Genomic DNA, 105313 nt, shown 5'->3' with positions numbered 1-105313 from the left:
TGACACTTAAGTAGTAGTGGAAAGCCATTCAGTGGTCCAGTTTTGGCAGGCATGAAAAGGATGAAGATTGGAAAGGTGGCTGGTCCAGATGACATACTTCTGTAGGTATGGGGATGTCTAGGAGAGAGGGCAGTGGACATTTTAACCAGGATGTTTAAGGAATGAGGATGAGCGTACTGGTACTGATTTTTAAAAACAAGGGCGATGTGCAGAGCTGTAGGACCTGCAGAGGGAGGAAGTTGATGAACCATACCATGAAGATACAGGAAAGAGTTGATGAAGCTAAGTTAAGAAGAAAGGTGATGATGGAGAAGTATAGAGAAGGTCAGAAGGAGCTTCACTGGGTGAATGAGTGAGAGACAGGTGTAACAGTGCAGTTGCTGGAAGCAGAGGTAGTGATGGTGAATAAGTTTAAATACCTGAGGTCAACCATCTAAAGCACAAGGGAGGTGACGAGGAGAGTGCAGGCAGGGTGGGTTGGGTGGAGGATGGGTGTTAGGGGTGATTTGTGCCAGAAGGAGCAAGAGTGAAAGGGAATGTTTACAACATGGTAGCAAGACAAGCAGCGATGCATAGTTTGGAGACAGTGGCACTGACAAAAAGACTGGAGGCCGAGCTGATGTTAAGATTTTCTTCGAGAGTGAGCAGGATGGACAAGATTAGTAATGAGTACATCAGAGGGACAGCTCAGGTCGAGCAGTTCAAGACAACGTTAGAGAGCCAAGGCTGAGAAGGGCTGGACATGTGCAGAGGATGGAGAGTGGATATAGTGGAGAAAGGATGTTGAAGATAGAGCTGCCAGGCAGGAGGAGAAGAGGAAGACCTCAAGGGATGTTAATGGATGTTGTGAAGGAAGACATGAAGAAAGGTCACAGAGGACGATGGTAGGGATAGGGTGGGATGTAAGCAGAGGATCTGCTGTGGTGATTCCTAAAGGAAATACCTGAAAGAAGAAGAAGAAGAAGGAGAAGAAGAAGAAGAAGAAGAAGAAGAGGGCCTGTTCTGAGCCCCGTGTTGGATGTTTGACAGCCTGGATATATTACAGGGCAGTCAAATTTCTTGAAATCATCCACCAAATTTTAAACAGGACCTTACGTGGACTTCACTGCACTATGAAAACACTTTATTATTCACATGACATGCTCACATTTTCCAGCTGCATTATCATTGTTTTTATCTTTTTCACCTTTTCAGTTTTCTCAATTCTTCCTTTTCTTTGTCTTTTCTGCAACCTTTCCACCTTCATTTCAGCTCATCCTTCCACCCAGCTTCACATACGCACTTTTAGATTATGTACAGTGGCACAAGAAGTTCATGTTTTACTTATTATTATTTATCACATCCTTTATTTGTGCAGTAGATTTTTCAAAAGATATGCCGACAAGAGGGCAGCTGAGATTATAACAACTATAAACTTAAACAATCAGATAAATACAGTGTTAACATCATTTCAACAGGGTTAAAACAGATAAACAAATAAAGAAACTTCAGTAAAACTTTATCATCAGATCAATAAATAAACTCGTATGTGTGAGTGCTGTACTGATTTTAAATCAGTCTAAGGTTTACATATAGACGTACAGGAATGACCGTTTAGTGGCTGCATACAGAGAACAGTGGTGGTCTACCAGACTGCTTTAGCCAGTAATAAAACAAACAAGTGCATAAAGTCCAGTTTGATTTAAATGGGTCACATAAATAAGCCTGTTTAATAAAAATATGTTCCTCCAAATAATGTATTAGTAAGTGGGCTGGTTCTTGTAGAGCAATTTTCTATTCTACTCAAGTTCTCAAAGTGATTTATACAACTGACCTCATTCGCCCATTAACACAAGCTTTTCTCATTAACATTCACACCCAGGGGTTCACTTGTATCAGTATTACATCCAAGGATACTTTGGTACAGGGATACAGGAATCAAACCATGAGCTCTACGGCCTGAGCCACAGCCACCCACCAAAAAAAAAAAAAAAATCATTTTCATAAAGTGCAAGTTACAGTAATTCAGTAAAGGAAGAACAGCTGAAGAAATCAAGTGTTTCTTCACTTGGTGATAGAAACAGGAAACCTAATAGGAGGCTGTCACAAAATGTTTTTGTTTTGACATTTAAATGGTTTGGGTGTCTGTCTATCTGCATTAACACCAACTTAAGTAGTGTTAACTGAGAATTAACACCATTAGTCTTCAGGATACCGTTATCATAATGCTCTGGGCTGAGGAGCATATTTCAGTTAATCCTCTGGAAAGTTCATTTTCTTTACCTCATTTTACCATCGGTGGTTCATCTGATGTGTTGGCCTCATAGGAACATGTAAATGTAGTTATAGGGAAACAACACTAGATGGCGCTGAGACATCACACACATCACCTGACTGAAGCTGGGCCCTGTAAAACTGTCACTCAGATATTCACTATGCACAAATGTGCTACTTTTAATTTGCTTTTATAATCAGCATCCAAGCATATAATGCCTGACTGCATGCATGGCGAGTCTTAAACATGTATAGGGGGATGAAATTCAGTTCTGTTACATTTTTATGTCATTAAAACTGCATCTTCATTTACTTACAGCAGTTTGCAGTTATAGTTAACCACAGGAAAAATTATAAGTGCGTTCAGCTACAAAACAGCTTGATATAATCCTTTACTTAAATGTGTTTCTAAGTATTTATTGAGCTAAAAAATATTAAATTCCCACATTTTTCCTTTAAACGCCTCTTTAGGTAGATTTAACTCTGTATAATCACTTTTCTCAGACCGCTGAGCAAAATTGTTTAATATCTGCAGCATATTCTTCATTAAAAGGATATTTTCAACTATAATACTAATGAACTGAAAAATGCTGCACCAAAATCCATCTCACACCCAGAGGAGCAGTCAAAGACTCCTCACAGAAAGTCCAATTTCAGCAGTCGTACTCTTTTTTCTGCTGAATTTTAATTTGTAAATTGTAATTAGATTCTTTTTAATTTAATTTTAGAACAGTTTCCACAATTTTTCAAGCAGTAACAGAGACGTTTCCCTTTGGGGGAAGATATGAAAGTTTTTCTTGTTCTTATTCTCAATGATATTTTTAGTTTTCTCAGTGTCTGTGGATTCAGTCTGAAGGTAATTTAGGTATGAGACAGCAGACCGCTCCATCCGTGCAAAGATGAACATTATGCAAATGCTCATCTCAATACTGATAACACATCCATTCCTAAAAAAGTCACGAAAGACTAGGAAAAAATGCTGAGACTGTACTTGGCAATGCAACACAATTAATATGAATTATGAGTTCATTGAACAACTTCAGTCTTTACTGTCGACTGTATATAAAAGATGGAGATAGCTAGCTTGACTTAACCGAAGTGAAGTGTATACAACACACCACACTCCATTAATTTATCAGATAATTCCATTAAAATGTTCAGACATGGACACCAACAGCACAAGCACAGTCAAAAGTTCCAGTTCGGGGGCTACAGTTAGCGTAGCATGGGCTTAGAAAGCACAGATCAGCTACAGCTAACTGCTAATGAAAGCGACCACATTCCTAACTTTAAGCCTTAGTACTATCCATGTGGGTGAGTTAAAAAAACAGCCTCACAGCTATAAAGTTGTTATGAGGGGGAAAACTGTCCATGGAGGCCAAAACTGCTTTTTGCACAAGGCTGTAAACATGTTTATTTCTGCTGTAAATTTGGACATTTTAACACGGGAGTCTATGGGGACTGACTCACTTTTAGAGCAAGCCTCAAGTGGCCATTAGAGGAACTGCAGTTTTTGGCACCTGTACCTTGGCTTAGGTTTTATAGACTCTTAAAGGTTGAATTTACATTACACTGGAGTTGTTTTTAAATGCACACACAGAACCAATCAAATGTCATTCCTAATTAAATTATATTGAGCTCATACATGACCTCCCTCAGTAATTTCAGTCACTAAAACAACTTGGTCATAGGAGGGTTAAAGAAATTAACTTATACATCGGTGTAAGTGTGGTTCATATTTTGACTTATTAGCAGGCGAAGTCCAAAAGCATCAGGAGTAAGGTGATTATACACAACAGGAAGCATTTTAATATTGGTCTAAGCTGAAGTCATTCACTGGAAAATGAGCTTAACAAAGTTATATTGTTTACATCTGGACTGCGGGTGCTTTTCCTAACTGTGTTATGAACTTACCTCTCATGCATATAAATGCACCACTGACAGCCAGCTGTCATGACAGCTGGCTCTAATGGGACAAAGCTCCCTGGGTCATCTGGGTAACGTACACTTTTGTTTTCCTTTAAGATGCAAGATGACTAAACTCTTCACATTCCAATACGGCAAACAGTGTCTGACATCATTTATCCAGCCTTTCACTGGAGCCATATGTGATATGATTTCACACAAATTCCAACATCTATGGAGACTTTCGAGACTCCATTTCAGTTGCTATTAAACTTCTCAAAGTCTGATTGATTTCTGCCTGCACAGAATTACCTATTGACCCGCAATCAGATCGGCACGGTTTTAAATACAGAAAGTGGCAGACATGCAGAGTTATCGATTGTCCTCCAGTTCTTTTGTTGTGAAAGGTTGAGACAGATTCCCACTTGTGCTTTTTTGAAAGTGTAGGAATTGAATATGTAAAATTATAATAAGCAAAGGTAAAAATCATAGTTTTCTTTCAGGAGAAATGAAAAAAATAACAAGAATGAAAGAATTTGGGGGTAAATTGTGGAACGATACATTTAACCAGGTTTCAAGTTTCAAGTGTAACAACTGCCGCGGCTGCCTCTACAAAATGTCTCGTGTAGATGAGTTAGTGAAGCAAACTGATCAGCTGCCTTATCGTGTCTTGTGATACAACATACACCCTCTTTATTGCATAAGGGTGCAACCATCTCTATCTTTGCATCTGTTCACTGGCAGCCATTTCATTTTGTATCACTCCGGACAACTGTTTCAAGTTTGTGAGGGTTTTCCTTTCAGCGTCCTTATACTTACCACTGTGTTCATGTGCTTAAGAACAAATAATTTCCTTTCTTGTTACTAAAACTGATCCTGCAGCATGATTTCACCATCTCATCTACCCAAGACGATTTGATACAACAACTTTAATCTCCACATTTCAACTTTATTCTCAATGTGATCAATAATATATTTATTTTCTTAACGTGGCCCTAATACTCGTAATTATCTTTGTAATTATCGGTTTACCTCCTCGGCCTCTCAGAAAGACAAAGCTGAAACCAAAAATCTCTGCTCTGATGTTCTGTCTATGTGCTTTTTGGTCCCAGCAGTTCTCTCCTCTCCTCCGTGAAGGCCTGATTCACACAGTTTTCTGATGTTGAGCTCTGGGGAGCATTGACGAGGGCTCTCATCTGAAGTGCTATTAACTGCTGATTTCTGTAACTGTGCTGAACTGTTGGTCCTCTTTTCCTGAAGCGGTCCTCGTGAGAATCACAGAGTTTGATGCCGTTTTGTACTTGAAGAAATTATCGCATTCAATTTTCTGGATGGACCTACCCTGAAGTCTTACAGTAAACATGCACTGGTGCGTGTCTTTATTTTGCTGAGTGGCTCTTGCCATAACATTGATTACTTTAGAAGTAGAACAGGGCTGTTTGCTGACTAATGGTCTAATTAAGAAGTCAAGAAATCCTGCCAGCTAATTTTTGATAAGGCTCACTTGTTAGATGGAAATATTGCAGGTGATGGATGATCTTGTGAGTTTTTGCCAGTTAAGTACAAAACCTCAACAAGTCAAACAGGGTAAACTTTGGTTTGCTGAACACTTTTATGCTTCCAAATCCAACGAGTTCTTCCAGGTTTGATGTTTTAATTTTATTTTAAAACTGGAAAAGCCATACAAGAGTTTGCCCAAACTCATCGTTTTCTTTGCAGTCAAGCTTTTATGTCCTTTCGGACCGGCTTAATGGATGTTTGCCTTTCTATGCTCCTCAGCTGGTTTGCTGTGCATGCTGCCTATATGACCACCATGCATGACCACCATTTTTTGGAATGAGGATTTGGCTTTTTGGACTTTTTCCTGTGTCTGTTTGGAGTCTTCCTACTATGAAAGCATTACGCTGTATTTTTAATTAAAAAAATGCAATGTAATTTTAGTACAAATATGCACACTATTGCATAGAAACACCTAAAAAAAATCTCCAATAACCACTTGAGGCTGTCTCCATAGACTACCATGTTAGAATGTCAAACTTTACAGCACAAATAAACTCTCATGCACCAAGTATCCTGTAGACCTTGACTATCTTGAGTTCCTATATCTAGAGCCTGAGGGTTCTGTGTGGCCCTAGTTGGAGTCTGAGAGACTCAGATGTACTGAAGAGGAGCAGGTCAAACTATGACACAGCTCTCTTACTGGCTAATGATTTCTGACAGTTAACAAACCCCCTGATAATCCGCATTTCTAAAATATACTATGACCAAGATTTGCAAAACGGACTTAACAGACTTGAAGTCAGAAAGCTGTTTTCTCAAAGACTTCCACTTGTATTGCTTGCTTCAAAAAACCAACACAATAGGAGATAAAAATACTAAAACATGGAGACAAAAATAGTGTGAAAAATAAACAGCAAACAGTGTGGTGTCCCTAATTCTACCAACTGTCCAAAAGGTCTGTTACTCCAATATAAGTGAGTTAAATTATCTTATTTTTGTTTTAATGGTGCTAACTAGCAAGCACCGCTGTGTGTGTGATGTTCTTTCTTTAGCCTATATTGCTAACATTATTAGCATTAGCTAATAATTTAGCACTCCACCCTCAAAAAGCAACAACCTGCTACTGAGCAAAATCCTAAAGTCAAAGTTTGAAAACAGGATTTCAGAAACCAGTGTATGACATCACAGTGGCCACGTCCGTCTTTTTCATACAGTCTATAGTGGTAATGTACTTAAGTCTCATATTTTACAGAATTTATTTTGCTTTCCTGGTTTTATGCCATAAACTGTAAATTTGTGCACATGTAAGAAAAAGGCCACAACTTGTTTGCTACAACACTTTGATGCTTCTCCACATAAACAAACAGTCATTATGTAATCATGACAAGAAGTAATGAGAATAGGAAATTGAATCATGCTGGCTGTAGTTTCAAACTGCGAATATGAGTAACTCTCCCAGAGCTAGAAGCCCTGAGTGGAAGAGTGAATCCATGAGATGACAGAGTAATCGTCCCCTAAAAGCCGCTCTGCAGGCGACGACTAACCTTCCTGTTCTCTTTAAGTGTTCGCATTCAATTAAGCAATAGTGCATCATGGTGAATACTGTTAAAGTCCTTTCTTTGTGTTTTAGTGCACACACAAAGACCCCTCCCTTCTCATACCCAGAAAACGGTGAATGCTCACTTGGGCAGAAGGATCTTATTTAAAAGCCAGATTTGGGCCGTGCTCCCCTTCGAGACTCACACACAAAGCTTAAGAGGATCACACGATACTCAGGATGTGTTTTCTTTCTTTGCTTTCTTCTCTCGGGGGACGGTGGAGACAAATGGCTGTGTGATCCGGAGTTTCCATCGCGGGTAATGGTATCTTTTTTTTTTTTTTACAGACTTGTTTTCTGTAGAAAAACTGGTCTAAAAATAAATCTCTTCAATTTTTCATTCAGTCAAATGCAACACACAGTTTATTATCGCTTGACATTTTTTTTCAAGTATGAAAATAACAATATTGAAAATAAATAACAATAAATAATAATTTGAATGACATTGTGGTTTTTCATTGACCACCGTATACGTACCACAAAACGATGAAGAGTCTCTTTGCATGGTTTCTATGTTTCTTATTCCTGCTGATGTAAAACTTTTATTTTGAAAATTCCTAGCACAATTGCATGACGACTACACGTTTCTTTCGTTTTAATTTTCTCCACCACAAAAGGCTGGAATCAAGCTGAAAGCAGCTGCTCTGTTACAAGTGATGATTAGCATCATGTAAAACTCAATTACTTAAACTAATTTGACTTTTTTTTTTTTTATCACAACCAGAGCTCACACATCACTTACAAGGGGTAAAAAAAAATAATCATAATATTAGGGTGACAAAAAGAAAAGGTTCATATACAATTTTCTCATAAAAATGCACAGGTGCTAGGCATACTGGTATCATAGGAATGTGGACTGTGAGTTGCCGATCACATGGAAAATGTGCCCATATGATTTACAGTGTGTGGTTTGTGTTTTTGGTTTCTATTCGTGGATTTTAAAGCCCCCTCCCATCACACTCACCTCTGGTATTTATATATTTACAGGTCATCAGTAAATACAGTTACTGCAAGTGTTCAAGTCAATCGAACGCCACAGAAAGTCACGAGGTGTGAATGAGTATAAACACCACCCTGAATGGAGGAACCCTTTGCTTGCTGGTCGAGAGGCGATCTATTAAGTCTCTTTGATCAGCTGAAGAGTTTTGTTCCACAAAGACCGTCGGAGGAGGCGTGGGTCTGATTAAAACTTGTGAAACTTGATCATTTCATTTGCTTTCTATAGAGATTATTCTTTTTTTTTATAAACTAAATTCTGACTGATAATTTTAACTTGGTTTGCTTTCAAATGGGTGACACTTTGAGCATAGCACAGTGGACATGTAAAAGCTGCTTTACAACCCACCTTCTCTCACAGCTTTCTTGTTATTTTCGACTCAGTTAAAATCATATCTGTGGTCATTTATGTCTGTTGCTGCCGCTGCCAAGCACAACACAGCGTACTCCCTGTCCCAAGCCCAGATAAATGTGGTGGGTTGCGTCAGAAAGGGCATAAAATCACAGTCAAATCAAACACATGACTCATAAGAAGTCGGGGTCCAGGGTGGATAAATGACCACCCCTGATGCTGTTGGCTAACAGGGTGCCGGTGGAAACTGTACTTATCATTAGAAGAATCCAGCATGAAAAGGATTAGAAATAAGTACATCAGATTGAGTGGCTTGGATGGGAACTTAGTGAGGCAAGGCTGAGGCAGTCCGGACAGGGCAGCTGCCAGGCAGGACGAACAGCACAGACCGCAGCAAAGATTCACGGGTGTTGTGAGGGGGGTCATGTGACAGAGGTGGATGCTACAGAAAAAGTTAGATGGAAGCAGATGATCCACTAAAGAAGAAGAAGCTTGTACATTTGATTATCTTGTAGTTCTTATATGCATTTGTAGTATAGGCTTGTTTAATATTGTGTGTATTTAAAGTACTTGTAGCAAAATCCAGTATAAGGCATCTTTTCTCATACGAGTTCAATCCTTTTGTGCCTGGTCCCTGACAAGTAAAAAATATTACAACTAACTAACTTACAAGCATTAAAGGAACTGCTGAACATGTGGTCCACTCATTCTCACTGCACAGTTTTTATACTTTGTGAAAGTCTCTGCAGTAAAAGGACCACTAAGGCAGAATCTTTCCAACCGAAGAATTGATTGGTTGCAAAGTGGCTTGCAGATTCACAGCAACTACATGCAGGCTGAAGGAGTGAAACTGTGGGCTTTGAGAGGTTTAACCAACAGGATGTGTAAAAGAAAACCATGCGGGCTGCCGCAGAGACGTTAATCACTTCATGACCTGAACTAACACTACGCTTAATTTGATTTAAAGCGCCACAAATTAAATGTATTGTGTGTCAAACTAATGTGAAACATACTGTCACTCACACTGGTCCTGTGGGTTCTACATCGCTGAAAAACTCTTGTTGAGCAACTTTCGGGTCATAGTTTTGGGTTTTTCTGTTTCTTTCAGCTGTAAACAAACAGAGTTGGTGAACACAGTGAAGCATTTAGTAGCTGCTTCTCTTATGCTTAGACTTGTGTTTTTCTAGAGGTAAGTGCCAGAGAGAAAATATAAATAGTTTCACAGGTATTATACTTATTATTTCTCAATTAAATAATTAAACATTTGATCTTTTGAAAGTGGGTTAATTTTAAAAAGCCATGTTCCTAGCTTAAACGTTCAAACGTCTTTCTTATGTTTCCAAACAAAGCCAATGCCAATGAATGTATGTTGCCACATTAACTTTATATTGTTAATATTGTTTTTCTGCCCACAAAGGTTTATTCTTTCTAGGTAAATTTAGTTTGGATAAAATGATGTGAATATGTGAGAAACATGCATCGTTGCTCTGAGTGTGTGTGTATGGACAACAAAATATGCCATGTGTGCACTTTCTGAGTACACACGTATCCAAACTGGTCTGGCTTCAAGATGGTCCAAAACCAGTGTGCCAGGAGTAAAATCACAGCCAAAGAGACACCCAAGAGTCCCAATGAGTCTGAAGCTGAACCAGATCTACATCGTAGCCAAATTCAGGTCATCACATGTGATTCAGAGATGGTCCGAATGCAGCCAACTTCTCAGGCCAAAGTAGGTCAAATCGGCACAAAAAAACCTCTGCCAATTATTACTGAGGCAGATCTGCAGGCGCAGAGACGGGCACCATGAATTATCAGTAAGATAAATTAGGAGAAAGGCTACACGTCTCTGTAGCTGAATAGAAACCATTGTTACAGGTTACAATAAAAGAAAATTCCAACTAAATGTTGTGTCAGCATTTGATAACCACACACAGTCATAGCAGACAATCACCTTGAGATGCTTGAGTGATGATTTTCCTCTGTTTGGGATCAGATTGAAATGGTCTGTAGGGATGTTCTGATCATATTTTGCCCCAATGTGAGCTAGAGCCAGGAAGTGATTAGCCTTACTTGGCACAGCAGCTGTAGTCAAAGGGGCAAAGGCTAGCTATATATAGAAATATGCACTTATGAAGCTGAATGGAATTCGCTTATCCAGCAGATTTTTATCACGTGCCATTTCAGTCCAGGGTTTTATTATAGGGGCAGCTGAAGGCTGGACAGCTAACCCTGCAATTAATTCAGTTAGATTAAATCCTCCTATATAGCGCCAGTTCACAGAAACAGTCGTCTCAAGGTTCTTTTCACTGAGCGTGAAGTGCTCTATTGGGATAATGCAGTGCTCAGAGGACTTTAAGATATGATGGGGCCTGATCATCCAGGACTTGAGGAGGAGGATTTTAAATTCAGTTAGTGGACATACCTCCATCACCTCAACCACAGCCACTCTAAACCGCCCTAATTATTGCGTATCCACCCGCCTGTTTAATCTGTACATCAATAGAAACATAAACATGATAGCTTGTGCTTTAAGCGAGAGTTATGCCACGTAATTATTCTGGAGTAAAAGGCTATTTCCTCCACTTTCACTCTTTGTGCTCGACTAACACGTCACCTGAGCTGAGAAAGGAGACGAATGATGTGAGACTAACTGACACTGACCTTAAACCTCAGGTAGCTGAGCTACTTTAGCCACTAAAGTGACTGAGGAGGGTCATTTATGACCCCATTAGATTTTATACTGGAATAAATTGTTTTAAAGGCTGGATTATATCTTTATAATATCATACTACGTTTCCTTTATCTATGACCAATATTCTAAAGTGTTAAGAGGTAAGAAATTATGGGAGTTAACCTCAATTTTCTCCATCAGCTGAGCTGTTTTCATTGCCACGTTGGGCTTCTGCAGCACTAAATCACGCCGCTCTTAGTCTGTTACTGTCACAATGCAGCGATTAAAGGTGGAAAATGTAAACAGAAGACAAAAACTGCCATCCCAGTGGGCCACTTCTTACAGAAAACAATTAAAGTTGTCACAGAAATATACATGTAGGGTCATAAATGTCCCCAGTGGGTCACTTGGAGGTTACTCAAAGCCGTAAAAGCTGTAAATGTGTCTGTTTTTTCTGGAACAAAACTCTTCAGGTAGGAATTATGGAATGTGTTTAACCTTCCTGGAAAGTCGATGAAAGCAGCACGAGCGCACCGAGCTGAGAACAGAGGAAGAAAGCACAACATCAAATAAACAAACACCAGAACCAGACAGCTGCTTGAGAGAAAAATAAAAACTTAAAATAAAATCTCAGGATAAACAACGACTTAGTCACTGGCCCCTGTTAGCACATGACTCCGCTGAGATGGAATCCAGCTCGGTGCAGTCCAGGAGCATAAATCCTCAATCGTGATGGCAATGTTAGCAAAAACAAAGTGCCAGCGGGGAAACGACAGACAATTAAACAAGTGCTGTACATTCAAACTCCAGTACACACTCATCAGCTTGGTCACGTGCATCTTTTTGATCCACTAACCTCCCATTTTCACAAACACTGCAATGTCCTCTCCCGCCCGTACCCATCCATTTTCTCCTGAAAGTCTGTGTAATGTCCCTCCTGAGGTTTAGGAGACTGATGCAGCCTCTCTCTAGATCTCTAGCCGCAGAAAGTGTTTTAGTGTTACTCCAGTGATGTGGCAGAAAAGGATGACAATGACAGCTGGAGGTTTCTCCCAAAGCGCGCGCATGTAGGACGAAGCTGGTTTCCTCTTTCATAGCGACGTGGACTGCTTGATGCTGTGAAAGCTGACCCGTGAAGGTGAAGTGGGGATGGACATGGCCTGGGTCATCCTGGCTCGGATCGAGTGCTGCTCCTGCCATCGGTGGAAGCGCTTCCTCACGGCTGAGCGCACCTGTCAACAACAACACCGACAACAATAAGCTCGAGGAATTAAAGAAAACAAAGAATGATTATCTGTCAGCCGACTGGTGGTTCGGCTGAGCTGACTTAATTCATTTACGCTCACGCTGTTTACTGAGACGCTGCCTCATGGGTCGCTCCACCTGACTTCTGCAGAATCAGCTGACTTTATTTGTATTTTACCTTCATACTGTGAATATATTCAGAGTGATAGGCCCTTTTTCTACCTTTTAATTCACCCTTAATTTTTTTCAGCACCTTTGTCAGACTTGAAAGAAAGACCCACATTCAAGAAGTGACATGAGTCAAACTGCAGTGATTTGTGGTTTCAGGATTCAGTGTTTCAGGACTGCAGCACTTTTAACAAGGTAACCGACCTCTGTGGGAGGAGTCTAAATACATGCACACACAGTACTTTGCAAAAGTCTTCAGCCACTCCCTGTTTCCTTATATTTTGTTTCCTTTTTTGTTTTGCTTTTTCACTCATTTCCAGTCTATGTGCCTGACCTTTTTAACAGGAATGTCTTTTTGTTTGTTAAGCCACTTAAATTTGATATAAATTATTTAAGGATAAAAAGCACCACTGTTGTGTCTGCACATAATAGACAACTTAGCATAGAACCAATTTAAAATTGTCAAGAAAAACAAGTGGAGGAGAAAAGAAAAAGTGACAGGCCTAAGAAAAAAACAAGAGACTATCCATAGCAGATGAACAGTATCTAAAAGTCAGATCCTTAAGAAATATAAAAAAGACCTGATAAGATCTGGACTGAAAATCAGTGGTGACAGGAATTATTGAGGGAGATTTTTGGCTAAAATCACTGCCAGTATACACAGAAGAGATCAGGAGAGAGCTGCAACAACAGAGGTACGGCTGAGTGTCCACAGCCATCTGCAAAACACAGTGGAGACTTTGTCATGGTTTGGGACTGTATTTCGCTAGTGGTGTTGGAGATCTTGTCAAAATTGATAAAATTATGAATGCAGAAAAATAAAATCAGATTTTGATACATCATGCAACACCATATGGAAAGTTTCTGATTGGCAGCAGCTTCATTCTCCAACAAACAACGATCCCAAACACGCTGTCATTTAAAGCCTTTATAGCCTGAATCATGTAATAATCGCAAAGTTACAAAAAAAATAACTAATAATTTGCATATTTGAATTTTCATTTGTGTAATATTTGCTACATCAAATATTAGGGGGGGAATTACACAATAATAACTCATGTATCAAATGTAGTGCACTTGGCTCTAAGAAACTAGAGCATACCTGGATGGAAAAGCCCAGAACCCGGACCTCAACATTATTAAAGCAGCAAACAGCAAACATCCAAAGAAGAGCTCTGCATGTCCTTCAGACGTCCTTGAGAACCATTTCTGAAGACTACTTAAAGAAATTAGCTGACTTAGGGCGAGAGGCAGGGTACACCCTGCACAGGTCGCCAGTCTGTCGCAGGGCTAGAATAATACTACTTTTTTTTGCCTAATATAGGCATCTATAGGCATGTGTTTCCATGTATGTTTATATATGTGTCATTGCTACACATATTTCATATTTTCCCAAAATATTAAAACAACTGTTTGACAGTACTGTGCATATACATATAGCAGTCTCTGCAATGTACAGTCACATTTATGGCCCTCAGCTCATATGTTTCATATACTATATGGTGACAACTCGCTATAAATTATTTTAATGATGATTAAAATGGGACCCTCCACCCTCATCAATCCAAAAATCAATCGCCCCATGTGTCCCATTTCTGTCCGCCTCCATAATCACAATTCTTATCTTTCCCTAAACTAAAATGTGAACCACAGAGCATTATTTTAATACACAACTTGAGACTTTACAGGGTAGACTGTCAGATAACTGACCACCATTGTGTTTCACTCGTGTCACGTGGCCCAAAGTAGGATAATTTAATCCTCTACAGATGTTTTTGCTCCAAATGTTTTCTGTTTCTCCTGTATGTGACCGTGGGTATCCTTTGTTCATCTCTTTCATTTTTTCCTTCTGCTTTTCCCTGCTACCCTCAGCCTGTAACAAAACACTAAATCAATACCCTCTGTAGGCTGCACATGCTGGTTAAGCTCCTCATTGCAGCTACAACACAGTTCATGATGAGACAGTCGTTCATCATTCAGTCGGCTATCATAGTGTGGGACGGTACCAAAGGGCAAGCAGTCAGCTGATATTACATCTACAAGCGAGTCGAGGAATAACTCGTTAGGTAATGATTGTTCTGTCAAATGACGCCGGGCTCTGAAGCTAAATCAGGTTATGATCCTGGAGGTTTACCTTTATGCCTAGTTTGTGGCTCAGGTGGCACGGTTATGGTCTCTTCAGCTATAAAGGTATTGATTGAGACTTTGGAGAGCATAATAGAGCAGTCTATCTAAACACTGACGTACCAAATTGCCCCTCTCGAGCTAAAATCATTAGCCATTTCTCAGGTGGCTTCCTGCTGTGAAGGATGAGATTCTGCATGAAAACAAATTTTATGAGATTTTCTAAATTTCTTTGCTATTTTGGAAGCAGGGGTTGGCTTTTTAAACTACAACCTCTGGGGCTGAAATATAAGGCCAAAACTGCAGTTATTCTAGCGGCCACATGAAGCTGTCTTCAAATGAATCAGTCCCCATAGATTGCCATGTAAAAATGTTTACAACAGAAAAAAATATGATTAGAGTCTCATACAAAAATACACTTTGGCCTCTTTGGATAGTTTCTTCATTCATAACAACTTTAGAGCTTAAAGTGGGCAAGCATGGCACAGTGGGCGTAGCCACCGTGACATCACCCATTGGTTTTGAATGCTGACACTGGCATGATTATTTTTTCCAAGTGACCTTATTTTCATGAAAAGGTGGCACGTGATGTATTTGCTGAATTTTGGGGGGTTTTGGGAGTTCTCTTTCAAACTCCAGTCTCTTGGTTTCAGAGAACAGTAGTTATGCTAGTAACCAAACACAGCAAACTTAAATAGCATTCATAAGCCGAGGCCGTTTATCAATGCCCAAGTACGCGAGTACGTACTCGCGTTCTCTGTGAGTACGTACCCGCCGAGAACGCGAGCACGGACTCGCGATATGTACAATTGGAACACCTGCGTACGTGATGATGTCACAGGTCCGGAGTTTTTACTGCCGTCCCCTCCTAATTTAACTGTGAGTAACATGTTATGAAGCTTAACTTTAATCACAGCCAAACCCGTTTACTCAGGAACAAATAAAACACTGAAATAAACCAAACATTAACATTTAGAAGTGATCTAAGTGACTTATATATCATTTTTAACCTCAGTAGTGAAACCTCTATAAATAAAAATAGTGTACATGTACATACGTGTACATACCTTAATAAAAACAAGCAGGTGAGATGTTAGAACGCTTTTATTTCTATTCTAGTGGACACTCAATACTATAGACAGCTGCTGGAGTTTCTTTAACCTGAGTAGTGAGAAGACCGCGAGCGGGGGTGGGGGTTGAAAACGATGTGCCGGGAGTCCGCTGTTGAGTTTTGGACGAAATGCATTCTGGGATATATAGCTGTCCCAAGTCCACACCGATGCATGCTCGATAAAACGGGCGGATCGAGAACACATCCGGGACTTTTTCGCGTTCTCGGCTTGATGCGTACTTCGAATTGGAACAGTACTTGGTCTCCGACTGATGACGTATCACGAGTACACGAGAACGCAAGTACGCACAAGTACGCATATTGATAAACGCCCCATATGTGTGTTCATCAAAGGTCCATAGGCTGTCATGTGTCTAATCTGCATCACTGAACTCGACCTCTCCATCGGGTTTGTGCTTTTGTTGCCTTGTGGAGCCTAAAAGCAAGAAATGATCTGGCTTGATGTGTGATAAATAGAAGTCTGGGCTTCAGTTTTGGTGAGTGAAACTGAAATGTTTAGTCTGCGTCTGTTCAGTTTCAGGATGCAAATGTGGTCACTTCTGTCTCCGAAAACCCCCCAAAGTTCTAACACTGAGGCTTCATAATGTGGAGTCTAAACTTAACTAATGGGTGTGGACTTCCTGTCGTTTTGGGGCACCAGTCACAGTCTGATGATGGTCTTTGCTGTGAAAGCTATCAGTCAAATCTGATAAAAATTACACCCACACACGCATTTCAGTTTTCATATTACAGGAGCTGCAAATATCTTTTTTCATTAACCTGTCATTTCTCTTCTCTTTCTTTCTTAATAAATGATCATTTAGTTCACAAAATGTCAGAAAAAAAGTCTGAAGTGTTCAACCTTTTGCTTCAATAAGCAAACACGGAAATTTACAACAAAACCAGAGAAAATCTGAGCAGCTAAAAGCTGCATTCTCTGACAGAAGAGACTACAGTTGGCTTTTCAATTAACCGTAGCTCCATACTGATTACAGAAGTGAACGGCCTAAAAGCCATCTATTGAGTCCAAGGCCAGGAATTAAATCACTCAACCTGCAATCAAACAACAAGTGCTCTGCCACCTGAGCCACAGCCACCAATTTATTAATGCCTCTCAGTGTGGGTAATTTAAGGTGATCTGCTCACAGTGAGGACAAAAACAGAATGAAGTGGCTTAAAATAGTTCAGCATGACACAAAAAATATTCAGTTTCAAGTTGGGCTGAGGACACAAAGGCAAAATCAAAAGCCGATAATGCAACGCTAGTTATCCTCTCTCTCATAAAGAAGAGGAAGAGGTTGTGCCACAAACTGCTTTGAGTGTACCTAAAGATTTCAATATTTTAATACTCATTTGTTGGGCAGCTCACTTCTTACTCTTTGCTTTTAAATTTTGAACTGTATACATTGGTGTTATCGCCAAGTTACTCCAGTATTGCAATAAAGAAACAAAATGCCAGGTTTAATTTTTTAAAGCAACATCTGATTGAAAACTAAATTGGTTACAAAATGGGTTTTTACTCCACATGCACAGAATAGAATGACCAAAGCCTGTTTACAAAAATAAATAAATTAAACAATACTTCTAATCAGCTGTCTTCCCCAAAGAGAAAGTGATCGTGATCCTTGAAGCTCAACTGAGAATGCTTTGTCTGCTCTGTTTTATTCTAGGCAGTAAAACAAAACAAAACAAAACAAACAAAACAAACAAACAAACAAACAAACAAACAACACAAATTCCCCTTTACCAGAACAACAAACTATAATGTCCAGCCTACAATAAGGTTACATCTCTGATTCTGTTTTTCAGCCAAGACAAGAGAAAGTCTGCCAATGGTTGTTCAATCTAAAAATGTTTTTCAGGTAATATCTACAGTTATCCACCCCACATCTCTCTCCCTCTGCAGAACTCAGCTCCATGTAGCTGCCAAAATAGTATTACATATTACATGCTACCAAAAAACCCACTGAGGTCGTCCAGCAGTCACATTAGCTCTAAAACATGCAGTAGTTTGAACACGGAAGATCTGCCAAGTTTGGGCGTGAAGCCTCGCTGTCTGCTCCTTGAACTTTGCCTCGATGTCCATGTTGGACTTTAGATTAAGAAAGTCGAGAACAAAACCCCACACGAGCAACTTAAGCTGTCAGCCTCTCTCCCGAGTCTTTTACTTGCTGAGCTAACTGATCCTGACAGTAATTCAGCCACACCATGGATTTATAATGCTGACATCGGGGCACAGGGGGCGATGTTTGTGACAGTGCACACAAGAAAGTTCATCTGATCAAGTGCAGGTGTGCTTGAAACGTTACAGCTCTCATTCGGAGTCGTGCAGTGCATGAGCTGCTGATGTTTTTCAGCAAAAAACATCCCAGACATGTTTGTAATCTACAAAACAAGGTCCAGTAATACTGTGTGTGGAGTGAATGTTGTGTAGCCATCTATTTACACCCATTTAGTAAAGAAATAAAGATTTCTTCATTGCAGTGATCTGACAGATATTTGCTGCTGAACCTCTTTTGTAAATGAAAACAAGGTCAGCATCTGTCAAAACTGGCCTAATTAACAGCGACCAGTTTTGACCTGGGCGTTAACGAGTCTGTTTTAGGCATAGCTGCTGGGATGTTGCTGTTTGAACAACTTGCGTTTTGCTTTTTTTTTTTTAGAAACAGTATTTAGATCTATTACAGTCAATACAGCTAATCTGTACAGATGTTCTTTATTCCTAGAGGAATCATCTAGCGCCCCTTTAAGCCAGTTTCATCATCAATTCATCAACAAAAACCTTGAAAAACATCAAGCCACAGCTGGACTTTGTGCTTAATGCTCACACACTGAAATAAACAGTGAACATCAGCAGGTTAGCATGCTGGTGTTAGCAGTAAGGCACCACTGTGCTGATCTGCAAAGCACCACATAGCTGCTAGCAGGGCTGCACGCTCTAAATATAGTATTTCATGATTTGACAGATCTGCATCAGCCTAAAGCTCACCGGCCTCAGCTGTAGCATCTGTTTCACTTCTGCTATCTATTTTATTCTGCTTGTACCGTGTAAAAGAAACAGAGAAACAACTGCCAGCATGCTCGTAAGCCGCGAGGAAACATCTGCAGATGGTGCAAAGAGGCAATGAGGACTGTTCTCATAGAAAGGAAGGGACAGGAAAGGAGCAACACTTTATGCATTTGTTAATACATACTGCTTAAAATGTGCAAAGACTTAAATGCCTTAAATGTGTTTTTTTCTATGGCGCAGATACCAATAAAAATGCTAAAACTATGACTAATATTAATATTAAGAAATGAGCCTATCAAACATAAAGTAGCATTCCTCCGTGCTTGCATATTAATACTGGAGTTCTATTTTCAGAGGGTTTCACCCCTGATTTCGCCATGAAACCAAATTAGGGCTGACACTGTCATAAAGTGTAGCGAGTGATGTCACTTATGTCGGCACATGACAAGTCTTAATTGTGCCCTGAATATAAGTGCTTCAAGCTTTATCACTCTGTTCCCTGCAAAAAAACACACACAGCAACATGCAGCCACTGAAACGACGAGTGGAGCCGCCTGAAGACGGGGAGATATAAATAAGTGTCTGAAGCAAAAGGGGGTGGGGGCTTTAAAATGTTAAATCAATAAGGCAGTGTGATTCTGCTTACCTCGCTGTTTAGGAAGCAGTAAAATACTGACACAAAGAAGCCCTGTGTGAGAGGAAGGGAGAGATAAAGAGAGGACAAAACATGAACAAAGAGGAAGCCATCCAAAACATCAGCGCTGTGATCCTGGATTAATCACATATACACAGCAGCTTATCACACACATTCATTTAATCATTCCCAGTCCCATCATTACAATTACTGAGTCTTTATCCCCCCCCCAAAAAAAATCCACCCGCACAAATGTCATTATACTCTGATTGTCTCTGAAAGGCTTCACTGTTTAAACAAATTGTACCTGGAAGGATTCCAAGAAGGAGTTGAAGTAGATGAAGACGATTTGAGAGATCTCATCTTCCCCTGGGTTGACAAAAAACAGCATATAGGTGATTCCCAGGAGGGGGAGAAGGACGAGCGTGGCCTTCACGGCTTTCCTGCAGGCGAAGAAACCACAGATCAGACAACCATGACGGACAGGCTCAGCTCACTGTGTGTTAAAGGCCCTTTTTGGATCCTTTTACCTGACTGAGGATTAAGTGTAAAACATGACTAAGATCCAGGGTCTCTATGCTTCAGGTACACCAGAGCACATTCAGGACGTGGCTTTTTCACAATAGCATGGCTCATTTACACACAAGGTGTCCTTTACCGTCCAATAGGATTACTGAGAAGAATAAGTCACTCTCATTCAACGTGCAGGGTTTTATTGTGAAGGGGCATGTTTTAACCCAAACCATTCACTCAAACCTAGCCTAACCCAGTTTTTACTGTCTAAACCTGACAAAATACTATTTAGTACTTTAAACCAACCAGATTTTTAGTGGCTAAATATTTAGGCTTTTAAACCAAACCTAACCAAGTTAGTTTTAGTGGCAAAACCAAACCAAATCCTTCTTAGTGCCCAAACAAAGCCAAACGCAATCACATTGTTTTTAGTTGTTTTTTAATCTCGTCACAGTGAAAGTGAAAACAAGTGGAAAAAAATCAAACAAATCAGCAAATAAAAGAAAGCAAAGGAAAAAGACACAGATGAAAGAAGGTTGCCTGAATGGAAAACCTGCAAATAAAGCCATCACCCTTCCAACTTCCTAATGTGTCTCTAAAACTGACTAATATAGTCGGCAGACTTGGCAAGGAACACATTGTCTGTAATAGGTACAAGCAAGTGGTACACCCTACAATGAGGAAGTGTTTTTACAGCAGGTAGCGTTCAGTTCACCTGTACTGGATCGTCTCTGATGTCGTAGAGGCTCGCAGTTTGGTCATCAGGATTCGCACGATGTTGAAGAGGAAAATGAAATTGATCTGTGGAGAAATCAAACACATCACGCTCAGTTTGGTTTTGAAAGTAAGCGTAGTACCGATTATGTAGGAAATTGTATCTGAAGGTTGGTATCTGAACCTTTTTCTGCGTCTAATCGAGTCAAACAAGGTGGAACATTGTCTCCTGTTCTATTGCATTTCTATCTTGATGATCTCTCTGTCAAGTTTAAAGATTGCCAGACTGGGTGTATAATGGGCAATCATTTAATGTATGCTGATGATTTGGTCAGTCTGTCCCCTACACAGTTATGCTGCCCAGTATGATATTTTGTTTAACCCCAAAAGGAGTATTATTGTGATAGCTACAACTCAGACCAAGTATTGGACGTGGTGAGCAAAGTGAAATACTTCGGCCATATCTTGAGAAGTGATCACGGTGCTGCAAGTTGTAAAAAGGAGCTAATATGTTGCAATCTAAATTTTACATGTGCACAGATAATGTTAAAGTGGCCTTTTTAAAGGCCACTTTCATTATACGGCTCATTTGTGGTGTAATTACAATAATTACAAGTCAAATTTTTGTCAGGAGTCATGTCCCAACTTTTCATGCCTCACTGAGGATCTATAAATTTATGTGAATGGGTCAAGAAACAGCTTTGACCGTGATAACACATGGTGACACAAGGCATATATCAAGCTTTTATAAATACTGGAGATAAGGCACGATGTCTGTATATTTGATGATAGTTTCATCCTTAATGTTTTTCTTTTTTTTAATGATATGGACTAATCTTGTCTGAAATAAATAAAGGTACTGTACATCAATGTGAACCTCTTTATGAAGGCTTTACGGTGCGTGTCAGTGTCAGAGAAAGGTTATTTTGTTTTCATTTACTCCTCATTGACGCGCTCCTCATATTGCTTAACCCCTTTCACCTTTTGTTTTCCTTTAAATGGCTTTTAAAGTGATCTTATACCTCATTTTCTGACATTATTGACTTGTTACTACTGCTCACTGAGGTTCAAGGTTTCTTCATTAGCACCCAGGGCATACTTGTTGTGCAGTAGATAGAGTCAGAACTACAGAAGCGTTGCATTAATATAGATTATTACCTATGTGGTCTTTTCAAAGTAAAAGAAACAAACACATTGAAACATTACATTTAAAAATTAGTCAGGGAAGGTGAATCAAAGGAATGTGAGTATTCTTTGCAAAGCTCACACAGGCCTCACCTGTAAGATTATAAGCCATTTATTTTGGTGATTTTTTGTTTTGCAGAGACGGGGAAAACACAAGGATGATCCAGTAAAAGCCAGTGCAGTGACAGAGAATATGTTCCAGATGCAAATCATGTTTCCTTCAAAACATACAGTATGTGTTGTTGCAATTCACTTGTGTTTCGGCATACTGCTCAAACTGCCAACTCTGGGGCTGACAAATGGCCATTTGAGGCTGGCTCCAAGAGCAAGTCGGTCCCCATAGACTTGTGTATTAAAATGCCCAACTTTACTGCAGAAATAAACATGTTTACAGCCTGGCTTTGCCTGCTAGGCTTCACCTCAGTTAATTGGGGTCACTGAACTGGACCACTTGACTGTATTTCTGTCAAGATCAGTAGAGTCAAAATATGATTGCTATTCCATCTGCGGTAATTTATATCCGGCTGTGCGGCATGGATCCACAAACATGTGTGGAAGGCCTAAGGCAGGGACAGTGGTGGTACAGAGCAGGCAACAATGACATCGATGAGACTGATGTAGTCAGGCATGGTGTGAAGAGGAGGGACTTGATAGAAGGTGGGTTGCAAAGCTTCTTGCAGAAGCAGCAACAGCCACATGCATGCTAAAGAAGCTTAAATATCTCGACTGATATGGGATTTACCAAAATGATGTGGAGAAGGGTATTAGATGTGCTAGCTGCTTAATGAGGCCCATTCCCAGTTTGTAGTACAATAATGAGTTATCTGTCCAATAAGGCAGTTATGATCACGAGTCTGTGCCTGTGTCATGTACCTGTGCAGTTTATGAATACAGCTTAATAACCAAGCTCTGCTAATGCTAACATCTCATCCAAGTAAGGTCTGAGTTGAAGCTTTAAAATGTGCAGACACCAGCGTGACACGACATGCTGGCTACATCAACTTTTTAATATGTGGAGAGTTTGTGAACTTTAGGCCAGTTTTCAATTCCTGATTAAATATTGCAGTTTGTTACGTTTTACATTTAAAAGTTATACACAAACATTTAGTGCCATTGAAAAGAATGGTGGCTGGGCAGGGCAGTTTTTGGCTGTGGTCTATTTCGGTCAGTGCATTAACACAGATTAATATGTCCAGTTGCAAACGTACTTGCATATACTTGCTCAGGTCACGTACTTTGGTACATTTTTCGATGCACCTTCACTTGTACTTTCTTTTCAGGTACTGAATATCAAGCACTGATGATGACAAAGTGCTTCTAGAAGAAAGCCAAATATTTTGAAGTCCCCATCTAAGTGGGTGGGTAAAGGGGCATATCTTTAGCTTTAAAGATCACTGGGCTGTTGTAAGAATGTGGATTGTTGGACCCAAATGTAGAATACAGGTGATAAAAAAACTTTATAAAAGCTGAGTTTTAAAAGCTGAGAAGTTCATAACAATAAAGTCCAAAATGGAGTTTATTATATAACCACGAGTGGCATCGAATAACGCAAGACTGCACACAAAGCTGCACAAACTGACGCTTGAACAGTGAAACAGTCAGGACAAAGCACTGAAAACTCACATAATAAAACAAGAACTAAAGTGTAAAATTACTAGAATGATAATGAAAACAGAACATGAATCAAACTTCACCCTCACAATAATCAGAAACTTAGAGGGCTAGAAAAGCAATAAAACTAAATCCTGTACAAACCCAAACGGAGAAATATTAAAGGATCCAAAGCTTAACTCAAGAAAACCCTCGGATTATGACATGAAAGTAAAGAATCACCAATAAGAGCCAATAAAAAGCGTTTCAGAAGTTTGGCGTCTTTGTACCAAAACAAGGTTTAAAACAAGCTTCTTCCCTCCTGAAAAACATACTATGATGGGCCCAGGTCAACGGCCGCCTTTGGCAGATCAGACTTCTCCCAGATTTCCAGATCTCCTTCTTATTTAATATCTCCTTATCATCCATCCATCCATCCATCCATCCATCCATCCATCCATCCATCCATCCATCCATCCATCCATCCATCCATCCGACCTTCCATCCATCCATCCATCCATCCATCCATCCATCCATCCATCCATCCATCCATCCATCCATCTATCCATCCATACATCCGACCTTCCATCCATCCATCCATCCATCCATCTATCCATCCATCCATACATACATCCGACCTTCCATCCATCCATCCATCCATACATCCGACCTTCCATCCATTCATCTATGGCATTCTTGGCATTCTATGGCATCCATCCATCCATCCATCCATCCATCCATCCATCCATCCATCCATCCATCCATCCATCCATTTTCTTCTGCTTATCCAATTCAAAATCATGTGGGAAGCTGGAGCCTTGTTGGGTGATGTAGAAACTTTTATCATTAACACATGATCCAGCTACATAACGTACCCACTAACTACATACTAATTAAACTCTATCGGTCACAGCTGTAAAATGCTAAACGTTAAAAAAACACTGACAGTTATTTTTTAGATTTTAATCACTTTTACCTGATGATACTTTCAGTGTTTCAATACGAGGCTTCTGCTGCTTTTACTCACAAGTAAAATGATTTCTTCTTCCACCCTTTATGGCAGCAGGATGGAGATGACTCAAAATAAACAGAGTGTGCATGCTGATGGTGTTGAAGTACACGTCAGTCAGCGTTAACAGCTTCTGTACGACAAGGAGCTCTATGTCGATAAGGCACTAAGCTATTTAAGGCTTTAGTTAAACAGGAGGCTTTACTGGCACAGAGAGAAATCTAACATAATGCCTACATTCTCCTTTAATCTTGCTTAAAAAATGTTCTTTGTGTATCTAAAGTGCTTCTTGAGATTATTTTTCCACTGTGTGACGAATGACAAAATCAATAGCTCATGAAATAAGTGTGAAATATGTCACATGGGAGTAAAAATAGACATAGGAATACTTTCCAGGGCCGGTTTGACCCGACCTTGGCTCGAACAGATGTATGGCAGCCTCTCAGGGACCCTCCACTCTATTGGTCTAACTAAGCTCATGCAATTTTTAATAACATCCCAGATTCCTTCATTAAGGCAGGACATTACTTTATTGCTGATATTAAGAGCCGCTGGTGACGATGCCTGGAGAGTTCACCACCGCAACACCCTCAGAGAAGAGACCACGAATTTCCTGGTGACCACATGATGACCCTGTCGGATTAAGTGCTGGGCACAGAGATAAAAGCCTGCAAGAACATGCCATTGTAAGCAAGACCGGAGAAATTTCGGGGAAAGTAGCAGAGCGATATTAGAGCAGACAGATATGTGCTCCAGGGGCGAGTAAAGCAGGAGTGAATGCAGTAAAGAGCCTCTTGAAGAGATGAATTTTCCTTTTTTTCAAAGAAGAGAAGATAAGGGTGTGCTGTTTTGGATGTTGGGTGGGGAGGTCACTCGACCAGTCGAGAGCCAGCAGGGACAAAAAAGTCAAAACTGAGCAAAGAAATGATCAAACAGTGACCGTGTGTGAAGACGTGGACTGTAGAGGGAGAGGAAGTAATCTGATCCTTCAGTTAAACAAGACCTATTCTGCTTCTCCTAATATTATCTCATATATATCCTGTTCAAGTGGACATTCATATCCAACGGGGCCAAAATGTTAAGTTTCAAATAAGGAGGTTTGAGAATGGACAACTCATCTCTGTGAGCTCATAGCTCAGGTTTCAGAATACTCAAAACCAAAAATGGGCAAAAAACGACCCAAACCGTCTCAGTCCAGCTTGCAGCATCCTACAAGGAACGCTAAACAATCCCACTGCCCAAAAACAACCCAGTAAAGGCAACATGATGTTTAAAGCCTGTACTACTACTTAACTTGACTCTCGCTCATATGTATTACATTTTATCTTTTAACACTACGCTCTCAAAAGTTATAGCTGTTGCAAAATGACTTAATGTTTAAGACATCTGCATTTGTTCATAAGATTTGCTAACTTTTACTTCATTCAGTGGTGGAAATATTTAAGTGAACTGTTGTTTTTTAATTAGTAAATGTTCAGTCTACTAACGCTTATTGTAAAGCTCTATTATGTCTTCCAAAGACAGTGTTGGGAAGGTTACTTTTAAAATGTATTCCACTACAGATTACAGAATACATGCCCCAAAATGTATTTTGTAACATATTATTACTATTACTGAAGGTTATTCGCCATACTAATACCAACTAGATTTTTAAATCTTAATATAAAATGAGTAACAGTAGGGTGGACATTAGGTAAGGCTGCACTTTTTGCAGCGATCTCCATAGAAAACTATTCCGCGTGTATATAAAACAGGTCCGCGGCTCCGAACCGTAGTAAAGGGACCTCTGGCTAATATGTCAGGTTTGTGTCGGGCTCGTAGCCGAAAACTAGCTTTACTTTGTTGTCTGGGTCAACTTTGCTATCGAGGGACAGAGAGGGGCGTTGAAAGGCGGCTCCAACAGAACTTATTGTTTCGGAGGAAAACACAAACACAGTGTGCAGTCGAGTCGTAACAGCTTACTTACAACTGGGCTGGTCAGACACTCTTTTTGGCTGCAGTGGTTATTATTATATTTACATGCTTCATACATGCTATGCTTGTAACACTCTGCCTATTGCCTTAATCATTTTTTGAACAATAATTTTTAAAAATATTTTGTCAAGCCATTATGCAGGCTGCAAGTAGAGGTGACATGGGCCGCGAGATTGAGACACAGACATTAGAGCCTCTTAATGCGTGTTTTGTTTGGGTTTCCACCGGCGTGGAATTACCAAAAATAGAGAGGGCATAGCCTAACATATGAAACAGGAAAAGACCGCCATGTAATCCATTAAATTCAACAAAGTAACTGTATTCTGAATACTACCTTTTAAACGGTAACTGTAACGGAATACAGTTACTCATATATTGTATTTTAAATACAAAGTGTTGCTTAAACGTTTTGCTTCAGAGGGGCAGCCAATTAGAAGGAAGCTGGCTTGGTTCAGGATTGGAATGAGTGCAGATTTTGTTTCAACATTCAGGGCACACATTAAGTGCAAAGGGTACACTGATCCTCTCCTGGAAATCTGGAGCTCTGCTCAAGCCTCCAGCAACATTTACCTGCCTGTCGACCTGGGACCTCCGCCGTTATTCATGTCCAGATAATCCCAAGTAAGGCAATTTCATTCCATCACTCAGAGTACTAGATACTTCAGAGATGAACTTGGCCAGTCAAAACTCCCTCTCTCATCTTCTACACAAGTACGGATAACCAGTTTGAGCTGAATCTGTCTTTTGAATCCGATCCCTGTTCTAATATTTTGTATATTCAAATGATATCAATACATGTAGATGAAAAACAATACATTTATATTAGGACATATCTGTAAAGGATGTATTTACAGTATTTTGGATGCTTGGGCAGGAGAGGGTTAGTCCAGACGAGAGCTGAGCAAAGCTCACACGAGTCCTCAGCTATTCTGTAAAATCTAGAGGACCTTTCACATGAGCCCCGCCGAAGGGCTCAGAATCACAAGGGACTGCTGGCAGGGTGAGGGTGAGTCACAAAAACACATATCCGAATGCTGAAGGAGAAGTCTTTCTTGGAGCTGACATACAGTTTAGAATGAAGATTAATCTCAGCTGTGATGTGACGGCAAACTGGATGCAGATGAGAGATATTTTCAGTTCAAGTGACAAGACAGATTTACAATAGCTGATTCGTGATGAAAGGCGCCCACCCCAGGGGGTGGAAATGGCCTAGTGTAAGAGATAATTCCTTCAAGACTGAACATATATTTGGACTTTATTCATGTTTTTATGCCCGAAGTCCAAAATGAGTCCCAGAGGTTGTCAAGTCGCAGAGATTTAAACGTTAATCTTGATAGAACTAGCGTCGGGCCGGCTCATTTATCATTGAAATATGTGTTAAACTTTCCAACTTTTCACGCCTGTCAGGCATTTTAAAGACATAATGAGGACTAATTGCACCTGCAAATTATGTCGAGCAGGTTCTGAAGCACATGCTACTACTGAAGGGCAAAAAAAGAGACTCTTACCACTAAAACCAGAATCATGGGACCTTGATAGATGTAGTCGGTGTACACGCCAGCTCGCTTCCCAAACCAGCACCTGAAATGTCAGCAAAAGCAATCAGTCATGGTTTGTTCTAACGGGCAGGTCCATTTATATTGTCACTCATCTCCTCCCCTTCGGTATGTGTTGGCATTAATTTCCCAATGTGTGCTCAAGGGGTTTAAACATGTGTTTTCCAGTCAGTGATTCACCCAAAATATGAGTTATAGCCAGATTATTTTAGCTAGAGGTGGGAAATACTCTCAGGACTTTAACCCTTTAAAACAAGTAACATTTAAGGGCTTCTGCCTTAATATAAATGAAAATATCTGCCAGCCTCGTGAGAACAGAAGAAAGGCTCTTGTTATGTAATTTTCTCGAAATGAATCGAGAAGGAATAAGGCAGCTGGTGGCAGCTGGCCCCTGCGGTTTTCATCAAATCGTACTCAAACAGGATTAAACCGAGCATTTGTTGGGGACTATTTTTATCTGTGTAATAATACAAACGGCACTTTTCCACTACCTGTGCCACACCCTTGTTTGTACAGAGTCTCTACTCTTAATATACTGATATTCGTGCGTAAACAGGGGCTCCAGTAACTCTGTGTTCATTGATGAATTATGAAAAATGCCCCTCGAGCACAAACTGACCTCTTAAAAATGAAAGAACCACAGAATGACTCCGTTTCGATATTAACCCTCTGATGTCTGAGTTCGCACTGATAATAAGTTTTAAATAAAAGTTCTCCAAATTTGTGGCATTCAAGAAAGGAAAAGCACAATATTACACACATATAACAAACTGTATCCCCCACCCCGCCCCTACCACGAAAAATCCTATGTCTCTATCTGAGGGGTTAGGGGTTGTGTTTCATCATCGGCAAAGATTTAGGCCTAAGAGTTAAATCAATGGTAATCTTTTTCTGGAGGATTTCAATCAGTTTGTAGTGGAATGGATTAACTTAGCGTCTTGCTATATTTCTTTTGAATTTTGTGCGTTTGCTCTCCATCATCTCTGCAGCCGCCTGTTTGCATTTGTTTCCTTTCTCCTCGTTCCGTCGACATGGTTTTGTATCTGTGTATGTCATTGGCCTTCATTTGATTTGTTGTTGATTTATTGTTTTCTTTTCACGGAGCAGTTTCATTCGTTCACGTGTCATATTTTGCTTTCATGTTGTCGGGGTTTGTTTAGCTGATCGCGGCCTTGTGTATCTGTGAGGTTTGCGTTCCCTCGTTCAGCTGTCAGGTCTTTGTTTGCAGCCTGGGTTTTTTTGTTGTAATTTTTTTGGTTGCTGCTTTCCTTGAGCTTTGCTTATTTGGATCGTGTGTTTTGTTGCTCAGCTGAGCCCTGTACTGTTTGACGCAGGTTGATATACTGAGGATATCTTCAAACTGTGCAGGCTGGCCTCAACCTAACAACTGCAAAGCAGTCTAAGCGCTCACATGATGGCGTTTAACAACGATAAAAAGACAAGTCACAAACTAAAAGAAGGAAAGAAAAGCTTGCAAAATGACTTTTAAAGGCTTAGAGTTAGACTTGAATTACAATGATGACTTCCATCAAATTCATGTGTTGCTGGATCTTTTCATGGAGTATAATAGATAGTATAACTTTAGCCTTCTTCTTCTGTAATTCTTGTGGTAAAAGGGTTGGTTTTTATATTGTATAGTACTTTTGAGTATTCAAAGTGCTTTATACAACATGTCTCATTCACGCAAGCACTTCTTTTCTACATCTAAGTGCTTTTCATCTGATACTCACACTCCGATGAATGCATCAAGGCCAATTCTGGGTTCTCTGCAAGGATACTTGCAGACTAGATTGAACCACTAACCTAAAAGGTCACAGATATCCAGTTCTCTGATTCAAACATTCTTTTATAGCCTTCTATAGTCTTCTCTATATGCTTGTCAGAGAAATCCAAAAGGTTTAAAATATCTCCATGCAAAATGCTTTGTAGTATCTTCTCTGAGTAGTGAGTAGTTATGCAGCATGATGTTGTAACCCAGTAAGAAGTGAACAAGCTCTGTAACCCTGAAAACTTCTGGTTAGGGTTAGAGTGAACTGTATCTTTAGCCTTTAGTTCTCTGTTTCACTTTGTGTTTTTTACATTAGTTTTCTGTTTAAGGCAATCTTGTAGAATTTTTGTAACTTTTCTAGTCTTGGATCTTTCAGTGTCAAGTTTATGTGTGCTTCTGTATGAAAACACTTCCTGCTTTATTTTGGTAGTCTCTTGACCTCTTTCGTTTCGTTATCATTGATTAGTTTCACCTGTTTCTTGGTCCCCAGCTGTTTCCACTCCTCATTAGCGCACAGCGCATTCGTCTGTGTGTACCCGACTTTCACTTAGACCTTATTGCGTTGTAATGTGCTGCCAGGATGTTATTACTTTGTATCTTGGACATTGTTTTGCCTCTGTTTTGGATTCACGTTGGAGTTTTTATCATCCAAATAAACAGCTTGTCTTTCGTTTCATCAAGAGTGCTTCTGAAGTCTGCGTTCATTCTTCACAGTCAGTTTCAAGACATCAGCTAGACCGGAGATGTCAACAACCTTCAGCCTAACTGCATCATTTACTGGGAAGTGTTAAGTAACACTAATATGGTGCCAAGCAAGCTAACGAGGTCCTTGGAAACCAAATATCACTTCTGAGGGAAACACTGCTTTCTGTAAAACAGAGAAATGGTGTGAATATTTGACTGTTCAATCACACCCACGGTCTTGCACTGGTCAGAAACTTTATTCAGTTTAAATGAGCTGTGTAAATGAGCTGTCTGTGCAGTCTTAATGTTTCGATAGGCAACTCACTGTCAGAAAAATCTCATTAATGCAGTTGCGTATACGTCTTACTTATCTTTGTGTGTATGTTTCCCTCTGCAGACACTTTCTCTGCTGCTGATGGGAGCTGGAACCAAATTTCTTGAATGTGTCATCAGACTTGGCCATTAAAGCTGATTCTGATGCATTCACTGCTCTAGCGATTTTTATTTTTCTGGCAGCAGGATGGTTTGTGTGGGGGGACTGAATCAAAATAAACTACAGCGTATGCTCGTGGTAATGAAGGAAAATGTCACTCACAGATTTTAATAGTTTCTGGACCACAGCAGAGCTCAGAAGCACAGGGGAGTCAGATTTAGGACTTTGGAGAATCTGGTTTTGGCCTTTTCATTGCATTTAGTGACAATTAGAGATATCTAGCGTATCAACCGACTTTTCCAATTATTCAGCGCCCGTTTCTAAATTGCCGAATCAATTTTCACCTCGCTAATAGGTGTGAAAAGAGAGCAAGCACTCCCAATGAAATGCTGGCAGGGCTAGAGTGTAATTAAGAATATTGTACAATGCAAATGTGATTACGGCTGATTATTAATAGACATTCATCTCCCTAATGTAACGCTTTGCCCTTGTCCTTTTATTACCCGGATAGAATAAAAAGTTCCTTGTTGAATATCTTGAAAAGAGGCTTACTTCTCATTGTCGTAGTAGAGCTTCCCGATGGCCCACGCCACGATTATCGGGAATGGTATACCTGTAAGGCAAAAAAACACAAAATGACAGGTGGTTCTTTCATCTTTCTCTGCTATTCAAATCACAAAATATCACTCCAGGGATTTCATGCTGGAATATGAAATCCTTTTCTTTTTTTTTTAAAGCACAGCACCAGTGACTGCCAAGCTCTGTCAGGAGCAATTGTTGCCTGTGCGCCATGATCCACAGATGCAAGCCAAGACTTGTCACCATCTGAATGTTTCTTTGTGAATGAATAAAAAGCTGGACTCTGGCTGACGATAATGCGGAGTGATCTTGTGATTTACAAACTTATAGAAGCTTAATAAAGCAGAAAAAAACAGCCATCACTCACTTTGAAATGATACTAACAGGAGCATCAAGACCCTACGCGCCAACGAGTCACACATTTAAGTCAAATCTCTGGAATATTTCCACACTGTGGGAAATTTACTGTCATCAGCAGGAAATTCTCCCCTCACAGCTCCAGATTCCTTGATAAATTACATTTTTCTTGCTGTTTTCTCCTCTTGTCCACCTCCTGACTTGTGGAAAGCAATAATGTGTTCCTGAAGCCAGTGATCCAACATATAGTAAAGCACAGAAAATCTGACCTTATTTATTTTGATGAAATGTGCTGCGGTCTCTCCTTCACACCGAGCCTTCACATCATCCCCGGAGGGAAATGTAATCCAGCTAGACAATACACCTAATCTCAACAACTCAAAGTTTAGTTTGACAGTGTGAAACAGGCTGTCAGTGAACTCCACACCAAGGCATTTTCCAGCTGCCGCACAAAATCCTGGGATCTCCATCAAGTCAGCTGCCTCCTGCTGTTTGATAAAATAGCATCTGATGTTCAGGTACTTCTTTTGAGATGAAACTCACAGGAGCTCTGAAATTCATAGTTGGACTCTGAGATATCTCTTTGATAATCTTAAGGTTTAGTCACACAGGCCTACAGGCTGATCAGCGACCCCCCCCCCCCCGGCAACTACAGCTTTTTTCCTAGTGACCGCCGGTTGGCAGGGAGTTTCGATATTTGTAGGCCTGTGTGACTGGGCCTACACACTCCCATTAGTCAAAGTGAATCTAACCCTAAAGCATTTAGTGTCTTTAGCTTGACATTTTGGGAATTCTTTCTGAGAGATTAGTAAGAAAATTAAACCTACTTTCTTGACTTTAAGTTTTAAATTAGGACCAGAAGAGGTTAGTTTAATGCTGAAAAAACTACTTTACTGTTGCCTCACAGCAACAAGGTCCTGGGTTTGCATCCACTACTTGTCCAAGGCCTTTGTGTGTAGGCTACTTCATCATCCTCCCACAGTACAAAGACATTAAAGTTATTGTGGATAGGTTAATTGGTGATTCTAAGTGAACGGTTGTGTATTTCTCTGTGTGTTAGCTCTGACAGTGGAAGAAAAAGCTAGATGAACCTTTAGAGGTTATACAGGCTGATGAATCGGGGTCAAACCAAGCTAGCCACCATCTTTTATCTGTAATGTCATGATGTCGGTGTAGCCCAGCTAGAAAAAAAGAGCAGTAGAAAGTAATTTTTGGGTGTATGATGTAAACGATTTAGTAGATTTTTTTATTGTGTAACTTGGCCAATCAGCAACGAGCTCCCAGCGACCCTTGCTGTTGTCCTTGACCACATGACATTCTGTAGTTGCCTTTTCGTTCCTGTTCATGTGCTCGGCAAACTAATGTTACTGAAGCCGAATTGCTAGGAGTTGCAACGGAGTCTGCCGCAGTTCTTTTGGTTGTTCCGAATTTCACCCGGTTCAACTGTCAAGGATGACTCGACAGACGAACCCAGTCTGAAGCAAGCCTCCATCGAGGAGCAGTGATTCCACAGTTCCAGTTAACTGCATGGCGAGCCAACCCAAAGTGGATAGGATTTGCTGAGATTTTATTGAAGCCAGAGCTTCGTTCCCATCGAAGCTTCAGACACCTGCAGGACTACAAATGTTCTTCCTTCACCGGAGTGTGGTAGGACAACAGTTAAACAAACTGAACGGGCCCAGCGATCCATCAGTTATCCAACATTATTCATTCATACGTTTGACTCAGAGAAAGCTGTATGCGCGCACTTTTTTTAGTTTGTTAATTTTGGGGGAAATATTTTGTATTTTATTTTATTGTTTCAAGTACATTTATTTGCAGCTGCTGTGTGTCAAATATAACAATTTGTGCACTGTTTACCCTGGTGTGGTCCTTCCTTGTTGATGTTTATATCTTGGGCTCCTGCCGATCCTAGATTATCTGATACTGGCCTAGTGGGAATTTGGTCATTCGTGCTAATAAACCATAAGTAGGGTTACATCGGGTTTCTTTCAGTCATTTGTTGTTTTATTTTGAACTGCTACAATTTTGTTAGTTGTATTAAGCCTTTCTATCACTCCATTAAGAAGTGTTTGATGTTCCACTTAATGAGATTTATCTAAACTGCTGTTATTAAACCAATAGGTTCGCTTTTTGAAAAAATCCCCTGCATCTTTCTCAAAGTATGCATGAGAGTGACTTCAATCCAGTGCTGATGTACTGCAAATAAAATGCCACTTGATGGTGCGTGAATTTATTAGTTTTTTCAGAGTTTCATCATATTTGCATCCTGCCGTGCGTCAGCTGGTGTCAGATATTTGTTTGTTTTTCCCTTGCTTTGTCTGTTTATACATATTTTAATATGCCTGAACTCGTAAAAAAGCTGTTTTCATATATTTTTGTGTGCGTCAGATGACGGGAGTATGACACTGAGCCTGCAATGCAGCCCTTTAAAACTGGATTTTACACCACTATCACCTTTTAAGCCATTTACAAGCTGCTGCACCGTCCTGATTTATTGTAACTTGTTTTTAGTCATTGATGATTAGGCTTAGTTTGGTAAGTAGATAAGATTTGTTAAAAAGCTCTTAGATTTGTCATTAAGTGGTTATTTGAGCAAAGAAAAAAAGACTCTTGGTGGTCCAAAAATCTACTGAACTGATGTGGCAACTCTGGGCCAATCTCATCAGAGGCTCTGCAAGAGAATTTTGGTAAATGTTTCCCATTTTCCCCAAAATGTCCTTGTTAAATATTAACTGATAACTGTAGAAGTGTTTTTTAATGCAGATAATTCAACATAAAAGCAGTAAGGCTGCTTACACCAGCCGATGCAGATGAACATCCACTTGCGGAGCTTGTCGGTGGAGTAGGTGAGGACGATGGCGGTGTGGAGGTAGCAGCCCTCTCCAAACATCCAAAAGAAGTTGGTGGAGTGGAAATAGTTGAAGGAGGCGGTCACAAGGCGACACCATATCTGCAAAATGAAACCAATTATCTGCATTTAAGCAGACTTTAATGTGTTGTTAGTGAATTAAATTCAACCAAGACAAACTGATAATACTGCTGCTGCTAAAAAACTGCCATATCTACAAGCTTTTATCCATGGCTTCATACTTGCTCTGTTCTAGTCTTACTTTCACCTGACAAATTAAAGGCAAAAATGTCAATATTTGTAGATTCTGAGAACAATTTAAACTAATCAAGCTTAAACTTATTATGGAAGACATACTTTTATACCTTAATGCATTAATTTGTTTCTTTTTTGTTATGTCCAATAAAAAATTAAATTCGGTGGTCAAAAATATTTCAATCTAACTATAACATATAGACTTTATATCCATTATTTACATGATCAAGCCTCTGGTTCTGCCAGAGGCTTCTTCCTGTTAAAAGGGAGTTTTTCCTTCCTACTGTCACCAAGTGCTTGCTCACAGGGTCGTTTGATTGTTGTTGTTGGGGTTTTCTCTCTATTATCATAAGATCTTTACTCTACAATATAACAGGTGACTGTTGTAGTGCTTGTTGTTGGTGATGTATCAGTGAAATTGGATTCAACTGAATTGGATAAAAAGAGTAAAAACAACATTTTCCTACACAGGCTGACACACAGAGGTCTACTCACACCTGGATTAATACATATGTTCTTCTTCCATCAGCAGGACTGTTAATGGGATTAAGTCAAACTAAGCTACAGAGTTCTGGCACTGAAGGAACATTTCACCCAATGAATATATTTGGCTCATCAGTGTGTTTTGTTTTTAAGGCATTTAAATGAAAATATTTTGTTGATAAATTACTGTTAAACATCTCCTTTACTTTAAAACCAAAGTTTATTGTTTTTTTGCATTAAAGCTCACATAAATGGGCTCATACCACGTTGCTCTCGTGCACCTCGGGGCTCATGGTCATTTGGACGATGAACCAGGTGGCGTTCCTCAGGATGAAGGCGGTTATGAGGTTCCAGTGGATGATGTTTCTCAGGCAGCGGATGCTCCTGTGAGAACAGAAAGAGGGAAAACTCAACTGCTGATGCTGCTTTTCCAACATTTCTCTTGTCGTTAGGTCAAGAGCTTAATTTAATTCTCAGAAGAAAGATAAAAAAAAATATGTAGTTTAAAAGCAAACATGTGAGCAAAGCTGGCAGGAAATATCTGATTTAATTATCTCCTCCTGCTGAGTTTGAGTCTATTTTTGACAGTCACAGTGTAACTCCAACATTACAAATTATAATATCGAAAACACAGAAAATGAAGCTGATAGATAAGAATAACGAGCTGATGTAGCCTCAAAAGGAACATTTCCCATCAATGCCCACTTATATAATAAGAAGTAAGACTTAATTCCTGCTCTACTCTTTTGTTTGTGTAATGCCCTGAAAGCCTGATGTTTTTTTTCTTTATTTAAATGCGGTAAATAAATTCACCTGGGGATACAATTAAAATCTGCCCAAGTGCCTCAGAGCGAGCGCTTGAAAATAGAAACATACGACTGCACGGACTGAGCACACCATCCTCGCTCGCTGCAGTGACGGCCGCGTTAGCTGTCACCAGCTGACGGCATTATCAGCCGGCGAGGGTCGCTTCCTCTTCTGCCAAGCATGAGTGACGTGATTTATTTTTCAACATGCATTAATTCTTAATAGGTGTCACTTTCACTGGCTTTGTGCTGACTGAGCAGATGCATGAGCAGCATTTTCCAGCAGCATTGTATTTACTTATTTATTATATTGCACATTGTACAAATTGTATCATGTTTTTATTTCTCTCTGAAGACGCTCTACCCCATTAGTAACATAGCAGGCTTCAAAATGCTCAAACACTGTTTGGATTAATTGCAGTGTCATTTTAAATAAGGTTTTAAAAGCAGCCTTGAGATGATAAAAATCAAATAAGTTTGTGTTTTTTAAATCCTGTTGTTCCACAAATGAGAAGATAATTTCCCCACATCATGTTATAATGTTGCCACCATGCCAGGAGCACAGCGAGCACCTCACTGCCCTCGGCATACTGCCTGTGGGGGCAGTGTGGCCTGATGGGACTTAATTAAGAGAATGGCTACATGCTCCTGCAAACAAGTCTTTGTTAAAGACGCAGTAAAATCGTTTTTCTTTTCTTCTAATCTCACAATGACGCTTTCTTTTTAAAATGTTATTATTTTATATTATGATTATACTTGAATTGGGTTTTTCATTCATGTGATACTGAACATACTGAAGGTCCAGAATCATATGACAACCGCAGACATAAATTTGTAGCTTTGCATCTGTACGCCACCACAATAGATTTTAAATCAAACAACTAAAATGATTCAAGTTCTGTTTAGAAATTACTGCCATTTTTATACACAGTCAGATATTTTAGACAGTAATTGATCAGTCGGCTGATGTAGTCGGCTGAATAACAACGGGAACAGGACTCATGTCTGAGTCCTGTTCCCGTTGTTATTTTGTAAGAAATTAAGCAGATGAAAGAGCTCGAGTCGATTCCAAGGCTTGAACCAAGTAACTTTTAGTCTGAAGGACAAAAAGGTTTGAAGGTAAGGAGCCATCGTTAGCCTGAGATCACAAAATAAACCTGTTAGAGACAGAGCAGAAACCTTAGGACCTGCCAAATCAACAAACCTGGTGCATTCGTAAAAATGAGGAAAGCCCTGGTCAGGAGCACCAAAAGGCCCGAAAGGCCACAGACGACACCTGAAGTGCATTTAGACAGAACTATTTGACTGAACATCTAATCAAGTCCAAAATATGGGGGAAGTAGATACATCATTGTTAAAGACTACAATCAAGAGACACCTTCATGAATGTAAATACAGAGGTTTCAGAACGAGGTGCAAACCACTGGTTACTCTGAAGATCAGGAAGGTCAGATTAGACTTTGACGAAAACATCTAGAAGAGCCTGAACAGTTCTGGAAAATTACATTTAAAAAAAATCTGTGGATGAATGAAAACAAGGTGAAGAATGATGGGGGGAAAAGGATAAGGTGTTTCTGGACTTCTAGGTTCTTGTTCATTAAGACTTCTTTGTTCTTAGCTTGATTATTACATATATATGTATGTTTTAGCTCCTTTGACTCCTCAGTGTCTCCCTCTGTCCACTCAGTTTACTCGCATTCAGCTTTACTTTGCTAATCACATTCTCTCATGTCTGGTTTTACCTCCTGTCTGTTGTTTACCTTGATCATATTCAGCTGTGTTTAGTTTCCCTCCTGTTTCATGTGTATTTATAGCCTGTGTTTTTAGTTGTGTCACGCTGTGTTTCAGCCCTGTGAAGTTCCTAGGGTGTTCCCTGCTGGTTTCTTCTGTGTTTTTGGACATCAGCCACAGTAAAGATTCACTTTTTGTTTTCTTCTAGTCTGACTCTGCAGTTTGCAGTTAGGTCTCATCTCCATGCATTTCACGACACGAGGAGAGAAACAGTTCCCAATCTGAAGCACACCACATCACGGAGGGCATCGTATGGGCGTGCATGGCTGCCAGCAGAAATGGGTCACTAGTATTTATTGATGATATGACTGCTGATAGAAGCAGTGGGATGAATTGTGAAGTATACAGGGCTGTACTCTCTGCTTAGATCAGACAACCCTTCACAGTGCAAATGGATAACGATCCAAAGCAAACTGCAAAAGCAACCCAAGAATTTCTCAAGGAAAAGAAATGGGACATTCTTCAACGGACACATCAGTTACCTGATCTCAGCCAAACAGAGCAGAAGGCACAGAGGGAAGAGAACCCACAAACAAGCAGCAACTGAAGGTAGCTGCAGGCAAAGCATCTCAAGGGAGGAAACAGCTTTTTATCACAGGCTAGACTTCAGACAGTCAGATACTGCAAAGGATTCTCATTCAAGAATTTAAAAGACACCTTATATTTAAAATGATGTTAGTTTTTCCAATTAATTTTGAGTATTTTAGTATAAAAATGTCTGTAATTCCTGTTCATGCAAATCTTTTATCAGTCAGTGCCAGTGCCAGTAATATGAAGTTATAACCAGTCAACACTACAAAGGAATTGGCTCCTGGACCAATCACAGTGTCCTCCTTTTCCTTCGATAGGAAATGGTCTCTAAAATCAGAGGGTGCCAGTTTGAGTTGCTGTCATGGTAGCTGTCCTAACATGATTTTTTAAAGCTTTGTTTAACGTTCTTTCTCCATTTATTGATAAAAGGATTAAATAAAACATTTATTGTCCCGGTCATTATGTCATTGACGTTCTGTCGCTGATGTCGGCCCAATTTTCATTTTGGAACTACTTTTCCGCCGAGACTAGGCGTTGAGAAAAGATGGTCATCTGGCAGGTACTCAACGTCAAAATGTTTGCCGGGTAGTTTTCCCAAATCCTGCAAACAGGGGGGAGACTGACAGATGACAAGAACATAACCCTCTTGGCAGATGTAATAATCCATTTGACACACCAGGAAAAATAAAGATTCTCCAGAGGAAACGATGTTCAGTCTTCTGCTGAAAATAGAAATGTGGTCTGAGCTCAGATGGTGCTGGATTTATGCTCAGCATGGCCACTGTGTTCCCAGTAATTCTGCTGCAGACACTGTTTGGTATGCAGGAAGGACTTAGGTAAGATCACGATGACATTTTAGAAGATTTGCTGACTTTACCACTGCTGTGCCCCTCTCTTAAATGAGGACAGTTTGCATTTCTGGCTTTCTCTGAGAGTTTCTTCCAGATATATTTGGAGCACAAAACTTAACTTTGCTTCTCAGTGTTCACAGTTCACAGTTTTGACAGTGTGAACAGTAAGAAGATGGATCCCCGGTAATCCAAGTGGCCCGGGTGGCCTATTTTTTTTTTAACCCGAATTACTGCACAGTAAGCTTTTCACTGTAAGTATTACGCCATGTAGCACACTCACAGTCTCCAGTGAGGAGCTCCACTGCTGGGCTAAGATTCACTGCAGTCAGATCAACTCGAGGATTCGGTGTTATAGATCTGTCCGTGCATGTAGGGAAAACGTGCGAATCCTGAGGCGCATTTCAATAAGAAACACCCGGTTTAAGATGCTGTTACATGCGCCACCAGTGACAGCTATAACTCTTAGAAACCCGATACAACATTTAGGAGGCTGAATGAGTTCCACTTTCTGATTCTGGGTCAGTTTTGGATGAATAACTGAACTGAAATGACAGTTTTTACAGCTGAGTATTTATAGGCATCAACCAAAGTGGGGCAGCAGCTGCTCAGCAGGTAGAGCTGCATGTTCACTCGTCGCAGGGATGGTTATTTACTGACTTCTCTCAAACGCTCCTTGAGCAAGACACATGTCACGTTCGTTGAGACTCACATGAACAGATGCATTTTTATATAAACAAGTCAGCCGGCTAAAATCAGGGAGCTGAATGTTTTCTGTTGAAGAGGTGCCATATGCTGTATGATAACAGGGGTTTTATTGCCAGGGATCAGAGCGTAAATGTGTCCAGGAAGGGAAGAAATGGAGGTGTTCTTTGTCACGTAAAAGGAAATGAAGTATGAGGAGGTACGACCTGCTGTAACTTCAGGATTTTGGCATCCAGCTGCTGCTTTCTGATGGAGAATCTGAAAGCCAACTTCTCTTCCTCCTGACTTTTATTGCCAACGCAGGACTTTTAATTCTCTGCGTACCTTTGCCTTTGAAGCATAAACACAAATTACATTTTCTATTTGCTGTTAGGTGCAAAATATAATGACTGCTTTCCTGTAGGCCTTATTATTTATTTGTTTTCCAACTCACTCCCCAGTTTTTGCTCCAGATTAAAGAACATTATGATTGCAGTATAGATGTCATAAGTCTTCACTTCATAGTTAAATTTAGGTCAGATGTTCACAATAAGCAGCAACTTCAAAGGCTGTAAAATGAAGGCAACATCAAAGTATGCAAACTGCAGTTCCTCTAATGACCACTTGAGGCCTGCGCCAACGAGCACTTTTGCTCTTTAGTTATGAATTATTAGGGAATGTGGTCGTTTTGACTGATAGGCCAATACCTCTGTACAACTTTACCACCTGATGGTATTACAGCGAATGAAATATTAAAATGACTGTATTTTTTTACCATTTGCTCTTGATATTTTATCACATTTTTTCCAAATTAGGTGCAAAAGTGTGTTTTGTGCCACGAAATAATCCACTACAATGCTGCACAGAGGCACTCGTTCATCTGCATAGCGACCAGCTGCACAACCTGATACTTGGATGTGCCGGTCAGCACCAAAAATTTTAAAATGATTGCCAATTAAGCAGCGTTTCTTCCAATTTCCTGTCACTGCTTTGTCCCATTCACGCTGCTTGTTAAGTTTAAAGTTGGACAACACGCAGCTGCTTTTGACATTTCTGCTCAGAAAAACATCTTTAGCTTCAGAAACATTCCTCAGTAACACTAACCTCTTCTTATTTTCCAGTCACTGGAGCAGATATTTGAGAAACAGTGAGGTTATCGGACCTTTTCTACAGAAACAACAGGAACAAATACTCCATCCACCTTAATCACAGTAACACCAACAGTACGCTCTGCAGGTTTGTAGCACATGATAAATGATGGAAAGGAAGGACTGAGTGTTTAGAAGGAAGATTACCCTAAATTTTTGCTACATGCTCTTAAGATTTATTAGACTTTGTTGTGTTTATTTGTGTTTTGGCTTTTTTGTTTTGCTTGCTTTCATTTAAAATGGTTTGATTTGTGGTCTACTAAAGCTTGTGTAGCGTCATACTACTTAAACTGCTTGTGTCTTTGATAAAAACGAGACCAGGCACTATCTGTTATCTGTTAAAGACAGAGGCCTTCGGGTGGTGGTGGTTAATTGAACACATTAATTGATACTTCTTCATGCTGCTGGCGTTCTTCGGTTAGGGTTCAAAGCGACAGACGACCTCATTTAAAACTGCAGTCAACTAATTATCCCGAGGTCCATTTGAGTGTACCTGAAGGCACCTCGCTTTCAGGTACACAAAAAAAGTGCATTCATTTTAATTGGATAGAAATATTCCATTCGTTCAGATTACTTAGTAATGACTTCAGCCTGATCCTTGTTTGTCAGGTAAAAATAAACAAAACAAACAAACAAATAAACTGTGTATGTTTTAAGTGATTGGTGGAACTACTCAGGTAATCATAAGGCAGTAACTCAATGCATTTAGATAAGCAGACATGGTCACGACGACCTGCTGAAGGCTAAATTAAGAATCAGAACTGGGAATAATGGTTATTTAAGTGACCCTGAACGTGGCATGGGCTGGTCTGAGTGTTCCATCATGCAACACTGCTGCAGCATTCAGATGGCAGCGTCAAAGTTTGAATTTGAATGTTGTTGATGACCACGGGCATCATTTTAAGACCACAGTGTACCCATCTCCTGATGACTGCATCCAGTAGGATAACACAACATGTCACAAACCTCAAATCATCTCAAACTGGTTTCCTGAACAGGACAATGGGTTTACTGTATTCAAACGGCCTCCAAAATCACCAGATCTCAGTGGAATAGATCACCTCTGGGCTGTGGTGGAACATGAGATTCTCATCATGGATTTGCAGCAACTGACAAAAGGGAGTCTAACCTGGTACGAACAAGGTTTAACTAATAACAAACTGATTGTTTCTCACTCACTATGTGTTAATAGACTCTCTGCATTAAATCAGACATGTTATTAATCTCTGGTTCTCTTCCACAGCATGTCTTTATCCTGTCTTCCTTCTCTCATCCCAACCAGTCGCCTCCCTGAGCCTGGTTCTGCCGGAGGTTTCTTTCTGTTAAAAGGAAGTTTTTCCTTCCTACTGTGGCCAAAGTGCTTGCTCATAAGGGGTCATATGATTGTTGGGTTTTTCTCTGTATGTGTCCACCTTAGAATACAAAGTGCCTTGAGGTGACTATCGCTGTGATTTGCTGCTGTATAAATAAAATTGAATTGTATTGAATTTAAAATGGTTCTTAATAAATTAAATATGCAAAGTTTGGATAATCAGGCTCATCAGGTGCTCAGAGACCTCCTGGTTCTTCTGAACGCTCTGGGCTCAGTAACATCTACTGGAAATTGAAAGGTGGCATTATGTAAATCCTCATTTCGGGACACACAGTTTCCTGTTTGGTGTTTTTAAAGAGGGATCAGTCATGAATAATGTGCTGCCTTGTTAAATGGGGCCTTATTATGCTGCAGCCTGCACCCTGTGCTGTCCCGCTGATCTATATTTCTGCTGTGCTCTGAGTTTAGTGTTTCTTAATGTGTATATTTATTCCACGGATTATGTTTCTTATTGACTCCTGCGTTGTAAAAGCTCAGCTAGGGATGGGCACTGCAGATGCTGTGGTGTGTAGCATAGTTCATGCCACATACTTGTCCTCATAAGCAGAATAACTAAAATTCCTTCTTTTGTCTTACCAACAGCTCAAAATCCAAAGATAATCACTTATTAACAGCCATTAGTAATCAAACAGTTTACTGTACGGATTATTAGACTACACCCACTTACACCCACCCATGGCTTGTTTTTAAACTGAATATAATACATCATGTTTATCTTTTTAAAAAACACTGATTTTCTAATGGAAGCTTAGATCTAAACAGGCTTTCACTTAGGACTGAACAAATTAGAGAAGTCTAAAATGTCAAACAAAGACAAATCAAATCCAGGCACTCATGGAGGGTAACGCACAGGGAGCATAACCAAACATAACAGACACTTTTGAAAAAGCCTTAAGTGGAAGATGGGATAATCAAAGAGGGCTGATTAGGGAAGGACCAGCAGGAGGGTAATGAGACAAGTGAAGAGAATGACAGGGACTCGAAGGACAGAGAATATTTCTCCCATGCTGGCTTCTCTTCATTGGCTCCCTGTTAAATCCAGAGGCTAATTTAAAATCCGGCTCCTCACACACAAGGTCTTAATCAGGCCCCATCTTATCTTAATGACCTCAAAGTACCACATGACAACAATAAAGCACTTTAAACTGCTGGTTTACTTCTGGTTCCTTGGAGCCTCCAGATTTCAGGCCCCTCTTCTCTGGAACCAGCTCCCAGTTTGGATTCAGGAGACAAACACCCTGTCTTCTTTTGACATTGGGCTTAAAACCTTCCTGTTTGATAAAGCATATAGTTAGGGCTGGATCAGGTCACCCTGAATCCTCCCTTAGTTATGTTGCAATAGGCTGCTGGCTGTGTTTATACAGCTCTCTGCATTTAATCATCAGGCATTATTAATCTCTGGCTCTTTTTCACAGCGTGTCTTTGGTCCTCTCTTTCGGTTGTGCACATGGCCGCCCTTCCCTGAGCTTGGTTCTGCCTAAGCTTCCTTCCTGTTAAAAGAGATTTTTTCTTTTCCACTGTCGCCCAGTGCCTGCTCATAGGGGGCTGTCTGATTGTTGTTGTTTTCTCTCTAATGTTGTTGGGTCCTTACCTTACAATATAAAGTGCCTTGAAGCGACTGTTACTGATATTTGAGGATTTATAAATAAAACTGATGGGAGACAAACAGGAAGCAGAAATAAAAACCCTATCAAAGTAAACAAGAAGTAACCAAAGGCGAATGAAATAGATAGGGGTACTAACACTTAACAAGTATGAGATAAGAAAACAGCCAAAAACAAAGTGAACATGGGGACAGAGATGAGGGAATCCTGGAGGACAAACAGACGGCAAGAAATTAAACCAACACATGAACTGAAATACACGATGCAAAACTGAGACTGATCGCTAGAATAACCATCAAAAACCCAGTGATGTCACAGGAAATGAAGCCTAAGATCAACTAAAAGAGAGAAATCCAAACAATAACCCAAAATTTCAAACCATTGGGCATAACAGTAAAAACTCGGCAGAAGCTCGAATTCATATTTTCACAAAGAATTCAAAACTGAAAACCAGCACAAACCCGAGGAATGTGCCATTCTGATAAATAACAGGAGATTATGAATGCAGCTCTTGGAAACAGAACTTATTAAACATGTCCGCGGCATAAATCTGCATTATTGCTAGATTAAGTGGGAGACTCGTGAGCTTCTGTGGAAAGAATCCCTTCAAACTGTCTTTTATATTAAGATTATCAAGAAACGCCAAACTGCTCATTGCACTATTTTATAATGAACGTTACGCCCCACTCTTCCCTGCGCTCCTCTCCTTCTTTCCAGATCCACACCAGTGCACAGAAGCCTCGGCGTTCCCCTCCATCACACCGTTTTCCCTCAATTTCATTACAAAGTCAAGAAGGTAAGTAATAAATGCCAAACTCCTTCTCCTGCCATTTTTAGCTTCCTGACACTTCTTCCTCCCCCTCCTCTCTATTCATGCCACTGTGGCCCACAAACACAGGTTGTGCATAAATGCTGTCCTGTAGAGCTTCTACTTATTATGTCTCTCTGTGCCCTTTCACGCTTTTCTCACTCCCCGGGGGTGTCTCGGGGATCGATAACAGCCCCGGCTGTCGAGGGTGCTAAGACCTTTCTCTCGTTAATGCACGGCTTATTTCGGTTTGCCAGAGAAACCCTTTTCCGCCTCCACCGATTGTCCCGGCAGGCCTCCGTGAGACTGTTTTCTCCCGGTTTTGAGATGGGTCTATTATTCCCAATTGTGGGGTGAAATGTGCCCTAGTTTTTGCGGGCGTCTAAACCCTTTTTACATCTGCGGGATTGAGATAGGGGAGGTTTCATCCCATGACCAAATGGGTTTTTGAATAAGAACGAGAGATGCTTTGAACCTACTGGGATCTGGAAAATACTGACGTCTCTGTCACATCGGGGATTATCAGTGGACTGGTGGCAGCGAGACCAACACTTACCTCAAACACAAGAAGAGGAAGAAGGCTATGAGCAGCGCCACCATGGAGATGCAGTGACCCAGGAAGTTTATGATCACGGCTATTTGGTAGTGCATCTTGCTTTTTTTCTGCAGAAGAAGAAGAGAAACACAAGATGAGTCTTTTGAGTCACAGAAATAGTTTTTATTTTTTTCTCTCTGGATAAGACAGGACACTTCAAAGGGCGAAAAATCCTCTTTTATTTTTTCGATTTTTGACGGATGACTCCCGCTGTGATTTTAAACAGCAGTGGGTGTTAGCATTCCCAACAGGGCTGTCAAGGCTCAATTTAAATCTGAATGCAAAGCTGTTCATAATTAATTGTTAAACTGACTATTTCTGGCAATAAACGAACCCCAAAAACAATGGTAAATATTCAAATATGAATAATATCTCTAAATATCCTACAGCTGTGGATGGATTTAGGCAAAATTGAGTCTAAATGAACACAAACATGTAACAGGTCTTGCTGTGTTACAGCAGCAAAACAGCCACAAAAAATGCACAAAACTTTGAAGTTTTGTGCATTTTATTATGCCGTTTGCATTTTTTCTTTGTGGCCCTTTTGTGCAGATATTTGTGCAGGTTTTTGTATCTTTTTCATGTCATTTTGTGTCTATAACTTTGTGGTACGTTTGCATCTTTTTGAAGTGGTTTTGTATTGTTTTTGTATCTCTTTATGGCTTTTCTTATTCACATTTCTTAAACTATTAAACTTTTTTATGTTTGTGAGTTTTTTTGTGCAAGTTTTGCAAATTGTTGTGAATTCTTGGACTCTCTTCAGCCTTTGTGCATTAACTCTTTTATTCCTGTCATTTTCTTTATTGTTGTTTTGTCTCTCTTTTGTCTGTTTTCTGTTCATTTGCAGTCATTTTCGATCATTTTGTGGTACTTGTGGAGTATTTTTATGTAACTGTTGGATCTCTTTGTGGAAGGTTTACTCATCACTTTCAGCCCATATTTCACAACATTTGAGAATCCTTCTTCAGTCTTTGTATTTTTCTTTTAAATTGTGCTTTTCCCATCTTAGGCACTTTGTTTGCTGGTACTTTTGTGTCTGTTTCCAATCACTTTGTGTAGTTTCCAGGTCATTTTGTACATTTAGTTTTTCTTCTTTTAAAATCTTATATTTTGATATCATTTTTGTCACTTTTGGCTTTTTTGGTGTCTTTGTGGAAGTTTGTAGTTGCCCTTCAGTATGTTCTTGGGTAGTTTTCCTCTTTATATTCATTTTGCTTGGCTTTTTAGAAATGTATCTATTTGTTGCTGATCAATGCATTTTTAAATTGCGACTATTTATGTTTGTGTCTCGCATATCGTTTTAAATAACCTTAAAATAATTTTACATTTCTTTGCTGACATTTTATATATTTTGGGGGTATTTCTGTCTTTTTGGAGGTTTACTCATCTTTTTGGTCTTTTTCTGTGTTCTTGTGGATTATTTAACACATCCTTGTGGTACTTTAGCATAGTTTTGTCTACATTTTCTTTTATTTTCTGGTTGTTTTGTGTCTCTGTGTCGTTCTTTCGACCTTTATTCTGTTGGTGTCTTTTGCAGTCATTTTGTGTCATCCCTAATCTTGTGTTTCCCTCTTCTGGCACTCTGGCTCATACATTTGCATTCAATTTATGTAATTTCAGGGTACTTGTGTGCCTCTTAGTGGAAGTGTTACATATCTCTGGTGCCATTTTTTGGGGAAGTTTTAAATTTCTTTTGCATTTAGTAAATTTTATTTGCTGTTCTGTGTCTCTTTGTGGTATTATTTTCACTTTGCAGTCATTTTGTGTGTGTTTGTGCCTCTCTGCAGTTCATTTTGTCCACATTTGTGTTCATTTGGCGCCTCGCTGGCATTGGTGATCTCACTGTGGCTTTATTATTTTTATTTTGCACCTCTCCTTTTGGCATTTCTGCATCTCTTTGTTGCTCTTTTGTTGCTGTTTTATGTCTCCTCATTGCAGTGATTGTGCATGTACTTTCTGGAGCCAACTTTCCAACAGGAGACGTAAACAGAGGATGCGGTCCAGGGGCTAGTAATCCCCGAGCCTTGCAGGAGGGCCAACCAGATTTCATGGGGGCTTGTGCCACTCCTGGTTTGGAAACAGGAATACTGGGAAGCATTTGATTTTGCACACGCTCACATATACTGAATCCACATGAGGCCTTCTGATAAGATTTCACGTAAACACAGACCCATCTTCTTGCAAATCGGTGCCTAAGCCCACTGTCTGTGCCTCAGAAATCCATTGTGATCAGATTTCCCCCAACCTACCAACAGTAATCTGTGCTGTAAGTGGATTTATGTAACCTACTGGTGTCTACGCCGAGATTAAGCGTGGGCATGTTTAATCCCCGCCTCATCCACACTGAAAAACGTCATGCGTCCCATTCACTATATTTTAGTCCAACAACTCTAATCTTCAACTTCTAAATCTGTACTGAACAAATGTTGTTGTGACTAAGAACGCCAGCCAGCCAGCCATCTCTCTTCTTCTTTATTGGAAATTGCTCTATTGGTTTTTGTAAGATGTTTTTATGATAGATCCTTGAAGGGATATTTCTAGGACTGGATGACAAGACTCATGATCCTTGCGAAAAAGTCATATGAGTTCTTTTTCTGACCGGCCACCTCTGTGGTTAAAGGTTGGCATATTTTAAGGAACAAATAAGAGTTGTTTGGAGTTTGGGAAAGCTCGAGGCTTTGGTCGCTCATGAGACAGAGACAATCATTTAAAAGACAAATGGCTCTACTGATGCCATTTATCACACCATCAGAAGGGTTTCCTTTATCCACACTGAAAAAACAGATTCTTTGCCCTCGTGGACATGGAGCAATAATTAGTAAAATGCAGATGAACTCTGTAAAATCAAAGGTTTATTTATTCAAAAATTTCAATCATTAAGGAAAATAAGTTGGTATAAACTGATTGTATACAAGTCAAGTACATTTTCATTGACCAAATTCTATTAAATTTTACATTATGTTACATTTTGGGAATAAACCTATGTGTATGACATATTTTATTTCCATTTCATTTTTGAAAACATATTTTAAGTACTTGTGGCTGATGGCTGGTTGCTGGCAGACCTTCCAGGCTTCCTCGGTATCTCTCTAATATTATTCACCACCTTGTCATAGGTCTAAGTCAAAAGGATTGTACGCTCTTATTGGCAGTCGCTTCAATAAACCTGTCTTGAAGTTGAGGCTTTGTGTTGCCGGCGGTTACTTCACTCATTGTCACATGGATTAAATATTTTATCTGGTCGCCACGTATCGGGTCCTTTATGAAGGGAAATTTTCTTTGTGCCAGTACAACTAGAAAAACTCAAAACTAGTATCACTCAGTTTCACTGCAGTCAAAGTTACACCGTGAATGTCTTTGTTAGTCATTAGTTATCTCATTAGTCCACACGACTACAGTCCACACACTGTGTCCTCACTGCAGATCGAACCCTGCTACATTTTTTTAGTCAGCTTTTTACCTTCAAACAGAAGCTGTTCAGTCTCACAGATTAAACCAGATTACAGAACTGTTGTTTCTTTGTGTGCACCTGTTAAACAGAGTCTTTAGACTGAGTTACCAATTACTTCCTTTGATAAATCTCAGTAAATATAAGGCAACAAATCCTTCCTTCGTGAAGTTTAATACATTCAGCCTCATCAGATCCTAAGAAACTAAACACGGGGCAAAGACTGTGACTGTGTGGGACACTTAGGCTGAAATGTACTCCTGAGTATTCCTTTTTTAATATCCAATGACTCTCAAAAATGAGATTTCGGCTGCTGTTCAGTCTGTTAAGGTTTATTAGCACACCTGTTTGACTTGCGTGTTTGTTTATATAAACTAGATCCAATCAAAATGCCAGACACTGTCTCAGTATGTGGGACAGGGGGACAAAAAGTGCAGAGATTTTTGCTCCAGTTTTATTTGTATAGCTCAGTATCACATGTAAAGGCTCACAGGACTTCAAAGGGCATAAAAACATATTAAAAACAGAACAAAATAACCAAAAATTAAGTGTCGTGAAATGCAAAAGAGCACCCAGATGCAAGAAAAAGTCAAATAAAAGTGAGTCTTTCAGTGGCTAAACTACACAAAGTGCAAAGACCTGGAAACCTGGAAATCAAAGCCTCCAAACAAAAGCAGCTGAAAATGTGAAACAAAGGGAAATCAAAAAGCAAGCGAGGCTACGAGAAAACAGGAGGCTCTGAGGAGACAACTCGGAGCTGTGGGGAGTACTGCAAAACTACAGTTTTGTCTTTATTTTTGGTATGATAGATCACTACAGTAAAAATTCAAAATTTTCACATAATGTCCACATCTGTGTGATTAGCCTGTGGGACTCAGAGTAACCTTTGATATTTAAATGGATCCAGTTTACTAAAGTCTAATGTGCAGCTGTCATGTTAAAAATAAACAGCAGCCCCGAGAGTGCTCCAAGAGGGAAAACAAAAAATATAAGATTTTGATGTTTTACTTTTCCTCTGATAATGCCTCTGACTAAAGTCTATTTTGTGTGTGAAATGATGAATACGAGTGAAATAAGAGTGAAATCATGTGTAAAATTCCCCCTTTTATGCGAGCGCTCACATTAAAGTGCTCACGGTGGAAGAAAACAAATGCAGCAATAACAGAAGCAGAAAAAACTTGATATGATATTGATGATGAAAACGAGCATGTGCTCTGTGTCTACCTGATTACGTACTGTGGCTGAATCAGTTAGAGTGCCTGCACGGCGCAGCAGTGCTATGAAAAGCGTCACTGCATGCTCTAATTATAGAATGCAATGCAATTAGGTATCATTACTAATTAAAAACACCAGTTAAAATCCAAGATATGTCAAAAATCCCTCCCTCACAGCAGGATGTCGTGCGCACCGGTTAAAGGACTGTAGACTTTTTGTTTCCCATCATTTAAAGGGAACATTTTAAAGGTCATATGACAGAAGGAATGATGAGTAATTTCCGACAGGAGCAGTTAGCGGCACGAAAAGAGTATGTGTGGAATTTTCTGCTTTAATTACTCATAAAATGTGATCTGATCTTTATCCAAATCACAAGTAAAGACACACACACAAAAAAGTTTTGATCATGACATTAAACATTCACTATTCTGGTGGAAAAAAGTTGTTGAATCCTTGGATTAAATATCTTAATTTAATAACTCTGGCATCCATTATCTCAGACAAGTGTTGCCAGTAGACCTGCACAATGTCCTGGACGAGTTTTGGACCACTTGTCCTGACAGAACCGCTTCAGCTCAGCCAGATTCTCAGGATGTGGACAGCTCTTTGAGGTCAGCTCATGGTATTGCTGTTGTGTTAAAGGATGATTTTGGATTATATAAGCCTATTGTGGCTTTTTGTATACTGCCAACTTCGCACTTTCCACCTCCTTTTCAGGGAAATGACGAGGTCACAAAAAGCAAACGTGCTAAGCACGCCGGAGATCACTAATGCATCTAATGCAACGTGTCAAATTTCTGCATTTCACTTTGGGTGCAAAGGATGTTTAAAATGATTCGTGCAAAGATTACTTTTAGGAAAGCTGCAAGGAGTTTTGCACTAATCAGAGTGTTATAAACAGATTTCCGTGATGGATCGTTTCTCCCTAAACAAAGTTTGAGAATGCCAAGTTAGCATGACCCACAGAGACACAGCAGAAGCATCAGTGGGATTTATAGCCTTGGTTTGGTCTGGACTGCTCCAAAAGTTGGATTTTCTTTGGTAATTTTGGAGTCAGTGTAGAGCTGGGCAGTGAACTCCATACTGGTGATCCAACCATGTGATCGCTAATTATGGAGCAGGGAATGGAGAGAATGCAAACAGTGTGACTCAAACACAACTACACTACAACAGTGGACTACATAGCCAGCTCAACATAGCCAGGTTTTCTTTGAATTAGCTGGTTGAATAAATCCTAAATCCACAATCAGGCTCTACAAGAGGCATTGGATACATAATTTCAATGTTCTACAAAAAATGGGTCAACAGGTATAAAAGCTATAAAAAGGTAAAAATAAAATGTTGGTACTGCAAAGAAAGCCAAAAAGTAATTCTGGCAAAAAAAATCTCTGAAAGTTTAAAATGGATCTACTTAAATGTTCAGTATGTTCAGGTTTGACTCTGATGAAGTCTGATGAAGGCGATGTGAAAATCATGTTACCAGTTAAATATTCTCAGTGACAGAGAGACAAATCACTGACTGTCAGTTTTCATTGTTCTAATCTGTGTTCTATTAACTGCATTTCCAGCAGGATAAACCAGAGTTGGCAACAGATTAGCAACAACCACAGAAACATTTATGCATTTTCTGCATCACCACTGAATAAAAGTCATAACAGTTACAACTGTCATAACTATAGTGGGCCAAATCAGTGTTAATTTAAATCTAATAATATTTTAATATTAATTAAAAGCATTAAAGGTAAAACAAACTAAAAATCTCCAAACTATTGGCAATAACTAACAGTCCCCAAGATCATCGTCCACATTGACATTAAGTAGATGTAGTCCAGTGGTGTCAAACAAACAATTTGTTAATAATTTGCAAATGAATTTCACCTTCCATGAATCAGCCAAAATCATGATGCCACCACTGCCGTGCTTCACCATGTACATGACGGGTTTGTGATGCATGAAGGGCCTTCTTACACTGCGTCAGGGCGCTGCGTTCACCCCATAGAGCTCATCTCTAGCTTCACTAGCCCACATAACATCACCCCAGGCAGCAGCGTGACAGAAGTGTTCAAACTCCAGCAGGCTGTTGTGATATTTATGTCTACAGTCACCTCATGTTAACCAGGTTATGTGAATCATTTAAGGCTTTAGTAACTTTTAAAAGTCAACTTCTATGAAGAGTAACTACTGGACTAAATCTCTAACGGTACTTTTTGGGTTTATGCAAATCTCTTCAGAGCTCTTTTTTCAAGAAGATGCGTCAGACTGAAAAGCCCTGAGTATTTTTACAAATCAGAGGAAGCTTTTAACCACACCTCCAACGAGCTTTCATTTATCTGACTGAGGTTTGTTGACTCCAGTTAGCTTTTGTTAAAGCTGTCATCCTCGGGCTCCATGCACTATTCAATGATGTGTTGAGTGTGAATGAGCAAAATACCAAGATCTCTTCCAAAGGTCTAACCGCATATAACCAAAGAGTGCATTGATTTCCACTGCATGCAGTGTATGGACATGTGTGTATAGATATAAAAAAACGTGCGTGAATCACTTCTGCAACAGGCACTTCTGTAGAGCAGGCTAACACTTCTGGGTATAAATCAACAAAATGGGAGGTTTTTCAAATGGATACGAGAGAACCGAGTTGAGCCTGAAAGGAGAGGAGGGGGTGGATGGCAAGAAGATAATATAAGACCCACCCACCACCACCAGTAGCCTCAGGTCTCACAAAATGTGTGGGCCATAAAACCAAACCTGACTCACTCTCCTTATAAGAAACAACAAAGACACTTATATTTGAGAAAATAACCTCGAGGAAGACCCAAAAGGAAATGAGGATTCTTCTTTTCCTCAAACAAACTTTCTAATAAGCCTTTGATCCACTCAGTTTCTTCTCCCAGTGGAACTGCGGAATATCCGGTTCAATACAGACTGAACTTTAAAGAGAAGCTACTTCACGTCCCCCCTCTCTCCTCTGATGTCAATCACAGCGCTGCTGATACCTGGTGGAAGAAAAACTGAGACATATTTTTAAAAGGTGAGACGCTCTATATCCATCTCCTGAAGGGATCGATGGATCAGTCAGTCCGTGGAAAAAAAAAGGCAGTAAATGAAGGGTCTCGCTCCAAACTGTGTCTTCTCATCCTCACAGATCTATAAAGTACAAATGACTAACTGCCAACCTAATTACACCAAAGCATGTCTTCACAACTCTGCTTTCAAAAAAAGAAAAAGCTGTGTGTCTGCTGGTTTTATTCTGTTTTTGTGTATTTTAATAAGTAGGATATTTTGTTTGAGGGTCTTCACTCATGGCAACCAAGAAAATGGGGATTTTGTGAGGCTGTATTAATTAAGAATTAACATATATTAATTATAATTATTACAATTAATACTTTTAAAAGCAAAACTTAAGGTAGTTGAGAACTTTCCACAGGGGAACATTAATCTGAAAGGTAGATTTTTCAAATCTCGCTTCCCGGTGACACCGAGTCCAGTCCGGGACTGTTAGACTGAAAGCTGCCTCCCCAGACATTTTTGTCCGGATTATTGGAATAAGTATCAGATTTGTGCCGAGGACGTGAGAGGCTGTGCTGGTTCATACGTAAGCTGCCATCCACACAATGAGCCTCATTGACTAACAGATTTAGAGGTGCCTGTGTATGAACAAATGATTTCCTTTTTGGACACAATTGTTTTGGTTTCTTCATTCGGCCTTTCTCCTGTTTTCTTGCTTTAGAGGTGCAGACTTCTCTCTCTTGCAACATCCTCACGTCTTTCTCTACTTCACCTGGACTTCAACTATTTCCTTATACACAGAAGTAGGGATGTTATGCAGGTCGCACAAGCTTTTGCATGGCGGTAAGAACAAAATGTTTCATAAATCCAATATTCTTACCTTGTTCTGCAAGGTAAGAATATTTCCAGTGGGCCAGTTTCTTTTCCAGGCATGGTCTTACTTATTTACTAAATCACATTCTGCACATATTCCAAAAATAAGACAGAGCCTATGTCAGTCACAACAGCTTAAGATTCACTCTGCAAACGTTTCCAAATGCTAAAAAGGGTAAAGTTAAAATAAGAGGTGATGCAGTGGCAAAGTAAGCGTGTCTCTGTTTCATGTAGCGCTGACAACCTGCAGAGAGTGAGGTAATGTTTTAAATTTCAACAAACTGAAACGTTTTCGTTTTCATTTGAACCGTTCACACACATCGTGTCCGGCGGACAGCCCTGCTCTCGGCAGCTTTTAATCTAACATTGACTTGAGGTCGGAAAGGTTGCCTCGGGGTCAAAGCAGGCACAACTTCGATGTTGAGAAAGCGCCTTTCAATCAACACTGAATCAATATTTCCAATTATTGTACCTGCTGCTAATTTTCCCAACTGAATATTTCAGTACATACTTTTTCACTCCCCTGAACTGTTGCCGACATCTTTGCTTCTTTCAGTGATGATAATCTTTTGGCGCTCTGCTCATTAAAAGTCGTTTCCCTGGATAGAAGAACAGGCGGGTGTATTTAAGAGGAAGAATGAAGACGGTGCTTTTGGCTGCTTCCCTATTTCCCGAGTGGTCACCACAGCAGATGGATCCACATGCTGACTTAGCACAGATTTGACACCAAACGCCCTTCCTGATGCAACCCTCCCAATTAGCTGAGCTTGTGATGCACTAAGGCTGGGTTTGTGTCTGCTCCCAGTCTCAAACTGGGGATCTTTCACGTGTAAGGCGAATGTGTTAATGGAGCCCCTATTTCAGAGTAAGAATGGCATTATAGAAATCCCTCCAAGGCTAAACAAGTCCGTCTAGACGCCCTCCTCCTTGGCAACACTTCCCAGCTCCTCCTGGGTGATCCTGAGGCATTTACAGGGCCGATTGCATATATAATCTCAGCGAGATGTTCAGGGTCCACCTCTGGGTCTTCTATGAGCTAGACAGGCCTGTAAACCTCCAACTGAAGGCAGCCGGGTGGATCGTGATTAGAAGTCTGAATTACCTCACTTTTTTAAATGCAAAGGAGCAGCGGTTCTACTATCAGCCCCTCCAGATGTCTGAGGAAAGTTAAGCCAGAAATATCTCAGAAATTAGTTCTCTACTACATCATCAAAAAACATGCAAGATTAATGCTTCAAATCTGGGCTCACTCTCACAAAATAGATCTTACTCACTCTGAGGAGTTTCACTTCTCGGTTAAATAAAGGTTAATAAATAAATAATTGCAAATTCAGAGATATTCCAAAGATATTTTGGATTCACTTTTGTACACCGGGAGGAAGAAGTGACTCGTCCCCTGTCTCAATATTCATTCTGTTCTCCTCACCCTTTCTCGTAGGGTGAGATTGAGCAAAATAAACGATCAAGTAACCACCGAATCAAGCCGACTAAATTAGGCGGGCACCTCCTGGCTGCTCTGAGCGCTCACTAGAGCAGCAGATGTATATTAATCCACTGCTGACACTATTCCCTAACATTTCATTGTGATGGAGTTATGATTTCTAAGCACTACGGCACTGATAAAAAAAGAAAAATCATAGATTTTAAGCCAATTTAAGGTTTAAAATCTTCTGTAGCAGCAGTGGGATTGGGATTGAGAGAGTGAGATGACAGCACTGAGACCAGAGCCGGCATTGTTTTGGTGTTTTAAAAGAGCATCGGTCTTATCCCATAATGCAGGATTAGGATTTAGACTCCAACTTTTTTTCAGTTATCAGGTTGACTGCTCTCAGCCAGACTAGCTTCTGGTTAGTTAGGACTATCAGTGCTTTTCTCTCCTGCTGCTCCGCCTGTCCATCCTCACAGAAAGATGTGATAATGGCAGAGGAGACAGAGGAGCACGCACATAAATGCAGTAGCCACTTTCATGCTGCACTGAAACAGAAGAGGACTCACGCAATTATGCAAATAAAGTCAATAAGACATTATAAATGCTTGTTTGTGATCCCCTCCATCACATTTAAACGGACTGGGTGTTAGATTTTCGCATGGAAAGCGGATGTGTCTTTCAGGTCTGAAAAGTGAAGCTAATGAATAAGTGCCTTCTTTTTAATGGCCACCAGGGGAACATTGGTGTGGCTGCAGAATGATTTCTGTGGGAAAATGATCCTCTGCTCCCTCGCTATGTGACTTCTGTAATGCTTTCCTGATTTACTTCATGGACTTGATCGCTTAATAGGTCAAAGGCTGATAAATCACGTTAACGTCACAGTGGAAACATCCATCTTTTGCGCTCTGTATGGTGAAAATAAAGTGAAGGCACAAAAAATAAGTATGTGAAGTGAATAAAAGCACGTGAAGCCAAACAGCAGCGAAAACCACAAACGAACAAACACAACCTTCTGTTGACTTTGGGACTAAAAGCTGAATCTTACCATCCACCTTTGCTCCAGGTGGTGTTTTAAAGCAACAATGCCAATGGTCACCTAGTGTGCATTTGTCTGCCTAGCGTGTATCTGTAATTTCAGGGGGTCTAGTGCAGTACTTGACCCCCTGAAATGATACTTGAAATGTGTATTTGTTCCTGCTCAATTTGGGTCAGCATGTTCTGCATTTTTATCAGGACTATTCAGTCCTTAGGGGGAAAAAAGAGCACTTACAACACTCGAAACACTGCACGAGGACGCAGCGAGTACGAACAAAAAAAAAAGAGTAGAAAAAGTGGAAGAAAAAAAAGCTAAACATGAATGGGTAAAAATGTAGAGCACAGCAGGACCACAGCAGCAGCGTGCTGACTGGCTGTTTTCTTCTCGGCTTTCACGAGTCGCTCACATCACCGGAGGACAATGCTGTTTAGAAAAATCACTGTTGTTTCTTTTGAGGATTTTTTCTTTTCTTTTAAATGAAACCCATGTTTCAGAAGAGAAAGAGCTGCAGGTCGATAAGCTGATTTACAGCTTCCACCTACATTTGAAACCAGCGACGCCTCAATAACTTGGGGCAAGGTGACATTAAAGGCACGCTGCAATGCAAAAATCAAAACAAGTAGATTCCTTAAAGTGATGCTCTGGGGCAATCTGCCATATTTTCAGTGATTTTTCGCTCTTTTGTCTGCAGGCAAACAAACCCTGAAGTCATATTTACTATAAATACTCCAGTAAGCCTCGAGCAAAGCAGCGTCTTCCACCACTAACCTTGCCTTTGTCTGTTTCAGATTACCATGCAGTAGGCTCCACACTTTTAGGATCCTCCCTAAAGGCCACATTAATCAGGACACGTGCAGGCAGCTGACTCTTACCTCCTCGTGAAGTATGGCCTTACACATGGAGTAGTTCCCCTTCAACGCCCATGTCCCATTTGCAAGACATCTCCTATAAACATTATCTGTAAAGAGAGGAAGAGAAGAAGAAAAACCAGATGAGGGGACTCTGTTTGATTTATCACATTTTTTTGCCTTTTCCTTTTTGGCCTCGTGTCCCTAGATGTGAATTTGTGCTCGATTCGTAGTGGCACTGTGACCTTTTTCTGCTTTTGAGACTAATAGGGAGAGATATCATTAGAGAAAGTCTCACAAGCTGTGATTTTTCACACGTTTGCTGTCGGAACAGTCTACCACCCTTCTGCCTAAGCACTGTTATTATTCTTTAAATTGAGACCCACGATTTAGCCACAAATGACGTACGCTTCACGTCCATTCTGTTGTTTCAGACGCTGGAGCTGAGGACAGAACTGTACTCCTGAATTACAGTTTTAAGACTATTTAAAACTTTAAAATAGGTAAAAACGGAGACGCAGCTTCTGAAAAATCACTTATTGAAATACAGATTCATGCAGAAAAAATACACACAAAGCACTCCCCGGGGGGTAAGTCGTAACAAGCAGATTCAAACACAGTGGAAGACGGGCCAGCAGCAGCAGCAGCAGCAGCTGGGCTCCCGGGAGCTTCTCAGTTTATTGAGAAGGGTCTACCACGGTTAGCCAATCAGCGAATTCCACTGCCTGTTCTACTCTGGCAGATATTCAGAAAATAAAGTACTTTCCAGTTCCTTCCCTGTTTCCTGTCTCCTATGTGGATCCGTCTTTGATAAGTGTCCTGCAGAGCCCTGCGGACTTGTGTATCCCAAGCCAATTATCCCATCCTACAGCCACGAGAAAGGCACTGAAGGGTGCAGGTGCTCGCCGTCTCCCACTGCTCTCAGAGTCAAACGAGCTGCATGTGGAAAACTCCTGATACAATGTCAGCACATACACGTCAACAATCTATGTGTTATGATATAAATCCAGCAATTCTAAAATATACGAAGCATCTGTGTGCCCTAAAATAAAATGACTATTAGTAATATACAAAACAAAATAGCTTTCCTTTGGTCTAACGTTTGCAAACACAACTATTAATTCAGGGTTACGGAGTAAATAATAATGATACTATTCACACATATGTAGAATTAAATGGGTCAGAGATAAAAATAAATAAATAAATACATAATGAAGATCATACTTTTCACTCAAAGGATTTCAGATTAAAATAGGTCAAAGGTCAAAGTGGATATAGTCATAAATACTCAAGAATTACACACACACACACACACACACACACACACACACACACACACATGGAGGTCGAGGATATTTATTTATTTTTCTTTGTGGTGGGAATAAAAATCTGCAATAACATGATAAGCTCGGTAATGCCACGTAGAAATAATAATTTAGACAATTATCTCTGAAGTGATGCGTCAGGAAAACTGAAGAATTTAATGAGTGACCCATCTGCTCCCCAACGTGTTCAGGCCAAAGGAGTGCGAAGGTGCAGGTGGCAGCAGGTATAACAGAGGTGAGTGTGAGATCATTATGCAAACTTTAAGTGTTGAAAGTGAACAAAGTTTAATCTGTTTAAGTTTACAGGTTTATCTGAAAGCCTAAACTGTGCACTCCTATTGGCTACGTGCCACTTCAGAAATATTCGGTTTGTTTTATCGTGTTGCTGAATCATCTCTGCCTCCTGCTTTAATCCAGCTGCTCCTGGACACGAACAATTACACATCCACAACGAGATGTTTGCTTGGATTTAATCTGAAACAGAAGAGACTCGCTGATTATGGACTAAGATGGTTGAGTCAACAGCACCCAGACTTCTGTTTGTCATGGACCTGCACTGGTCATCTGTTGTGCTTTAACATCTCTCTAAATCTCTCGAGCTGGATTCATCTGAGCTCCATCTGCAGGTGGAGTCCCGCCCTGTCACATTTCTCTCGCTCTCCCCAAATAAACATCCTGACCAAGTCTCACTATCACCTCCTGAAACATTTCAGGAACAGCCGAGTGTCCGATTCTGTCTGGACTGACTCTCCTTTCTTCTCTCTCAGACTTATCCTTCCATGTTGATGGCTCTGTTCTCTGCACCCTCCCTGTTCATCATTTACTCGTTTTTGCTCAGTCTGTGACAATAAAGTCAGTTAAAAGGAAACCACTCTCTTTTGGGTCTCGCTTCAAGATCCGCTCACTGGTAACAGCTTTAAAGGCCTTGAAACTTTTAGGTTCTTGAACATGTTTCACTTTTTATTCAGAAGTTCTTCAGCTCAGGCCAATACAGGCTGATTGAGACGCTGCCTTCGACTCAACCACTCCAGACTAACATGGCCGGGACCACTGAGAGCCCACACAGAGAGCCTGACTGTAATGACTGTCAGAGGTTCGGCTCGTCTACATTTCGATGTTGAAATGACACGAGCACACTGCACAGCTGAGTCTCATAGAAAAAAATGTGAGACAGTTATGAAAAAATAATGTTTGTGTTTGTTTGTGTTCAAGGACACCAGCTGTCACGTCTTTTGCGAAAGCATGACTCTGAAAGTAAAGTAGTTAAACAAGAAGCATGTTTTGTGTCTGCAGCAGATATACGGTGTCCAAACTCATCAGGCATATGAACACATGAAAGCTGGTTTTATTGACAATTATTAACCCATCCATCCAATTTCTTATCTGCTGCGGGGCTGAAGACTGTCCCAGCTGTCGTAGGGCAAAAGGTGGGGTCCACCCTGGACAGGACACCAACCAATGCAGGGCTAACACTTTAGAAGCAGTTTTCAGTTTTATTTGTCATATGCAAGTTAGCACTGGGTCAACACTGCAATGAAATGTATTTGACGAGCAGAAGACAGTCACTCAGCAGTATAGTAAGTAAAAAATAGTAAAAAACAGAGTAATTATAAAACACAGCAAAAAATATAGTAAAAAATGTTAACAGACTAAATATATATATAAATATATGTGCACACTTGTATAAATAGATAAAGAAATCTTAAATGAGATAAAGTGTCACAAAGTTTGAGTGTCAGTTTTTATTTTTATTTAAATATTAATAAAAATGAAGTGACCAGTGCAGAGTGTAGTATGTATCTGTGAAACTGTAGGACAGCTCCTGTGTGCACCCTGTGGAGTGTAGTGTGTGTGTTTAAATATTGTGGTTGAGGCGTCGTATGGCTAGGTGGTAAAAACTGCTTTTAAGTCTTGTAGTCCGAGCACGCAGACGCCTGTAACGTCTGCCAGATGGTAACAAGGAGAACAGCTGATGTGCTGGGTGGCTGTGGTCCTTGATGATGCTGTGTGCTTTTGGGCGTTGGGTACCCAGAGAGAACACAAAATACACAATAACATGTTAAAAAATAATAACAATGAAGTGTAAACATGTTCAATGTGCACCAATGTGCATTTCTCTGGAGTGAGTCCAAATTCAGACGTTTTCACCCCTTTAAAGGGGGAAAGGCAAGGCAAGGCAAGTTTATTTATATAGCACAATTCAACAACAAGGTGATTCAAAGTGCTTTACAGAGACATTAAAAACAAAAACAAATAAAAAGCATGATCTAAAATTGATTAAGACAAACAAACAAACAAACAAACAAACAAAACAGTGTTTAAAATCAAAAATGAAAACAGTAGATAAAATCAGAACAGTAGATAAAATCAGAGCAGTAGATAAAATCAGAACAGTAGATAAAATCAGAACAGTAGATAAAATCAGAACAGTAGATAAAGTCAGTAGTTAAAATGTAAGTTTTGAAATTTAAGCTTAAAAGTGTGGATTTGGTGATTTATTCAAAAGCAGCTGAGAATAGGTGTTGATTTTGCACAGACACAAGTCAGTATGAGATAAATGAAAATGTTCAGGGACACAAACAAAGGGGAAAACAAGGGCAGCATGGTGGGTAGCACTGCTGCCTCACAGCAAGATGATGCTAGGTTTGAATCCCCCAGTGTGCAGTCTGTGTGGTCTACCCCAATAAACAGGTGACCTGACCAGGGTGTAACCCCGCCCCCGTCTTGCTCTATGACTGCTGGGGTAAGGCCCCAGACCCCCACAATCCTGAAGTGGATGTAACTGGATGGATGGAAGTAAAACAGAAAATAATAATAATAATAATAATAATGGATTGGATTTATAAAGCGCTTTTCAAGGCACCCAAAGCGCTTTACAATGCCATTATTCATTCACGCTCACATTCATACACTGGTGGAGGCAGCTACTGTTGTAGCCACAGCTGCCCTGGGGCAGACTGACAAAAGAAAAAGCACAAAATAAGTGCATTAGCTTAATTTAGAGTATCTGTCACAGATGAAGGAACCAATCTAGGAATGAGAAACACAAAGAGTGTCACTCAGTCTTGGTCACTTGAGGGTAAAAATCAAAAGCAAGTCTCAAATAACGATTTCTTCACATTGCTGGATAATACAAAGTGAATGGTGTGTGTGTGTGTGTGTGTGTGTGTGTTTGGAGGATGTGTTGATATGGAGGCACTGACAAATGATGAGTAAAATTACATTTTTCCACTCAGGCCCGCCGTGTCATAGCACAGGACACGGTAAATCTGGAACAAATTTCACATTTGTCATTTCATATTTATTATCTCTAAAGATGACGGAAATTAAATCCGTCAAGTGGGACATCGTGGAACTGAAAGACCTCAAACGAGGCCATTTCAAGTTGAAGGGAAACTCTTTCTAGAGTGTGTGTTTGACATGCGAGGCTACCTGCAGGTGAGCTGCAGGAGCTTGCGGCGAGTGTGTGAATCAAATGTTGAAATGTACGCTGGTGGTTCAGTTAATTTGATGATTATCGTGGTTGAAATGAAGTTAGATATGCTGCCTGCCACGTAATCATGTTAGCGCGCTGTGACGATTACGAGACAGGGGCCAGAGCTCGATCTTCAGGTCAGACTTTCCGTCGGGCGATAATTGGCAGTGAAGTCACGTATGCACGTGTCACTTCTCCCATTTCAAAACATTTTCCAGACTTTTATGGACAGGTCTGACCCCGATCTCGGAGCGGGTCGCTTCCACAGGTCATTGGACACCTTTTTCAGTGACAGTCGACTTTTTGTTGTTCAGACTGAATGTCAGAAAGCTGTCAACATCCATAAACAATGGAACTTTTCTGCTTTCCTCTAAGTCTTTCCACCAAGATCACACATTACACCTACACTACAGTGAAAAAGCACTCGCCTCTTTCCTGATTTCTTAGTTTTTTGCATATTTGTCACACTTTTCAGATCATCACACAAATCTAAATATCAGACAAAGATAACCCAAGTTTAAATGATGATTTCATTCATTAAGGCACTTTTATTACCTAGCCTTATGTGAAAAACTAATTGCCACCATGTTATCATGAAATTAACTGTGATTAATGTTTTGCAAAGTTGAGTTTAATTTTAGTTACATGCAGACTTGATAACTGCTACACCTGTTGAATCAAGAAATCGCTTAAATTGAACCTCGCTGACAAAGTGAAAAGTTCTCAAAAAGCAGCACATCAGGCCACAATATAAAAGAACAGCTAAGAAACAAAGACACTGACATCTGTCAGTCTGGAAAGAGTTGCAAAGCCATCTCTAAGGCTTTGAGACTCCACGGTGAGAGCCATTATCCACAAACAGAGAAAACCTGGAACAGCGATGAATATTCCCAGGAGTGGCCAGACTACTAAATCACTCCAGGAGTCCATCGACGACTCACCTGCGAGGTCACAAAAGAACTCAGAACAATATCTAAGACATACTATTTGTCAGATAATTCAATTTAAAATACTTGAAAAGGCACCGATGCTAAAAACACAGTGCAGAGATCCAGCCGTGTGACCAAAGGTGAAGGAGGTCTAGTAGACACCGGTCGGGTACAGCTGCTGCCATTTGACCAGAACGCAGCGGCCAAAGGCAGACATTAACGGAAATCATTAATGGCATAAAAGATGGACGTAGCCCCCGTGACATCATTCTTTGGTTGGTGAGCTCCCGTTACAAAGCCCAGAGGCAAGCACTTATTGGATGCTGCACGCTCATTGGAGATGGAGGTCTCCTTCGTTTCAGACTAATAATGATGATAAGTTCCCAAATGGACTTCATGACTTATTCAATATGACCTGAAACTAGTGACTGAGCCTATGAAGGCATCAAGACAGTGTTTACAGAGGTCAGGACCCCTGTAAATACACAGGCCCCTCGTAACATCTGCACACCAGGCGATTCTTGTACAACTCGCCTGCACGGATTTTGTTCAGGTTTAAAGTTAGCAGGGTGACCCGTCAAGCCTTCAGCTCCATTAACACCTCTGCAGATTACAGAGTGCGTTCGTTTGAAGTGTTATGAGTGGTCAGTTATGTTAGACTGGTGCAGAGCAACATGCATCCATGCACACTGTTAGGTTAGTTTAAAGGATTGAATTTAAACTGATGATGCTTTTTAGCTTCACATGCCAAATTCCACCTTTATTCTCTCTTTAGGCTGAAAAGCAGCCATGATCATATAATATCTGCTTATACACAGCAGGATACAGCTGGCCAAGTTTATTTTTTTTATCTTATTCAGATATTCTGTGCTGTCATATATTATATTTTATTGAAATATCCTATTTAATTGAAGCTACAGAAGACCTTTTGTGATAAAGTACATCTTCTTTAATCTTTCTTACTGGAACTTATGAAACAAATCACGTTGTATTTATTTAATATTTAGTTATTTGAGCTCATTCATTTTCCTTTGCTCTGCTACAGATTTTAGGTTTAAAAACCTACTAAATTCCACTTTTAGCAGAGCAGAGATGAAGAAAACTACAGGTAGGCACACCTCTCATTTCGACCCACAACATAACTTTAAGTTACTAACCTGCTTTCACAGCCAGCCTCAAGTGGCCATTAGAGGAACTGCAGTCTTAAGCACATAAGCATAAGCTTTATTTTTCACCCCCTCTATCAGCTCCGTCCTCGAGAAAAGCTAAAAAGATGAAAGATGAAGGCAAACAGAAAGAACAAACATCAAACGCGTTCCCGTCAGTGTGTATGCGGACACCTGAGATGGAGGCTGATAATCCTAAATGCATGTTTTAATAATCATAAATGTCCGGGGAGGGGAAGAGATAAAATCGGATTGGGTTGCCTGAGGGCAATAATGTGCAATGAGCTGGTTAAAAATAGGATGTTGACAGTGTAAAGGGACTGTCATCCCCAATCAAGATTACCTAGCTTGTGATATTCCCTAAACCCCAAATGCAATATCCTAGAGAGCTTTAAAATCTGTCTGTGGACGATCACGTCAATGTCAAAAGTTAAGACCAACGAAGTTGCCTAATGGACTGACCATGCACATAATTCATAGTTTTTATATTTTTAAGTAAGCCTTTATTGAGATGTGGACACATAAACAACAGGTTATCAGTGATTTTATTCCTGTAAAAATCAGTTTTTTGCCTTTTTTTTGTGCATGTTTTCACTGCACAGCCAAACAAAATCTTCTCATTAAAGACACATTTTCTTTTATAACAAAGCTTCTTTACATGGCACTGCATGAGTGCACAACTTTCCTCCGGGGTACTTGGTCACACATAATCTGAATTTATTAAAGTCAAAGCAATAAAGTCACTTTATGAAAAAAACAATGCACATTAACAAAAACAAAGATTTACAAAGCAAGTGTGTAAAAGCAGAAAGAAAAACCGACCACACTGAGACATCACCTTCATGCAGAGCCAAGAGATTAAAGGTAGAAATGGTGGAGCTTTCAAATTAAGCAGCATGACCTTGAAATGAATTCTTTCTGGCACTGGACCACAGAGTGATTTATGACTGTTAAACCTCAGTAACACGGGAGGCATTTCTTATGTAATAAGGGAATTAAGTAGCTCGGGATCATTTTTTGGCATCGCTCGACAAGTTGCATGAGAAGAGGTGAGGGGAGCTTTACGGCGGAGGCACATTAAGGTGGATTTAATGCCCGGCACTGTTATTATCTGGTACGTTTATAGGAAAATTTGTGTTGTTTCAGCAGTGTGCAAGTGTGAGGCTGAAATACACAACTGGCAAATATTTCCCCGTCACACTGGATGAATAAACTCTTTGATTTGTTTTTGAATGTTTCTCTGACACGTGCCACTCGAGCAGGAGGAGAAAGTTAATGCCTCGCAACCTGGAATGTTTTTGGTTTACGAATATTAAAAATAAAAAAAGGCCCAAATTTGGATTCTTGTGAAATAAACAGCAGCACAGCAGAATCACAAGACTGTTTACTTCACCCCTGATGACATCATGCTGACCTTTTTTTTAACCTGTACAAACAAATTATGTTTGCAGACTTTCTTTTGGATTTTGAAGTGCATGAAGTTCAATACATGTATATAGATATCTTCTGTGCAGCTGCTCCCCCATTCATAATATTTGCATTGATTGCCCTTTCCTGACAAAACCCTCTCATAGATTTGTGTCTCCTCGCGGTCTCACACTGAGGCTGCATGTTAACAAATGTGCACGTGCCACTGGCTCATTATGTGCTCATTATTTGCAAGTTGTTTGCACATTGTCACTTATTGATCATTCCCGCTTTAATGTTTAATTTAAAAGGCTTATTGAAACACACAGAGCATGTCAGGCACTACATCACAGAGGGATTACTGGTGATGTATCTGATATACTGCTAAACTACCATAAAAATAGACCACATATATACACACACACACACACACACACACACTACTATTTTATGACAAAGAAGAAGTATTTCTATGCGTCTGTGTCATTATTTCTGACATAGTTTGCTGTCAGTGTGCATGAGCAAGTTCAAAAGCTGAAGCAAATGAAGGAGGATTTAACGCCCACGCTACACAGAGGCAGGAGTATTGTTGTTGGTTGTTTCCAGCAGACGCACTAAGCCTGTTTCCTTATGGGCTCAGATATGTGAGAGGAAAATGTTTCACTCCTCAAAGCTGCTAACCGGGCTGTGACCGCAGTGAGAAAACACACATGCCAGAACCTCTAAAGCTCACTAATTAACACATTTCAGCTTGTTTTATTTGGCCTTACTTCAGCTTTAAGGCAAAATGAGAATTTGTGTTTGGTATCAGAGACAAAAATCAAAACCTGAGCCATGCGATTTTCTTAAATGCTTGTGAAAACAGCACAGAGAGAGATAAAAATATTTGCTGGGTTCACGAAACGCTGCAGAATTTTAAATTACAAGTCAAAGCTGAAACAGTAAAAGTTTCCTCATCGCTTCAAGCGCTGAAGCCTGAGCGATGCTTTACGTCAGGTGACTCCTGTAAGTCATTAGCTATTTCCTAATTGTGGATTCACTTTAAAATGGACAAGCTTCCGGTAAACTGACAGCAGAATTCCGCAACCCAAAATCCATATTAGCCCAACAGGAAGGAATTGGCTCGAGCTTTATTGGTGTATTTTTTCACTTTGACAGATTGAGGCTGGCTGTTTCCTCCTGTTTACGGTCTCTGTGCTAAGCCGGGGCTAATTATACCCTGATTTCAGCCTTGTGCTCAACAAACAGAGGTGAGATTCATACTGAGCTTTCATCTAATTCTTCAGAACGCGAATGAGTGGATTTCCCAAAATTTTAAACTACTGTTACAACACAGGGATTGTTTCCACGAAGAAAATGTGCTTGTGTGGCAACGTCAAGACGGAGCCCAGTTCTTGTGGTTTCTTGGATAGATCTTTTTCTCACTTCATTAAATTTGCAGTCTGCCACACACATACTGTGCAGTCAGGGCTTTCATTTGAGATTAAGATGCAAACCCAAACTAGACTAAAACAAGAAAAAATGACTGAAAATAACTGAAACAGTAGTTTGTGCTTTTAAAATGCAGTCGTTGTCAATGTGTTCAACACTGTGAGTGTGTGAGGAGACCCTGATACATGATGAGGTTGTCTTCTTTGCACCGTAAAACTTATAACTGGGGCTTAAAGACGGATGTTTTTTTTAAAACATGTGGCCAAGAGAAGGACAAAAAAATGATGCTGGAGAGGAGGTTAAAGGTTTTTTGGGTTAAATAAGGGTTTTGCAAAATAGCTTTTGCAATTACTGCTTTATAAACTAAAGTAAAAGTTATAACCTTTGCTATTAAGTAGAAAGTATTAGCTTCTTGGGAAGTAAGGCAGCAGCCTTCTTCTAAAGTTTGAGGGTCTCGGTGCTACAGAAGGTAGCAGGTAATTTTCAAATGCAACGTTTCTAACAGCTCAACAGAAACCACCAAACACAGAACCTGGCTCGTTGCCATTTTGGCACAGGATCTGTAAAGTTGATTTATTTTCCAGGGAGAAAAAAATGTAAATGTGTGAACTTCACTTCACTCTCAGACATGGAGAAATGTGACAGGAGAGGCAGAGAAGAGATCGTGTTCAAAGGTAAGGACGACTCAGCCAGTGACATTTCATAAACACTGTAATAAATCCAACAGCTATATTACAAAATCGGTATTATGGTAATGTTTACAGCAATGCACTATGTTGGCTGGGCAGGCTGCTTGCTGAAGGTCGGTTCAAGGGCAGCAAAGCAGATGATGCTCTTTATGTGTCACTTTTTTAGCTTTCAACTGGTTCAGCATTGGACAGCAGCCATGAGAGCTCATGTAACATCTGCTTGTATAGGCAAGACACAGATACCTTGCATTAAGTGCTTAAGTAGCAGAATTTCACTTAGCAGAGTGCAGCCATCTTGGACGATCAAATTCAGTGCTCCAAAAGACATCAACAGTAAAAAAAATGGTTCAGAGGTACAGTTTCATGACTTGAATGTTACAAAGTGGCGCCTATCAGGTCTGTAAAATTCAACTAAATGCATTTTTATTCATATGGCACCAAATTACACAACATTAGTTGCCTCAAGGCGTTTTATATTTTAAGGTAAAGACCCTACAATAAGAGAGAAACCCCAACAAAATCAGGCAAACCAAAATGAGCAAGAAAGGGAAGGAAAAACTCCCTTTTAACAGAAAGAATGAGACAGGAGAAAATGAAATCTAATGCTGAAGTGAAAATAAAATGCAGTTCCTCTAGTGGCCACTTGAAGCTGAGTCCCAAAGTCAGCCAGTCCATATAGGTTGCCAGGTTAAAATATCAAACTTTAGTGATGGCATAAACATAAAAACATAGAGACTGGTATATATATACGAATCGCAGAGCTTGGTAGTTTACATTAATGGAGCATAGCCTTGTGATGGGCAGCATGTGGTATCCGTGTTCACTGTTACGTTAGTTCAAGGGATTGAATTTAAGCAGATGATGCTCTTTAGCTTCACTTGCCAAATTTCACCTTTATGCTAGCTTTGTACTGGCCACGGGTTGGAAAGCAGCCACGGCAGATCACGTAGCATCAGCTTCTATATTGTAGGATGCAGTTAGCTAAATCCAGAAAGAGCAGTAAATGTCAGGTCAGCTGATCAGAGCCTGTCAAAAAGAGGAAAAAAATCAATCTGGTAGTTAGTCTCATTGTTCCCTCCGTACTGCTACACTGGATCGTGGGATTCCTTCACCTGCCAAATCCTGCTTTAACCCACACTTACAACTCCTTAAATATTGCCTCTGATAAACACCCCCACATTATAATAAAACCCAAATAAAAACAAAAACAGTAAATTTAATAAAAACTAAACTGAATTGCTCCCTTCAAACTCAATTAAAAATAAAATTAAAAAACAAAAACTAGTGAAAAACAAAAGATAATATGAGACCCTCGTTGTTCCTTTCATTTCTTTTACGCCGGTCACATTACTGAGACTGCTGCAGCACCACTTTATTAACATTCTCCTGCAGTCTTCAAAGGGTTGGGAGCCATCGACAGCATCGTAAAATGCCTTTCGCACGGGTCACGAGCTCAAGGTCCCCAAAATAACTGCTGACTTCACACAGAGGCCTCAGCCAAACTGGAGATTTGCCAGCAGTTTTAATAACAGCGGACAGGTCTGTCTCTGGAGCATCTTAGAAAGCTCACAGTCGATTTGAGTGCTTGAAGAGATGTAAAGTGCATCGTGTATATCAGCTCTGTCTTTTCTCAGTGACCTCATATTGTTGTTTGTGAATAGGAGTTAAAAACAGCGATTTGGGTTGAGCCAGGTGCTAAATCCTCCCAGTGGAAACAGGAGCTTTAGGTATCCCTCCAAGCCCGGGGGCCAAATGATCCTCTTTTCATCGTATTTCCATACACCGCAGGCCAAACAAACGCGCAGCTCGGTAACAAACACCCAGAGCGTGCCCTCTCTGCGGGTGAAAACGCATAACAGAGCAGAAATGTTGGTGTAATTGCACACCCCTACACAGGCAAATATGCTGACCCAAATTTAGTCACACTGGCTTAGCAGATCAATGGCTGCAGCTAAGAAGCATCTTCCTCCTCTGTGCATTTGGAGAAGGGGTCTAATTAAAGCGAGCATCAGCAGGGTAGAAAAGAACATATTATTTGCATTAATTGAGAGCAAACTACTGTGTTTTCTGTGCTGCTGTAGAGCAAAACAAACTGCAAAAATCTCAGAAGTAACACGATGCCCATGCTGGTGTGCACGCAGCTCAGAGCCTCCGCGGCTGCGGTGAGATATTACCATGTTATTATTCATATTAAATCTTTGTTTAATCAGGTAGTCTGAGATCACATTTTCAAGAGAGTGCAGAGAAGACGAAAGCATAATAATTAGACAAAGAAACCATCATCAAACACCATTAATGCGAGGTCATAATAATAAAAACAGTTAAGAGTGGCATAGAAAACATCAAATAAAAAAGGGAAAAACAAGATGTGAAGGACTCTACTTTGCAGGGAATCTGAAGAACAGCTCTGCCAAGGTTTTTACGTACATAAGCAGCATCCAAGGTTAAGCAGACACTTGATATGAGGCAGATTGGAAACTGAAAGCTAAAACTTTAGAAATGAATAGCTTAAGATCTTTTTGTCAAGCTGTTAGTGTTAAAGCGGAAAGTGCTGTGACGTGCAGCAGAAAGGTTTTATACTTGAAAAAGAACAAACAGACTTTGATTATGTGCAAGACTTTTAAAACTTTTGTTTTTCAGCCTAATGTTGAATATGAATCACAAATAACAGTTTGCTTCATATGACTCAGTATTGTGGAGATACCGTGGCTTTAATGGGGGAGCTGTCGCTGCCACCGTGTACTTGGTCTTGTCTGCCTTTAAAACAAGTCTGTGATTACGAAGAGATAATTAGAGGTCAGACTGAAAAAGAGTCAAAGCCTGTGTATGTGTTGTTGAACAGGGAGAATGATGGTGCTTTAGTTTTGTTTAAAAACAGAAAGGGGCCGAGTATAGAACCCTGTGGCACCCCACTGCGGAGTGGGCTTCGCTCAGCTGTTATGTTCATATTTAGGTTTTCTTCAGAAAACAAATTACACAGAGGGTAATTTTTAAAATTACTGAAGAATTGTAATAATGTGATATAGAACTATTTCCTGCTGCCATTAGATTGACAACACATAGGGATATAGGGAAAGATTTACATGGAATCTAAATATCACTCTATTATTGTAGCACCTTGAGGTGACTGTCATTTAGAGCTATATAAATAAAATATCCTAGAATTTTTTAAGTACTTTACTGTAACAGTTTATAACCCTTTAAATATCTAATAATTTGAATACATGTACAATATTCCTAAACAAGCATGTATTTCTTGGAAAACAAAAAAATTAAATGCTTTATTCAACTGAAATTTATTATTTAAACATATATTCACATGCATAAAAATAAATAAAAGTAATACTTGACAAAATTATGTCAAGTATCACTAAATGGGCATCATCAGGGCAAATAATAAAAGCCTGCACTCTGCACTCATTTTTACTGCAGTACAAACTGTTATGATTCAATGTTTGCGATTTATGTGTGACTCCTTCCACCAGAGGATGGCGGTGGAGTTTGTTCCTGTCCTGGGATTGGATATTTGTTTGATCATCCCCAGTACTTAACCTCCAGCAAACGGCCACCTCGCCCTCTCGACTCCTCCACCAACAAAGTGCCAGCTGATTGTCTGCAGTTTTGAGCTTTTTGTGTGTAAAACCTGAGCTGTAGTGTTTTGGAATGTGTGAGCCGTCAGTTACTGTGTGAGTTAAGAGCGCCTTTGTAAATAGTTGTTTAAACATTGATTGTAATTTTAGTATTCACTTGTATATATTGAGCACTGCAGCAGATAAAGTAGTGAGAAGCCCTTTTTTGTTGACGCTTTTTCTCATGTTTTTGGATAGAAGCATAGGTTAGAAAATTGTCTTTTGTTTGCTTTTGTTTTATTAGGGAAGCTTAGGGAACATTAGAAACCTTTTTGTTTGTTGTTTTGGGCACAGCTCACGTCCGAAGTCAAATAAATTGCTGCTTAGCACATTCAGTTGCCTTTTCCTGGCCTTTCTTGGGAGTGGCTGGAGTGGGGAGTTGCACCTTCATGTTTCTCTCTCATGTGACACCCTGACAGGACAACTGTCTGTCAATGTATCATTGTTACATTAAATAAAGGAATGATACTTTTGGGTGTGAGAATAGCTCAGCAGGCAACCCGTATGCTGAAAGGTACAGGTAGGATCCCAAAACAAAAATAGAGACTTAGGTGATAAAAGCCATCTGCAAACTATGCATCATAATTACAACCTCTCATGCACAACCATGTGTTGGAATAAAAGGTGGAGGATGTGACCGTGTTTAGTCACTAGTTATATTTACTCATATATTCCCAGTTTGCACACACAGTACAAGAGTGCGTAACAAGCTTGTTATTCATAAACTTCCTCACAGTACTGCAGAAAATGAATCACCATAAATATTTAGATTTATTTAAAAAAATATATTCCTGCTTTACTTAAATGTTCTTTCACTTACATCATTTTAAGGATCGAATTGTTACAACGAAAAAAGTCACAAGACGAAGATGAATTCATAACCAAAAGTGATTTTTCTGCTTAGAAAACAGCTAAAAGCTATGCCTGCTTACACGTTATTGCATATGTCACACAGTAATAACACACAAACCTATTTCCATACTTATATAAGGTTTGCCAAGCTTTCACTTCAGGCAGAGCGTTTTTACAGTGAGGTTTTTGTACTTTTAAATGGATCATAACACACCCTCCTCCTCTAGTAAAAGAGGAACTAATCCTGAGTCTCTCCACCAAAACAAATCTCTCCCCAAACAACTCATAAATCCAGAAGTGAGACCGTTTCTGAAACAAACACACAGCAGCTACATCGATTAAACTTTCCACAATCTCCCAACACGCCTACTCTGAAATAATCCACACAGTATTCAGGTGAGCAGCTGTACCTGAAAACACGCTGGAAAAAGTCTGCCGCCACCTCGTTTTTATCATAAATAAAACACATTCGAATCGGCCAAAATGGAAAATTACAGATTGTCTGTTATTGAAGGGAAGCGATGCCAGTTTTCACGCTGGCTGTGTATTCTGGCTCAGAGGAACGAATCACCTCGAGGGTTTTCAGAGGACTGCACAGGCTGCTTTGAAACAAGCTCTGCAGAGAGAAGAATAATTTACTTTCCATGTCTTAGTGCGTGTAGGACCACGTGAGAGTAAAGAAAACATGTATGCACATCACGTCCCTTTTGTCTTCTCTATCTTTGATGTCACCCCCGTCCACACACACGTATGCATTCATGAATTAAAATTTAATGAACGCCCCGCCCAGCTCGAGCCCATTCAACAAAAAGATGCATTTCTTGTGAGTGAGCAGGAGGATGAGTCGGGGCAGAGGGCTTTGCCACCCGACTGGCACCGACTGCCAGCGCTGCTCTAAATAACATCTCCTCCTCCTCCTATGCCTCCGCCTCCCTTTTCCTCTTCATTTTTCATAACTGACACAAGACCCGACATCTTATAGCAAGACAGCGAAATGAGCATCCACATAAAGCAACACAAGCTGCTCCCCACATACATATTAAAATCCACCGGCCTCCCTCTGGGGACCATTAAGGGAAAGTCAAGCTCGGCTACAAATGTTGAAGGGCTTTCCGGGTGGGGCAAGACGAGCTACAACAAAGATAGTTATTCCGAGCCGAGAGGAGGGCACGCAGCGCCACCGGCACCTGTCACAACTCAGCGGCTGAGCGGGCTGGACAACACCCCCGCCGGACGTCTGCCATCCCCTCCGTGCATATGTTTGACAACATGCTGTAATCGTCTGAGAGAGCATCAGAGATAGCGAAGGGCTTGTAATGATTAGAACGTGTTGATCACTCCAGATAGCTGCCGAGTCTCAGCAGGAAGGTTAACCAAAGTGCATTCAGCTCTGTTTGATCTTCAGACGTGACCCCCCCCCCCATCCACTCCTACTCATTACATTTAATTTTTCATCTTTTCATCTTCTTCTTCCACGTAGAAATGAGGCTAGATTATTTCAACAGGTCACACTAAACGAGATGGGGTTAAGTGTGTTGAAATGTTATAGTAGTCCAGACAGTTATGTGGTGAGATAGACACTAAATTATATATTTTTTTATTCATAGAAAATGCATAAAGCAGTCATCAGTGTGAAACATGATTTATTGTTCGGTTTTTGTCCCACAGATAGTTTGAAAGATAAGGAAGTGTTGAAAAGCTGCATTCTGTGGTTGCAAAAGACTTCCAGGGCTGTAAAAGTGAGTGAGAAAAGCGGCCCTTCGACTTGACCTCGGCTCAGTAACTCACTTTGGATCATACTCTGGGAAAAAAGTCAGATATGGAAATTTGGGTAAAAATTCAGTGATTCAGTCAGAAATGGGAATTACACAGCGTACGTGTGTGTTTCACACTCAGCTCGAGGCTTCATAACGAGACTGCATAAACCAGCTGGTGACATCTGTCTGTGGTTTGTACCTGTTTGTGAAGCTCTCAGGCTACATGAAAGAGGACATGCATATTACACAAAGATAATTTTTCATAACACCGATCTCACATCTGTTGTTTTCTGTGCACATTAATGCCAGATTTGCCTTATTTTAGTGTAGTACAAGTAGAAAATGTTATTTAGATAAGTTATCATATTTAAGTGTAGTCCTTGTTTTAGTTATAATAATCTTGGTTGGACCTGCTATAAGCTCCATTGACACATATCTGCATTTGAACATGCAGCATCTGTAGAAAAGAGACAAGGTTTTTAAATACTAAGAGTTTTCTGGTTTTAATTCAAAGCCCATGATTTATTGAACAGTGATGTTTAAGCAGGAATTTGTTGCATGCAGGTAAACAGTTGGGGTTGAGGACAAAAGAAGATTTGGATTTACTGAAATTCATTCCTCAAACCCAGAGATATCATTCCCAATCCGTAACATGCCGACGATTTGTCATATAGCGTCGATATGTTACGTGTTGGGATGAGAATGTGTTGTAAAACCATGGACTACTGTGTGAATCTGCAGTTCCTCTAATGGCCACTTGAGGCTGCCTCCAAAATTGATTCACACCTACAGGCTCTCATGTTAAATGTCCAGTTTTATGGCAGAATTAGACAGGTGTATGACAGGTGACAACACGGGCAGCTACGCTGGTACACCTGGGCCCGTCTGTGGTGTTACACCTTTGGGGAGCATTATTTAACGGATTATCTTACAAATATTATGACCTGCTTTGTGCTTGCACTATACACCCATTCTCCGTCAGTTTCCAGTTCATTGTAGGCTTGAGCCTTGGTGGTTCTTGGGTTATTCCCACAAATCCTAAACAGTTAAAGGTGACTGTTTACAATTATTTGATCTGATGATCTTGGAATCCAAGGTTGTCTAGAAATGGCTTCAAGAGACCTTCGTAACTTTTGCAAATCTTTTCTCCTTCTTAGATCTTCACTGAGTTCCTTGGACAAGGATCCAAGAGGTCAGACAAATACCCGGGAGACTGTCCATTCAGGGCATTGAAAGTCAACAATAAAATTTTAAAATCAACTCTGAAGTGAACAGGGAGCCAGTGAAGAGAGGCAAGCATGCATGCAAGCATGTTCACGTCTTTTAGTTTGTGTCAGAAGACGAGCTGCAGCTTACAGACCAGCTGCAGTCTTGCAACGCAGGTCCAACATATAAAGAGTTACAATAGTCCGGCTGGGATGCAATAAACGCATGGATGGCCTGTTCAAAGTTTTTGAAAGATAAAAATGATTTCATCTTAGATAAAAGCCTCAGTTTGAAATTGCTGTCAAATATCACCCCCAAATTTTTGGTGTGCGACTTAATAAAAGGCTCAAGACTGTGCAGGTTAAAATGAGAAGTGCTGGGATTGCCATTTGGTCCAAAAATTATCACTTAAGTTTTGTTTTCATTAAAGTTAAGGAAGTTAGAGGCCATCAAGGATTTAACTTCACCAAGACACTGAAGTAAGGTAGCAGAACAGCGTCTCTTCAGTTGAAGATAGAGCTGAGTGTCATCGGTGTATGAATGGATAGAAATGTTATATTTTCTAAAAATTAGACCTAGAGGTAACATATAAATAGAGAATCAAATTAGTCCCAGTATAGATCCCTGGGGAACACCACAAGAAAGGGGAGCTAAGGAAGAGATAAAATCTCCAAAGCTCACAGAGAAAGTCCTGTCAGATGGGACCTGAACCACTCTAATGGCCTTGGTCCTGCAATGCTCCAGTTGCGAGATCAAGATGTTGTGGTCAGCAGTATCAAAGGCAGCTGTCAGGTACAAACGCAAAGGCACAGCTGAGTCTCCTGAGTCAGTGACTAATAAAAGATTGTTAAAAACCTTTATCTGCGGTACAGTCATTACTGCAGACACAGTCAAAAACAACAGCTCAAAGAAATTAGCATGACATTCACGCCCAAAGTGAGTATATGTAAACTTCTGACCTCAGCTGTATATGATGGAGGCAATTTCAAGCATCAGATTTCAAAACATGATAAAAACTCGTCATGTTTGGCTCCACTTTTCACAACCTCACAGGCTTGAATTAATTTTGTGGTGTCTGACAAAGATGGAGACCAAGATTTTATTAGAGCCATCTTGAACGGCGTGACGTGTAATAAAGTGACACGAGCGCCTTAAGGCAAACGGGTCTCGATATAGTGCAGATGCAGTGCATCAGTCACCTCTGCAATCAGGCCAAACACGTCAACCTGGGACAGAACATAACATGTATATGTTTACAGGTTACGCGGCATCATCTGGATGCAGCTCAAATGTCATGTAGGCTGTAGGAAATGGACCATGATGCCATCTGATCAGCAGCACATGGTAAATACAGACAGAGGAAAAAGGGTGAAAAAAAAGAGTTTTATATAAGATGGACCTATAAAAATCTTTCCAGATCACAGTGTGACCTGCACAAAGATGATGAGAAAAAAACCTGTTACAAAACAGCCGTCGTTCTCATTATTTCACTGTTCATCCAAAACAGTTGGCTGTGGTAAATTTCTAAATATCCAGCCATGCCCCAGATGACAAATACATCCACCAGCCACTGCTTCAGGTACAAGCACACTAGTAACTGAACCGCCTCGGTTCTTTGTGGCACATGTGTTGGAAATATTCTTCAGAGATTTCGGTCCATATTGACATGATAGCATCACACAGTTACTGCAGATTTGTTGGCTGCACATCCATCAGGCAAAGCTCCGTTCCACCACATCCCAAAGGCGCTCTGCTGGATTGAGATCTGTGACTGCGGAGGCCATTTCAGTACAACGAACTTGCTTTGAGAATATCTCTGCTTTGTGACATCCTGCTGGAAGCAGCCATCATTAGATGGGTATACTGTGGTCATAAAGGGCATGGACATGGTCAGCAACAATACTCAGGTAGGCTGCAGCGTTTAAATGATGCTCAGAGACTCAAATTGTCCCCACATCATTACACCAGCCAGCAGCCTGAATCATTAAGGATCTATGCTTTGATGTTGTTTATGCCACCATCACGCCAGCCTACATTTTCCAGTCATCCCTTATCTAGTTTTTTGTTAGCCTGTGTGAACTGTACCCTCAGTTTCTTGTTTTTAGCTGACATGAGTGGTAACCAGTGTGGTCTTCTGCTGCTGTAGGGTTTAACATGATGCTCTTCTGCATACTGTGGCTGTAACAAGTGGATATGTGACTTACTCTTGCCTTCCTATCAGCTCGAAGCCGGCTGGCCATTCTCCTCTGACCTCTGACATTTTCACCCAGAGAACTGCTGCTCAGTGGATGTTTTCTCCTTTTCTCTGTAAACCCTGGAGATGGCTGTGTGCTGCCGATCAGCAGTTTCTGAAATATTCAAACCCACAGCCACTCCAAGTTACTGAAATCTCCTTTCTTTCTCATTCTGATGCTGGGTTTGAACTTTAGCAGGTCATTTTTGTACAACTCAAGTTTGTATAAAAATGTAGATCTAGTCTTTTTAAGCTACTGACAAAAGCAAACACAAATATCTATATATATGGATTAATTAAGTGATAAATTAACAAAGGCTGTGTCTGTGGGCTATGCTGAATCTCCTGTATCCAGTCTTGGTCTCACATCTCATTTTTTCATGTTTACAGTTAAAATTTTCATTCCTTTAAAGGCCAACAGGAACTCATCACAGTAATTTCTGCTTTGTTGTGTGTCTGCACACAAGCTGGTACAACTCCTTTGGTACGATTTTTGGCTGAATTCCCTTTAATTTGTTAATTGTGGCTCCATGGATGACTGCAACTAAGCGTTTGCGTTGTAGGGACTCAGAAAAATGACCAGCTGGATAAAAAAGCATACATCATGACTGCTGGCACGAGCTCCTGCAGCCTTTCTTTGTGTGCGTGTGTGTAAAAAATCTAAAATTAGTCTTTAAAGTGCACACATTATGCTAATTCCTAGCTGCATGTTTTCTCACAGAGTAGCTTTGCATGATCTATCCACTCTCACTGACATCACACAGAGCCACAAGCAGAAAAGCAGTTTGAAACCTGAATGTTTGGCTCACTATTTTTACATACTCTGACATTATTTCTAACTGTTTAATACAAACTTCCACAATTATAACAGTATATAAGAGAATAGGTACTCTCTACAATGGCCACTGAGAATGAAAGGGTTAAGACTTCTGCCAGCGATTTATTCATCTGGCCTAATATAATCAGTTTGATGAATAAAAATGATGCAGTGAAAGGAACCATACATATCCGCTCCTTCTGTCTGGCTCAGCAACTTAACTCTGCGATTTGTCACCATCTAATTTTGGAAATCCAGTCGGGTACCTCAGCCCTGGATTCATAGAAGTGCTGCTATTCAGAGCAGGGACATGTTCAACCCTGCGTCACAATACATGTCACGATTACTTCTGCGTAGTGTTTTTGGTTTTGTTTTTGTCGGCGTTGATCAGCCACACGCACACACACACACACATTCGGCTGCCTGCTCTGGGTAATCTGCTCTGAATACAGTTTTGTTCTGATCGTCTCATCCAAATGGGTCAGGATGAGGACAAGTTTGCTGCATAGCAGCCTTAATATTGTGGTTTTTGAGTCCGGTTCATGACCCGCTGTGTTATCTGTAACTGGAGCAGAGAAAAGAATCAACATCACTGTTGTAACTTCCAGTTTAAGACCCTTTTTTCTTGTCTGTAAATCTTTTCCTGGATTAGTCTCTGGCACTGGTGTTGATCTGCGGTTGAAATGTAGCCAAGATCTTTTTTTGTACCCGTAACTCAGACTAACAGGGAAGCTGACTTTTGCACTCGTGGACCTGAACTCTGGAATAATCTCCCTCTGGATCTGAGGACAGCAGAACATCCACTCAGGCTTTTAAGTGCCCACTCAAGACTCACCGTTGCCCTCGTCTTCACCTAAAGCCACTTATTACTGCCCCAATACCACTTACTGCTCCTTCCCATGCCAAGATATACTTCACTGTGATCGCACTCAGACCTCGTTTCTTCTTTTGGTGGTTGGAAAATATGACTTATTTTCTTACATGCATTGAATTCTTTTTATTATTATTCTTATTCTTTAGAATCACACAAAGTAGCACCTTGAACAAAATAAAAATACAATAAAAATCTTTAAGAAAAATGATCAAAAACCAAGAGTGCAAAGTGAAACACTGAAAGGTGATGACATTTTGATTTAGCAGTCTTCTAAATTCTACTGCTGCTAAGAATAAGAACCCAGATTTAAATAACTGAAATTCAAAGATTTTGGGGGGTTGTGAATGATTTTAGTCACATTTTGACCAAATGGGTAGTTAATTATTTTAATTTATGTACTAAAACACCCTGTAAATTCTAACAACATTTTCCAGACATTTAAAAACATTTTCTAAAAACCTGCTGCCATCTTTGAAGTAGCATTAACCCTGATTCCAGATCATCTGAAACCACAAAGCCTCATGTTTCAGATGGTGGAAACCTTTTTACGGTGCCAGTCTGTGTTTTCATGCTTGGACTCTGCTAGAGCAGCTTTGCATGATTCACAGTTCAAAGTAATCCTTGTTTATATCACACTGGACCACGGTGGAACCGCCTAACTCTTCTTCAGTGTGAAATAAACTCTTTCCATTTTTAAGCAAATGTTATTCTGATTGGCTGACCCGCAGGTAGGTGGGGCTTCTACGATTGCGCCTATGCGCCTGATATGATAATATTGGTGATATCTGCTCTTACTGACAATATACAAAACAACAGGGTATAAAAAACTCACTGAAACTGAGCTTCTAGGCGTCTGAAGAGTTATTTATATATCAGTAAATGTGAATTTAACAAACCATAGAGATCCTTATATTAAGTGTGGATAGGGTGAGTTTAGGTTTGCTGCGAGTCACATGCTTAGTTTGAAAAATTTCTGCTCAAACTAAGCACATTTCTACCCTTTGCTACTTTTCTTTATTTAACTCTTTTTTTTGTAAAGCACAGAAAACAAGACTAACAATGAAAAAACTACAAACTTGTGTCTCTTTCGCTGTAACCCAGGCAGAGCGTGGATTCAGTCTCAAGCCTGAATAAACAGCTGTAAACTCTGCAGCTTAAGCAAAGGCTCCGTAGCTGCACTGGACCTTATCGACCACAGATGGTGCAAGCTGATCTTTTCAGATCTGATCTCTCTTAAACTTTGTCACAGTTACAAACCCCGAGACATTTTCCTGTCAGGCATAATCCCCAAATTTGAGTCTCTGCAGTCGTGTCCTCTGATACAAGGAGAGGCTGAAGCTCAGGACATGTTAAACAGCAGCACACAGAAACAGAAGAACTGATAGAGATCGGGGTGGCAGTAAATCTAACTATGAAATGTAGTGGAACAAATTTGTAACAGGCTGTTTTAGCCTGCATCTCCACATTCTTTGGTTACTATTTTGATTCACGGCCACGTCGAGCGCTCGTAAATATCAGGCAACGCTTTTCGACGCCTCCACAAAACACCTCGTTCTCTCAGCTGTAAAAGCTCCTGTAAGAAATCCAAGTCCCATTCATAACATCTTACATGTGCTCGTGGTTAAAAGAAGGCGCTTCATTTACTCCCTGGAATGTGCTGAAATTATCATTAGACACTAAACCCGTGATATATGCATGAGCACGGGATTTGTAATTCTCACACTGGGATAATCCTGATCTCGCTTTTATATCTTCAGCTAGAATGATTTCATGATGGATGGAAAAAGTGAAAAGTTTTGGGGCAACAGTGATCATTAAATGAGTGTTCGGCCACATCAAAACGCACATCTTCCCAAAATCTACTACGACCTCCAGGACGATGAAACTAACTGGTGCCATTACAGCTCAGTGTGTTTGCTTTCAGGCAAATGAAAAGATCTGACCTTTATATTTAGGAGAGGAGCAACACTCATGGCCAGAAACAGAGAGCACTTTATATCATGGCAAAATTCACTCCTCTCAGTAAAATGTGCAGCAGTCACAACCTCCAGTCCACTCATTTGTTATTTGGGACATGGATTTGGCTTGTGAATGCAAATTTCCCACCCTTACGTTTTTGTCCTTTAACACAATTTTTCACTTGTCTCGTCTCATGTGTCCTGATTCGTGTCTGTGTACGCAAACGTCATAGTTTCCACTTTTAAATGGTAAAAAAGAAGTCCACATCTGGTTGGGGGAGTTTGGCGAGGGAGGAAATCATAGAGACGTGGATTTGCATCTCACACGTAACAGATTTTTATACTTCATTTTTTTATACATTAATAACTCAATTAATTATATGCTACTTGCCATTTAATAAATGATTTGGTTAAAGTTGAGGATACATCAGGTCCATCCTGAAGATCCTGGAATACCATGAAGATAAACAAACAAGATCATTTATTTTATTATTTCATGTTTTGCTATGAGACTTGGCTGTGTCTATAAGCTGGAAATCCTGACAATAGATGAATTAAAGGCATCTCTTTTATTAAGTTATAAGTTTTCCATCCATTTTACACATCCTGTCTCGCTGCCTGGACACCTATAAGGAGACTTGTGTACTTGAATGGTTGGTGAGTAGTTGCAAGAGGTTGCTTGTTGTCACTGTATTGCTGCGTTTCCTGTGGTTTGCATGGGAGATAAAAACGCTTGCTAATTAGCCAATGAGCTCTGGTGAAATTTAAAAAATAGCAATGCAAACCAGAAATGGATAAAGTTGACGTAAAAGCTGTGCCTCACTGCTGAAACCACCGTGTTTCACAAGGTGTGACTTTTACAGTGACTGCAAATGTTTCTGGTTTCACAGTTTCACTGCTGCTAAGTGAGAAGTCTGCAAGTGTTTGCAGACAAGTTGCAGTGTGCTTGCTGCCAGAGCACCATGTAGGAGCCTTTCAGTGCAGCATCATGTACCTCTTTGTATTTCTTGTTTTGTAGGCAAGTGGATGTGTGTCGCTGGGTAAAATTGGTTTTCCCAGTGACAAGTGTTTACCAGGCAGTTACTGACCAGTTGCTACCCCGTGTGCCCGCCGCTTATCCAAATCACAGTCACTGTAGAGCTAGAGCCAGATGACAGACAGTGAGAGGTGGAGTACACCCTGGACAGGTACACGTCAAATACATGAAGATACATTTCGAAACTGCATACCTACAACCAATTTAGAATCACAAACTAACCAAACATGCATGTTTCTGACTGGTGGTTTCAACACATGTTCTCTATAATTACGGAGATTTTTATCATATTCAAAGCAGTTCTCTTCAGCAGCATGTAAATGTGTTTGTGCTTGTTAGCTACGCTGGTATGGTAAATAGATGTCCACAGTTTTCACACTGAGTCCATCAAGTGCAAAAACAAAGGCTTGTCCAGTGTGTTCTCATCCTCGGGCAACAGTCCTTCTGCAGATAAGACCACTGCTAGAGAGAGTCAGTGCTGTGTTTAATTTACTATTTGCTTTTGGGCACTAAAAACTACTTTTATAAGTTCAGGAAAACATTGTGTTTTGGATAAAACATGTCTCCTCATAACACAACCATGTGTTATGCTTTTCCTTATTTTTTGTCATATTTATACTTTTACAACAATGGATGCAGAATTAACCCTGCGAGCTGAAAGCTCGGGCTGCTCCAAACACTCAATTTCAGCCAGTTTTTTCTACACTTGGCTCTGGAGTACCACACACCTGCTGTTCAAACCTTTAAGGGCCAGCCAATCAGATTAAATATGGCTTAAAGAGGAGGTGTTAAAAAAAGCTTATAGTGGATGAAATGAGGAGTAAAAAATAACTATTTGTGCAAAGCTACTCAAGAATAAAAGAAGTAACGTGTGCTTCTTGATTACTGAGCTCCATCACATTTTAATTTGGGTGTTTTCTGAGTAAAGTTACAGTGAAGGAAAGTTTTTAGCCCTGGCCTCAGAGTTACAGCATCCCAGCGACCTGCCAGCGTCAGCTCAAAGTGGTGACTGTACGAGCCTGAATGAAAATTGAGAATTAGAACGTCCTTAACTGACGCCTGACAGGAGTCTTTAAGGTCGCAGGGAGCGTTTATCTCTCACATCAACAACCCATTGTGCATAACGAAAGGACAGCAAACAGCTCGAGTATCTCTGCTGACCTCCGCTGTGAAAATCAGCAATCAATACTGATTAATAATGCATTCACGCTAAAAATACACCTCAAATTATAGCACGCCGACTTTATCTGTCGTCTGTTTTGCTCATATTATCGCAGAGGATTTAATGAAACTTAAAATCAGCATTGTGTCATCACCCTGCATCCCGAACAGCTTTCAGCTTCATCCACAAACGCTTCCTCCACTGTTGACCTTCGCTGGCGTAGTCAGCTGATGGCCGGTCTTTTTTAGGCTTTTAGGCTACACTTCAATGGAGATTATGTTAATCCTGAAGGTGAAATGAACCTCGCAGTGTCAAATTACTGGCGGGCCTCGGCTGAATTGCAGCGCGGCTCGCTTTCTCTCTCAAATGGATTGTCTGGATCCTGTGGGAGGTTTAGACTTTAAATTACCAAGAAACATGCAGGCTTTCATCTCATAAATTTAGCTATTTGTGTTTACTGTATGTCTCTGAAGGTCTGTGTTACCTTCAGAGTGCCGCAGTGTCCCAGCACACATCACAGGCTGCTGATCCACGTTGGATGAGGATAATTGCCGGGATGCGTATTGTTGCACCCAGTAAATCATAGTTAATATTTATAAGACATGCTCATATACAGTCTTTAAGCGCAACACTAAATAAATATAGATCTGTTTAATTATAAAACTTGTTTAATTCTTTATAACTTGGCTTAAATTGTGTGCTTTATTTTATCATAAAAATATAGTGCTTTTGAAGGTATAAATTTTCATTATGCTGAATTCAATTCAAACTCCATATTTTATTCATGGACTCAAGTAGCTTGCATGAGTTACAGTTCACAAAATCTTCTTTCTTTCTTAAATGGGGCCTTGGTGCTACTCCTCTGTATGAAACAAGCTGTTCTAGCTCCACCCCTTTAAGACAAGTTTCTTCTGATTGGCTGAAACCCATAAACAGAAAGGTTTGAACAGTAGGTGGAGCCGTATGCCTGAGATGACCATATTAGGGATAGCCACTCTCTTTGACATCATACAGAGCCGAGAGTAGAAAACACCGTCTGAAACTAAGCTCGTGACCTCATTACTGACCTAATGTTGTTTCACCTTTACCTTTTTTAAAACTTTATATCACCGTTTGTCTCATGAAGCACTTTGCAACTTTTCCTTTGAATGGTGCTGTATAAATAAAGCTTATTATTAATATTATTATTGTTTGAAACTATTCTCAGGTCAATGTCAGGCTCAGTTAGTACATCAGGATGAGAAATGCACTGAAGAGCTAGTGATCAGGAGTGGTATATTATTTCTAGCCTTTCTTTCTCTCCTCTAGATAAAGAATGCTTTGATTCATCTTGTTCATCCAGGTTACATTCAAACTTACATCTTGGAGCCACTCAACAAAGACTAGACATTGAGAAAAGGCAGCTATTGAAGCATAGAAAAATCTGCTCTGAATTTAATCTTGCAAACATGAAATTCATGGTAAATTCAATAAAACTTGACACTAGTGACTGACAGAGGTCACAGTGCGATGGTGCCAGGGGAAGTTGTCCGTAGACGTCTGTACAACCACGCTTCTTTTTTCCAACCAGAGAAGTCGCCACCTTCTAGAACTTCTTGCGCCATCTGAACCACCGAGTGAGCCACTGTATTAGCTCCAAAACACACAAACAGCACTGTGGAGAGGGCCAGTTTAATGACTTGAAGTAGTAGATGAGACCGTGCAGAGTCTGAGGCATCAGGTAACCTACCAATCAACTCTAGTATGCAGGTGGATACTGTTATAGAAAAGCAACTTTCCCAGAGTTGATGCAATGATGCAATAAAGATGTTTATTTGTGCTGTAAAGTTGGACATTTTAACACAGCGGTCTTACTCGCTGTTGGAGCCTTCCTCAAGTGGCCGTTAATGGAACTGTGGTTCTTTTTGGCTTCATTTTTAAGCTCCAGAGGTTTCCTGTTGTCTTTTACATACAGTCTGTGCCAACAGCCACACAAACTAGAACAAGAGTAGCCCACATTACTAGCTGTTCCACATATTTTTGAGTCTGCCTCCAGGTGACATTAGATGGCTCCAGTAAGCAGACATGGATTTTTACTGACGCCCTACCTCGTCTGGTCTATTGTGCAGAAGTTTTAATGGTAGCACTGCTGTTGTTTGAGAGACCGAAGCATGAGCATTTATGTCAATTTTAGGATTTCTCACATCGTGCAGAAGCAAAATTTCCTCATTGATTCAAGAAACTGGGAAACTTCAGTGGGACCTGTGTTATTATTTGGGAGGTTATCCAACGGTACAGGTCCTGCTGTCGTACTTTGAATGGCAAAAAAAGCACAAACAGGACAAAGCCTCATGATTCAAACTGTAAACCCCTTCGAGATGTAAGACCCACAGCAGCTAATGGTCCTGGGCACACAACACAAGGGAACACACATGTCAAATCACTACGTGCTGCAGAGTATTTTCACTGGAAAATGCTTTTCAAGCTTTCAATATGTGTGAATGCTAAAGGGTTAAAGTCTTTGGTCAAGCTGAAAACACTGTGACCTTGTTTGCACTAGAAATGCCTTCATTGCGGTGATAAAATATCCAATAAAGTGTTAAAAACGAGTGATTATGGCTGAAGTTAGCGGAGAAAGGGCCTCTGAGAAAAGTCACAATTACAAAACAAGTACAAATGCAACGCACGTACACATTTTTCTTTGTCATTTATGACAGAAAGCTGAATATACTTGTGGTTTGTGGTTTTTTGTAGCAGAAAATTAGCAATTTTAAACATGCAACATTGAGTTTTAGGAAGATAATAGCAAGTATTCTCACACTATCTGGGAAAAAAATGATCCTGCAGGGAAAATAACTAAACGGTTTCACGATCTTAATCTCTGATTGTTGCTGCAGCCTAGCTTCACATTTTTGAGGCTTCACTGTTTAAATAAGGGCTCTGTACCCTTAAATTGCTGAAAAAAATCTTTGAAGATACATTAGGAATGCTGCCGAGGGCTCCATTCCTCTGAGTGGCACGAGTTTGACTGACAGCTCCCAAAGGGCCACAACATAAACAACCTCCTAACTCATAAGTTAAGGGCAAACAGTGTTTTATCAGCACTTAGAGTTTGACCTTAGAAGAAACTTTTTTAAGGATGAGCTGAAGAATAGTTTGGCAGAAACATGAACCACCTCTTCTATCTGATTTAGACACACTGTGCATAAATAGTCACTTCTTGAAGCCAGGCTTCAGTTTTTTTGTGGAAATATATGAAGACTAAACTGCGGCAGGCGAATTTTCCTCCTGTTCCTCGATGTTTCCATTGTTTTAACCCCTCCTTTTTTTATTTAATCCCGCCAGTCTCTCTTGCTACTGTCAAAAAGCCTTTTAAATTACAACAATAGTTTATATGCAAATGGGCCACAAAGTAAATTGTAGTTTCATTTTTTAGCATTTTATTAATTTTCCAAGACGAAAAAAAACAAACAAGACAATCAATTGTCGAGTCCCGGAGAGTTAATAGGCTTAAGCGTCTCAGACAGCGGTGATTTATCTTTAGATTTTCTCTCTGTTTCTTTTTTTTGGAATCATTTAAGTCCTGATACAAAAGCATCATTTTTCACAGCGGGTGCTCGCCGCGCCTCGCCTCGTCATGTTTTGTTTTGAGCTTTGACACTTCATGGTGTGTTATCTGCACTTGTGTACACTTTTTTTCTCTTTTCTGCATCTTTTGCTAATTTGTATGCTCATGCTAATTTCTGTATAAACAATTACGCAAACAGGATTTGCCCAAGGGAAAGTAGAGTGTGGGGGTAGGGCGAAGCAGGGTGTAGGGATCGTATTAAATCATGTTTCGAATCAGTTGTGTCTGGGTTTGCTGTTTTCTGCAGGCAGGCAGGCGGGCAGGAGGTGACAGCTTATTGACTTACTGGTGGTGTTGTACCGGACGCCGTAAAACATCTCAGGACAGGGTCGCGCCACCAGCTGCCCCGCGCTGCTCCTGGGCCAGCAGGTGCCGATCCCATCGATGGAGGTTTCACAGTAGATTCCTGAGCCTGAAGCGCGGGGACAGAAAAGCGTCAGACACGGACATGCACGCATTCCTGTCATGTTTCATAACCGCATATAGATGTCATGAAATCCAGATAATGCTCCAAAGATCCTGGCAACAAATATGGTATCAGAATGAGCTGTTTGTGTACACAGGATTTAATGATTACTCCTGTGCTTTGCCGAGCTGAACGTCGTCTCCTGTGGCACTACGCCACGTCTATTTCCAGCATTGTTTTCCTCTTTGATGTTAGTCCTTTATAATCTGAGTTCCGATCAAACTTGTTTTCCCCTTGCGGGGTATCTAACAACAACTTGGCTTTGCAGTAAGTGTGCGGGGAATCGGTTTCACACGCGTCTCAACTCACCGCTCCACTGGCTTGTGGCGTTACTCAGGGTTTGGTTCCAGGTGGCGGCCAGGGACTGCACTGCAATCCAGAGAGAAACAGCTTCATCAATAACCTCTATCATTGTTTGCTCATTTTAGAAGAGGCAATGAAAATCTCATTAGATTCAGCTTAACAGCTACAAAGGGTGAGCACGAAAGGGCAACGGTAAACACTGATGACAGACCTTTCCTCCAGCAATAAGGGGACGGTAGCAGCAAATATGAATCTAGACATGCCCCGAGGGTCAGACTATTACTCCTGTAATAACTCAAGAGGAATTAGATAAGAAGGATCCGGAGATAAGGACGTTCTGCAGGGGGAAAGGTGACACTTAATTTTAATGCTTTCATTTGAGGTTTCCAAACCACTTTTCACACCCACGTGTGGCGAGAAAATGAAACAAAGTAAAATATGAAAAGTGCATAAAAGCTGCCACTGGTCATTTGTTCAAATGCACAAAAGGATTTTGTTTTACATTTTTAAAAGCAGGGTAACTTTAACCGTTTAAAGGTTACAGGCTGACACACAGTGAGGGAAATAATAATTATTTGATCCCCTGCTGAATGAACAGCCTCTAATTTTTTGCTAGTTTCATTTTAATGACAAGAAAAAGAGATTCGGGCAAAAATCCAGAAAAAAACACACATATTATTTAAAAGTTATAAATAGATTTGCATGACATGACTTGGCAGGTTTGAGGTGTGAAGTCTGGTTAGGCCACTGTATAACTGTATGACTTCTTTAGCTGCTCCTTTGTTGCCTTGGTGATATTGTCATGCTGGATAAACCATCTTCAGACCTTTATGATTCTGGATGAGGGAAGGTTCTCATCCAGGGTTTTACGGTACACGGCCCCCTCGACGTGTCGAAGTCGTCCCGTACCCTTAGCAGAAAAACAGCCCCAAAGCATAATGTTTCCACCTCCATGCTTGACTGTGGGGAGCTCTTTGGGTCATACTCAGCATTTCTCAAACACGCGGGTGGACTAGAAAAGCTAAAACTCGATTCGGGTGTCATCTGATCACAGCTGCAAGATTTCTGTCCATTACGACGTCGTGTAATTTCACAGATTCTTTCACAAATAAAGGCAGATGGCATTGTTGGGGATTTTATGCACCTGAGGGACTGAAAACAGGTGAATTTAAAGGTTCAGAAATATGGCCCAGTACTTTTGTTTCGATCAGGGATGTCAAACGCAGGGCCCAGAGGCTCGAGTGGCACTTTGGAGACTTTGCAAGGTGAATTTTAAAAACAAAATGTACCAGTTTTCCAGATGTGGAGTTGTGATGTAAGTATTATTAGAGTGTAATAGAGTGTAGCTGCTTAGTAGTTGAGTGTATTCTTGCTTACTTACATAAAATCACACATTAACCTCTCAGGCTGTTTTCAGAATTTACTTCTCTTTCTTTGCATATGGAAAATAGAAAATTTGAACAGGTTAACATATGATTTACTGCTTGGGCCCATTTGATTTCACCTGTGTCTGTCAGCCGTGAACTGAAAATGAGATAATCCACTGGCAAAACCCCTGTTTCTGCAACCAAATAGAAGATGCTTGCAATTAAAAAGAATTTGCATGAACGTAATTATCCTATCCAAACAAAATTTTATAGCAGTTAACTAAATATGAATGTGACATGTGACATATGGATGTGACGCAAGTTTTGCATGCCACTGAGTTGAATCTCGAGGCGCGGGACTAAAAATGTCACACATGTCTCTATTGGCCAAGATTGGAGCGACAACTTGCCAAAATCCACAGTTCATAAATAGCAGAAGCAGAAGACAGAAAATAACTGTGTAGTCATGTTATGTTTAAAAAAACACTGTTTCTACAGAGAACAGAGTCGACTTCATGAGAAAAAAATTCACAAATTTGGATTTATAATTTATAAAAACCTTTAAAAATAAAATTATTTTCATTACTATTTCTGTTTCTGTGGTTTGCATAAAAAACCCCATTAAAACAAACCCATATAATTCCAGTTAAGCATGCGATCTTTTATTGGTTTAATAATTTTATAGCCTAATAAACTGGATATTTTTGGGTTTTGGACTGTTGACATCAGATAATGAGTCATGAACATTTTTCACAATCTCATTAAAATTTATTTAAATAACATCTTAACAGATTTACCAAAACAAATAAAGATAATTAAAAATAATAATTTAATATCCTTTGCAGATAATTTCTGATGAATTATGAAGCGAATGAAATCCGTTCAGCTGAGCAGGGTGACAGCATGATAACAGAGCGTTATCATTACTCTGTTAAGAGTTACCTGGAATGATTTTATGACCATATCCTGGGGCAAATAACAAGAACATCATTCCTGTGCATTTGTGCATGCTTGTGTGAGTCCTCTGGGTGTGCTGCAGAGGTCTGCGAGGAAACGAAATAGTAGGAAAATACGGTTTTCCAATATCCACAAGGGGGAAGTTGTGACTGAGGATGAGGGTTTGACATTTAGTGGTTATGGCCATGAAATGGAAAAGACTGAAAATCAATTCAATCTCAAGTGTACTAACAGTGGAGCAGCTAGAACAAACTGGCTGGACAGTACTGGGAAATGAGCGCCTTTTAAAAGCTTGTAACAGCTGCTGTAGCCGTGCTGCTGTAATAAAAATCCAGCTGATGTTTGTTCAGAACTTACACGAGACGTTCCCCGACAGCATGAGCAGAGCTTCACATGTCAGATCTGCTAACGAAGCTGAGGGCAGGAGGCTCATGATGGCACACACCTGCAAACAGAGGAGAGTCACAGAGGTCAGCTTTAAGCACTCAATCAAATATCAGAATGTCCTGCTCTTTCGGTCTGACATGCACACATTAATTAATAATTAATCATACAACTTTACTCATGACTGAGAAGATTTTATTGAGCATGCTTTGGCGAATTGTGATGTAACTTGGGAGACATGGCATGACCGCCTTGCCTCTAACAGCCTTCGGAGTGACTGATATGTTAAGAACCTTCCATAAAAATTCAAAGGATGCGACACTTAGACGGAGGGCTTTGACTCAATGCCCTCTGCACTCCCAGCATCAACAACGAGCAGCACGAGCTAACGGTGTCTCATCTCAACTGACAAACATCAACATCACAACACATCTGGCAGTCCTATTCTGCCACATCCAAGTCGACTTTGTTACCATTAAGGCCGGATAATACTCTGTAATATCAGCTGGTGTAGTACTTTTTTATAAAGACGTGTGTGGATGTGGAGATCAGGCCCGAGTGAAACGGATTTTGTAGTTTCATGATATGAAGCTCTGCACCGTCCCACAAACTCAGGTCCGGAGGTCTGCCTCCCTGAGAAAGTGTAAACTAACCTAGTTTTACTAGCTAGCAACAGGAGTGAGAAGTTCTAAACCCAATTTTGAGTTTAAAACATGCTTTAAGATTTTAACCATCTCTGTCCAGCCAAGCTGTTAGCCAACCTTTTCCCAATGTAGACAGAAACATACTGTTGGTTGCTACCCCGACCGGTTGCAGCAGATGGCCCCGCCCCTTCCTGAGCCTGGTTCTGCCGGAGGTTTCTTCCTGTTAAAAGGGAGTTTTTTCTTCCCACTGTCGCCAAAGTGCTTGCTCATAGGGAGTCATATGATTTTGGAGTTTTTCTCTGCATGTATTATTGTAGGGTCTACCTTACAATATAAAGCGCCTTGAGGTGACTGTTGTTGTGATTTGGCGCTATATAAATAAAACTGAATTCAATTAAATTACTGGTAAAAAGGTTGGACCAACTATGTACTCGGACTGGAGTAAGACACAAACAGAGTCACTTAAAGCAAATCCAACAACATGTTAGCAGCATAATCAGTGACAACATCCACACAAAGTTCACTCCGTGTACAAAGACTATTTTTATCAGTCCTCCAATGACAACATGACGCTGTGAGTATGAGCTTTTGATATATTTGTTTTTGGGGTTTCTTGCTCATCCTAGATTTTCTTTTCTGATAAAAAAGATGATTTTAACATTTCTCATGATCAAGTTTTCCGTTGCTATAAAGTCCTGGAAGGACGTCAAGCAGGCGGCCAAGTAACAACAAACGGTCAGCCAATGATGATTCAGTGTTTAAAGGCTGGCTGGAATCACATAGTTCGCATAAGAAATGTGGAAATATATTGCTTTTATAATTTTCCCACACTTCCACTGTCTTTTTGGTCCAACAAAACAAAACAAAAGGGAAAACGTATATTTGTCGCCTTTTCCTCAGCAGGTAGCTGCGTGCTAATGTCAGTGAAAGGACAGCCTTCACGTCACGGAAGCACTCGCATCACTCTGAAAGCTTTTGTGGATGAAAAGTAAAACGACATTGCAGTGAAATGCAAATTGTGCCTGGGTGATAATAAGTGTCTGTCAGCTGCAAAGAGCTCTTCTTCACATTTGATCAAGGACAGACACTCAGCACAGCAGCTCCATGGCTCCAGTGCAGAGGAGGAGGATGCAAAGAATGAAAGACCCGTAGTACCAGCATCCGGCTAGCTTCACTCCAAAGGAAATTAATAAGCTTGCTGCTGGTTATGTAGTGGAGATGCTACCAATATGAACGATATGCAGCGAGGTGATGTCAGTTCGGTCAGGATAACCAAAGTGTGCAAACTTTTGTGCCAAAGTTCCACAAAAGCACAAAAAAGTTCCCGTTCTCAGCAGGTGACTCTGTAATATAAAGTATTACTAACAGTTAAAAGAAGTAAGCTTGAACAGAGCTGGGAAAAAGTTTTTACCTCAAACAAATTTAAAATTTTAGACTAAATACAAATGCAGTTTTTACATGATGAGTCAGTTTTTAAAGGGAAAAAAGCTAAACAAACATAACTGGTCCAGTGTAAAGAAACAAAAAGGTAATTCTTGATTCGTCCCTCACTGTATGATTAACTGCATTTTTTTGGAGGTTGAGTTTAATTTCACACACACACGCAGGCCTGATTACTGCCAGACCTGTGGAATCAAGAAACCACTTAAACAGAAGCTGCCCGACTAAAGTGCGGCACATCATACGACGATCTAAAGATACAGCTGAGAAACAAAGTCACTGATATCTGTCAGTGTGGAGAGGGTTGCAAAGCCATTTCTGAGGTACTCCAGTGAACCACAGTGAGAGCCCTTACACAGTTTTAGGAAAATACTCTGTGGACCGACGAAACAAAAGCTGAAGTTTTGGAAAGGTTTCAATCCTGTTGCATTTGGCATAAAAACTAACAAGAAGATCATACCAACGGTCAAACATGGTGGTGGAAGTGTGATGGCCTGGAGCTGTTTGCTGCTTCAGGACTTCGATATGTAACAGGACAATGATCCACTCGTTGAGCACTCTGAATGACTCGAAATAGTGAAGGTTTTAGAGTAGCCTGGTCAAAAGTCTTAAAAATCAGAACAAGATGCTCTGGTATGGCTCATGCTGGAAAACCCTCCAATGTGGCTTAATTAAAACAATTCTGCAAAGAAGAGGGAGCCAAAATTCCTCCACAGCGCTGTGAAAGTCTCTTTGCCAGTTATCGCACATGCTTGATTGGAGTTCTTGCCAGAACTGAGACAAGCAGTTATTAGGTTTAGGAAGCAACTGTTTTTTCACACAGGTGTGGTAGGTTTGTATTAAATTGGGTTATTTTTGTCTAATATTAAGATTTGTGTGATGATCTGAAATATGTAAGGTGACAAATATGCAAAAATCTAAGAAATCAGGAAGGAGAAAAATACTTTTTTACAACATTGTATGTAACAAGTTCCTCGAGATCTGCCATTAGATCCAATCAGAAAAAACAAACTGAACTTTAGGGATCAAACATGCTCCTGTATCATTAGCTCGTGTGAGTACACCCTAAACGTGGGATCCTTTACCAATATTTTATTGTGTCTCACAAATGCCTGAACACGAGAGCCAGCAGCTTGGAGGGAAACAGCTGTATTCATTGCATTAGGAATGAGAGGAAGTGGGCTTTTTAAAACAAAATCATATTAGTGTGGAAGACCTTTATGGTCTCTGTGTGTTGTTTTAAAAATCAGTAACTGCCTTCTGTCCCTTGAGTGGATGATGCATAAATTAAGAGCTGCAAATGCCCCCAAAATTTGGAGCATTTCATCATCTGCACTCACAGCCCACTAATCTCATGTTTACTGATACGAAGAAATGACTTCTTAAAGACTTTTGATGCTAAATTTAAAGTCTTTCTGTTACTGGATCACGCTACTATCAGCCTTTTTTCAGCTATGCAGGAGGTGAAAACACTGAATAATGCAGATTTTTCTTTAAATCTACAGACTCTGGGTCTCAAGAGACGACAGTTGATAACAGCATTAGATAACATCTGCTCTATTCTGGGACGGAGAACAGGAGAACCTGTATTTATGGCTTTGTTAAATGCCAGCACAGTGGAATTCAGTGTTTGGATTAATATTTCATCCAAAGAAAACTGACATCCCTTCGTCCTGGACCACTGACTCGGCTGGAAAGCATCCAAATAATGAAGGCTGGCGACACAACAAGAAAAAAAATAGTTCTGCACCGGTGACATCCAACCGCTGATTCACAGCTGACTTCACAGCATCTGTCAGCACCCTTTTACACGAGGCGGAAGAGACACAAACTGTAAAATATCATTAGTTTTGATTTTGTTCAGCCTCTCAGAGTGACCCCAAACTCTGTTACATCTCTGCGCAGCTGTCCTTGGCATACAGGCTGATCCCTGCGGATCCAAGAGGGTGGCTACAATTACCTGTGAAGCCAATGCTTCATTTCCTCTGTAAATAAAACATCCCCATTAATAATACAGCACGTGAAACGTTAAACATTTCACCCGTCTTCAGAGAGAAAAATGGAGGAAAGAGTGCTTTAAATTCATCAAAAATCTTCACTTTTTTTCCTGTATAAAAAGCACATTCATACCTGCTGGTCACAGCAGCGTCAAGCACTCGCACTGTATGAAGTCACATCATATAAAATACTAGAGTGGCCCAGATTTCACAGAAGGTTTTTCTGGGTCGCTTGCTGCGTCTGTTTCACGCTCAGTGAGTCCTGGGCAGGTATCAGGGCGCAGAGACTGACCGTCCACCTCCTTCCATTTAATTAAAAACTGACACACGATGTAAACAGCAGGATTTTTCAAATCAAAGTGAAAGAAATACTCAGTCTGTAAACTTTATTTTCTGTAGCATCACAGTTCCATGATTAATTTCTTTAACTGGAGAAGAAACTCTTAATAACTGGCTACAAATACAGGGCAGCAAAAAGTCAACTTTTGCCATAAATACATATGAACTGTTTTAGCTTCTGTTAATTTCTCTAGAAAATTATATTTGGTTCTGAAAAAGTTTAGAAATACTCTTAAATGGCCTTTACTGTAAGCACTCGCCTGTGTATAAATGTCACACTGCTTCTGGCCCACACCTCGTATGTCATGTGTGCACATTTTCCACGTTTTATGTGCGATTAAATGGCATCAAATCATTGAGGTTCAGGTAAAGGACAGGCTTGGGTCATTAGTCACAAACACTTGGTGTGAAATGTTCATCCAAAGTTCAGGGAAAGGACGCAGGTTCAGGATGAAGGAATGAGTATCCCAAACAAAAAAAAGAGTGGCTTGGTGGATTTTTGCACACTGTAAACAAGAAGCAAAAAAAATAAGAAACAATCAGAGTGGGGAGAAAAGAAGCAGGACTACCGACTAATACACGGGAATAACTTGACAAAGGTGAAACTAGCAAGTTTGGAGAAAACTATATTATAAAGGTGGGGAAAAAAGACAAAGACAGGAAGACCAACACATAAAAAACTTTCCAAAATAAAACAGGAAGTGACAATAAGTATGGCACAAGAAACATCAAAGACAAACAAGAAACTAAAAGAGGAAAAGGTGAACATTAAACACTAGTCCTTAGACATTAATGAGAAAAAAATGCAAACTAATACCAGCTTTGACACACAGAGGGCGCTACAGAAGACGGTTCAGCCACTGACTGATTTAAAGCCTTGATTTGTCATCTGGGATCAACATCACTTTGTTTTTTGCATTCAGAAGTGGCCATATTTCCACTGTGGGTTGGACGCTGTTTATGCATCCATAAACTGTACAACTGCAACAGACGAGTAAAACCAAAACTGGAGCACAGACTTGTTGTTTACCTCACAGCAGGCTTTATTATTAGAACAATAATAAGATTTATAATTTTAAAAAGTCTCCAGAACCACAAACTTGCTCATGAGGTTAATTTTAGTGACTGAATTAGCAGACATGATGCCACAAAGGCCAAAGGCGGCCACCAGTCAAGCGGGAAAAATGTGTATTCCCTGATCAGCTGATGAGTTTGGGGGTAATTGCTGGGAAATTGATTATTCAGCACTCATCTGCACAGGCTTGGAGACGGTCAGCGACCCTCTGGTAACCGCTGGTCTGCAGGAGAAAATGCAACTGCTGGCAAGTGGAAACCGTTTCCCTTACAATAAAGTTGGACCTTTGAACTTGAACATTATCTGTTTGTGTTTTTTGTTGCTTTTGTCTTTTTTTGGTTTTGTTTTTGTTTTTGCAGCTTGGCTACTGGTGTGAAGCGCGTTTTTGCAGGCAAGTTGGCATCTTCTATGCAAACTACAGGGAACCACTACAATCCTCTCGTAATCATAAACAAGAAGCCCCTGGTTTGCAACCAAGAATATACCTTTTTCCCCCCATCAGTGGACGCTATATCACATCTAACATGGCAGACAACTCTTGAGCAATGTCTGTATGATGCCACATGGAAAACTTCCATAGGGACTGACTCACTTTTGGACCATGCCTCAAGTGGTCACTAGAGAAACTGCAGTTTTTAAAAAAAATGTTATTTTAGTTTTGCCAATAAAAATCATCTTTACAAGTAAAAAACTTAATACAGTATCAGGATGATACTATATCATGACAAAGATGACAAAGCCTCCTTGTTTTAAGTACTTTTACCATTAAATGGGTGGCTACCCTGCCTGTAGCCCAGCTGCCACAGAACAAGAGGCAGGGTTCACTGTGGACAGGTGCATGTCTCACCTTAGAAATTATATTAACAAAATCCCAAAAGCAGTATTTCAGTACCATATGCATGAAAGAGTATACCGCCAGTGATGTACTGATGTTTCAGAAGCATTTATTTTACTCTATCAGACACTGAACTGAAAAAAACCCCAAAAGAAAAAAAATAAAACAAACAAATCTCCACTTCTTGTTTGAATCACATGATCCACATCACATGAGGACGCTGCATAAAAACAGTGGAGGAAGAGGCTTCCCAAGTGGGCACGCTCGGGATGGATGCCTGAGGACGGGCACAAAGCTGCTGATCCCAGACTTTCCTGGGTCCCATGTGCCATTTAATGCCTCTTTTCATGCATATACTGAGCATAATAAAGTCTTTTTTTTTTACAGCTTACAGTCCTCTTACCCTTTTTTTAAAATTTGAGATTGTATCTACATACAAACAATCTCGTGCTATGGCATACAGTCTATTCAGAATGATTCACAGTTGCTCTTGCCAACAAAGTGACGGATCAATGCCTCCAGTATTTACTCTAATTCAGTTTTTAATCCTCTTCCTTTTAATTTAGAGAATCATTTTGGCTGCACTACAGCTGAATACCGTCTCCACTTTTAAAGGGTCCTCCGGCATGGATCTGCTGCAGGACAACAGAGTCGTAAACCAGCTTTCGACAGAGATTTATTAACCAGCATGAGGAAAAATGCTGAAGCACGAAAAAACAGCAGCAGGTTTGAGGTGTGGTTCACCTGCGAAATGTCTGCTCGAATGTTTCTGCTGCTCGCTCAAACGTGACTGAACGAGGCAGCTCTGGCATGAATGATAAAAATCTACTCAAAATAAAAGCAGGTGGAGACAGGTGGAGGTGTATATGAACGATGGCGCAGCATAATGTGGAATCTATTGTGTTTATTATGAAGAACAGGCAGTAATAAGGGTGTCGCCACATACAGGTACCCACAATAACCGTAACGTTCTAATCTCTGGATCGTGTTTCACGTGATGCAGTGTTTCGCAGACTTCTGTCTCTCTCCATTTTTCGATACTTGTAAGAATCCACAAATGAGACAAAACACAGTAAACAAAGCAGTTAAATAGTTATTATCATTCTAGTTATAAAGATACCATAATTATGTCATCACTTTGAATCATTTAGTAAAAATCTGTCATTGTGAAGCTCAAAATTACACCTGTCACAGCTTACACCTGCTGAAGGGCGGCTCAGTAGAGCCTTAACAGCAAGAGGATACCTGGTTTGAAGCTCCTGATTGGCTGCTGATTTTCTGTGGAAAGCTTGTAGGTTCTACCCAACAAACAACCTCCTCTGGAGAAAAATTAAGCGGAATTGGTGCCAAATGTGCAGTTCCTCTAATGGCCTCTAATCCCCACAGACTCCCATATGAAAATGTCCAACATTAACTGATTTAAAAGCATGTTTGCAACCCGACCACCCTTTGGTGTCTGCTAGTCATCACCTCCACTAACTTGACTCTTTAAACTGGACCTCTCCACCATGTTTGTGCTGTTAATTCATTGATCTGCCAACAATAAAGCCTGCTTTATTTTACCAGATGAGATGTTTGTGCATCAATGTTGAGCAAACTTCTAGTATTGTATTAGTGTGTTACTTTGCCCTAATGAGCCAGTATCTGTTTCTGTGCCATCATAGTTTATGGATGTTTATGAATGCAGCCTGCTAAGCAAGCTAGTGAGAATTAGCTGATGAATCAGCACTCCATACTTTTATTCAAATATGGTAACTCGTGCTTCCAAAAACCTGAATACACAGCTTCAGCCAAAATGCTAATGTGGAAGCTTTAATATACATCCCATCTTTTATATACAATCTTTGGTTCTCCCTACACTCCCCACAGTCCAAACACATGAGCGTTGGGTAGATTTGTGACATCGCTCTGTGATGGCATCCTGTTCGAGGTGTACTTGCCAACAGCTTCCTACTCAAACTCAGATGGGTATCTAAAAGTGATGACATATATTAAAATAGATTTTAAGAGAAGTTACAGCCACCCAGCTTTGCATCTAAATTTGATCGGCTCCATCTATAATTCAGTGCAAACAATGAAGACATTAATCTGATTTAGGTGAGTGTGCAAAGGCAGCACTACGCAAATACTTCACTCCTTAACTGTATCAAATTTTGCATGCATGACTTTTACTTTCCACACCGTTAAATGGCCCCATTTCCAGCACAGAAATCCACGCACCTTAAAGCTGCACACAGTCCGGTGTTTGTTCTTTTATGACCTCAGCAGACATTCAGTACGCGAGCTGCTGTGAGTGTGGGGTCTTAAATCACAACAATGGGGACGCGAATAGAAAGCAGGGGGATTTTAAAAAAGGGCTCACGGGATTCTTAACTATTCTTAGTGCAGCAGCACTTTGCACAATGGGCAGGAGGTGGATGAAATAATTCACCTCAGGCATCTACAACATCAGCAAGTGAGTGCAACAAATCACATGTCCCTATTCTTGCCTCAGCTGGCTCTCCATTTTGCTATGAAGGGGTCACAGCATGAGTGATATCAGATCTCAGCGTTATGGGGCTGGAGAAATTTCAACATCACCGCGCTCGCTTTTCTTCTTCGACATTAAAGGAGTGCACTTGCTGCATTAAAGCACCCAGTTTCATCTCAGAAATGTGTCCCAGATCCGCTTTTTGCCCCTTTTCTACACCAGTGCTTGAGCTCCAGTTTCAGAGGGTGTGGAATCGTGCCATTGGGATCGTTTTTCTCATGCCACCTTAACCCAAAGTCCTGGTTCAAGTTTCAGTGTTTACAGGTAAAAACGCACCGGCACGCTTCAGCAAAGCTTCAGCGCTTAGTTAAAGTCATAGGACGCAAAGTGCTATTACTATATATTTAAACATAAAAAAAGAGAGAGATTATAGTCCTGGTTAAAACATTTTAGTTCAGACAAACAGGATTCTCGTCCCTTTAATGAAAATTAATTTTAAATAGCAATCTGAGACAGAGACAATATCCAAACCCGACATCTGGATGGGGTGATAGTGTTAAACCCTTCATATCAAGACGGTGCTCAGCTGCAATCAGCGATAACAGCACAGATTTCCCCGAGCTGTTATTAGGACGTTTTAATTAAATGTCCAAAGGCGAGAAGACGAAGCGGAGGCGCAAAAAGACGCAGAACTTACCTCCAGCAGATAAAAGCATTTGCGACGCATTTCCAGGCCTTTTATTTTTCACATAATTTCCATGTGTGGAACTAAATGTCTTCTTGTTACTTCACTGAAGTATTTTATCCCTGTGACTGAGAGTGGAAAAAGACCCAGCAGCGCAGTTTTCTGATGGTGCTGACTGAACTGTACCCAGAAAAAAAAAAAAAACATACAACCGCGTGGCCGGGTGTAGATGTCCGGGTAATGTCAGAGGTTAGACACTGTCAGGATCATTTAATGAGGAGCTGCGGAGCTGGGGTGTAGCAGCCTTTCACCTCTCTGGTAGGGTCGGTTTCCCGTGAAATCAACTCGCTGCCTCCGTGAATAGGACCGGAATCCAGACTGGAGACGCGCGCACCTTCCGACAAACAATATCGCACCTTTAAAGCTGCCCACGAACTAAAACTCCTTTTCCACGCATGGTTTGCTCGGCAGGTTTCCCCGAGCTACAGCCTAACGTCCGCCCGGCTTCCCATCCAGCTTCTGACTCCTGCGCGGAGCCGCCGCGGTGGTGCACAGCGTCCCCACAACGCGCCGCCCACGTTGTGCCACTTTGTCGAGTGTATCCAGCGCGACTGAGGAATAACTCGATTCCTCTGCGTGGAGTTAATTATGCAATGACTGCCCGCTGTTCCAGACCCTAATCTTTAATCCCCCGCGCAATCTAGACGTCACTGCTGCGAGAAAGTTAAAAGCAGACGAACCCGGGGTGAGCTGCTTGTGAAAGGCTCCGCGCGCATCGCTGTGCTCTTATCAAGCATCCAGGAGAAGGGAACCCTTTTAACATGTGCCCCCATTTCCAGACGAATTAGTGCCAGAGCGCAGAGTCAACAGATTTCGCTGTGAGCCAAGATCGACAGATGGTTCCCAGTGTGTCAATAAAGTTAAGCATCCCCGGGGATCTTTTTAAATAAAACCCAGTGCAAATGAGCGTCAAAATCACTCTAAATAAAACCTCAGTGGGAAAGAATTTCGACTCCAGCAATTAAAATAATTACAAATAATCTTAATATTAAAGTTCTCATTAGTGTGCGTGGGGGTCCCAGAGAGGTTAGAGGATAAGAAAAAAAATGCTTATTATTATTTTTTAATCAGTTTTACTCTTAATAGATCTCCTCTTGGGTGGGTTTTTACTGTATTAGCCAATGACATATGAGGCCTGGACATAAACTGTATATAAAAGGTGGTAGTAAACAAAGTGTCATCACCCATTGGTCCCTTTATGAAGCCTTGAGATGAGGGTTTTCTATGTAATCGTGTTGGTGTTTTAAAAACCAACTTGTCAGTCACACGGTTGTCCTGCTTTATATCTATGTCACTGTAACTGTCAACATAATTTTTAAGTTTAATATCATGTTGCATTCAGTAAGACCCCAAACAGTCAAAACCTCATCAGGACTGTGTTTACTGAGGTCACAGAGCAAGTGAACCAAAGGGATGTTTTCCTGTACATTTCTGAACACGGGACTTTAAAAGTCGCCCCCTGCTGGTCATTAAAAACAAGACGTCTGAAGAAACAAAGCTCTTCCAGAACGATGTCCCCATGCAAGCGGCAGAATGGTCAGGAATAATTCACTGAGTATGAAAGTAATGCAAGTCATGCTGTGGTCTTATGTTTGGACTGATGTGGTAGCAGTTATTACTCTCAACCACCATCATCAACAAACACCAAGTAAGAAAACATCTTTTTGAAGAAGGACGTTCATCCCTCACTTGAGAGTCGCAGCGGGTCGGGTGGCGTGTGGGAGTCACGTGTTTAATAAAAGATGGATACAGCAACAGTGACGCCACTCTTAAGCGTCTACATTAGCATCAGCGTTTTTCTCTAAATCTGGTAATGATCATATTTGGATGAGATGTGTTGATCCCCCTTTTAACATCTGATGGAAGGAAGCTCGTTTAGCAGGCTGCAACTGTTGCATCATGCAGACACAGAGATCTGCTAATTAGTGTGATCAGTGAAATGTTAGAAATTCCCTCACTGCAGTTTTTAGCACTTCTGCATCTGTAAATAATCAGGCCGATCTCAAACAATAATGTATTAATTTGTGCTCGTGTGAGATATTGAGTTTTTTTTCATTGCAGTCATCATGATTTTGTAACAGGAAACCAGGAAAACACAAAAACAAAAAGAGTTACTTTTTGTAAAACAATCATCTCTCACTAGACTTAACTAAATAATTTTTTATAATAGCCAATAAAACATTTAAAAAAGATAAAGTGTTAAACAAATAATACGAATGAAGTTTTAAAAATCTGTGTGCTGTATGTCTTCAGCTGTGGCGTCTGGTACAAGTGGAGAAATGATTTATTCCTCTATCAAATCTTCCAACCTCCAAATGTGGAATTTCTTTCACTCTACAACAGTGGAAAATATTTATTATCAGTACGTGGACACAAATCAGAACATATGAAACCAGACAGATGTAAATTTGTGTCCAGAAACAGATTAGAGGTCGTGAGACCGAGCTGCCCAACATAAATATAAAATTATAGCAGCTTTTACCTTCTTTGGGGCCCCAGAAACCTTTAAAACTTAACAGTCTTTGAGGGAAATCGTTCTTGGGCTGAAGCGCTTGTTCTCGTCCGCATTGCTTCACTTTAAGTGATCGTGCGCCAAAACAAGTTGGGAAACAATTTTAAGTCATTTTATGATGGAAAACTGTCAAATGTTCTCTGATCTCAGCTTGTCAGGTATAATTATAGTCAGATGTTCTGGTTATTGTCCATTTTTTAATCTCTTGAGTAGACAAAAACAGCCAAATCTGAACATTTACTTAACCCCTTTATTTTTTTGTACGCTATAAAACACACAGGTTTATTATGATGTGTTAGAATAACTGTTAATTCCTGCCCTGTCCTAGTTTTGAAGTTCTCCTGGCTGTATTCATTCTGATCTTAATTCATATTTTAACTATTAAACGATCAGATGTGATATTACACTCTCATGCCATGTCTGCTAAAAACCACACCGCTGAGGCTCTGAGTGCACAAAATGCTTCATGCACAGTGCGCTAAAGCTTTCTTTAGACCCAGTGACGCGCGGGGAGGCATTAATCAAAAGATGCCTTTATCCAAGGTGACAGTGCCCTCCCCTGAGTATGCTATCTCTTGAAGTGTCAGTAGTGGTAACAGGGGGACCATAACAAACTGGGTTATGTGGTTAGGATACTGTTTCCACTCTTTAGCCTGCTTCTAGCTGTATGCATGCTTGTCTGTGAGACTAGCAGTCAGGTGCTAAAAAATATCCCTGACAGGTGCCGTGCATGCTGCAGTGCAGCCGTTTGTTTTGTTCTCAGTGTAGATTTTCAGAGGGGCCACCCAGGTTTATTTCAAGAACGTTGTGTAAGATGGTCTTTTTTAATCCCTTCTTCCTGCAGCTGGAGGAGTTCACCATCAAGCACAATATAGTCCACCCCCCCCCCTCCTGGTTTAATCTGAAACACAATTTATCTTCAATCAAGGCATGAAACATCCCCAGTGCTGGAGACTCAACACAATCCTGTGTGTGCTTGCGTGTCGGTGTGCGAGTGTGTGTGTGTGCAGAGTGGTGCCAAGGGTCATTCCAGATGCATGGAGGATGACAAAGCAGGCGTAACACATTTATGTAATCAGCATGTGTCCGGTCCCCGTAAAAGGTCCCGATAAACGCCCCGTTCGCACGAGTGCACTCAGCGGTGAAAACCTGCAGACGAACCGTGCGACGAGTTCAGACAGAAGATGGTCTGGAGTGAAAAAGTTATTTCTAATTGCATTAATGAAGCTGCTCATATTCTTTCTACAGAGTGGAAAACATTTAAGGACAGCCGGAAGAAAAATGAATAGATCTTTTAGATCATTTATCTCTTTTTTCTCGATAAACCAATAACTCCAATTCTCTGAATCCATGTCTTGGCGTCCTAACCCAGCAAACATGGTTAAAACACTGATGTTAATTCTTCATTCAGAACTGGAAGAAGTGGAACTGCACAGTGGATTGTGCAACAGAGGCCAAGTCAGACTGTCTTTTATCAAGTAAGAAATCTTGATCACATTATTCCAGTGAAGAAAACAAATGCACATCTTTGTTTTTTTAATGCAATATTTGATTGTCCACTGCTTTGAAATAGTTCTGAACATCCAGCCGCACCACGAGTATTAAATGAACGGTCTTAATGATCTTTAATGAAGAGAGACATAATATAAACCAAAAATCCAGAAAAAAACAAATTTCCTAATAGTTATAATTTGATTTGCAACAACAAAACTAGACATTTCTAGATTCTGGCCTACTCTTCTGTACAGAAACTCTAAATCTTTCAGATTTCTTGGTGACTCGAAGCTTTAGTTCCCTCCACAGATCTTTTGTAGGACTGAAGTCTGGCGATGCCACTCCATGACCTTAATGTGAGTCTTCTTTAGCTGCTCTTTTGTTGCCTTGGTGATATGTTTTGGGTCATTACCATCTGGTAAACCTAACTTCAGATCTTCTGTGATCTAGCTGAGGGACAGAAGTGCTCAAGATTTTACGGTACACGACCCCTTCTGCTGGTCCTTCAGTATGGTGAAGTCGTCCTGAACCCTCAGCAGGAAAACAGCCACAGAGCGTAATGTTTCCACCTCCGTGCTTTCCTGTGGGGATGCTGCTCTTTGGGTCGTACTCAGCATTTCTCTTCCTCTGAGTTAGAGTTTTATTTTGGTTCCATCTGACCACAGCGCTGCCTCTGAATCATGTAGATGTTCACTGGCAAACTTAAGATGGACCTGTACATGAGCAGGGGGACCCTGTGGGCGATGTAAGATTTCACTCCATTATGGCGTAGAGCTCTGACTGTGTTCTTACTGCCTTCAGATCGTTAACAAGCTCCTCCTGTATAGTTTTTCGCTCATCCACCACTTTTTTCATCATCATCTTCACCCCATGAGGAAAGATCTTGCATGGAGCTCCAGACTAGGAGCAACTGATGATCTTCATATTTCTTCTATTTATAAATAATCACACCGACAGTTGTCACCTTCTCTCGTAGCCGACTCCAGCTTTGTGTCGATAATAATCGTGTCCCTGACGTTCTTTGAGCCTTCGAAGCCATTTACGTTTCTCTGCATTGAAATTCTGTCTCATTAATTGCAATGTGAACCTAACGTGTCTACACTGTCACAACCATCACCTCTGTGCCCCCCACCAGAGTGAGCATTACAAACCTGTGATGTGCTGACACCAGTG

General features: G+C 40.4%; 1 protein-coding gene across 1 annotated transcript; it reads right to left on the bottom strand.

Moving 5' to 3' along the window:
• Positions 1 to 7600: 7600 nt before the first annotated feature.
• On the bottom strand, positions 7601 to 100936 carry LOC100696279 (corticotropin-releasing factor receptor 1). The gene is made up of 14 exons (XM_005453701.4): positions 100087 to 100936; positions 90563 to 90650; positions 87888 to 87947; positions 87399 to 87524; positions 57584 to 57669; positions 45666 to 45772; positions 35781 to 35901; positions 34728 to 34881; positions 31545 to 31605; positions 28060 to 28132; positions 20795 to 20880; positions 19874 to 20009; positions 19579 to 19620; positions 7601 to 12506 (listed from the first exon to the last, which is right to left on the bottom strand). Exons 1-14 carry the CDS (start codon positions 100114 to 100116, stop codon positions 12366 to 12368), a joined length of 1311 nt encoding a protein of 436 aa, XP_005453758.1. The 5' UTR covers positions 100117 to 100936; the 3' UTR covers positions 7601 to 12365.
• Positions 100937 to 105313: the final 4377 nt, after the last annotated feature.

Source organism: Oreochromis niloticus, linkage group LG8 (assembly GCF_001858045.2).
Source record: "Oreochromis niloticus isolate F11D_XX linkage group LG8, O_niloticus_UMD_NMBU, whole genome shotgun sequence".
Classification (NCBI taxonomy): Eukaryota; Metazoa; Chordata; class Actinopteri; order Cichliformes; family Cichlidae; genus Oreochromis; species Oreochromis niloticus.
Note: the sequence above shows the minus strand (reverse complement) of the source record. Positions and strands in the feature narration are given on the sequence as shown.

What these genes read in the sequence shown, in the direction of transcription:
- LOC100696279 (XM_005453701.4), bottom strand. Translation starts at nt 100,116, where the DNA reads ATGCGTCGCAAATGCTTTTATCTGCTGGAG. An exon ending in GTTCATCTGCATCGGCTGGT is followed by an intron (nt 31,606 to 34,727) that starts GTAAGCAGCCTT and finishes TTTGCCTTACAG; the next exon opens with GTATACCATTCCCGATAATC. An exon ending in CCTTCTTGGAATCCTTCCAG is followed by an intron (nt 19,621 to 19,873) that starts GTACAATTTGTT and finishes CCTCTCACACAG; the next exon opens with GGCTTCTTTGTGTCAGTATT.